The sequence below is a fragment of the Euprymna scolopes genome, chromosome 33, assembly GCF_053919585.1.
Source record: "Euprymna scolopes isolate OS-2025 chromosome 33, ASM5391958v1, whole genome shotgun sequence".
In the NCBI taxonomy this organism is placed as follows: Eukaryota; Metazoa; Mollusca; class Cephalopoda; order Sepiida; family Sepiolidae; genus Euprymna; species Euprymna scolopes.
In genome coordinates this window covers 3,824,451-3,968,629 of record NC_136514.1, presented here as the reverse complement: position 1 = coordinate 3,968,629, position 144,179 = coordinate 3,824,451, and the positions used below count along the sequence as shown (strand labels likewise).

The window sequence follows — 144,179 nt, the reverse complement described above, 5'->3', positions numbered from 1 at the left end:
TTATTTGTCTTTTTTTTTCTTTTTCAAATTTAAAAACATTTTATTTTAATCAATGAAATTTTTACTTTTTTTCTTTTACAAATTTAAAAACATTTTATTTTAATCAATGAAATTTTTACTTTTTTTTCTTTTTCAAATTTAAAAACATTTTATTTTAATCAATGAAATTTTTACTTTTTTCTTTTTCAAATTTAAAAACATTTTATTTTAATCAATGAAATTTTTACTTTTTTTCTTTTTCAAATTTAAAAACATTTTATTTTAATCAATGAAATTTTTACTTTTTCTTTTTCAAATTTAAAAACATTTTATTTTAATCAATGAAATTTTTACTTTTTTTCTTTTTCAAATTTAAAAACATTTTATTTTAATCAATGAAATTTTTACTTTTTTTTCTTTTTCAAATTTAAAAACATTTTATTTTAATCAATGAAATTTTTACTTTTCTTTTTTAAATTTAAAAACATTTTATTTTAATCAATGAAATTTTTACTTTTTTTCTTTTCTCATGTTTTACGTAAAAATTTATAAAGAATAAAATATTTTAACTTATTCATCAATATTTTTATCCATATTTGTTTTTTATTGAAAAATCAACGTAAATTTTGCGTCTTTTGAATGAAAAAATGAGCCTCACATTTTATTGTGAATGTATAGAATTTTGAAATTTTCATCCCATTTTATTTTTACTTTTTTTCAAAGAGAATTTATTTTCTTATGTTTTACAAATGTGAGATAAAATACAAAAAGAATGTGAACATAGAAAAATTGCAAAAAAACATTTTATAATGTTAAGTTTTATTTTAAAAAAAAACCTAACCGGAGAGCAATTAATTTGTGGGTACAATTTTTTTTTTTTACTTTGAGAATTTTATGTTAGGAATAATGAATTGAGATTTAGATTTGAGTATTTAAAATCATAACTAAAAAAACATTTAATACATTATTTTCAAAGAAAGTGTATTTAATTAATTTTTAAAAGTTATTTAATTCTTATTGGAAAAAGTGACTAATTAATTTATGGGTATAAATTTTTTTTTTTACATGAAGTTTTTAATTTTTAATATTGAAAACCATAATTTTAACAAACTTTTAATATCTTTATCTACCATTTTTAATGAGTTTATTATTTTAAAAGTTTTTTAAAATGTATTCAATTTTTATAGAAAATGGTGAACACTTACAAAAAAAATCAGTTCCTTAATGTTCTTTAAAAAACATTTATGCATTATGAGATCCTACTTTTTTAGGCACTTACACGTGAACATCACGGAGAGCTTAAAACAAGAAAAAATAGAGTTGAGGACATTTTTGAATGAAAAATCAACCTAAAATGGATTCTTCATTTCTCAGCCATTATGGCATTTAAACTTTTTGGAGATGGAAAAATTTGAACAATCAGTGAATAGAAACATTTTCATTTGTCAATGAGATTAATGAATATTATTAACATAAAATGTAGTTTTCATTCATTTTCATATCAAAATTAATGTAAGACTTTAAATTAAAAATGTTTTAGACACAAAAATATTAAAAAATAAAACCCAACTTTACTAAAAGGTGTTTAAAAAATGCAAATTAACCACATAATGGACTTTTTGTTTTTATGCAGTTGATTTAAATAACAAACTCTTTTCATGATAATACACTTATATATTTAATAATTAACAATATATGATAATGTATTTATATTTCTTATTTTGAAGATATTATTGAGACTTCAAAGATGTAACAAGACATTGCAGCCATTTTTTCTTGTTCTCCAGTTTTATTTATTTTGAATTTGAGTTTTTAAAAACATTGTGGCCATTTATGCTTGTTCTTCGGTAGCGCTCAATGTTACTTGTTTTCTTGAACCGAATTAACATTTTACATTAAATAAAAACATTAAAACTTATTGAGTAAGGTAGAAAAGTAACTTATCTTGCCTTTTACAATTTTTTCATGGATTCTAAAACAAACTCAAGTTCTGTATTATTTTTAGTTTACGGACATGACTATTGCATTTGTTTTTTTTTTTGTTAATAATTAGTGTTTTTACATGCATACTGCATCATATAGACACACAAGCGATTATTACACGAGGTGGAAGACTATTTATTAGAGAGATTATGGATACTTGGAATCTGAAGGACCGGCCAACAGGTGTATTGATTTTTTTTTTTGTACTCATTCTCATCTTAAAATCAATTCATAAATTATAAAGCCTCATCTCGAAGGATTCCAAAAAATAAAATAAAGTCAACAAGTGCTTTAAATTAATTGTAAAAAACAGCATTATTTAGATTTCTTATTTTGAAATCTTTGTTGAGTCTTCAAAGACATTGCGGCCATTCTTGTTCTTCGGTAGCGCTTAATATTACTTTTTTTTTTTTTTTTTTTACATTGAGGCCACCACTTATCAAGGCCTGGAAGCCACTTGAGGATAAGGGTTATTGCGTGTACTGTAATCAATGGGATAGTGTCGTAGTAATCCTTAGTATTGGAGATTTGCTAAAGTGTCTTACTTAAGGGGGCGGTTTGTCAGGAATTTGTTTTTGTTGGACTTAAAGACATCCAAGTTGTAGTCAGGTGGGAAACAGAAAAAAGGAAGAGTTCCGTGCACTTCTAAGAAAGAAGCTCTGCTCATGGAATCTACGTTTGGATTTAGGCACAGATAAAGAGTGGGGAAAATTAATGACAGTAGTTTCAGGTAGACGGGTGTTTTTCGTGAAAGATTGGCGAGGGAGGACCAGAGATTGGAGTGCAGACGAGCACTTTCCATGAAAATAACAATAAAACATACCTAGATTTTGTTTTTACAGTAGATTAGAATATGCTTAGACATGTGCAGGGTGGGGGAGGGGCACATGTGATCATTCTGACTAAAATATGAAATCTTGTTTCAAAGTCATAAATCCTTCCTTACCTTAATTTTTTTTAAATAAAACCATACAATTTTTCAACGTTTGAAATAAAAATGGCTTTCCACAATGTACTTTCAGGAGAAAGAGAAAAAAAAAACCCCTTTTTTTTTTTTTTACATTAAATAAAAATACTGAAAGCTTGTTGAGTTAGGTAGAATAGTAACTTATCTTGCCTTTGGTAACATTTACTTGCTATATTTTTGTTTCTCTTGACAACTTTTTTGTACCTCTATGACTTGTAATAAAAACCCAAAACTTTTTTACATTAAATAAAATGTTCATACTACACAAAAGAAGTCTCAAACAGACAATTTAAAAATATTTTTTTCTAAAAATTTGTAATGTTTGATAGAACGCGTCTCAATAAATGTTTACTTTAACTACAACAGAACACCGACCAATAAAATTTGTTTTTTTATAGGTTTTCTGGGTCACTGACAACGAATCTGATATTCAAACCCATCGCAAATTTACTGTTTGCATGGTATTAAACCCCTGAACTCTCGCCCTATTTTGTGCCAACTCACTGCCATCGTTTATGCTATTCTTACATGATGCGTTCGCGCACGTACGCGTGTAGTAAGGTGACTTGTCACATTGCGAAGAATTGTTTAAACTAAATTAATTCTTCTGAATAAAATATTTGCTTTCTTTTTGTTTCGTAATAACATAAAAAGTGTTAAGACAAGCATTTCTTAGTATATGGTTTCGTTTCTCATGTCTTGACTTCATGATCAAGTTTTTTTTGTTTTTTTAACAAGATTTAAGTAAAAATATTTGTTTAAAATATTATGGGGGTGCGTAGTCGCCTTTAAAAACAATATCACTTTAAGAACGGTCATAAAATGTGTTTTCAATCAATATTTATTCAATAATGGACCAGTTTTCCTACATAGCAAAAATGGTGGAGTTTCTGGGAACTTGGCATGCAATTAGAAATTTTGCCCGCGGATTCTTTCATATGTAAGTATATACATTTTTTTTTAAAGAATTGTGACTTTGACGTTGAATTTCATTAAAAGAACGGGAAAAGTTCTTGAAATTATTTCATATTCTCAAATTTTTGAATTTTTAAAATGGACTGTTCTTCTGGAATAGACATTTCTAGTTCTGATGTTTGGTGTTTCAATGTGTTATCTTGTTGCGTCTGTATGTAAAAACAATTTTCTTGTGATTATAGGAAAGTAGAGACGCATCTAGATTTAAAAATTCAGATCAGAGAGGAAAAAACAGGTTGCACACACACACACACATATTTATATTTATATATAGACATTTCATATTTTCAGATTGTGAAGATTGTAAAGAAGAATAAGTACATAATTGCCCCATCCACGGTACACTGGTTATCATTACAGACACGGAGGTGAGTGGTTTCTGTCTTGATGTTCCTTTCCAATATGGCCTCCCACCTTCGTTTGTGTCCCCTTCATTTGAAATCCTGTCGATATTACAAGAATTTGTGTTTCATTTATCAGGTAAAACAACACACATCAAAATATGCAGATTCGGACCTTACAGAGGGGAGATAATCCGAGATGAAGGAAAAGCTCAGTTGTCAAGATACAGTTGGCAAGTAAGTGAAACTTTTTGTGTTTTATGTTTCATCCGAATCATTTCAAGTTAAAAAATGATCTTTGTTGATTAAAAGTGATTGCAAATATTTAATAATTGTGTACCGCAAATATAATACGAAAACTGAAGTATAAAAAAATGTTTATATTTTATTGTAATTCTAACTGAAATACCCCCCCCCCCCATTATTTTTGTTTTGTTTTTAGATTTACAGTGATGCTGGTAAAGCAAGCCATTTTATTGATGCCCAAAACCCAAAGATTTCAAATTGGATGCGATTTGTGAATTGTGCAAGAAATGAAAATGAACAAAATCTTTTCGCTTCCCAATTTCTCGATGAAGTTTTTTACAAGACGTTAAGACGTGTGTCAAAAGGCGAGGAATCACTGGTTTGGTATGGTGATGACTATGCCAGACATATGGGTATCTCTTCTTCATCAAAGAAACAGGACAAAAATAAAGATACTCGAACCACAATTCCAGGTATTTTCTACAAAAATGTCTTGATATTTTTTATAGAATTTTATTATTGAGATTTTATTTCAATTTTAATCCATTAAAAAAAAATATGTTGATATTTTAGCGAAAGTTGATTCCAGAAGATTGACTTTAAATGATAGTCTAAGAAATTATTGAAAAGACGTACGTGTGTGCATTCCCAACATCAAGTAGAAATGAAGAATTACATTTTTAATAATGAAAAAAAATAATTGAGATTTAAAGTAAAAAATATTAATAAGTTAATGTATTTAATATCAAATTCTTTAAATATTATTGAACAATATTAATATTTTATTGTTTAACACAAAATGATTTGTAATTAGTTTTAACAAGATAGACATGAAATATTTTAAAAATCTGTAAAAAATTGAATAAATCATAACATAATTGAAAAAATATGAAACATATTGATCCAATCAAATATGCGTAAAAGTCTAATTATAAAATGTTTATATTTTCGTAAAAACAAAATTAAAAACTTAATTATTTGTGAAATTGATGAATACAAGAGAATGTTTTTGTTTTTTACAGATGCAAATTTCAAGACATTAACCGAAAAACAAAACATTAACGATTGCAATGTGAATTATAGCAAGAGGCCATTTCAGCGTGAAGTTTGTTTGAAGAGATTTTCACAGAAAAACAGCCTACAAAAACACATGCTTATTCACAGTGGAGAGAAACCGTTTCATTGTGATGCTTGTTCACAAAAATTTTCAGTGAAAAGCAACCTTCAACAACACATGCGTATTCACAGTGGAGAGAAACCATTTCATTGTGATGTTTGTTCACAAAAATTTTCACTGAAAAGCAACCTTCAACAACACATGCATATTCACAGTGGAGAGAAACCGTTTCATTGTGATGTTTGTTCACAAAAATTTTCAGTGAAATGCAACCTTCAACAACACATGCGTATTCACAGTGGAGAGAAACCGTTTCATTGTGATGTTTGTTCACAAAAATTTTCACAGAAAGGCGACCTAAACAAACACATGCGTATTCACAGTGGAGAGAAACCATTTCATTGTGATGTTTGTTCACAAAAATTTTCACGGAAAGACAACCTTCAAAAACACATGCGTATTCACAGTGGAGAGAAACTTTTTCATTGTGATAAAGTGAAAAGCAACCTGAAGAGACACCTTGTTATTCACAGATAAGAAATTGTTTTGTTGCATGGACCTAAAAACAAATGTAGACAACACAGATTATACATCGAAACAAGAACACATTTGTTTATATTAAGAAAATATATTTTAAGAAATGCAGAACAATAAAACGTACAAATTTTTACCTTTTTTTTAATTTTATAATTCAATTAAATTTAATTTTTAAATTTTAACACAGTTTTGTTATTTGTCTTTTTTTTCTTTTTCAAATTTAAAAATATTTTATTTTAATCAATGAAATTTTTTCTTTCTTCTATCTTTTACACACGTAACAATTTATAAAGAATAAAATATTTTAACTTTTATTAATCAATATTTTTATTCGTATTTGTTTTTTAATGAAAAATCAACGTAAATTTTGCATCTTTTGAATGAAAAAAATGAACCTCACATTTTATTGTGAATGTATAGAAAAAACTAAAATAAATTTTGAATTTCTATTCAATAAAAAAATTTCAAACACATTTAAACTTAAAATATTTTAATTTTCATTTTTAAATTTTCATCCCATTTTATTTTTACTTTGTTTCAAAGAGAATTTATTTTCTTATTTTTTACATATGTGAGATAAAATACAAAAAGATTTTAACATTGTGAACATAGAAAAATTGTTAAAAAAATTGTTAAAAAAATTTATAATGTTAAGTTTTATTTTTAAAAAAACCTTACCGGACAGCAATTAATTTGGGTATAATTTTTTATTTACTTTAAGAATTTCATTTTAGGAATAATTAAATTAATTGGGATTTAGTTTTGAATATTTAAAACTATAATTAAAAAAAAAAAAGAAATTTTATACTTTATTTCCAATTTTCAAAGAAATTGTATGTAATTAATTTTAAAAAGTTATTTAATTTTTATTAGAAAAAGTGACTAATTAATTTATGGGTATAATTTATAAGTTTTTAATTGGAATTTAATTTTGAATATTGAAAACCATAATTGTAACACACTTTTAATATCTTTATCTACCGTAAACTGCTGTGACTCTGGCCATCCTGGGTGACTTTGATCCTTTAAAATAATAATGAGTAAGTAATATATGATCTCTGAATTTTAAATATAATTTCCAGTTTCTATACGATTTCATAATTTTACAGACGCATTGTGGTGCAGCAGCAAATATTTGCTGCAGAGTTATTTACACATTTTAAAAAATTTTATTTTAATGGCTCAGTCACCCCATCCTACGGTACCATTTTTAATGAGTTTATTATTTAAAAAGTTATTTTTAAATTTATTTAATGAAAGTGAATAGTTTTATCTTAAAGTTGAAAAATATTTGATAATTCAGAATTTATTTTTAATTGAATTCGTTACTATAATCAATATCAACAAAATTATCGAAAAAAGAAAAATCAAACATGTTTTAAAACAATATAAATATTTGAATTAAAATATGAAGAATTTTCTTTATTTTCATTTTTTTAAAATTAATAAAACAATTGTTTTAATAATTTATCCCATTTGTTTATATGTCTCGTAAAAACTTTTGACGGACGCAGCGGATTTTCACGAGATTCGTATCATTTTGAAGCTCAACCCTTCAGGACAACAAATATTGAAAAAATGGTCAAAATCATTAATTCCTTCACTCTTAACTGGGCACTTTTCTCCAGGGAGGGTCGCATTTTTTGCTGATATTTCCGAAAGTCATTCCCTCTTTTTGATTGACTAGCCTTAATTTAAACCTTCGCCCATCCGGTTTGGCGATGGATGCAACAGCAAAGACGTAACTTTTTAGTTTTCATTTTATGTTCTCTTCCTCCTTTGTTATATGGGTTCGAGCCTGCCTGCCTACTACCACTTTTTTTTTTTTTGCTCAACACTCACCTTCAAACACCTGGGCACTCATATAACCCTATCCCCCTCTGGCTGGGGCCGCATCCATCGAATCCTCGTTCACGGGAGCATGCTTGTGATGTACCCCTGGCCTTGTTCGTTGCTCACAGAATCACAGATGCAACCCAGCAGGGCTACATTCTTAATTGTCTAGTGGTAGGCCCCTCAAGGGTGACCAGACTCTCACTGATCACTGGAAAATACAGCTCTGCTGCTCAGGGCACGCGAAACGTGCATGGCCCTTAATCCGTGTGGCAATATTGTCCACTTTGGCCGTCACTCTGGCTTCGTGCTGGATCTGGTCTGTCTCTTCCATCGTCTGGCGTCAAGGCATACCTGAAATAAATTACATGTTCATTTAGGCCGGCAATCGAGAAACAAAGAAAAACTCAGTCATTTTCGTATAAACAAAACATTTGAAATCTATAAATATAAAAGCGAAAATGTATGTGTGTGTGTATGTATGTATGTATGTATGTATGTGTGTTCGCTTTTTCTGTGTGTCTACAAAAAGCTTCTTTCAGAGAAGCGGTCGGTCGCTTCACAACTTTTTAAAACTTTTTATATCACATATAAATCGTAATATCTCACAGTTAACAACGAAGCTCGCCTGTCTATTTAATTTGCTCGATTTCGGGAAGATAAATATTCGATATTTGTCGCTCGCCCCATGTAGGTTAGTCTTTTTCCTATAACATCTTGGGGGTGGAAAAAAAAAACGTCCAGCTGTAAATGAATACTATTCTGCAGTCAAACTTGACCTCATTAACTCATTAAAACGGACACCTGGTAAATCCAAGTAATTAAATTCAAACGTGTTTCCGTTAGCATCTTGCGGTTGGGCAATTGTTAACATCGCACTTTTTTTTTTTTTCACACTTTAATTTACAACTTTGCCTCAAGGGTTCGGGTTCGATCCTCATACTTACTTTTTTTTTTTACCTCCCCCCCCCCAAACACCCGGGCAACGCCGAGTACCCCTCGCTAGTTGTTTATAAATCATTTTAAGATTCAGGGTACATTTGTTTAAAGTCTAGTTGTTTGGGTTCCGAACAACCTCGTAATGCAGGTTGTATAATTTAAGTTTGTCTAGTTTATTTCCCAGCTAAGGACAAGAGCTTTTCAACTTAGCTCTTATGGGAGTTTCTGTACCTCCCCCCCCCCCAGATTGTGCGAGGGCGATGTGCATGTCTTGATGCCAGCCAGCAAAAGACGCTATTTCTAAAAGGACAACCGTTTTTATAAAACTGGCCTCTTCCCCTCACTCATTTGAGGATTACTTTTCCTTTTTTTTCCTCTTCTTTCTCTTTCCCACTATTTTATATTCTTTTTCTTTTCTATTTTCTTGTGAATTTCTTCTTTCTCTTTCGTAACCGTATCTCTTCCCCCCCCCCTTTTCTTTCTTTGTCTTCAACTCCAATTACTTTTACTTAAATACGACAGGTGGACCAAATGACAACATGTTTTCCAGCCAGCAGAGTAGACCTCTCGTCGCCATGTCAACTTCAATTCTCTTTTCTGTTTACCATAAAACATATTCCAGACTTTTGGAGAAAAAGATAAATTTCTCATACCCCATGTCGAACACTCCATCAAATTCTTAACTTGTAGCAGGGTGAATTGGTATTACCCGGGCAGGTAACATCGTTACATCCAGGTTTTAATGAATCTGGCTTTCCTGCTTCTGTGGTAACTGTTTTCAAGAATTAAATCGAAAGAACTGACCCATTAAATTATCACCCCATTAGCCTCCTCACACTTTTCACCAAAACAATGGAGTCCTTACTTAATCCAGCTCTAGTCCACCTTACAGCTGCTAAACTTCTGACTTTACATCATCAACATTGTGATCCACATCTGGCATCAATTGAAATGAATGGCTCTCGTCTTCAGGAGGCCTCAAGTTTTGACAAGCTTCTGGGCTTGACCTTTACTCCTGATCTTAAATGGAACACATACATCAAATCTGTTGCCAAGGCCGCTGGAAAAATGGTGGGATCCTTCTATCGATCCAGTAGATATCTTACTGCTGATGCAATTCTCTATCTATATAAGAGCCAGGTATGTCCAAGGATGGAATACTGTTACCACATCTGGGCAGGAGTTTCTAGAAAGGACTTGTCCTGCCTTGATAGAATTCAAAATAGACTTTGTAGCCTCGTAGGAGATGTCCTTTTCTCTTCCTTGCAACCTCTATCTCAAAGAAGAGATGTTGCGAGTTTGTCTCTGATGTATTGTTATTCTCATGGAAAGTGTTCGACTGAGCTTTAGTCTATGGTCCCCCCTTGCCAAACTTTCACAAGAAACACTTGTCTAGCTGAAAACACTATCAATAATTCCCCTCACTCTTTATCTGTGCCTAAACCTAAACGTAGATTCCATGAACAAAGCTTCTTTCTTAGAATTGCACGCCTGTGGAATTGTCTTCTGTTTTCCTGCTTTCCAGCTGACTACAATATGGCTGTCTTGAAGTCTAACGTAAAGTTCTTGATGAGCCATTTCACTTGTTAACAAATTTACCGAATTTCCATTACTAATGATTACTATATTTTCCAATTTCTACTGTACACTCTTTAACCCTTATCCTCGAGTGGCCTTTTGGCCTTGATAATGTGGTGATGCCTATGTAAAAAAAAAAAAAAATATGGATTTAGACAAGCCCGTTCTACAGCAGATTTCCTAACTATAATCTCTGAACATATATACTGTTCACTGGACAAAACAGGGTCTTCTTAGGAAAATCAGATCATACAGTTGTCCTCGATGGTTGTATATCTAAGCAATATCATATAAATGCGAGAGTACCTCAGCGGTCTATCCTTGGGCATTTACTATTCCTAATATTCTTAGATGACCTCTCTGATAAAATTGTTTCTGAGATGGGCATATTTGTTGATGACACCACGCTCTATAACAGGCATGAGGGGAAAACAAATGAACACATATCTAAGGAAATGGCAGAAGCACTAGAGGAAGACCTCCAATCTGTAGTGGAATGGGGACAAAAATGGATGGTCAAATTCAACGCTGCCAAGACTAAGCTTTTCATTCAATAATTACAAGAAATCTTCTCAACCACCAATAGCAATGGCTAAAAATACATTTCCTGAAAGTACTTCCTTTAAACTCATCAGCCTAACGTTCACAAGGAACATGAGTGCATTGCTAGGGCCGCCGCGAGGAAGATGAGCTCTCTCTATCGTGCTAGAAAGATACACCTGAAAGTATCCTGTACCTCTACAAGGCCACTATTCGCCCATTTATGAAGTATTGTTGTCACATTTGGGCTGGTGCATCTGCTACTTGTCTCTCACTCCTGGACAGGATTCAAAAAAGAGTCGCCAACTTGATAGGTCCTGAACTATCATCTAAGCTTCAACCTCTGTCCCATCGCTGAAATGTTGCGTCCCTCTGCCTTTTCAAGTATTTTACTGGTGAATGCTCCGACGAACTATAAGCACTTGTACCCCCTCGGCATAAATACCCCGACAAACTCAACAAGCAGCAAAATCCCACCCCTACACAGTAGAGATTCCTAGCTGTAAGAAAGCCTTCTACTCCAATAGTTTTTTTCTCAGAACAGCTAGACTATGGAACTCCCTTCTGGGATTCAGCTTTCCCAATGGTACTGACATGCAGAAGTTCAAGTGTAATGTGAATAGACATATTGTTGCTCAACTCCCTACATTGCAAATTATTGTCCTGATAGTAGCCTCCTACATCAAAGTGGCACTGTGTTTTGTTTGAGGTGAAAATGGAATAAATAAAAATAAAAAAATTATTAAAAAATGTTATATTACATTTCTGTTGACAAGATCTCAATCGAATTTTATTACAAGAATAAGTAAATTCTCAAATTGATTGAAGGCGACATGTTACAATATATACATATATGTATACATATACATATATATATATATATATATATATACACCTAGGAGATCAGACAAAAGGACACCAGACAAAACCACGCACCTAATTAAAACAAAAAAGATAAAATCCCAAATGAATCAAAAACAGTAAAAATCACTTTTTATATTTTGTTTTAGTTTAATTAAATTTAGGAAAATTAAACGCAGAGGAATTAATTTTGGGAAGGTATGAAAATTAAGCATCTACAGAATAAATGTTGATTTAAGATAGAGTTTAAGTCCATTCTTAAAGATGATATAGTTTTAAATAGGATTCAAGTGCCTCTCACAGAAATATACATATTTATAAATATTTACTCTCGTTTAAAAGCAAGTAAGTCGATTTTTTTCTAAGTTAGGTATGCGTTCTAAAGAGATTTTTCTAAGTTAGGTATGCGTTCTAAGGAGATTTTTCAAAGTTAGGTACGCGTTCTAAGGAGATTTTTCGAAGTTAGGTATGCGTTCTAAGGAGATTTTTCGAAGTTAAGTACGCGTTCTAAGGAGATTTTTCGAAGTTAGGTACGCGTTCTAAGGAGATTTTTCAAAGTTAGGTACGCGTTCTAAGGAGATTTTTCAAAGTTAGGTACGCGTTCTAAGGAGATTTTTCAAAGTTAGGTACGCGTTCTAAGGAGATTTTCCTTGTATTATCTTTTACAATTATTATTTTAATAAAAAAAGTAAAAAATTAAAATCCTTTTACCAGAATTAATTCATCATAATAAATTTCGGTTTAATCATAAATACATTAGTGATTATAAAATTTGTTTAATAGTTTGAAAAAAAATCAATTACTCTGTGATTGTTCGAAACTTGACCGAAATTCTGCAGTATTTAAACTATTGAATAGAAAGCCACTTAAATAGTATTTGAGGTGTAGCACTTACTTCCTATTTAAAATTATATCCCCTGATATGACGATTGTAATATCTGTTTACAGTCGATTTTTATTCCTTACTTGCTTAATGTTTCAACAATTCCAAAATTACGTAATTTTCTGTTGCTAATTTTCCATTGTATCTTTTAATTATCAGTGATGTTTGAAAGTATTTTTCTTGAAAAAAATTGTTCTGTTTAATTTTTTAACATTTTTTTGGAACATGTAAATCAATTTCTTTCTTTAATAGGTTACTCAGAGAATTTATACAACTTTTTAAAAACTTGGTTTTACAAATAAAATAAATTTACATCGTATTTTGATGTTATTATCATTTTAGTTTTAGTGATAATTTAAAAACAATAAATATTTATCATTAGTAACAATAATGAAAAATTAAATTAAAAATTTAAAACAATCGGTTTTGAAATCGTAAATTAGGGACACATTTTTCCAATTCCGATACCTCCAGAAGTTCCGATTCTTTACAACCTTTTTGGTATAAAATTTTAGATTTTTATTAACTTTTATTTATCTTTTTTATTTTCAATTTTTACCCTCTCAAAATGCCGCCCCTGACATGTGCTGCTTGTAAAATAGGGACACATTTTTCTGATTTCGATACCTCCAAAAATTTGGATTTTTTTTTTTTTTTTTTTACAAACTTTTTGGTATAAAATTTCAAATTTTTTGTTAGCCTTTATTTATTTTTTTCTATTTCAAAATGCCGCCCCCTGACAGAGGCCGCTCGTAAAATAAGGATAAAACTTTTCGGTAAAAAAAATTCTGATTTTATTTATTTTTTCTATTTTCAACTTCTCAAAATGCTGCCCTTGACGTGTGCCGCTCATAAAATAGGGACACATTTTTCTGATTCCTCATATTTTACAACCTTTTTGGAATAAAATTTCAGATTTTTTGTTAGCTTTTATTTATTTTTATTTATTTTTTTATTTTTAACCTCTCAAAATGCCGCCCCTTGGCGCGGACCACCACTAGGTGTGTCAGAAATTTCATGAAAATAGTGAATAATTCCACCCCATCTTTCCAAGCTTATAACTCCGCGAAAAATCTAATTCAAGCCCTAATTTTTTAAAGCCAAGCCAAGGTTTCATTTAAAAAAACAAAAACAAAAAAAAACGTGTTTTTTTTTTTTTTTAAAAAGGTTTTAAACTTCGGACTTTACAGGTAAATTTCTAAAAAACTTCTTTTTTTTGTTTCAAATTTGAATATATTATTTATTGACCCTTTCTCTTCAATTTGTGATATATAAGACTTTGGTACATAAATTAATTATTTACTTTTTAATAGACATTTCAAAATGGGAGGCGTGAATTATTCGACCCCCTGTCTTTCCAAGCTTATAACTCATCGAAAAATGTAATTCAAGCCCTAATTTTTTTTCAATTAAAGGGGAAAGGACCAAGGTTCCATTAAAAAAAAAGAAAAAACAAATAACGTGGTTAAAAAAAAAAGGTTTTAAACTTCAAACTTTACAGGTAAAATTCTAAAAAACACTACTTGTTTTTTGTCTTAAATTTGAATATATTATTTATTGACCTTTTCTCTTCAATTTGTGAGTAAATTAATTATTTACTTTTCGGTGAGTAAATTAATTATTTACTTTTTAATAGAAACTTGAAAATGAGGGGGGGGGGCGTGAATTAAAAAAAAAAACGTTTGTCTAAAATATTATATTCGGTTTATTGGAAAGAACATAAAATTTCACATTGACCTTGAAAATATCGTAAAAATAGAATCAATAGAAAAATTTTGATAGATTTTTAAAGTTTAAAAATTGAAAAATATTGAGTTCGGAAAATTCATTACTGTTTTAAAAAAAAATAAAAATATTTCTATTACTTTTAAAACAACTGTAATAGTTTATTTTGGAAGTATAATCCATAAAGAAAATAAACAACCCACTTTTAACAGAGAAATTACGAGATTTTTATATTTTATTCGCAGTTTCGTGTTAGGGGTGTCAAAAATTCCCACAAAAATTCTGATACACCTAGACCACCACCACCACACCCCGTTGCTATGTCACTGATGAAGTAATGATTTTCCTTGAGATTAGTTGTAGTGAGACATTTAAACTGTCAAATAGAGAGACGTTTGGTTGAAGAAAAAAAGGGAGGAAGAAAAACGTGACGGAGAGAGCAATTAACGAAGAAATACCTTTAAAGCTAAGCGACCCCCCCACGATACAAGAGTAGGAAGAAAGGGAATTTATAATTAGGTTTAGGCGGCTCCCTGAGATGGGCAGTGGTGCATCCATGGGCTTCGTCATGTGTGTGGAAGGACCCCCATTCATGTGCGAGCCCTGGTGGATGTGGCGCATGCTGCCTCTCGGATGCTGCTATGGAGTGAAGGATTTAATAGGGATACATAAATAAATGAATAGATAGGATACATAGATTACAACTAATCTTCGAAAAAAATGGTGATGGAAGGCGCCGAGAGTAATTAAATTTTAGTAGGAGATAAAGAAGTTGTCATCGAAATAATTTAATAATGAAGAAATAAATGTGAAAAGAGAAATTCAATACAGATGGAGAGAGACAAATAAACTGACAGAACTGATATTATTCTGATTTGAAAAAAAAAAAAGAAAAGGAGAAATCCATGTGTCTCCCTCAGCGATAAAATAATGGTAATGCTTGGGAGTTTCCTGATTTTTTGGGGAAGGAAACTGTTTCGTTCTTTTAACATTTGTATGAAAATGTAAAAGACTTTTTGGATGACGACTGATAACGCGTGTGATTGTGTTATGTAGCATTCTCACCTTGAATCTATAAAACCACTGTAATATTTTCTTTGAAAGGTCACAAGGATGATTGCAAGGCATAGAAAATTAAGAATTTGAATACTTGATGACTTTCGTTTGAAGTGCAAAAATTAAAAAAAAAAAAAAAAAACTACCTCTGTCTGGAAGGATTTCTCCTTCATTGTGATCTTAGACTTAACTTCAAGCGAAATTATATGTGGTAAGAGAGTTTAGTGAGGAATTCCAAGGTAAATTGGTTCGAAATAAAATTTAAATCATTTTTTTTTCGAAAGGAAAATTTAAATTTAAAAAGAAAATAGAATTGAACGATCGTCGTGTGCTCGTTTAAGAAAAAAGAAGGGAAAGAAACAGAAAAAAAGGAAAAGAAAGGAAGTTAGCAGTGGTTGCTATGACACATAATAGATATGCATGAATGTAATTTTCTTTCATGGCATTCTTCTTGATAAACTTTTAATAAGAAGAATGTGCTGATAGAAACCGACGGTATCGACGGCTTCTGATTTTGTAGCGAGTAGAAAATCATTTGGCCACAGAATTTCATAAAATATGAAAGATTAAATTGCTTGGAAGTGGTGTTGAAGAATTTAATTTAAATAGCAAGTCACTTGGCCTGAGAATTTTCATGAAATATGAAATAGCAGATTGCTTAGAAATAGCAGATTGCTTAGAAATAGTAAATTGCTTAGAAATAGCAGATTGCTTAGAAATAGTAAATTGCTTAGAAATAGCAAATTGCTTAGAAATAGCAAATTGCTTAGAAACAGTAAATTGCTTAGAAATAGTGTTGAAGAATTTAAACTGTCGAATAGCAAATCGTTTGGCCTGGGAGTTTTCATAGAAGATGAAATAATAAATTGCTTTTCAACTGTCAGATACAAAGTCGTTGGATTGGAGAACTTTATGAAAAAAAAAACCCCAAAACAAAACGAAATTATGATCTAGTTGAGAGTAGTCTTAAATCAGTTAAACTGTCAAGTAGAAAGTCTTAAAGAAACTAACAGTGCTGATATTATTCTGTTTAAAAAAAAATGCCTCAGTCGAGAATGATTTCTCCTTCACGTGACAGGGATTGAATATGTTGAGTGTAGTGTTGGAGCAGTTGTTACACTTGGTGCTGCTGGTACACGTTAAGGGACTGAAAAGGGAATCGCCTCAGTTGGGGAGGATTTTTCCTTTTCTAGATAAAGATAAAAATATGTTCAGTTTGGCATAAGAGCAGGTGCTGCCCCTTATCCTCGGCCAAAGGGCGAGACAAGTTAAGGGATGAAAAAGTTTGGGTAATGCAGAGTTTAGTAAAGCTGCACAGGAAAGTGTAACATTGTGCAAGTTAGGTTTGGAGAACATATGAGCTGTGGTGGTGACTTGGTTTCTTTGCACCGAGGTATTCAGAGGGAACGATATGCACCCTCCTTGGCTGGCATGTTCGTGTTGTTTTTTCATATTTGAAACTGGTGTGAAGCTCTATAAGGGTAGCAATTGTGAGATGTAAACGGAGATGTTCTGCAAGTCAGCAGATAATGGTTGGGCAATAGAAGCAGGGGTGTTCTGCAGGCTGGCAGTTCGTTGAGATGGTTCTGAAATTGTGGAAGTTGGAAATATCATTGGGAGATGTGCCTTGATGCCAAGAGGTGTGCGTGCAGGACATAAGTTTTCCCTTCATGTAATAAAGGATCAAGTGAGAGAAGAAATATGATGGAAAATTGTGTCTAAAGAAAAGAAAAAAATCCTGAGTTTTACAATGTTTATCGCTCCAGAAGATATCTCACTACTGATGCAATTCTCTATCTATATAAAAGTCAAGTACGTTCAAGGATGGAATACTGCTGCCATATCTGGGCAGGAGCTGCTAAAAATAGCCTATCCTGCCTTGACAGAGTACAAAATAGACTTCGTGGCTTAGTGGGGGATGCCCTTTTCTCTTCCCTGCAACCTCTCTCCCACAGAAGAGACGTTGCAAGCCTATCTTTGTTTTATCGTTATTTCCATGGCAGGTGCTCGTCTGAACTCCAATCCCTCGTCCCCCCTCGCCAATCTTTTATAAAAAACACCCGTCTAGCTGAAGCCACTGTCAAAAACTTTCCCCACTCTTTATCTATGCCTAAATCAAAACGTAGATTCCATGAACAAAGCTTCTTTCTTAGAACTGCACGCCCGTGGAACTCTGTTCCATCTGCCTGCTTCCCTTCTGACTACAACTTGGAGGTCTTCAAATCCCACGTAAACAAATTCCTGATGAACCGCCTCCTTAAGTAGACACTTTATTAAATGTCCACACTAACGTACTGTACTTACAATAACCCTTATCCCTGAGTGGCTTCCGGGCCTTGATAAGTGGTGACCACCTTGTAAAAAAAAAAAAAAAAAAAAAAAGAAAAAGATATTGCATTCTTGATTTTTAGATATTTTTGTTATCGAGCACTCCGCTGGAGTATAACTAATAATGCTTGTGTGCCCATCATGTCATTTGAATTTGAAACCGATGGTATTGATGATATTTGAATTTTTGTATAGCAGATGGATTGTCATTAAGCAAGTAGAGATAAATAAATAGAGGTGTAAATGTGACTTGACTGTGCCACGTTTGGTAGGAGTTATTTCAGTCACCAGAATACCACATTTACTCCGTTTCCATTTTGTTGACTTCAGACAATCACGTGAGGGTTAAGTGAGATTTTTTTGAAGATAGTGATTTGATGGAAATGTCCATAGAATTTGAAGGGATGTCCATAGAAGGGAGGAATTATACCGATGGATGAACAGTCAATTGGTTACTCTGAGAAAAGAAAACAACCAAGTCATAGAGAGTTAATCACGTCAGAGATGAGTAGGGATCTCTGTTTGAGTCCATATGAATTATGAGATGAAAGATCTGATTGAGATCGGTTGGCTCGATGCACTGGAAAATCTGTGTGTGGGCGGTGTACCTGGAAACATTTGTCGATGCCCGTGGGAAGGAAGGATCGGATCACCCATTTGACAACTATTCGTCAAAGATTGAAGAATTATTTTTAATATTTTGCGGTAGAAGCCAGATAGAAGTCTCTGACATTGAATAGCAAGGGATGACTGAATAATTCGGCAAGTTGCTGTGGTTATTGAGAATTCTGACAAGAAAACAAACAGAGTTTAGGTGAGGACTGACTAAATTTGGAAAAAAAAAAGAAAAAAGAAATATCAGAAAAATGGATATGGCCTTTTCTTTTACCCAATGAGGTGTGAAAAATCTTGAGATTGTTTTTTTTTTTTGAAATATCGGATAGCTCACCGAAACCTGGATAGCGTGCATGAGCTGCAACCATCGACAAAACCCAAAGTGACAGCAGGGACCTCAAAATCTCTCTCTAAAACCACGATTTGTGAAAAAAATAAATAAAGGAAAAAAACAAAATTGTAGCTGAACTAAAAAACTAGAAAAAAAAATGAAAAAAAAAAATATTGTGCATGCACATAGATTAAGTTATTGAGAAGGATCGAAAAAAAAAAACACGTTTTGCATGGACATGGCCTAAAAAACTAGTAAAGTAAAAGCAAAAAAAAAAAAAAAAAAAACATGCTAGTGCCATGAGTGTATTATTTATTATTAAATGAGTGCGATTTTCTCTGATGATAAAAACTATGAATTACGTACAAGTAAATATACACGAATACAAGATAATATCCAAGTATATACACGAATACAAGATAATATCCAAGTATATACACGAATACAAGATAATATCCAAGTATATACACGAATACAAGATAATATCCAAGTATATACACGAATACAAGATAATATCCAAGTATATACACGAATAAAAGATAATATCCAAGTATAATAAACACTGGTATAACCAGAACCATTAGACCTGTGCGAGCCTTTTCTAGTCTCGCACAAAAACACGAGTTCACATTTCAAGCTATGTCATATACATACGCACACACAAACATACGCGCCCACGTCCACACACGTACATATATTCACGTTCGCGTACATACACTCACATTCATGTGTATATATACACACACGCTAACGTATACACATGTACTCACACACGCACACATGGATGACGTCACTTCCGTTTTCTAGGGAAATACACACATGCACAAAAGACCACCGGAAACGAGTATAAATGAGAGAGCAACAAGCGGCTCCTTTTTTTAGGCCCAGCTTTCGTGCTGGTCGGTCGGTCCGAAGACCGACTGCGGGCATCACGCCCACTTACTACTATGTATGGGGCACGAGCCAACAGACAGTACCTATACTCTTTCTCTCTCTATCTATTACTGGTCCCTGAGAAGACCTTCGCGTAGCTGACTGCTAACTGATGTCAACTCTCATATCCTCTTCCTTGTCTACACGCTGGACTATCATTCCAATTTCCACTACAACACTCATTTCTCTTCCCACGCGCGAACAAACGATAGTGACCCAAACTTGAAATGAACACACATTTCCTATTCTTTCTACAACACCAGTCCCGCAACGAACATTGGTTACACACGCGTGGACATGAACACATGTTATACTTAAAACATACGTTCCATTCTTTCTACAGTAAGTGGTGACCCCGTTATTTTTAAAATGAGATGGATGATTTTGAACGAAGCACTCATACACACACAGACTCTCTCTCTACAACAATAAACAACGAGAGACACACGGCAAAATATAGACTCTTTCTCACCAGCTAACAATGAGAGACGCATGCCAAAAAAGTACACTTTTCTTCTCACCAGTTAACGAGAGACGAACGCCAAACTTTAGACCTTCCTCTTCACCAGTTAATAGTGAGAGACGTACGCAAAACTAACCACGTGTGGTACCCTTTTCTTTCACTTGTTTCTTTTACGAAAGAAATTCCTGTTCATGTAATTCAATTTAACACGTCGTTCGTTTCTTCCTCGAGACAATTCATTTTCCCTATTTCGCACCACCGCCACAAAATGGTGACAACCGAACGCGAGACGAGCAAGCATTGCCTCCTATGCCACAAGTCCACAACAAACTGGCGCCCAATTGACGCAAACCGAACAAGCATGGCGACCCTACCTATTTTTAAATTAATTGTTTTGAGAAAGACGCGCGTTTTATTTGATAAAGAAAAAAACGAACTTTTCAACAAGAAAACTGCTACCGACAAGGACCTCAATGAACAACAATGATGAACCCTCGTCAGACTCGGCAGAAAACGAACACGGAGCTGTAAAAAAAAAAAAAAATTGAGCTCGACAAACATTTTTCACGGTTTCCTGACATTACCCTGCAACAAACGCGAGGAGCAAAATCACATAGGCCTATGCAATTTCCTCCCGCACAGCAGACGCAACAAAAAAGAAACAGGACATCCCTATCAACACATAGGAAAAAGTTGAATCAACAATACGAGTTGAGATGCACCACACACGCTGATAAACTCACAACTTGGAAGTTTCGTTGACAGCCGGCAACCAAATCCCTGTTCAACAAGAGTGAAGGCGCAACTAGCGCCAGTCCAAACGATGCACACATATCCGCAGACTCACTTGCGAAGATACCGTCAACTGGGCACACACACGACGTCACCACGAAACAAAAAATTTTCCTTCCAAACGAACAATTCACTTCTCTGTCCAAGCAACTCTTTGCACACGTCAGCACACAACAAAAAACCAAACAAACAAATGTCAGCCTAAAAAAAAAAAAAAAAAAAGTAAATGCATTTTCCACGCGTAAGTAAATACTTTTTTTTTCTGAACACACTCCGTTTTTGACATTTTGACAGCAAAAAAAAAAAAAAAAAAAAAAAACAGGACGAAAAATCAATTGCCAAAAAACATTACCTACAAAAACATATATATATATATATAAATATATATACATTGCATGTATTTTTTTTTTCCTAGGAAGGAGAGTATTGTGCGAGCCTTTTCTAGTCTCGCACAAAAACACGAGTTCACATTTCAAGCTATGTCATATACATACGCACACACAAACATACGCACACACAAACATACGCACACACAAACATACGCACACACAAACATACGCGCCCACGTCCACACACGTACATATATTCACGTTCGCGTACATACACTCACATTCACGTGTATATACACACACGCTAACGTATACACATGTACCCACACATGGACGACGTCACTTCAGCTTTCTAGGAAAATACACACATGCGCAAAAGACCACCGGAAACGAGTATAAAGGAGAGAGCAACAAGCGGCTCCTTTTTTTAGACCCAGCTTTTGTGCTGGTCGGTCGGTCCGAAGACCGACCGCGGGCGTCACGCCCACTTACTACTATGTATGGGGCACGAGCCAACAGACAGTACCTATACTCTTTCTCTCTCTATCTACTACTGGTCCCTGAGAAGACCTTCGCGTAGCTGACTGCTAACTGATGTCAACTCTCATATCCTCTTCTTTTTCTACACGCTGGACTATCATTCCAATTTCCACTACAACACTCATTTCTCTTCCCACGCGCGAACAAACGATAGTGACCCGAACTTGAGATGAACACACATTTCCTATTCTTTCTACAACACCAGTCCCGCAACGAACATTGGTTACACACGCGCGGACATGAACACATGTTATATCTAAAACATTCTTTCAACAGTAAATAAACAACGTTTATCTTATCCACAAATTGAGTCTTTGTTTCCTTCAATTCCATTCGTTTCATTATTTTCTTGTGGCGAGCTAGGGTATTATATCCTGGTCCGTTACAGACCAGAACATTTTTGCAGAACCATTAGACATTTTTGTTGAACCATTAGATCAAGAATTTTTTGTTTGCCTTATTGATTTCTTCTCTTAAACTTTCTTCTCGGGTCACGTTTCTTGTGCAGGTTGCATATATGCCAATTATGATTAATTGACAAGTGAAAATATGGGACAAATATAGCAAGGCCCTGGGCAACGCCAGGAACCTTGCTCAGATAGATGAGGATGAGAGAAGATGAGGTATGATTGAGGGCGGGGGTTCATGCTGACACTTGATCAAGAAAAAACAAGTGTGCATAAAATTTAGTCCATCAGGAAGTTTTAGGCGAGCTTTGAGTGGATAAATATAGAAACGATATCAGTTTGTTTTGGCAACTTGGCCATGGAATTTCTTTAAAACAAAAGAAATAAGGGACAGATTGATTTTTCGGGGGAGGGGTGCATTTCAAGATAATTAATGAAATCAGACAGTTACAAGAACTTGGATTCAGAGACACCAGACTCTTGTCGTCAAAGTGGTCTGCAGGGGACCACAAATCAATATGTTGCATATATAGATGGTTGGCCAGTCAGACAGTTTTGGGCGGTGATAAACCCACAATCGGGGAAGAATCAGTATTGATTTCACAAAAAACCTTTAGAATATATAGGTAGGTGGACAGATAAATTATTGATTTAAGCATATATTTGGTTGGAAAGGAAAGAGAGAGAGAGAGAGAAAGAGAGAGAGAGAGAGAGGGAGGAGAGGGAGAGAGAGAGGGGGGAAGGAGTGAGGTAGAGGTTTAAGCATCTGGAACTCTGTTTTCTTGAAAAAAAAAAAACATTGGAGAAAAAAAGAAAAAGGACAAAAAAATTGTTAAAAAAAGATCGAAAAAAAAGGACTATTGAAAATAAATAAAATCGAAAAAGAAAAAAAGGATCTAAACTTTGAAGGCATAGCTAAAATAATAGCCAGCCGTCAGTATTTTGTTGGAAAGGAGAGAGAGAGAGAGAGAGAGAGAGAGAGATAGGGGCATAACTGATAAGCTAGTTTTTTTGGGAAATGAGAAAGAAAATGAGATTCAGAGGAAAAGAGAAAGGCTAATCTTCAAATGACAGAGAGGAAAACAGAATGATCTCAAAGTTGGGTGGTTGGAATTAGAGTTTAATAAAAAAACCATTATGTTTTTAGAAATAAAAGACTTTGCTTGCAGGGCTCAAAGGAAAACACATCAGCTCTTGGACTGCCAGCCCAAGGGGCTCGAGGCCCTCGAAAGAATTAAGTGCAAAGAATTACTTTCCTCCTCCAATCAAGTAAATTAATTGAAAAGTTTGATTTCACTTGAAAGATTCTGCATCCAGAAACAGAGAGAATTTAACTAATACGTTTTTTGTGTGTACGAACTGTATTCAAAATGATTTGATGCAATGATTATTTTTGCTCATAAGAAATGATCTTCAGAGTTATTATTGATTGCATATTGGTTTGAGAGTAACACAGTTGATTTCAGATCTACCCTGAACCCGACGCCAAGTTGCAGCTGAGAGGAGCAACATGCCAACCATTCATCAGAGCACCTGCCAAGGATGGACTCAACATCTGACGACGAACGGCCAGTTGAAAATAAAAGTGTTGCCACATGGACTTAGGGTCATGCATGTTTTGTGTGCCCTTAGCAGCAGAATGGTAGTTTCCAATAACCAGTAAGCGTCCGGTTATATTTTGAGAGAATCCACCGCTAGACAGTTAAGGATGTAGCCCTGCTGGGCAGCATCTATAGTCCTGTGAGTCAGGGATCGACGAACACGCAGCCGGACTTATATCACACAGAAACTTTTTTTAAACAGCAAAAGAAATAACATTTAATTTGCTCATTAAAAGAATTGTTCAACGAAGGTGGGCGGGGTCATAAAAATGGTTTTGCTTAAAAATTTGCATATCATGAATAATGTAAGCTTTCAGTTTGAAAAGTTTAATTTTTATTTTAGAGAAAACCAGTCTTTAAAAACAATTTAAACAATTTGTATGAAAACAAATGTGGAAAGAAACCATTTGTTTGTTTAGTTACGTGCGTATGGAAAGGCGACCTTAAAAGACACATGAGTATTCACTGTTGGGGAGAACTGGAAAGCAAGCCACCAATGGAAATGTTAACATCTGTAATGTCACCATGATATTAGCAGGAAGATACATTGAAAATAGTGCTAAAACTTTTTATATCACATAGAAATCGTAATATCTCACAGTTAACAACGAAGCTCACCTGTCTATTTAATTTGCTCGATTTCGTGAAGATAAATATTCGATATTTGTCGCTCACCGCATGTGGGTTAGTCTTTTTCCTATAACATCTTGGGGGGGGGGAAGCGTTCAGCAATAAATGAATACTATCCCGCAGTCAAACTTGACCTCAATAACTCATTAAAATGGGCACCTGCTAAATCCAAGTAATTAAATAAATTCAAACGTGTTTCTGTTAGCATCTCGCGGTGGGGCAATGGTTAACATCGCACGTTTTTTTTTCACACTTTAATTTACAACTTTGCCTCAACGGTTCGGGTTCGATCCTCATACTTACTTTTTTTTAACCCCCCCCCATACACACACCTCCAAACACCCGGGCAACGCCGGGTACCCCTCGCTAGTTTTCTTATAAAATAAAACTTTACGCATATAAAAAATCATCGATGTCACAGTTCCTAATGACTACAGACTAAATAGGGCTAAGAGAGAAAAAATATGACACCCTCAAAAATGACCTCAGAACAACATGGAGGCTCAACCAAATAGATATAAACCAGTGATAGTCTGTACGACAGGTCTGATGAAGAATAACCTTATAAATTACCTGGAATCGATCCAAGGCTGTCCAAATGTCCATGAAGTACGACTCGGAGCAATAAAGGTAACAAAAAAAAATTCTAAAAAGAGCCCTTGGATACTCTGCAATCGTGGGTTAGGCTGCAATTTAGACTCTGGGCTAGGGTCCGTTGCATCATACAACCCTTGAAACAAGAAGAAAGAAAATAGGAGAGAAACCGTTTCATCGTGATGTTTGTTCGTATGTGTACTCAGAAGGCAGTCTGAAGAAACACCTTGTTATTCACAGATAAGAAATAGTTTTGTTGCATGGACCTAAAAAAAATTATAGACGACACAGATTCTACATAGAAATGAGAATACATTTCAGTGTAAGGTTTATATTAACGAAATATATTTTGATAAATGCATAACGATAAAATAGATACAAATTTTTACCATTTTTTATTTTATAATTCAATTAAATTGAATTTTAAAATTTTAACACAGTTTTGTTGTTCGTCTGTATTTTTCTTTTTCAATCAATGAAATCTTTGGGTTTGTATTACTGTACACATAGATTCGAAAAAGTTGTCAAAAAACAAATATATAACAAATAAATATTATCAAAGGCAAGATAAGTTACTTTTCCACCAAACTGGATATATTTTTTTGTGTTTTTATTCAATGTAACATGTTTATTCAGCTCGAAAACATACAGTGTTTACCGATGTATTCGAAAATTCAAGATGGCGCCTCACACCCTCTTTAACACGGTAAGTTTGGGAAAAGGTGTTATAAATAAAAAACTATACAAAATACTATTAAAAACCCGACGAATATATGTCAACTTATGTCACGGTAGCATATATTGAGCGAGTTTTTAACAGTATTTTATCCGGTTTTTTATTTATAACACCTTTTCCCAAACTTACCGTGTTAAAGGGAGAATCAGACACCATCTTGAATGTTCCAATACATCGGTAAACACTATGGTTTTCGAGCTGAATAAACATGTTACATTGAATAAAAACAAAAAAAAAATGTATCCAGTTTGGTAGAAAAGTAACTTATCTGGCCTTTGATAACATTTATTTGTTATATATTTGTTTTTTGACAACTTTTTCGAATCTATGTGTACAGTAATACAAACCCGAGTTTTTTTTTCTTTTTTCTTTTTTCTTTGTTTCTTTTCTCATGTTTTACACATGTAACAATTTATAAAGAATAAAATATTTTTAATTTCATTTATCAATATTTTTATTCGTATTTGTTTTTATCAATGAAAAATCAAAGTAAATGTTGCGTCTTTTGAATGAAAACATGAACCTCACTTTTTGATTGTGAATGTATAGAAAATAAAAAATAAATTTTAAATATCCGTTCAATAAAAAAAAAAAATTCTTTTTAAAATTTGAGAATGGAGTCTGTTTTTTTTATTTTCTCATATTTCACGAGGTTCTGTATATTTATAAAGGATGAAATATTAAGGTGATTGTAGCAGCCAACACTCGCTACAAACACAAGCAGGAGCTACTTCTCACAACTCGAGATTTTAAATCCATTTTCTCCCTGGCTTGTCCAATCACAAGCCAGCTCTCTATCACGTGACAGAGTATATAAAAGGCGAAATCTGAAACTCTCAACTCTTTTTCATCTTGACCCTGCCTGGCAACAAACTTTGCCTGGGGCTTTGGCCCCCAGGCTGAATGTGAGTACTACAATCTAACACGTGCGGTACCCAAACAAACATTCTTTATCGTACTAAAGAAATACACCGACACACATTATTACACCGAAGACTCTGCCCTTTCTTTCTCCTTTTATTGGCTTCCTTTGTCCCGGCGACTACTAGCTATGAACACGTGTGGACTGATCTTTTCTCTCCTTCAATATTATCTCCTTCAACCAGCCGGCATGATATTAATTCTATCTTTACCAGAGAACACTTCAACCTACTGACCCGTTTCTCTTTTGTACGCATCTACCAATGAAGGTAACAAATAAAGTTGTTTATTAATATAGAATGAAACTCCATTTCGTTGTTCCTTATAAAGGAGGAAATATTAAGATGATGTTTTTATCCATATTTGTTTTTATCAATAAAAAAAGTCAAAGTTGTGGACGTATTGCAACTGAAAAGATTTTTTTTAAAAGCTTAACTTTATTAACTACTAACCATCAGCAATTTGTGAATATAAAAAATGTTTTTAATTAGCAAATTCCATATTAGGAATAATTGTGAATAGGGATTCAGTTTTGAATATAAAAACCATAATTTTAATAAATTTTGATATCTTTATTTACCATTAAAAAGTGAATTTACCATTAAAAAAGTGTATTTAATTCATGTTAAAGAAGTTATTTATTTTTAATGGGAGAAGGTGAATACTGATTAATAATGTTATTTTGAAGAAAACGTTTTTTGAAGTGGCTATGGGCCATGTATATTATAAATAAAAAATATTAATTAAAAATAAACTAAAAAAAGAAAACAAAATATTCAGATTAAAATAGGAATTATTTGCCTCTTAAAATTTAAAAAGAATTTGTTTAAATAATCTATCGCGTTTTTATTAAATCACTTTAATTATTGTTAATATCAACAAAACTATTGCATAGGCCCTGAACTGGCATCTAAGCTTCAGCCTCTGTCCCATCGACGAAATGTTGCATCCCTCTGCCTTTTCTACAAGTATTTTAGTGGTGAATGCTCTGACGAACTGCAATCACTTGTGCCCCCACGACGTGAGCACCCTCGACAAACCCGACAGGCTGCTAAATCCCACCCCCACACTGTAGAAATCCCTAGATGTAAAAGATCTTTTTACTCCAATAGTTTCTTCCCCAGAACCGCTAGACTCTGGAATTGCATTCCAGGTCCCTGCTTCCCCAACAGTACTGACGTGCAGAAGTTCAAGTGTAATGTGAACCGACATCTTGCTGCCCAAATCCCTTTGTTGTCGCCCCTGATAGTAGCCCCCTACACCAAAGTGGCAATTTGCCTTGTTTGGGGTGAAAATGTAAAAAATAAAAAATAATAAAAAATATCTATAGGAAAATATTAAAAAATCAAACCAAATATTAATTTAATATAAACTCTTTAAAAATATGTAAATTAACCACATAATTGTGTTTTGGCTTTTTATTTCTATGCAGTTGATTTGAATAACAGTAAACTGTTTTGATGATATGTATATATATATATATATATATATATATATATATATATATATATATATATATATATATATATATATGAGAAACAGTTAATAAAACATGTTAAAAAACACTTTGAAAATGAGTTAAAAACATATTTAATCTGAAAAGGAAACATTAGATAAGTGTATAGTCTTTAATCGGCGGAGTTTCGAAGAAATACTTTCCTTCTCATCAGAGGGTAGGAATTAGCAAAATGCGGGATCGGATTTTGCAAGCAAAAGTATTTGATGAAACAACAAGTAAGTCAAAGATCTTACTTGATAACAAAAAAAGTGAAGCAGAGGGAATATTTTTCTTTACTATATTCCCTCTGCTTCACTTTTTTTCTTTTCAAGTAAGATCTTTGACTTACTTGTTGTTTCATCAAATACTTCTGCATGCAAAATCCGATCCCGCATTAGCACCCATTAATCGACTCACGTGACCTTATTGCCAAATAAGGTCCGGCTACAATGTGTAATCACCTTTTTCTTCACCATTTCCTTTTCAGATTAAATATGTTTTTAACTCATTTCAAAGTGTTTTTTAACATGTTTTATTAACTGTTTGCTCATATTATAAGCTCTATTTCCTATTTGGTTTTATTGAGCTTTTACATCTGGCCGAGATAAATTTATAAATATTAAATCTTTAATATTTATAATATACTTTAATTTTACCATATTGGATCATTTTGGTAAATTTAATTGTAATTTTTATTTTATATATATATATATATATATATATATATATATATATATATATATATATATATATATATATAAGGACTATCCACTTATCTTGTGCTTCCTTTTTTAAAATTAAATATGTTTTTAACTCTTTTTCAAGATGTCCTTTAACATGTTTTATTAATCATTTGTTCATATATATATATATATATATATATATATATATATATATATATATATATATATATATATATATATATATGCGAAGCTCGTTGTTTGTTTGCTTACGAACAGGCGATTTGAGCACTATAAAAATGGTGGCGGGTGTCTATTTAAATAGACATTCCGACGAGTTATTTACGGGCGTCAATTCCATGGTCGAGTGTGAGAACTACCGACTGTCAACACAACGTTTCTAGGTTCAATCCTTGGCTTGGGAGAGATGCTAGTCTAGCGGCACTGATGAGTTGTGATACAACGAAACAGGACTGTATGTCGATGACTACAAATACACACACACACACATATATATATATATATATATATATATATTCAAGCTCGTCTGATTGAGCATGACAGAGTTATTCTTTTTTCCGATCTTTCGATGGATATCTTTTCCATTCGCCGAGCGGTCTTTTTAATGTCAGCTGGCATGTTATATAAAATGGCGTCCAAAAGTCCGCTCGGCGAATGGAAAAAATATCCAGAAAGATCGGAAAAATGAATAACTCTATCGTGTTCAATCAGACGTGCTTGAATAATGATTGCTGCCAATATATATATATATATATATATATATATATATATATATATATATATATATATATATATATATATATTAAGTAATGTGATTTATAATTTAAAATTTAAAAATTTTAAAATTTTTTTAAAATTTAAAAATCAAATTTTAATTAAATTAAAAATCAGTTTCATAACGAACACTTTCTATTTCCTGTATTTTAATTAAACTAGTAATTTCACTGTTACATTAAAATACACTTAGCTCTTTAGACTATTGTTCTAATCTCCTTTAAATTATATATATATATATATATATATATATATATATATATATATATATATATATATATGAGTAGGTAGTAGTTTGCTTGAAGCATTGTTGGTAAAGGAATATATGGAAGTTTTAAAAGCCAAAAACAATGCAAAGAAAGACCTGAATCATGAAAGTAAAGAAAAGAAAAACAAAGAAAAAGTAGACGGGTATGTTTGAGTAGAGAAATGTCTAACTGTTTATTCGTCTATCATTCCTCACCTCAAGTTATAATTATTTTATAACCAAGTTGCTGGTATATCCGGTGTATATAAAGTCCGTTGGTGGTATGGAACTTTGATTAATTTCGGGAGAGAGGGACCTCCCCTTTTCCTATCCTCTTCTCTTCTGCCATCTTGAATATACGTTTGTTTCTATTTTGAAAAGGGGAGGTCCCTCTCTCCCGAAATTAATCAAAGTTCTACACCACCAACGGACTTTATATACACCGGACATATCAGCAACTTGGTTATAAAATAATTGCAAAGTGATTGCAGGGCATTGCTATTTCATTGTTTTTTACTGGAGGAGGGTCTGAGTAAGAGGCCATGCAGTGGAAGCAGCTATATTTGCAAACAGGTCTGTTGAAAGGAGTTAACATAGTTTGTTTTTTCCTTTAGGTTAAAAAAAAAGTTTCCTTTTCTTATTTTTATGTTGGCTTAGAATAGGATAATGCGTTGCAGAATGGTATGGTATTACGAATTAACTAGAAAAAATTGTACAAGCTCTGGATATTTTAGATAGCAGGAGGGTTAAGTTGTATATTCAATAGATACAAGTAATGTCATTTTTGATATGAAGTACATTACAGTACAGGTACAATTGGGAGTAAATTATATGTTATGTCGTATAAAATATGTATAGTACAATAAATAGTTATATGGGCAGATTTCCAGTAGATGCGGATGTATGGAGATTGTAGGTATTAAGTAGGTTACCATTTCTAATGAAGAAATCTTCAGTTTTTGTTTAAAAATCAGGACGTTGTATTTTGCATTATAGAGTATCGGTTCAGTTTTTGCATTTAACATTGCTAAGCTGAGGAAGGGACAACTATTGCTATGCAATATAGATAGTTGTATATCTAAGTACAAACTGTTGTTAATGAGTATCCACATGGATAAGAATAAACTAATGCATGCCTAAGGGGTAGAAATGTACAGATGTTTAGTGATCATGACTTCCAATCGGTCAGCATGCAAAGGTTAAGGGCTGAAAGCTAAAAAACCCATCTACGCAATCCAGCGAGGGTGCTTGTACCGTAATGAGAAAAAAACTATTAGTATATAGCGCATACCATAACTGGCTACAAGAAAAAAATAATGAAACGAATTGAATGAAGGAAACAAAGAACTCAAATGCTGGAATAAAATAAACATGACGTTTATTTTCTCTTGAAAAATGAATAACTTGGGTGTATACGTGTTCATTCGGCTGTTGACGGCTACGCGCATGGAAGGAAAGGGGAATGCAATAGAGAAATGCGAAGTGGCAAGCCGGTCTGTAGAAAGAGAGGATTAAGCTCAGTAGAGCGTCGCGCACATGTCTGTTTTGATGGACCAAAGGCGAAGGGGAGATAGAGTGACGTTAGAGCACGCGCTCGGTTCGTCGACTAAGCAGCTCGAACACTGGTCCAGACGAAAAAGGGGAAGTTAACAGGTTTTGTTGACTTTTCTACTGGAGTTAGTGATCTGGGTGCGCATGTCTGGCTTTCACTTTAAAGGAAGTGACGTTTCGCATGTGTGTGTACTTGTGCGCGTATGTGTGCGTATATGTGTGTACGTTAGCATGTGTGTGTGTGTGTGTGTGTGTGTGTGTGTGTGTGTGCACGTGAATGTCAGTGTATATACGTGAACGTGAGTATATGTACGTGTCTGTGCGTGTATGCGTGCGTACATGTGGGTGTGTGTATGAGGATGTGTATATGCGTGTGTGTGTACGTGTACGTGCGTGCGTACATGTGGGTGTGTATATGTGAAGAAACACATGTTCGAACAGGATTAATAATTAAATGCAGTCAGTTTGGTCAAGCTCAAAGCATTGTGTATCTATTCAGTAATAGTCCTAGCGACGTAGCTAATGTCACTGTGCATTTTAGTTTCAAATATAATTGAAAGTAAGACAAACTATATTAGATGGTTTGATTGGCTAGCAAGGAAGCAAGCATTTCAATATAAGCAGGCTTATAGTAATAGTATATATTAATTATATTACTTAAATAAAGTCCTAACTTCATCTAATGTAATAGAGAATAATTCCCGGCTTTTTTGTTTTTTATCGCTAGTTGAATTTTAAAATTAGTACTTAACGTCCGTTGAAAATGGTTCGGCGTCCTTTTTTTTTTTTTTTTTTTTGGCTGACTGGCATATTGCCGTGTCTTTCTAGAGCGGAAGAAATTTTCTATTTCCGGATAACTTGTACACGCGTGCCTATCTATTTATAGAATAAAAGTCGTTACGTTCAAGTGTGTAAACATGTAAATTTTATTTTAATTTTTTTTTTTGTAAATAAAATCCTAACTTCATCTAACGTAATAGAGAATAATTCCCGGCTTTTTTGTTTTTTATCGCTAGTTGACTTGAATATAGCATAAGTGAGCAGTGTTTTGCTAGGTGTATCAGAATTTTTGTAGGAATTTTTGACACCCCTAACACGAAACTGCGAATAAAATATAAAAAACTCGTAATTTCTCTTTTAAAAGTGGGTTGTTTATTTTCTTTATGGATTATACTTCCAAAATAAACTATTAAAGTTGTTTTAAAAGTAATAGAAATATTTTTTTTAATTTTTTTAAAAAACAGTAATGAATTTTACGAACTCAATATTTTTCAATTTTTAAACTTTAAGAATCTATCAAAATTTTTCTATTGATTCTATTTTTAATATATTTTCAAGGTCAATGTGAAATTTTATGCTCTTTCCAATAAACCGAATATAATATTTTAGACAAACGTTTTTTTTTAAATTCACGCCCCCCATTTTCAAGTTTCTATTAAAAAGTAAATAATTAATTTCCTCACCAAAGTGTTATATATCACAAATTGAAGAAAAAAGGTCAATAAATAATATATTCAAATTAAAAAAAAAGTGTTTTTTAGAAATTTACCTGTAAAGTCCGAAGTTTAAAACCTTTTTTTTTTTTAAACCACGTTGTTTTTTTTCTTTTGTTTTTTCTAAATGAAACCTTGGTCCTTGCTCCTTTAATTGAAAAAAAAAAAATAGGGCTTGAATTACATTTTTCGAGTAGTTATAAGCTTGGAAAGACAGGGGGTCGAATAATTCACGCCTTCCATGTTGAAATGTCTATTAAAAAGTAAATAATTAATTCACTCACCAAAGTGTTATATATCACAAATTGAAGAGAAAAGGTTAATAAATAATATATTCAAATTTAAAACAAAAGAAGTAGTGTTTTTTAGAAATTTACCTATTGCGGAGAGGGGGGTTGCAGTTGGGTGTTGTGCTCCCCATTAAATACGTGTTCGTAAAAGACAAACTTGTCGCATGCAGTGAGACAGAATAACTAAAACTAACAAATAGAGTAAAGTTTAAAGAGATGTTTTATTTCTCGCGTGCGCCTGTGAGAATAAAAATGTCATTATGTACGTGTGTGCATGTGAGGAGTGGAATTCAGTCCGCGTACGTAAGCGTGTCTGACGGTAGAGCTAATGTCTCTTGAAGGAAAAGGCTGGAAAAGTGTTCATTTGCTAAAACTCTGACCGGGTTGATGTTCACCGTTTCGTTGCGAGGCTGATTCCCAGAAGGAGCGAGAGAGAAGAGAGAATTATCCGGGCGTCCCCTTTTATATCTCTCCCAAGGGCAGATAACCAGGTCGCTTTTTGCGACACCTACCGGCTGGTTGGTGCAGTTATCGCTGGAAAGGAGCAGATAACTGCTACACTATAAAGTCCGAAGTTTAAAACCTTAAAAAAAACAAAACAAAACACGTTGTTTGTTTTTTTTTGTTTTATTTTTAATGAAACCTTGGTCCTTGCTCCTTTAATTGAAAAAAAGAAACAATTAGGGCTTGAATTACATTTTTCGAGCTTGGAAAGGTGGGGTGGAATTATTTTTAACAGTTTAAATCTTTTTCATTGAATCACTTCCGCGTAATTTTATAAATAAAGTGACAAACAGATAAAGATAATTAGAAATATTAATGAAACGATATTGAAACTGGCAAAAGTAAACAGTTGATTTATTTTATTTTTTTTTGACAAACAATTTCCGTTTCCATTTTTTTTTTCAATTTTAAAATAAACTAAAATGGTTCACTTTTTATAGCAACTCGAATTGTGTTACTTAAATATGACTTTAACTTTTAAAAAATTCTTTTACAATAATTATTGATATATATATTTCGATATCGTTTCATTAATATCATTTCTAATTATCTTTATATTTCTGTGATGGGCGTTAAAGTCACCAGATACATGTATTTGGGCGCTAGTGTCAAGGGAGTGTGCTACATCTATGCTGTCAGAGACATGATTGATTATAGTACAGTCCTGGGTTGATGGAGAGCGATAAAGAAAATACACATAGCTAACGTTATGTTGTAAAGTTAGTTTAAAGCACATGAAGGCCTGGTCACCTGATTCTAGTTTAGATTCCCTAGACATGGGAGGGGGTTACGAATATAGACTCCAAGTCCGTGCATGTGTCTGTCAGAGTCCTTACAACAAAGTTGAAGATAACCAGACATGGTTAGATGGGATGGAGGAGTGCAAGTTAGTTTCACTTAGTGCTAAGATATCCGGGGAGTTTGCTAGGAGAAATGATTCTACATCATCTAAGTTAGTTCTAAGTCCTCTGATATGTGTAAATGCAAGACTCAAGGAAGGAGGCGAATTGTTTGCATGTGTGTCTGGTTTGGACGCTTTTTGGATTGAGCTGTCATTTCATTTTATTTCGTTATTTCAGATCTAGAGTGAGATACTAGGCAAAACGGATGTGCATAGACACCACCATGCAATACGAGTAGACCATCAGCCAGTTTCTCATCCACAGGAATGTGACCCTGGAAACGCCCACCAGAGATGAGTGCAGGGTCCCTCTCCATGCGCGACATGGCACTACAAACATTCCGATATTATACAACTGATGACAGAGCAGCTGCTCTAAGCGCTACCAAAGAGTTAGGGTACCTGTACTGTCAGTCGGAAACAGAAACCAGCAACTCTCAAACCGGTATCAAACCTGTCCAATAGAAGTGGCCTAGTTCAATCATGTTAGCATATATGGTAAACAAGCACCCCCAAGATGCCCAGGTATAGAAGAAGGGAATGAGACAAATGTGGGGGATAGCATTCATTGCCCTAGTCTAGAAACAATGCGTCTCTAATGAGTTCCTGCAGCTGCACCTCTGTTCCTGGCTAATAGGCAAAGAAGGAGTATGGAAGTCGGGCTTAAGCAGTTTGGGTTTGCAAACCGGTGATTTGATAAAGTCACCAGCACTAGGGAGGTTATCATCCAGGACTGAGGAGGCCTTTCTCCCCCGTTTGGTGCCAAGATGTATGAGGTCAGTGGCACAGGTTTACAAATCGAAGTTTTCTTTCTCCTAGATGTATGATCTGATCAGATCTACAGGTCTATCAGCACTGAGAGGGGTTTCCCCACGCCTGCTTTCAACGGGTATTTCTATGCCCCCGCATGGATAGTTAGGATTAATAGAGTTAGTATCAAAGAGTTAGTATCTGCTTTGAAGTTACACTCCTCAAAATAGGGTTTAGATTGGAAGATGTGGTTACGTTTTGAAAAGAAGGTATGCATGTGTATGGGGTGTACAGTTGAGGTCAATATCTACTAGGGTAAAGAAAAGATCGAATATGGTTTTTGGATTAGTGACTAATTGGAAATTATAGTATAAGGGTTAGGGTACGTTTCGAAATGTGCTTTAGGTGTTAGTTTTCATATAAAGATAATCACCAGTACGTTCCCATCTAAGTGAAAGAAAGATATAGTTTGCTAGTTAATATAGATCACTTATAATCTAGGCACAAACTGTGGCTAATAGGTATCTATTCTATAGAGTATAAATATAGGTTAAGCCAATGCATGCCTTTGCAATAGATGTTTAGTATTTATCGATTTTTAAAAGGTCAGCCTAATATTGTTTAGGACCGAAAGCTAAAACCCCCCCCCTCCCAAGGTACGTGCAAAGTATGTGATTTTACATCAGCTTGGGGAGGGGAGCAATTGTTTTTTTTTTGTCCAATTGGAACAGGAGAGATGATATACTTACAAGGATACAGCATTAATATACAATATAGATATACAGGGATTAAGGGAGGTTTTTGGAGTATAAGGATTTGTAACGTTTTCATGCAAAACAGACACAGGCATCGAGGGCATAGCCAGGGCCGCTGCAAGGAAGGTGGGCTCTCTCTACCGTGCTAGAAAACTTCTAACACCCGAAAGTATCCTGTACCTCTATAAGGCCACTATTCGCCCATGTATGGAGTATTGCTGTCATATTTGGGCCGGTGCATCGGCTACTAGTCTCTCGCTCCTTGACAGGGTTCAAAAGAGAGTCGCAAATCTGATAGGCCCTAAACTGGCGTCTAAACTTCAGCCTCTGTCCCATCGTCGAAACGTTGCATCCTTCTGCCTGTTCTACAAGTATTATAATGGTGAATGCTCTGAAGAACTGCAAGCACTTGTGCCCCGACGACGTGAACACCCTCGACAGACCCGACAAGCTGCAAAATTCCACCCCCACACTGTAGAGATCCCTAGATGTAAAAGATCTTTCTACTCCAATAGTTTCTTCCCCAGAACTGCTAGACTTTGGAATTCCATTCCAGGTCACTGCTTTCCCAACTGTACTGACATGCATAAGTTCAAGTGCAACGTGAACCAACATCTCGCTGCCCTAATCCCTACATAGTACCCCAGTAGATGTTTCCCCTGATAGTAGCCCCCTACACCAAAGTGGCAATGTGCCTTGTTTGGGGTGAAAATGTAAAAAAAAAAAAAAAAAAAAAATCAGGACAATTTTAAAAAAAATTTTCTTTTTCTTTTTTATGATGGCTTTTATTTACTGTTAACTAGTTGATATACCAGCCATATTACGGGTTCATAATACTTTTATTTCAGATGTTTTTCTTTGAAGTTGGATAAATGTGCCTTTATTGTCTATATAATTTATTGTCTATATAATTTAACAGACGGATTTGCAACAAACATAAGCAGGAGCGAATTCTCTTGACTGAAATACACTTCCTTCCTGGCATGTCGAATAAGCCAACCCTCAGTCACGTGGCTAAGTTTATAAAACGTTAAACCGGCAACACACTCTCTCTCTCTTTCTTTTCAGCTCTTGCTGACAGCACGCCCCTCTGTTGGAGCGTGACTTCGCTGGAGGCTCTTTGGCCGTAGGCTAGCATGATTACAAACAAGCCAACATGGCTATCGCCACATGCGGCACACACACAGACTTTCTTTCTAATGCTGCAGGACTATCCCATTCTATACATGGATGCACGCTCCTACTACTAAGTTCTAGGAGACGCATAATCCATTATGGTAACGAACCATAATTTCAAACACATGAACTTTTCTCTCTTTCAACAGGCCTGCATAATCATCAACGTCTCCACACAGAAACTCTTTTAACGACCTTTTTCTCTCCTATATTCTTGCCAACGAAAATAACCAATAAAGTCGTTTATTAAATGAAATTTCTTTTCATGTCTCCATTTCTACATTTTGGCGACTCCCAACGTAATGGTGAACATGCAACGTTCATCAATATCATCTATATAAATCTCACCTGTCTGTTTAAATGTATGTATGTATGTATGTATGTATGCCTAAAACTTTCGACAGAGGTGATGAATTTTCACGAGATCAGTATCGTTTTAAAGCTCGACCCTTCGGACGACAAATATTGAAAAATTGACTAAAAACATTAATTTCTTCATTCTCAACTGGGCACTTTCCTACAGGGAGGGGTCGCTTTTTTTGCCGATATTTTCGAAAGTCATTCCCTCTTTTCGATTGACTAGCTTTAATTTAAACATTTATCACTTCCGGTTTGGCGATTGGTGCAACAGCAAAGACTTCACGTTTTTTTTTTTCATGTTTTTTCCCCCTTTGTGGTAGGGGTTCGAGCCTGCCTACCTATTTTCTTTTTTTTTTTTTTTTCACTCAACACACACTTCTGGGCAACGCCAGGCACCCAAGCTAGTTTCTACTAAAATAGCTTTCACAAAAATGCTGTAAAAGAATTCGGTCGAAATTATCTAATTTATAAAACTATGTCTGTCTATCTCCATATTTTCAAACTCTATCTCTTCTGAAACTAAAAGTTGCAGAGCAGTGCTAGGGGCCTCAAATGATTGGATTTTTTTATGGACCATTCTTTTACGGGTCTTTAGCCGGGTAAAATAGTTTTAAGGGGTGAAAAAATCGTTATATATTTTGTACATTCATCTTAGTTTATTTTTAATCGGTTTATATGCATGTCACGTTAGTACAGTGTTAACGTCACCAGCTTTGAATGCTACAGTTTTGCTTTCGGTTTCGATTTTAGCTGATGGCATGCAATTATTTATTTTTTTTTTACTTTTGAAATCACGACTCTATAATAATATATACGAAATCTGGGTAAATTAAAAAATTAAGTGCATTTTATGATCGGACAAAGTAATTAATAATTAATAAAAAGCTAGTAATAATTAATAAAATAAAAAACGTTTGATGGCACGAGAAAAAACACAACTTCTTTATTTTTCTTTATTTTTATTTTTTTTTATTTTATAAAGGAGTCACCACTTATCAAAACCCGGAGGCCACTCGAGGATAAGGGTTAATGAGTGTACAGTTATCATTAGAAAAATATCGTAATAATCGTTAACAATTTGATACATTGGATTACTTAAGGCGAACGGCTCATCAAGAACTTGTTTACGTTGGACTTGAAGACAACCATATTGTAGTCAGTTGAAAAGCAGAAAAATGGAAGAGAGTTCTACAGGCTTGCAGTTCTAAGAAAGAAACTTTTTTCATAGAATCTATGTTTAGGGTAGGCACAGATAAAAAGTGGGGGAAATTATTGATAGTGGTTTTAGCTAGACGAGTGTTTTACATAAAGAGGGGGCATAGTTTGGAGCTTTATTAATAGACGGTTTGATTGAGCCGCGCCTTTTCACATTTATTAAACTTTTTGTTTGCGATCCAAGTGCAAACATTGTTAACTTTTTTCATGTAGGCATAATGCCAATAGCAGCGTTTCTCTGTGGAATAATTGCCAATTTCAGGCTGCAAAAATAAATTGTGTATTGTCAGAAAAGGATTCAAATATTTTGAACACTAAACATCAAAAATGTTATAAAAAAAAAAGAAAATTCGAATTATTTGAATTCATCGGACTACTGTTCTCATATTGAGTGTGATTTTCACAACGTTTCGGTCGATGTAACCTCCGACCTTCTTCAGGTGTATCTTATCGAATTCAAAAATGCTTCTGTCAAACTCGGAAATTTGGACAGAATTTCGAACAGAACACTTTTTTTTACTTCACAGGGGTAGCATGCTCTTGTTCCATCAGCCATGACTGTGTAGAAGTCCTAAGTAATTCACAATTGTATTTTTCGGTCGCCTACACTGAGGATTAAACCTTCAACCTTCAGGAGATTATTGCTTTTACAATTGATTTTTCCAGTTATTTGAACCACTGCACCACAGGTGTAACAGAGCGCATAGGAGCGTATATAAAAATATCAGCAGCTGAAGGATAGCAGAAGCCGTTTGAGCACGTATGCAAATTAGCAAGTGTGCGCGGGCTTGCGTGACAAGAAAAAGAAGAAAAGGATTTCACGTGGTTGGTGAGAGAACCAAATTGCTTCAGGCAAGATAGACGTGTAGCCCCGTGGTGGGATCAAGAGGCTTTTAAGCTGGTGTCGATACGGCAGGGTTTTGTTAATCTCATGGCAGACGAAATGACCAGCAATACCCCCCCCCCAAAAAAAAAAACAAAAAGCAGGAATTGTTTGGAAAATAATGGTAATAAATGCCTTTTGCTAAAACAGAAAAAAAAAAGAAGCCGAATCGGATTTTATTTTTATTTGTTTCTGCGACATTACATGGGTTCTTGCGAACAGTAATCTGATGAATCCAAATAAAATGAATAACCATTCCTCATTTAAAAAATTCAGAAACATAAAAAAATGTTGCGTATAATCAGATCTGCATATTTCTAATGCATTCTGGTTATGCAGGTAATGCACACATGCATATGTATGCATGCGTGCCTGTGTGTGTGTGTGTGATAAAGATGAGAAAAGTTTTGGTACCGTCGGTTTCAAATCAAAAACAAAGGAGAAAAATATTTATTCATCTGTCAAACACTCATCAGCCATCGTTTATATATCTCCCTGAAAATGGCATCATTTCTATGGAGACTGATGTAAACAGGTACTGAAGGGAGTCTGACACTGGCGATCAGAGATTGGTTCCCTTTGTTTTAGATTTGAAACTGACGGTACCGATGTTTTTCTGATCTTCTGTAGCACAAATATAAATATTATGCTCGTATTTTGATAGTTTTTCATAATCTGGCACTTTGCACTTGAGTCCACTCCCACGAAGAATATTATATATATATATATATATATATATATATATATATATATATATATATATATATACGAGCAAACAGTTAATAAAACATGTTAAAAAACACTTTGAAAAAGAGTTAAAAACATATTTAATCTGAAAAGGAAACACTTGATAAGTGGATAGTCCTTAATCCGCGAAGTTTCAAAGAAATACTTTCCTTCTCATCAGAGGGTAGGAATTAGCAAAATGCGGGATCGGATTTTGCATACAAAAGTATTTGATGAAACAAGTAAGTCAAAGATCTTACTTGATAACAAAAAGTGGAGCAGAAGGTATATGGTGAAGAAAAAGGTGATTACACGTGAATGGATAGTCTGGTGAAAAATAAATAATGCAATGACGGTAAAATCCAAAAATATAACTTCAAGAAAGTTAATTGAATTTCAATTTGTACAAGTATATATATAAAATATATTTTTTAGTCATCGACATACAGACCTGTTTCGTTGTTTCACAACTCATCAGTGCCGCTAGACTAACACCTCTCCCAAGCCGAGGATTGAACCTAGAACCGTCGTGATGACAGTCGGCAGTCCTACCCCTTGACTACGGAATCGGTGGCCGAAATTAACCTGTCCGAACGATTATTTAAATAAACATTCGTCCGCTACTCGTAGAGGGCTCAAACGTTTGTTTGTAAACAAATCGTGAGCTTCGCATTATTTCAGCTAAATTAAGTAGCGAGTAAGATAATTTACGAGAGTGCTCTACCAAAGAGGGGAGCTTTATAAAAGTATATATATATATATATATATATATATATATATATATATATATATATATGTGTGTGTGTGTGTGTGTGTGTGTGTATATATGTATATATATATATATATATATATATATATTTCTGTAGAAATATATTTTCTTATAATATATACCAATCCTTATTTAAGAAGGTCAATGTAATTACAGAGCAATATAGGAAATAAATGACAAAAACTATATTCCAAAATTCATGATGTTGGTCATTTATTCTCTCTCTCTCTCTCTCTAATATATATATATACATAAATATATATATATATAGTAAGTTATAAAATATATATGGCGATTTAGCTACATTGAATATTCCGCGTTTCATCCACTCTAGGACTCTTCAGTGTAGCTTAATCGCCATATATATTTTATAACTTACTAACTAGCTCTACCTACATATTGAGCACTTTTGAAGTAAATAAGTTTACGCATAAATTTATACTCTCGTATATTAATTTTATGTGTGTAAATAAAGTAGTTATATATATATATATATATATGTTGTGTCTGCACAAATAATTAATAAGAACACAGAAAGTAAAGGTATAACTATAATATATTAGGAAGAGAAGTTATATACATATTTACATGCCTTCAGATATACTTCAGTTGGAGATATTCCGGCAGGTGGCGTGTTGCATGTCTTACTGGAGGCAACGTAGGCGTCTTGCCTATTTGGCGGTCGTTGCAGAACACCCCCGGTATTGGTGATTGATACCTTTATATATCTCACTCACCCACCTATGTTAATTAGTGAGCGTCTCCAAACAATATGTATGTATATATATATATATATATATATATATAGTAAAAATCTGAAGAAAGTGCCCAATACTATAGCAGAGCAAACATATATTTTTTTAAATTTTATTAGCGTTTTATCTGCTTAGTTACACATATTTCTGTTGCCGAATCGTATCAACGATTCAGCAACTTCGTCAGACTTTAACAGAAGTCGTTTAACTTCTGTTAAAATCTGACAAAGTTACTGAATCGTTGATACGATTCAGTAACAGAAACATGTGTCACTAAACAGATAAAAGGTAATATATATATATATATATATATATATATATATGAGAGAGAGAGAGACATTCCAAAAGTAGTGCCTCCTATTTTTATTACGCCTGAATAGATCAGAGAGGAGGTTTTGTTATAATGACCAAACTTATGCGTTCATGACGTAAAATTTCATTTCTCTGTTGCAGAAATTGATGATGTGAGCCTCTAAGAAAGCAATCCCTCTCATTGACGTGCGTCAGAAGCAGATATGCGTTATTGAATTCCTCCATTCAGAAAAAAATTGACTTAATCAACATTCTTTGACGCCTATTTAACGCTTATGAAGCTAATGCAGCTAGTGTCAACAGTTAGGAGATGAGTTTGCCAATTTCAGCAACAAAATGTGTGATCTTTTTTTTTTAATGGTATCACTCCCGTCTTTGTAGCTCTTCAACGTTTTAGTTTTTAAAATAGCATTAGGTTTGGTTTGTTTAACCTTTTTTAAGGTACAATTAATAAATCAATTGTCTCAATTTTTATCTGCGGACTTTCAACCACTCGTACTACAGGCTGGAACAATAAAAGTGCAACCCTAAAGAGAACAATAACTTTCATTGAAAAAATCAATTCAGGTAACTTGATATGTACTAGAGCTGACATCTATTCAATGTAGCCACCTTCAGCTTCAATTACCGCCTCATACAGGTCCGGAACTGGGAGCATGCCTTTTCCACAAGCGCCGACAGGAGCTCAGTGGATACTCGGCAGATAGCAGCGATCAGGCTGGTTTTGCTGTTGTGGGAGGTGATGCTGATAATGTTCTCGATGTATGACCAAACGAAATAGTCCAGCGGTTTCAGGTTGGAGGAGGAGGGAAGCCAGTCAGAGAAGAGTAGAAAGTTGTAGCACTCTTTCTGAAGCCAAGCCTGTGTCTCTCACTTTAAACCACACCAAAGACCATAACCATGGCCGGAAACTTTGTTTTCATCACCGTGGGCATATTCTATTATTTGTGGAATTCAGCGTTGCATTTTGAGAGTGCCGGCAATGGTCCTGTTGTCATAACTTGGATCGGTAGAGAGCATGAGTTATAAAGTGGCGCATCTCCAATCTTGCTTGTTGAACATTGTGTCACTTTATGACATGATAGAAGACTCCTATCGTTCTTGAGATTTGTACAAAACTGGTTAACTAGTAGATGGTCTGCAACAAAAAAAAAAAAAGGAAACCAGTTTTCATCAAACGGAAATGGAATCATGTCGTCTTTTCTAGGGCAAGAATTTATCGTTCCACCCTGTATATATATCATTAAATCTTGGCTTATATTTCAACCTCTAACCAACCCATATACTTTTCTCCATCTGATCTTGACTTCATGTGGAATATCTTTTTTTGACCTATATATTTCTACATCAAATATATATATATATATATATATATATATATATATATATATATATATATATATATATACATATATATATATATATATATCAAATATATATATATCAAATATATATATATATATATCAAATATATATATATATATCAAATATATATATATATATATCAAATATATATATATATATATCAAATATATATATATATATATATATATATATATATATCAAATATATATATATATATATCAAATATATATATATCAAATATATATATATATATATATATATATATCAAATATATATATATCAAATATATATATATCAAATATATATATATATATTTCTATATCAAATATATATATATATGTGTGTGTGCGCATATATATATATATACATATATGTATATATATATGCACACACACATATATATACATATATATATATAATCACACATATATATATATTTCTACATCATATATATAATATATATATTTCTACATCATATATATTTCTGCATCATATATTTACATATATATATATACAAATAATATATATATATATATACATTATATATATATATATTTACATCATATATATATATATTTCTACATTATATAAATAATATATATATTTCTACATCATATATATAATATATATATTCATACATCATATATATATATATATATATGATGTATAAATATATATATATATGTGTGTGTATGTATATAATAATAATAATAATAATAATAATAATAATAATAATAATAATAATAATAATAATAATAATAATAATAATAATATTAATAGCCTATGGGAGATGGACATACAGACGGACAAACTCATCCAAGCAAAATGACCAGATGTTGTAATAATTAACAAGAAAGAAAAATCCTGTCAAATTGTAGACACTGCTGTCCCAGCTGACCACAGAGTGAATATGAAAGACAAGGAGAAACGGAGCAAATACACAGAGCTAGCCAGAGAGTTAAAAGGGATTTGTGTTGTGGTGGCACCCACTCATTTACATATATGGATAATATTACACATAAATAACAAGACTCGGTTAGTCTGAATGTGTGTTAACCAGAAGCCACCGAAGGCCGAGCCGAGAGCAGATATGTTCTCCAGCCAAGACTCTCTTACTTGACAACCATTATGTAAATATACTGTAAATATACTTTTCCCAATACACTTCTTATTGATCTACCTTTGTTTGTTGAGTCTTCATTTGTATTGCCTTATACGTTATTTGGTTCAACCTCCAAACATAACAGTTGGCGACGAAGATGAACATCAAACATAACAATTTGGATGATGAAGAAAATCAAAATAATACCGATAATAGTAGGAGCACTAGGAACAATTCCGAAAAACTTTGGCAGAAATTGGAATCAGAGGTATAGTTGCAAAAATACAACGACTAACGATAATGAAAACAGCTGAAATATTAAGGAAAACCCTTGAATGCGGAGAATAATACAAGAATACAATATACCAAAGAAGCGTTACAGGGAATGAAGAACATTGAAGCTTCATATTTACAAGTTCTACACCCCCATCACGCATCCCCTCCCACTGTCTCATCACCGTTCCACCCAACAGAAAGTGATACCAAAAGCTGAGAAGTGTCAAGGAGGATGGAAAGACTGAGGAGAGAGTGCCGATCAGAACTCCGCTGGACAAGTGGGAAGAGAACTGGGACCTTGGGGAGGCTTAGTGCCACTCAAATTCCAGTATAGACCAATGGCCACTGCCAGCGAGAAATCAATGGTAAGTTGCTGTTGCGATGATGCAAATTATTTGCAAATGCTATCGAAGGAGATGGAGAGAGCTGGACGTCTGGGGAGAATTGTTGTCACTCAGCTTCCAGAGAACACCACAGGTTTTTAATCAGATCGTTTGTTGACTTGTGTGAAAGCTCCATGTGAGCCAATAATAATAATAATAATAATAATAATAATAATAATAATAATAATAATAACAATAATAATAATAATAATAATAATAATAATAATAATAATAATAATTCTGATTTCATTTATGAACATGTCTCTGGAAAGGGATGGGATTCATTTCCAGAGGATTTCCCTCATTCCCGGCTTCAAACCAGGTGCTTCAAAGATCAAGGGTTTTCCTAAGGATGTTTGTGGTACCTACAATAGCAAAGGTCTGAAGGCTGCCTAAAACATTATGATTTGTATTTTTTTTTCAATGGTAACGTGCATCCAGGAGATAAGCGCCCGCGTGTTTGCGTGTTGTGTGGGTACGTGGGAGAGACGGATGAGGGGGAAAAAGACTTACCTCGAGACCAGCTCAGCGTTACCGACCAAAAATAGAAAAGAAAGACCAAGATGGCGACCGCCGTCTTTTGTAAAGTATGATGTCTCGCAAAGTCACACGAATTCTCGGAATATGCAAATTTAGCCGGCCTAGAACGACGATAAAAGCGGGTGAGGGGAAAGACGTGGGCAGTGACGATTGAGTTGGCTGGGGAATCGTGTGGCTGTTGCTTCTTGTGCCGTGTTGAGGATATCTTACCGTGTTAAAGAGAGAGTCGGGCGCCATCTTGAATTTTTCCTTACACTTTTTCCTTACAGAGTTGGCTGGGGAATCGTGTGGCTGTTGCTTCTTGTGCCGTGTTGAGGATATCTTACCGTGTTAAAGAGAGAGTCGGGCGCCATCTTGAATTTTTCCTTACTAGCTATTTCGGCCATTTGGCCTCTAGGACTATGACCGAGTCGAAATTTGACTTAAAGCTCATACCCGAGTTTGACGAGTCCACGTCCGTCGTCGACTGGGTTGAAAGGGTCGAGCTGACGTGCGACCTTTGTGAGGTGAAAAGGGTACACACTGTGATTCCCCTGAGATTGGCTGGGGGTGCCTTGAGTGTATATCAGCAACTCAGTGCTGCCGAAAAGGGAGATGTCACCGCAATTAAAGCTGCGCTGTACAAGGCATTTGCCATGGATCCTTGTACGGCCTATGAAAAATTTGCTTCCCGAAAACTTCTACCGGAGGAAAGCGTGGACGTTTTCTTCGCTGAGTTAAAGAAACTCGCAGTTCTGTTCGGTGGAGGGGTGTCGGAGCGGACGCTCGCGTACGCGTTTGTGGCGGGCCTTCCCACTCGGGTGAAGCAGCTACTGAGAGCCTCAACCAGCGTTTCAACAACGACCATGGAACACTTGATGGAACGTGCTCGAGCCATCATCAAAGATGAGGAGGACCTGGGGGAACCAGTTGTGATGGCGACACAGACAGGCCAGATTGGCGCTCGGGAGATTTCGAATCAGAACTCTGCAAGCAATGGGAAATGTTTTCGCTGTGGCCAACGCGGACATTTTGCAAGGAATTGCACCAACAGGGGGCGTGTGCGCTGTTTTAAGTGTGGCGGTTTGGGGCATCTAGCCCAAAACTGTGCGGGAAACGTATCAGGGGAGAGGACGTCAGCGCCGCCCTGCTCCCCAAGCAAAATTTGAACAAGGCGCAACCAGTAATGACCGTCTACGTAAACAGGATACCCTGCTCAGCACTTCTCGACTCAGGCTGTTCGCATACTATAGTGAGCACCAGGCTGTGTCCAAGTTGGACTAAGAGGAAGATCAAAGTCACCACGATAGGAGGCGAGACCCAGACATGCTGTGGAGCTGGAACTGTCAAGATCTACACGGACACCGGTGCAGCCACTAAGATCAATGTGCTCGTGACCCAAGGAAATCTCCTGGGGTTTGACCTGTTGCTCGGATACGATGCCATCAAGGCGCTGGGGGGAGTCGCAATTCATCGGGGTGGAAAGGTGCGATTCTTAGAGGCCCCAGTGTGTGCAGCGCTCCATATCGATCGGCCAGATTTTACAGTGGACTACGACTCGCGCAAGAGGGCCTGGATTGCATCTTGGAAGTGGACCGAGGGAATGGCACCGACTAAACTCAAGAATGGGGTTGCAGAGTACCCTATACCCAGTGAGGCCCGAGCAGAATACGAAAGGGAGCTAAAGGCGTGGATCCAAGATGGCTGGTTAATCCCCTACCCTGAGGACAAGCTTGGGCCTCCGAAGGGTCTAATACCCTTGATGGCAGTAGTCCAGCATAACAAGTCGAAAGTACGGCCCGTGCTGGACTATAGGGAGCTTAACAAGCATATCGAAGCCTACACTGCCGATGCTGATGTATGCGCCAGTAAGTTGAGGGAATGGCGTCAGAAAGGCACTAATGTCTCAATATTGGATTTGCGAAAAGCCTATTTACAAGTGCGAGTTGATGAGACGTTGTGGCCGTTCCAGACAGTTTGGTTCCAGGGGCAGAGGTACTGCCTTACACGCCTTGGCTTTGGCCTAAATGTGGCACCACAGATCATGAAGACTATTGTCAACACAGTATTGTCCCAAGAAAAGCCCATGAGGGACTCAACGTCAGCTTACATTGATGTCGTATACGTCAATGAAGATGTACAGTCTGCGTCGTGTGTCAAAGAAAAGTTGGCTCAGTTTGGTCTGGAATGCAAGAATCCCGAACGTTTAAGGGAAGGAGCACGTGTATTGGGATTGGATGTTTATGGAGAAGATGGCACCCTACAATGGAGGCGTGGCAGTGAAATTCCAAGCATCCCCAACCTCGTTACAAGGCGGACCGTTTTTTCTTGGTGTGGAAAACTTGTTGGTCACTTACCGGTCTGTGGCTGGCTCCGCGCAGCTGTTGGTGTGATTAAACGCAAAGCAAATTTAACAACCACGGGTTGGGATGACATATCCGATGATGTCCTACTAACTCTGATGATTAAAGAGACACTGGAGAGAGTGAACAAGAAGGACCCTGCCTGTGGGCGGTGGTGTGTTAACGGAGACAACGTAGGTGTGTGGGTTGATGCCAGTTCTTTGGCGTTGGGAGTATCATTGGAGCAAGGAGGAAACGTGTTCGAGGATGCGTGTTGGCTGCGGCCCGTAACAGATTCTCAGCATATCAACCTGGCAGAGCTGGACGCTGTTGTAAAGGGGGTAAATCTGGCCCTGCAATGGCAGTCTAAGAAGTTGACCTTGTACACAGATTCTCTCTGTGTCTACCACTGGGTGTCTGACACACTTTCAGGACGGACACGAATCCGTACCAAGGCAGCAAGCGAAATGTTAATACGGAGAAGGCTAGACATGCTAAAAAACCTGGTATCTGAGTATGGGCTATCACTGAGCGTCACTCTGGTGCCATCACATTGTAATCGTGCTGACCAACTGACCCGTGTACCTCACAAATGGTATGAAGCCGCAAAGATGGGAATGGAGATTACTGCTCGATCTTGTGCAGTTGCAATCGACCCATGTCAAATACAAAAAATTCATGCACAGAGCAGACATCCGGGTATCAAGAGGACCCTTTATTTTGTGAGGCGTGCATACCCAGCAGTGACCAAGATGGATGTCAGACAGATCGTCAGAAATTGTGAGGCTTGCCAGTCTATTGATCCTGCACCAGAGCGATGGCAGAAGGGTCGCTTGGAAGTTGAGAGTGTGTGGCAGCGGCTGGCCATGGATATTACCCATTACAGTGGCAAGCCCTTTCTAACTCTCATTGATTGCGGGCCTACGAGATTTGCGGTGTGGCGGCAGATGACCAGACAGGATTCAGCAAATGTTGTTCGCCACCTATCATCCATTTTTTTTGAACGAGGTGCGCCGGAAGAGCTCCTGACTGACAATGATGCAGCGTTTTGTAGCCAGCAAGTCCGGCAGTTGTTAGATGAGTGGGGCGTCCGACTACGGTTGCGATGTGCGCATGTGCCATCAGGAAATGGCATTGCTGAAAGAAGCCATCGCAGCATCAAGAGAATTGCTGCCAGGAAGCGATGTACTATTGCGGAAGCAACATATTGGTACAACATTACGCCAAAGGACAGGACGTCCCCTTCAACCGCACCTGCGAATGCTATTTACACGTACCGAGTCGGAGTGAAGGGAATCAACACTACGCAGCCAACCGACAAGGGAACATATAACAGATATGAAGTGGGAGATCCAGTGTGGGTGCGGCCTCCAGGAAATCGGTGCACCGACAAGTTTAAGCGAGGACACATATCTGGAGTGATTAGCCAGCAGTCTGTTTTGGTCGATGGAACCCCACGACATGTGCGAGATCTTCGCCCAGCTACCGAGGTGCGTCATACAACTACAGAAGAAAGTAGTGAAGCGTCTAGCGATGAGCTGCCGATGCACGGATTCAGTGAGCCCCTTCCAGAGACTGATAGCGATACTTCATCTGATGAGGCGGAACCAGATCCAGAACCCGAATCTGAAACAGTGAATGTACCTCTTCGCAGAAGCACACGCACTAAAAGGCCCCCCCCCCAGTGCTCTCTATGTGATCATCAGATCAGGGGGGAGTGTAACGTGCATCCAGGAGATAAGCGCCCGCGTGTTTGCGTGTTGTGTGGGTACGTGGGAGAGACGGATGAGGGGAAAAAGACTTACCTCGAGAGCAGCTCAGCGTTACCGACCAAAAATAGAAAAGAAAGACCAAGATGGCGACCGCCGTCTTTTGTAAAGTATGATGTCTCGCAAAGTCACACGAATTCTCGGAATATGCAAATTTAGCCGGCCTAGAACGACGATAAAAGCGGGTGAGGGGAAAGACGTGGGCAGTGACGATTGAGTTGGCTGGGGAATCGTGTGGCTGTTGCTTCTTGTGCCGTGTTGAGGATATCTTACCGTGTTAAAGAGAGAGTCGGGCGCCATCTTGAATTTTTCCTTACATCTTCCAGACGACTTCATACTGCTCCTAGTGTACCAACTACGACCGGGATTATTTGTGTTTTAACCCCGTGTATACGCCTTATCTCCAAGGCCAATGGAGCATAATTGCTCCACTTCTCATTCTTCTTCTCTCTCACATTTCTGTCCCAGGATACTGAAAAGTCTACAGTCTGCCAGTTTTTTTAAACTTTGTCAATGACGACCAAATCCGGACGATTATGTTCCAATTGCTTGGTTGTTATAACACTTTTGTCCCACCAGACCTCTATCTTGCCATCCTCACTTGTTCTCACTTCATTAGGCACTTCCTCAAACCATTTTTCAGCACACTTCACCCCAACCTTCTTACACACCTCCCAATATATCTGGAACCCCATGCGATCATGTCTTTTGCGGTACTCTCTCTGGGCCAGTCCACTATACCCTGCTGCAAGGTGCACAATTGACTCTGAGGTCTTACCACAAATCTATCATTCTGCAGCAACTTCCTCTCCTAGAATCACTTTTTTGAACAATCGTGTTCTTAATGCCTGCTCTTGTGCTGTACAAACAAAAGCTTCAGTACTCTTAGCCAGATACCCAGCTCTTAGCCATTGCCATGATCTTTCGTTAGCCACTTATGCTATATCCTGGAAGAACCTTTCATTCATTTTCTTCCTAGCCAGTTCCTCTACCTTTTCTGTATCCATATGTTTCACATAATCAGCCTTGGTCTCACATACCTCCACTTCATTGGCCACAACCTTAAGCATCCACTCCTCACTTCTAACCATATGCTCCTTCAACGACATCTCCTTGGTTCTAACACAATCTTTTACACTTTTCAATCCTCTCCCACCATCTTTCCTCTTTTGATACAGCCTTGCTACGCTACTTCGAATGTGAAATATACCAAACATTGCTAAAACTTTTCTTGTTTTGATATCCATAGCATGCAAATCCTTGTCAGATCATTCTAAAATTCCCGCACTGTATCTGTTTTCATTAGGTTTCCTCCATGCAGTTTCGACTTTGCAATTAGTTTCACTCTTCTAAGATACTCCTTCCTGACTTTCTTCTTCATTTCTCTGTTCATGATGCCGACACCCTCCAACACTCCCAAATACTTATACCCTGTATCTTCTATTTCTTTCATGATTTCTCCATTTGGCAGCACTACTCCATTCGAATGAACCTTTACTCCTCTTTTCATCACCAGCACCGCACATTTACTAATTCCAAACTCCATCCCAATGTCTTCTGAGTATGTCCCCACAAGTTCTACCAGTCTCTCCATTTCTTTTTCATTTCTACCGAATATTTTCAAATCATCCATAAATAGTAGATGGTTGAGGTGTCTGTCACCAGTGGCATCATTATCATTACAAAAAAAAGTGGCGATAACGAATCTCCTTGGAATATTCCACCTGCCCCATCACCTCTTTGTTTGCTGTCAGCACCGTTTTCCATTGAGCCATACTTGTCTCCAAAAGCTCTATCACATTCTCAGCAACTTTCATCATCAATAGTGTTTCACGTATCCATGAATGAGGAACCATGACATAAGCCTTTCTGTAATCGATCCATACTATGCTCAGATTCCTCTTCTTCTTCTTTGCATCCTGCATTATTGCTTTATCAATTAGTAGTTGCTCTTTAGTACCTCTTGAGCCTTTCCGCCACCCCTTCTGTCCATCAGGAAAAATACCATTACTCTCAAGATGTTCATAAATTTTCTCTGAAAAGATTCCAGTCAACAGTTTCCACATCAGTGGTAGACATGTAATTGGTCTATAATTATTGGCATCTGTTCCCTTTGCAGGATCTTTCCTAATCAGTGTTGTTCTTCCCTTCACAAGCCAATCACGGACATCTCCAGACACGACCCTTTGCAGATCAGCAGCTATAGGTGGATAAAGGCATGGGAACTGTTTAAACCAGAAGCCCATCACTCCATCTGGACCAGGTGCCTTCCAGTTTGTCATCCTTCGTATGCCAGCCTTAACGTTATCGATGGTTATCTCAACGTTCTTCATCTGCTGCATTCCTGATAGCCTTTCTCTGATCTCTCCCAACCAACTAGCCTTCTTATTATAATAATAATAATAATAATAATGATAATAATAATAATAATAATAATAATAATAATGATAATAATAATAATAATAATAATGATAATAATAATAATGATAATGATAATAATAGAAGTAATAATAATAATAATGATAATAATGATAATAATGATAATAAAACCATTAATATCAATAATAATAATAATAATAATAACAATAACAATAATAATATCAACAACAATGATAATAATAATAATAATAATAATAACAACAACAACAACAACAACAACAATAACAACAATAATAATAACAATAATAGTAACAATAATACTTACAACACAATCACAACCTTCCTTGTATTTTTTTCTTAAAAATCTTCTGTAGTATTTTGGCAATCCATAATCCCAAATATTTCCATGACATCTTTCATATTTGTGTTCATCACTCACCTCTGAAATAAATAATTCCCACACCTTGACGGAGGCTTCCAAAAATACTTCTCAGGAAACATGAATAATTTAACTATTTTACAAAAGATGATCTACGTTGGATGTCACTGAACTATTTTTATACATGAAGAACAAAGCAGGTAGATGTGTGGTGTATCAATAACGCGGTTAACGCGGTACTAAGGCACCCAGCTTACGGTTGCAGAAATGTCAGGGGTGACACATCAAACTCGGTGAATTCCACTGACAGTGTGCACCTGCGTGCTAAAAAGTTAGTCGGTGCATTTTATGTACAGGCCGTTAATAGGGGTTACCCCCCCCACACACACACATACACCTATATAAATAGAAATGCCCTTGGGTTTTTTTTTTTAATAGCAAAGAGAAGACAGTCGAGTGGAATCGAAGTTTGGTAGATCGTCGGACTTGAATTAGTTTTGAGACCGGAATGGTTGGAGAAAAGATGACGGAAAGGCAAAAAAGCTTGAGTCATCAAATAAATCGTGTTTTTGTCTTAGATGCTCTTTACAGCTAATCGGCCAGTAACGGGAAGAATCGTACCCCCAGAGGACCAAGATACCAGAAAAAATCGTGTATATATGTATATAAGAACTACTAATATTGGCAGCGTGTTCCTTACAGTGTCAAGGGGCAATTCCCAGTTCCCGGTATAAACAATTGCAAGATCATAATCAAGATATTGAATCCACTATTTTGCTGTTCACTGGTCAACCATCACATCCTTCGCATGGTTGATTCTCTGGGCAATCCTGGTCACAGACTTTGATGACAGAACATTCAATCCAATGTCTCAGTTCTATGAAGGAGACCTTTCAATAGCTCCTGAGCTTCCTTCAGATTTTCATTTTGAGGAAATTATTTTTTTGCATCAGTGTTTGGTTGGTCACATGTGAAGCTGGCAAATCATAGGCTTTTGCTAAAAAATAGCAGTCAGAGTAGCACCAACTAAAAAGTAAACACGAATATCTTTTGCAATTACACACCCGACTGCATGAATGCATATAAACTGTATATAAGACTTGTATATAAATGAATAGGAAAGATGTACGAGAACGCGCTTCAAAGAGACGATAACAAAAAAGGCCATTAGAACACACCCACACACGCATTAGAACACACCCACACACGCATTAGAACACACCCACACATGTATTAAAACACACCCACACATGCATTAGAACACATCCACACACGCATTAGAGCAAGACACATAGCAATGGTCACATAGACATTATTATATACAAAAAAAGAAAGACAGATCATATCACGAATTAGTGTATATAAAAAGGCAAGACACGACATAACACAAATGTTTTCAAAACATGACGTGATACTAGATGGATATTTATAGAAATTCTTATTCACGAGGTGCCTTCAATAAGTTTCCTGACATTTTTGTACAAGCATTTAAAATTATCGTAAACGCTTGAAAATTCAGTATGTTATTGCTATACATCTTATGAGATGACTGACCAATTTTTATGATTTCAAGTTTAAAGGAACAGCTACAACAGGAATTGGAATACACTTCACTAAAGCCTGATTGTCATAGCTGGTAATTTATATTATATAGACGACAATATTGTGAACGGAAGATATGGATTTGATCCTCGATGAACTAATACCAATTGTATCTCACTTGTTGAATATTGTGTCACTTTCAGACATGATAGAAGGCTCCTATTGTTCTTGAGATTTGCACACAACTGGCAAACTAGTAGATGGTCTGCAACAAAAAAAAAGAAAACCGATTTTCATCAAATGGAAATGGAATCATGTCGTCTTTTCTAGGGCAACAATTTTATCGTCCCACCTCATATGATGCATATGTTCGCCTATTGCAGCTCCTGCAGATCCTATAGTATCTCCCTTATATTCTTTAGTCAATCGGCTATATCACTATTATAACACACACACACACATACATATATATATATATATATATATATATATACATACATACAGATATATATATATATATATATATATATATAAAGAAAAACAGTAGAAAAAATGCACCACGTAGTTGAACAGAAAGAAAAACATAAGCCAGGTGAGATAGACATGCTGGCAGCAAGAGACTTTTAAGCTGGTGTCGAGATGGCAAGGTTTTGCTATCTCATGGCAGACAAAATGAACAGTTAGAAAAAACAAGAAGCAGACATTGTTTGGAAAATAATGGTAGTAAAATGTTAAATAGAGAAATAATCAACCACCTCAGCAAAAAGAACCTTCTTAGTGACACGCAATATGGTTTCCATTCTGCTAGATCTACAGCAGATGTGCTTACAGTTATATCTCATAGGATTAGCGAATCTCTCGATGGAGGCTTCCTTTCTAGGGCAATTGCTGTTGATATATCAAAGGCCTTTGATAGGGTATGGCATAAAGGTTTACTTCACAAGATCTCCAGCTATGGTATAGCTTGAAATGTCTTCTCAATTATTAAATCATTTCTCTCTGATAGGTTCATAAGAGTAGTGGTTGATGGGCAGAAATCAGACGCTCACAGTATTAATGCTGGGGTCCCTCAGTGGTCCATCCGGGGCCCAACTCTCTTCCTGATCTACATTAATGATCTTCCAAATCACATCCTTACATCATTAGCAGACATTTATGCTGATGACACTACTATCTACGGTAGCACATCTAAGACTGTAAACGACCAAGTTCTCTCCGATTCTCTCTACTCTGATCTTGAGCAAGTGGTACAATGGGGAAAGGAGTGGCTGGTTACTTTTAATGCATCTAAAACCAAGCTTTTATTTTTACATCATCAACGTTCTGATCCCCATCTGGCATCAATTGAAATGAATGACTCGTCTTGGGGAGGCCTCATGTTTTGACAAGCTTCTGGGCTTGATTTTTACTCCAGATCTTAAGTGGAACACATACATTAAATCCGTTGCCAAGGCCGCTGGAAAAATGGTGGGATCCTTCTATCGATCCAGTAGATATCTCATTGCTGATGCAATTATCTATCTATATAAGAGCCAGGTACGTCCAAGGATAGAGTACTGTTGCCACATCTGGGCAGGAGCTGCTAGAAAGGACTTATCCTGCCTTGATAGAGTTCAAAATAGACTTCGTAGCCTTGTGGGAGATGTCCTTTTCTCTTCCCTGCAACCTCTTTTTCACAGAAAAAAATATTGCGAGTTTGTCTTTGTTTATCGTTATTTTCATGGCAAGTGTTCGGCTGAGCTTCAATCAATGCCCCCCCCCCTCGCCAAACTTTCACTTAGTCACTTCCTAGATTCCTTTGTAACCCTTTTATATCTCTTAGGCACTCCCCTATATCCCGTAGCGACTATATTCCTATAATTCTGTTAACCAATTATCGCTATATATTCCTTAGCACACTATTCTATATCCCATAACCACTATCTTATATCACGTATCCACTCGCCTTCATTATTTTGTAACTCACAACTAAGCAATCCTCTCTATTCTTTAATCACTCCTCTATATCCCTTAGTAACTCCCCTATATCCTGTAGCTACTCGCCTATAGTCTCACACACCCCTTTACGTCTCGCCTATATCCCTTAATCACTCCCCCGTATCCAGCAGCGACTCACATATATTCCTAAGCTACTCCCATATATCCATTAAATAATCACCTATAACCACTCCTCTATATTGCTTAACCACTACTTTATATCCCATAGCCACTCCTATATCACGTATCCATTCGCATTTATTCTTTAGATATATCAATAAACCACTCCCCTGCATTCGTTAGCCACGCCCCTACAACTTTTAACCCATCCCATATAATCCTTACCCACTCTCTTACAGCAATAAGTCACCCGCCTATATAGATTAGCCACGATCCGATATTCCTCAAAGCACTCCCTTATATCCTGTAGCCCCTCCTCCAAAATTGTGTGGGTGTAATGGATATTCCACCAAACTTTGAGATTGGTTCTATTACTATGAATTATAACAACTTTTGTTCAGTCAATTGTTTACACTAGGTATTGCATTTAGTCGTTACTTAATTAGGAAATGGTTGCTGTCAATACAAGTTATATAATTTCGTCGAAAAAAAAAAGAAAAAAAAAGAAAAAAAGGAAACTGATTTACCCAACATCATGTATTTATCGCCGATCTTTAACTTTGTCATATTCATAGCTCTGGCTATATAAAACGCACTATTCACGGTTTTGTTGCCCTGAAAACGAAAACACATTTTTAAAAAGAGAAAAATAAGTATCAAGCAAGGATGGAATTTAAGAATTCAGGTGATCGGTCATCTCCCTCTCAGTACAGACCAGGCCAATAAGTTTCCTGTGCGTCATGAATAAGTTAATGCAATCTGTGTTAAATAGAGAAGTAGCCAACCACCTCAGTAAAAATAACCTTCTTAGTGACATGCAATATGGTTTCCGTTCTGATCTTGAGTATGTGGTACAATGGGAGAAAAAGTGTCTGGTTATTTTTAACGCCTCTAAAACTAAGTTTCTATCTTTACATCATAAACGTTCTGAACCCCATCTTGCATCAATTGAAATGAATGGCTTTCGTCTTGGGGAGGCTCCATGTTTTGACAGGCTTCTGGACCATTACTCCTGATCCGAAATGGAACACGTACATCAAATCCGTTGTCTACCTGCTGATGCAATTCTCTACCTATATAAGAGCCAGGTATGTCCAAGGATGGAATATTGTTGCGACATCTAGGCAGAAGCTTATAGAAGACCTTATCCTGCCTTGACAGAGTTCAAAATAAACTTTGTAGTTTAGTGGGAGGTACCTTTTTCTCTTCCCTGCAACCTCTTGCCCACAGAAGAGGTAAGCATTTCCAAAATTAAATTTAAAACAAATTTGATAAAACACATGTTATAATTTTTGAAGATAAACATTTTACCAATTTGCAAAATTAGGTTTCAAAGATTTAAAGATTTTGAAGGGGGTTCAGTTTCACATACAACTTCTAGGAAATCGATGCTCCGTTTTTAGAACCGATTTACAGCCTCGTTTTGACATTGGCTCCTTCAGCCCCCCCCTCTCGCACTATTCTTTTTTTTTTTCTTTTTATTTTGGCGACTTTTCACTTTGAAAATGTTCTGTTTTAGAGATAGAGGAGGAGGAATCAGTTTCATATAAAAAGTTAACGTTGTTGTTTAAGGTAACGTTTACCAAAAAAATATTTCGTTTAATGTTTAATCGTTTAATCTAAATAATCTCTCAAAAAGTCGCAAATGAAAAAAATAGAAAATAAAAAAATAATGACGGGATTGTGGCAACAGACTAAACATTTTTCAAAGTGAAAAGTCGCCGCCGCCGCCGCCGCCGCCGCCGCAGCAGCAGCAGCAGCAGCAGCAGCAGCAACAACAACAACAACAACAACAACAACAATAACAATAACAATAATAATAACAATAATAATAATAATAATAATAATAATAATTATTCTGATTTCGTTCATCAACGTCTCTCTGGAAAGGGATGGGATTCATTTCCAGAAGATTTCCCAGGAGCTTAAAAGATTAAGGGTTTTCCTAAGGATGTTGGTGGTACCTACAATTGTAGAGGTCTGAAGGCCGCCTAAAACATTCATTGTCTTGGAGTGAATGAATATTCGCCCAAAACAGGTTTCCAGTCTCCCCTCCCAGAACAAGATGAATTCCAGGTGGACAAGATCAACGACGCATGAAGTTAAGGTATGTCCAAAATACATGTACCACACACACACACACACACACACACACACACACACACACACACACACACACACACACACACACACACACACACACACAAAAAAGCATATGAACAATTAGATATGAATATATCAAAAATAGACAGAACATTAGACCATCATACAACAGTACCCCTTTTATGATACCAACAGTACAACAAAAATGCGATGCACAAATACAATGAAAAGTTAAACTGACCTTGTACACTTTTATGACTTTTACTGCGTAGATGTAATGATTTAAAAAACTGCTTCGATTAAAGACTTGTACATATGTCACTGGAAAAAAATTGAAGAAATATAACAGAAAAAAAATACTTCCATTTCAACATTCAATAAATTTTTATTTTAACTAAAACTCAACATTCACCAAAATGACAACTTGTATAGTTTTTCGAGTATGCTAAAAACTAATACCACAATCAAATTTGGTGCAGACAAGTAGTTTTCTGGATATTAAGAAATTTTCCAATGTATTACTTAATGGATGGTAGTGACTGTCACCATTCTAACAATGGGGAGGAGGAGGTGTTTTGTAACACGCATGTGCATTAGTACTTGTTCAATTCGGAAAAAACATGTCCGCCAGTGAAAACATAGGGAGTTACATTAAATAATAAAAGTATTAATATCGAGAAAACTACTTGTCTACCACAAATTTAAATGTGATATTCGGTTTCGGCATACCCGAAAAACAGAGTCGTAAACAGTGAATGTTGAGTTGCCGTTAAAGAAAAAAAAAATACCCAATATTTAAAAGAAATTGTTTAATTTTGTTTTTTTTTGTTTGTTTTTGTGTGTATTTTAAGGTTTCTTTTTGTTGACATGTGTTCGTTTTTTTTGTGTTTTTTTTTCATTTATTCACACCAAACAAGTCTGGATTTCCAGTGTTTTCATGAGACTGCAAGTATCGATGAACGATCAAACTAATGTACAATATTATTGTATATTTAATCCCTACACGTTGGATTTGCAGTATTTTCATGAAACTCTAGGTATAGACGATAAAACTAATTTGCAATGTTCCTATTTGCTTGCCTCCCTACGATAAAATCCAGCCCCTCCATCCAAAAAGAAAAGGGGGCACTCCGGATAGGAACAAAAATAAAAAAATTGGAATTATTTAGAAGGATTTCTCCTCCAGTGATCGAAGTCAGAAATGGTGAAATGTAGTATCAGAACAGATACTACACTTTGCTTCTAGCCAAAAGGCGAAGACGGCAGACGTGATACAATATTATTTAAATATAAAATATTTCAATAGTTGAAACAATGTTAGAAGATAAATATTTGAAAAAAAAAACAAAAAAACAAAAACAGAAACAAAAAACAAACAAACAAGAGATTTGCAATTTACCGATAAACCAATTAATAAGTCACAATAAAATTGTTGTATATTGAACGGGACAGCTTCCAGTTTTAGTTAGAAACGAAGTTATTAAGGTCGAAGATATTATTATTAAAGGAGAATTCTGGAATCCAACTCAATCATCGAAAATTAAAATAAATACATATTCTCATTAGATACGATTCCAGGAATGCAGTGGAATTATCCATAGAAATAACTATAAAAACGAAAGTTAGGTTAGAGGGATAATGGAAGAATGCAATTAAGGAATGTTCGTTGTGTTGGAAACATATGTAATGTTCATGTGAACCTCATTCACAAATTTGGCCACTTTCTGACGCCAGACAGAAATATAAATCAATATATACAGTTAAGTTAGACTAGAGTCGGCCAGAGTTTGAGACAGCGAGAAGTCAGAGTTCAGTTCGAATTGAGCTGGAGAGAGAATTAGCCTAATCTCCTTTGGAAGCGAAAGGGAGGAAGACGAGGTAATGTAGTAATTTTGCCAGGCATCGGATTTTGATCATTCTTATCACCTTTGCTTTCGTTTGTAATCAACCGCAAGGCAATGTGTTTTGTCTATTTTATAATGAACGTTATGTGAAACCCTTTCCAAAGTGTTGACTGTATCCTCCTTGTTAAAATGTTTTTGATTACTGATGAGGGTATGACTCCAATGATTTCGACGGTTATGACAATCAACCAATGAGAGGCTTTCGACGTCATTATAAAAATATCGAATTTTGGATTCAATTCAGTTCGCTGTCAAACCTCTGTCTTGAAACGACCGAATCGTGACTACATTGATTCTTCGCTACCATTTTTGTTACTAAGAATTACTTTACACTCGAGATCGTGACTGCATTGATTATTTGCCAATTTAGTTTACTGCCACCATCTTTGTTCAACATAATATCTCAACACTTAATACCCCTCATCAATAATGAATCTCCCCCATGTTTAAAGAACTGTTCATCACACATGTCTCTTCGCATCCCTTTCTCTCCTCTATTATAAATGTCTTTTCGTCCCTATATGTGCACCCTGCTACACAACAAAATGTTTACGATAACTTGTAATGTTAGAATAAATATATACAATTAACAAGAAACAAGATTGACTTGTTTACGTAAAGTGCTTAACTAACAAAGATACGGTTGTGATATATTCACATAAACAGTTGGGGAAGTCAGTTAGCCAGGCAGTTTACCGGGGATCGGTTTGGCGATCGGTCGTCGTTTTTTACGTCCACCGAAGCGCTAATGGACGCATTTTAGAAAGATGTCAAAATCATGAGAAATGTTTGCAAACTCCGAAAGGAGGAATATCACAGGGGGAAAAAATTATATAAAATATAACCTGTTGTCATGGTGTTTTCTTTGGGGGAATGTATCTTCGTTCATAGCGTTTCAACCACCAGAAAAGAAGGAAACGATAAAAGAAGGTATGTCACTCTTTGTCTTCAGAACATGTTTACTGTGTAACCCGCAATGTACATTAAAGAAGGAAGTCCGATTTGGACCATAGTTAACACCTTATACAGTCTAACATCGCAAGTGCATTAGAAAGGTTTCATCACCGCACAAGCAGAAAGGCCTCTGCGTATAAAATCTGAAAGTACTTCGTTCAAACATCTCGGCTTAACATTCACAGAGAACATGAGTTGGGACAGATACATCGAGGGTATTGCCAAGGCTGCTGCAAAGAAGGTTTCTCTCTCTACCATGCTAGAAAATTAAATATGCATGAGAGTATCCTGTACGTCTACAAGGCTATCATTCGCCAATGTATGAAGTATTGTTGCCACATCTGGGCTGGTGCATCTGCTAATAATTCCCCCTCTTAGATAGGGTTCAAAAGAGAGTCGTCAACCTATTAGATCTTACACTGTTAGCTAGCCTTGAATCTCTGTTCCAATCGACGAAATATTGCATCCCTCTGCCTGTTTTACAAATATTCCAATGAAAGGTGCGCTAACCAACTACAAGCCCTGGTACCCTCTCTACGTAAATATCCTAACAAACCCGGCAAGCAGCAAAATCCCACCCCTACACAGTAGAGATCCCCAGATGCCAGAAAGCCTTCTACTCCAATAGTTTCTTCCCTAGAACTGTTAAACTTTGGAATTCCCTTCCGGATTTTTGTTTCCCTAACTGTACTGACATGCCGAAGTTCAAATGTAAATAGACATCTTGCTGCTGAACTCCCCACATAGTACCCCTACAAATTATATTACACATTAAAACGACGGTATGTTGGATGAGACTATACGTATATGTACCGAGGCGCTCTATGATGGTCGCCTGACTGCTCCACGGTTTTCTAAAGAGATTCTTATTGAACTCATTTTAATATGTACAAAATCTGTGGAGTTTAGTTTTTGTGATATTATGTACTATCAGGTCGACGAGGTTTCAATGGGGAGTCCGTTGGCCCCAACTTTAGCGGATATTTTTGTCGGATACTATGAATCCGTTCTGTTCAACTCTATAACAAAACCCACTACATATTTCAGATATGTTGACGACACTTTTGCTATTTTTCCATCGCAAGGTGAAGCGTCAATATTTTTTAAAAGGTTGAATTCTTTGCATGGGGCTCTTAAGTTCACTATGGAAAGTGAGAAGGACAATTCGCTTCCCTTCTTGGATGTTCTTGTCGAACGTTCAAGGGGGGGGGCTTTCTCATTACAATTTATAGAAAGCCGACATTTACTGGCCTATATGTGAACTGGTTGTCTTTTGTACCAAAATCACGTAAGGTCGGCTTAATTAATACTTTGGTGCATAGAGCCCTCATGATTTGTTCGCCTAACAGATTAGACGCCGAACTCGATAAGATCAGGGAAATATTCATCAATAATGGTTATCCTGTTGACCTTACTGATGACTGTATTTTCAAAAAGGTTGCGGATTTTAAATCCCCTAAAAGTTTCGACCTTTGAAATGCCCGGTTTATTTAAAATTACCGTGGATTGGGGAAAAGAGTAACAGACTTTCCAAACAGATTCGCAGAAGTATTTATGACTGCTTTTATTCTGTGTCCTTGCGTTTGGTATATACTATGAGACCTGCTTTTCCTTCTTTTCGCAAGGATAGTTTGCCTTACATCCAAAATAGCAATATTGTGTATCAATTCAAATGCCAGTGCGATACTGGTTATGTTGGGCGAACATCCTTGCATCTTTTGACTCGTATAAACCAGCATGTTCCATCGAAGATCAGGCAAGGGAGGATGGGCTCTAGTAGTCTCCCTCCTTCTGCAGCTTTGGACTCTGCTATTGGCCAGCATTTGGTTGACAACCCGTGCTGTGCCGATAGATATAAAATAAAATGGTTCGAGGTGCTACATAGAGCGGACTCCAGAAACCATTTAAAGATCTTGGAGTCTGTCTCTATCGCGGTGCGTAAACCTTCTTTGTGCCGGCAGAAAGAAACAGCGAACGCATTGTTTCTCTGGGGAACTTTGAAATTTTCTCCCGCTTCCCCCCTCCCCGTTGTACCAATATTTTAATCGTTTTTAAACGTTAATAAACTTAATTTTAGCTGCCCCCGTACCTTTGGCACATTCAATAGTTCCCCATTAGAACTCTTTAAACTTTCGACATAATATTATTTTTATGCTATCAATTTCTTCCTGATGAGATGATAGCCGAAAGAGCTCTAGAGAAACTTCCGCCTATTATATATATATATATATATATATATATATATATATATATATACACTTGCGAGTGTGAAGAGTAACTGTTGTCAATTTACGCTTACCAAGTTGTAATTTCTTTCAATTTTGACCCTCTAGTAAATATTTTGATAGGATAAAGACCCATAAAAATGACCCCTAATAAATGCAATCATTTGAGCCGCCTCGTGCCGTTCTGTGACCTTCTGTCACGGAGAAGATACAATGAAAAAAAAAAAAAAATGGAGACAGACAGACAAGCAGACATAGTGAGTTTTATAAATAAGACTACATATATATTTTACTTACCAGAAAAGCTTTTGCAGTAGGTCTTTTGGTGGTGTTCCATACACCTTGCATATATGACTGCTATTATGCACGTTATTCCGAGCACAAAGAGCCGCCAAAACATGCCAGTAAACATTATGCCGTCAATATATTTGCTCTTTCAATAAATGAGCTAATTACTATTTCCAAGAATACGAAATAATAGAAATTATATTCTTGATACAGAAGTACTGATCACGAAGTGTTCAGTTCTATTTCGATCTTGTAAATCACTCGGGTTTGTTAGCCATATATATACGCACAGCTTTTGTGAGTTGATCCTAAAGGAAAAGAATCGCTTCGCTTTTAATCCATTCCTGATTGGCTGAAATCATCAGATCCATGTTTCAAACGGCTGAACGTGAATAAAACCTTAATTCTTATAATTTAATTATATTTATGGATGTCAGGGTTTTGTTTTTATTTTAATGAGTAATTAATATTTCTGAATGTCTTGATTCCAATTAAGTTTATTTAAATTAAAACATTTTGGAAATATTAATCAATATAGCAATTCGAAGTTAAATTTCGATTTCAGTAATCTATATATAAAACAGGAACTTTTTTCCGGTTGAACTTTGTTCGGATCCATGTTTCGGAGCTTTAATAACCACTACAGTGACTTGCTCGGCGTTTCGAGTTCAGCAAGCTCAACTGATAAAAATATGCGTAGTTTTTTTAGTGCCAACTTAACTGATCCGCCTTCCAAACTAGGCGGACATGCAAACTTCGTTTTCCTGACAACAGTGCCCCAGGCTTGTGTGCCTATAGTCCACTCGTGTTTGTTGATCACTTTATAATGGTTGTATCGACACAAACTTGTGACGTTAAACCAAAGCGCCGTAACTTAACTAGTATCAATCATTTATTGAAATTCAAATCACATCATTCATAAATATTAACAAATTGTTGAAATTAAAGATTTACTCACGTCCATTTTTTATAATATGTATAGCACAACTGATCGTTTCTTCTTGAGCTCATCTTTCGGATTTGAGCTCATCTTCCAGATTTGAGGTCATCTTTCGGATTTGAGCTCATCTTCCAGATTTGAGCTCATCTTTCGGATTTGAGCTCATCTTCCAGATTTGAGGTCATCTTTCGGATTTGAGCTCATCTTCCAGATTTGAGCTCATCTTTCGGATTTGAGCTCATCTTCCAGATTTGAGCTAATCTTTCGGATTTGAGCTCATCTTTCGGATTTGAGCCAAGCGGGCATAAGAGTGAGTTGCTCATTTTTCAACCTCACCTACGGAAACATTGTATAAAGTGTCGGACGATAAAAGTGTCGACCCAAAGAAAACAACCCTACAGCTTTATTTAAAAACTTTTATTGAAAAAATCAATTCAATTAATTTAATTATGTAGTATAGCTGACATCTATTCAATGTACCGCCTTGAGCTTCAAGCACCGCCTCGATAGCGTCTGAAACTGAGAGCATGCCTTTTTCTACGAGCACCGGAATACTAGGCAGATGGTGGCGATCAGGCTGGATTTGGTGTTGTGGGAGGTCATGTTGATAATGTTCTCGACGTATGACCAAATGAAGTAGTCTAGCGGGTTCAGGTCAGGGGAGGAGGGGGGCAGTGAGAGAAGGGTTTAAAGTCATAGCACTCTTTCTGAAGCCAAGCTGTGGGTCTCTTTGATAGGGTTCCTATCGCTCTTGGGATTTGTACACAATCGACTAACTAGTTAATAGTCTGCAACAACAAAAGAAAGCCGGTTTTTATCACACGGAAATGGAATCATATTGTCTTCTCTAGGGTGACAATTTCATTGTTCCACGATACACGGAAAAAATCCGGACGAATCACAAAACAGAAAGAGGACAGAACTCTTGTTTCAAGAAAATACCGATCATTTTCTTATTCTTCCGAATAATAACGAACTCGTTTATTGAAAGAGATAAATTATATGTTAACGACGCAATGTTTCCTGAGATCTTCTGTAAATTCGTGATCTTAGAAATATTGGTAATAGGAATTATATTTTTGGATATCCAGAAGGACATCTACAGAAAATGCACTGCAATAATAAATATGGTAAGTAAAAAATCGACTCATTTATATATTTATCTTTAATATGAACTTCTACACACAACAACGCACACGCACACACATACACACACACACACACACACACACACACACACTGACACACACACACATACAAATACACACACACACTGACACAAATACACACACACTGACACAAACTGACACACACGCACACACTGATACACACACACACACACACACACACTGACACACACACACACACACACACACACACACACACACACACACACACAGAGTCTTGTAAAATGTCAACCATTCAAACTAAAAAAAAATAATTTTTTTCCTTCATTGGAAAATTATTTTGTCAGTAAGTCATTTAATTTCCAGCAATCGCTGAATCGTCTTGCTTTCTCGAATTCACAATAGTCCTAATGTTTATATATATAATTCCTTAATTGGAATTCTTTTTTATTTTTTTTAGATCAGCATTATATATATTAATTTATTTTTATTTCGGACTATTATTCTCATCTTTATTAGTTGTTGTTTTTCATCTTTTATTGTTTTTTTTATTCACAACGTTTCGGCCAACTATTCCTCTGGCCTTCGTCAGGTGGTAACCGCGACGGATAGGAACTTCGAATCTCCTAACTGCATTCTCAGCCATCACTACCATCCGTAGTTGTTGTCGTCTCACCACATTTTTGGCCAAGTAAACCTTGGGCACGCTTTGGGTGGGATTGAAACCGCTATCTTCAGACAATGTTTATCTGGAACTGTAGAGATTCAACGTCTCTATCAACTGCGCCACGGGCCCCGAAGGGGCGATCAAGGTTGGATTCTTTTGATCTTATAAATCCACGTTTATTTATTATCTGATCTTCCATAGTCGGGTCCGTACCGATTGGTATATATATTATTCCTTGATTGGAATTCATTTTTGAGATGAGCATTATATATTAATTTATTTTTATTTCGGACTATTATTCTCATCTTTATTAGTTGGAGATTCGAAGTTCCTATCCGTCGCGGTTACCACCTGACGAAGGCCAGAGGAATAGTTGGCCGAAACGTTGTGAATAAACAAACCAATAAAAGATGAAAAACAACAACTACACACACACACACACACACACACACACACACACACACACACACACACACACACACACACACAGAGTCTTGTAAAATGTCAACCATTCAAACAAAAAAAAAAGAATTTTTTTCCTTCATTGGAAAATTATTTTGTCAGTAAGTCATTTAATTTCCAGCAATCGCTGAATCGTCTTGCTTTCTCGAATTCACAATAGTCCTAATGTTATTTCAGGAATCATCAATTGCTTACTATGAAACAATTTTCCGGGGAAATACAAAACAGAATATTAAATCATGGCTCTCTATCAATGTTGATAAAAATCCACCTACCTTAAACACAAGAACATAAATATTCCGGATATTGGATCCAGATTTGTTTTGGTCCAGATTAATTAGGCTAATCTATTCACGTTATCAAAAAATGTCTTCCTTACCTGCGTCACCCATCATGGTCCCCCCCCCAAGGAAATTGCTTGTTATTTACAAAATTGATGCATTTTATAGAGTTTGGATGAATGCATTACTTATCACTCTTTCTTTGTTATCGTTTTATTCATATGTTGACATTTACTTATATCTTTTAGAAGCAGTCCAGCCCGGCTTTGCTCGGGCCCTATGTACTGTCCATAACTTTATGTGCATAACTTTATATAGTTAAAGGTGTGTATATGTACGGTAATGACTTTCTATATAACAGACTTCCTTAACTACTATAGAGAAAAGTTAGTAGAGTCTGAAGAGGTAATTTTTTTACCCCAATTTTGACTTCTTGTTTTTGTTTTACTCAAATCAGATTAAAAAGTTTGATCAATGTCCAAGTAACCTACATCTAAAATTTCAAGTGTTTAGACCCAAAATTGGCTGAGGAGTTTGGTAGAGTTTTCAAAAATCAATCGTTGCACTTGGACCCCTTAAGAACCAAATTCTGCCCCAAAACCGATCAAAACGATTTTCCCAAATCTCAATAACCCTCATATCAAATCTCGAGTCTCTAGACCGAAAATTGATATAGTTATTGTGTAGGAAAATGTACACACACACACACACACACACACACACACACACACACACACACACACACACACACATTTTCACTTTTATAGATATATAGATAGATTTATTAGTTTGTAAAAATATATAAAACTTTAAAATATATATGTATACACGAGATATAAATATTTGGAGGGACAAAATTGTTAAATACATTTGAACATTAGCGTAAATCTCTCTACAATTCTTTTGGTTATCATCTCATCAGGAGAAAAATCGATAGCAATGAAAATATTACCAGCGAAAATAAAGAGCAATGAGGAATCTCTTATATATATATATATATATATATATATATATATATATATATATATATATATATATATATATATAAAGTTATAAAAATATATATGACAATTAAACTACACGGAATATTCCGCGTTTCATTCTCGTGAGAATTTTCAGGTTTATGCAAAGAGATGTAGTTACCGCACGTTTTTATATACGCACATCTATTGAATTTTTAGTTAGCCAATCAGCTTCCTAGTTTTTACCTCGCCCATACTAATCTAAAAGACACACACACACACACACACACACACACACACACACACACACACACACACACACACACACACACACACACACACACACATATATATATATATACGAGCCAACAGTTAATAAAACATTTTAAAAACACTTTGAAAAAGAGTTAAAAACATATTTAATCTGAAAAGGAAACACTTGATAAGTGGATAGTCTTTAATCCGCGGAGTTTCGAAGAAATACTTTTCTTCTCATCAGAGGGTAGAAATTAGCAAAATGCGGGATCGGATTTTGCATACAAAAGTATTTGATGAAACAACAAGTAAGTGAACGATCTTACTTGATAACAAAAAAAGTGAAGCAGAGGGAATATGGTGAAGAAAAAGGTGATTACACGTGAATGGATAGTCTGGTGAAAGATAAATTATCCAATGACGATAAAATCCAAAAATATAACTTCAATATATATATATATATATATATATATATATATATATACATATATATATATATATATATATATATATATATATATATATATATATATATATATATATTAGCTGTATACTGCCACACGTTGCTGTTGTTCAATTTGGAGAGATAAAAAAAATCCCAAAATGAGAAAATGCATGTTTCTTATTTCCCAGTACATGTAAGTAAACAATTTTTCTTTTTCCATTTTCCAAGCAGATATAGAGATTTTCTGGTTTGCTTACTCTTCAACACGCAACATATAATTGTCCATGTGAGAAACAGTAAGCGTGTAGACGTAAGCCACACAATTGTGAAAATGTCCCTGAACTTCGTTGATTGTGATTGCAAATGATAATCAAATTGGGAATTGCAATCTCCTAAATTAAAATGGCATATGCGGTGGAATGATAAGAATGCGTTGAATGAAGACATCGTCATCTTTGAAAGGTCCTGTCAAGAGTTTTGTTCTATGACGTTGTTCATTAATTTTTTTTACTGCAAGCCATGTGCCATTGCAAAGCTTGGGTTGGTTTATATTTAGCAATATGATAATTGGTACACCAATTTTCAATTGCAGTACATGTGATGGCAACCCTGGCAAATCTATGAATTCAAAATTCTGTTGGATAATTAACCACTTCATCTGCTTCCACAACAGTGTCGACGGACTTGTATGTGACGATCTCACTCGGCATTTTAAGCTGAATAATATTGTTAAGTTCATGGACGTCTTTGTTTTGAGCTGCAAGAATAGCTCTTTCACTAAGCCAACTGTAATTCTTATAATTAATTTGAATATCTGGAAAAATCTTTTTCACTGACTTTTCTTTTGATGTAACTAAATTACAGAAGTTATGAGACAACGAAATTCGCCCTGAACTTGGGTTAGCCGGCAATTTTCCCATAATTGATGTGAAAATTTCTCTGCTGATCAATCGTTCTGCAACTAGACACGCATATTTTGAGTCAAGATTAATGTTTTCACATGGCGCCAAAAAGTAAGCAGTTATTTCATCTACTTATTTATTGTTTGAATAAAGAATACAATTAATTTGAACGGTATTCTTTATTCAAACAATAAATTTCTGTTCTGAAAAAATGTGTTTTTCTGAATGAAATTTAAACAAAAACTGTAAATATGCATATATATTTAAACAAAACTATATATATATATATACATATATATATATATATATATATATATATAAATGTATATTTATATATATATGTACAAATGTTTATATATATCTATATATATAAAAAATGTAACTCTTGGTTCGTTCGTAATTAATAGTCTAAAAAACCACTGGACGGATGGCTTCCACGTTTTGGTATAATATGTTTACTATATCCATGTGTGTTTTTATATATTTCTTTTTAATTATAACATTATACTTAATTTTTCTATGATAAACAGGTGGTTTTCTTTGCACCGATAGGCCATTTTTTTTATTATTTAGGGACAATTATTTATTACCGCTCCCTGTCACGTGACCAGTGTTTCCAATTTAGCGGTTTTCCTGCTAGATCTGGAGATTTCGTTTGCAATCTAGCGGGGAATTCTAGAAAATCTGGAGATATTTGGCACCCACACACCCGCAATTTTAGATTAAAAAAAAAGCGCTTGAAAATACTTTAAAACATAAAATAAACTCATTCATGTAAGTAAAAAAAAAGTAGCATTTATTGCCTTTGGTAACCATTATTTATTGATTACTAGCGAGGGGTACCCGGCGTTGCCCGGGTGTTTGTAGGCGTGTGTGGTGTTAAATAAAAAAGAAACCAGGGAGGGGGTAGGATCAAACCCGAAGCCTTGAGGCGAAGTTTGAAAATAAAATCGGCCAGCCAGAATGAGTTAGTGAAAGATGTTTGAATTTAACCAAATTGACAGGTGCGCGCCCGGAAGCATTGTTATAAGCGAAGTAAGAAAAGAAAACAACGTTTTAATTAAGCGGGGGGAGGGGGTAATCAAAACATCGAAAAAAAACAAAAAAAAACTTACGTAAGGCAAACGAACGATGAAAACAGAAACGAACACGTGAAAAATGGTTTAAATAAGCCTGTTTCGATATTAAAATTTAAAAAATCGGTGGGTACCCGGGTGTTTTACTGTTTTGGGGTGTCGCTAAGAATAAGCGAAGTAAAAAAAAAAAAAAAAATAGGAAAACGAACGTTAAGTGAAAAATGGCTTAAATAACACAGGATTCAATATTTAAATTTAAAAAATCGAAAAAACAAAACAAAAACAAAACATCTCACACCACGATTCGAACCCAAAACGTCTAAATAATGAACAAACGAGCTAATTAACTGCGCTAAAGCGACGTAGACTAAATTTGTTCGGTTTTTCAACTATTTAAAGTAAATCAGGTCACGACGTCATGACATCATCTGACGCATGCGGAGAATCGGTCATCGTTACGAGAAACCCGTTTTGTCGAAAATTGTCGATTTCGGGGTGAAAAAGTTAACGTTTTGGGCCAATTTTTCGATATTTTTCAAGCGAAGGATGGGGATTCGATATGATACCAAGTTTGTGAATTTTCGTCACGTCTGTCGAAAGTTTTTAGCAGACACACAAACAAACATACATACATACATTTTCGCTTTTATATATATATATATTTGTTTTGTTTTTCACCTTTTTTTCGGCTAACCATTCTTAAATCTCGCTATAAAATCGATTTTTTCGAGTACATTTTGGGTGGGAGGCATTCCAACCTCCGAAATTTAGTTTAAAATACGATCTAAGCAACCCCGCTTAATTTAGAAGTATTTAGTCGAAAATTGTAAAAAGCAAGAAACAACAGCAAAAAAAAAAAAAAAACTCATACCAATACAGTAGAATTTAATTATCTACCAACCTAAATACTTTTAAAATAAAGTTTTTTTTTTTTTTTTTATCTTTCTAATTTCAAAATATGTTGTACGATTATTGTGATGTTTCATTTGCAGTATATTTCAATTTAACTTTTATTATAAAAAGTTTGAGTTTATGATTTGTTTCTTGCAAAAAAAAAATACCCTAAAACTAGCTGATAAAATATGTAAGCCTTCTGGGGAGCTAACCGCTTCAATATAATTCCAGAAACATATAGTGAGAAAACACGGAACATTTTATATATTGAATATACTATATTTATAATTTTTTTATGGTAGGAAGTTAAAATATGGAGTTGGGGGTGGGGTGAATTAGCGATCTTCTGGACATTTCTTTCTCCTGATCTCGCAGTTTTTTTTTTTTAAATCTCAGTTGCCAACACTGGATCCACGGAAAGGATATTTTGGTCTCACCACTACAGGCTTAATGTAAACAAAATGTGTTTACAATATCGGTAAATTTTCAATGGATTTAATCACATGATTATTGATAATGTAACCATGTGATTGAAATTTAATTTAAGTTAACCACACGTGGTCGCTTTCCTATCAAATATTCATCGAAAATGGTAGGTACAGACAATGCCGACGCTCAAAGTGTATAAACATTTTGACTCCTCCCTTTACTTAAAAATTCATCACAAATCAGGAAATTAACCAATTTTAATGAAAATTTCAGTATTTATCAAATAATTATCGCAGAATATAATGAACTAATTATTTTTACTTAACTCTTAGTGAAAATGATTTATTTTGTTTAAACAAAAAATACCTTTACTAAAGTTATTGTTTTCAGTAGTAAATAAAAAACGCAAGAATTTATTTTTGCTTTTTTATATAAATAAAGCATCGTAATTTGTAACAATAAAAAATAATTTTTACAGGAACATTACGAAAAAAGCCCCTAAAGTCCGTATTAATGAATTCGATATAACTCGAAGAAAAATGAATTTCTCGCATACTATTCAGGAAATTAAAGATTCAATTAGATTCCTATTTCAGTCACCTAAATTATTTAGGGTGAAATGAGTTTAGGAATTTATAGCCAAACCTAAATTTTTTTTTTTTGCTTAAAAAAAAAGCATCAATACAGTAAGTTAGGTAAAATTTGAATAGACTGCTCTGCTTTACGGTTGTTGTAAAAATGGAACGGAAATTTGAATTTCGTTCCCTTTTAAATTCGGTGCATTTTTACATTACGTCCAACACATCGTTCACATTCGACACGTCAACTTTTATAGCTTTTCGGGTATGCTGGCAAGGTTAGAGGTGTCTATTCCGAAAGCCGTTCTTAACATGGGTAGATTGGTAGGTGTGTCAGAAATTTCGTGAAAAATAGTCTCTCCAAGCTTATAACTCCTCAAAAAATGTGACTCAAGCCCTAATTTTTTTTTAATTTAAGGAGCAAGGACCAAGGTTTCATTAAAAAAAACAAAAAACAAAAAACAAAACAAAACAAACAAAACAAACAACGTGTTTTTTTTAAAAAAAAAGGTTTTAAACTTCGGACTTTACAGGTAAATTTCTAAAAACACTACTTTTTTGTTTTAAATTTGAATATATTATTTATTGACCTTTTCTCTTCAATTTGTGATATATAACACTTTGGTGAGTAAATTATTTACTTTTTAATAGACATTTCAAAATGGGAGGCGTGAATTATTCGACCCCCTGTCTCTCCAAGTTTATAACTACTCGAAAAATGTAACTCAAGCCCTAATTCTTTTTTCAATTAAAGGAGCAAGGACCAACGTTTCATAAAAAAAAACAAAAGAAAAAACAAATAACGTGGTTAAAAAAAAGGGTTTAAACTTCGAACTTTACAGGTAAATTTCTAAAAAACACTACTTTGTTTTTGTTTCAAATTTGAATATATTATTTATTGAACTTTTTTCTTCAATTTGTGATATATAAAACTTTGGTGAGAGGCCCACAGTATTAATGCTGGAGTCTCTCAGGGGTCCATACTGAGCCCAACTCTCTTCCAGATCTACATCAATGATCTCACAAAACACATACTAAAATCTTTCGTTGACATCTATGCTGATGACACGACCATCTATGGCAACACATCAAAGGGCGTAAATGATGATGTTTTCTCTGATTCTCTCTCCTCTGATCTTGAGCGCGTGGTACAGTGGAGAAAGAGGTGGCTGGTTACCTTTAATGCATCTAAGACCAAGCTCCTATCTCTACATCATAAACGCTCTGATCCCCATCTGGCATCAATTGAAATGGATGGCTCTCGTCTAAGGGAGGCCCCAGGATTTGATAAACTCCTGGGTTTGACCTTTACACCTGATCTTAAATGGAACACATACATCAAGTCTGTGGCCAAGGTCGCTTGGAAAATGGTGGGATCCTTCTACCACTCCAGAAGATATCTCACTAATGATGCAATTCTCTATCTATATAAGAGCCAAGTACGCCCAAAGATGGAGGCTTGGCTGGGGATGCCCTTTTCTCTACCCTGCAACCTCTTTCTCACAGAAGAGACGTAGCGAGCCTGTCATTGTTCTATCGTTATTTCCATGGCAGGTGCTCGTCTGAGCTCCATTCTCTGGTTCTCCCTCGCCAATCTTTCGCAAAAAACACCCGACTAGCTGAAACCACCGTCAATAATTTTCCCCAGTCCCTATCTGTGCCTAAATCAAAACGTAGATACCATGAACAAAGCTTCTTTCTTAGAACTGCACGCCTGTGGAACTCTGTTCCACTTGCCTGTTTCCCTCCCGACTTCAATCTGGATGTCTTCAAGTCCAACACAAACAAATTCCTGATGAATCGTCTCCCCCCTAAATAATGACACCTTACCAATTCTCCAATACTATTGTTACACTATCCCTTTGATTAATGTACACACAATAACCCTTATCCCTGAGTGGCCATTGGGCCTTGATAAGTGGTGAACTCCATGTAAAAAAAAATTAATTATTTACTTTTTAATAGACACTTGAAAATAAGGGGGGCATGAATTTAAATTGGAAAGAGCATAAAATTTCACATTGACCCTGAAAATATCGTAAAAATAGAATCAATAGAAAAATTTTGATAGATTTTTAAAGTTTAAAAATTGAAAAATATTGAGCTCGGAAAATTCATTAGTTTTTTAAAAAATAAAAAAAAATATTTCTATTACTTTTAAAACAACTTTAATAGTTTATTTTGGAAGTATAATCCATAAAGAAAATAAACAACTCACTTTTAAAAGAGAAATGACGAGTTTTTTAATATTTTATCCGCAGTTTCGTGATAGGGGTGTCAAAAATTCCTACAAAAATTCTGATACATCTACTAGATTGGAGTGTTTATTCGTTGTAAACGTACCCGACAACCTATAAATGTCGACATTTCCAATGTGAATGGTAAGCTGGACTTATGTAAAAAATAACAAAAAGATATACCAAACTGACTTTTTCGTTTAAAAATGGAATTATTTCCCTTTCGTTATTAACTTTTTTTTTTTTTTTTTTTTTTTTTTATAAATATTTTGTGTTTTATATACATAAAGTACAATTGTTGAATGTTACTGTTTTGATTATATTCGTTTGGGGGGCACAATTAAAAAATTAAGAAAGATTAAAACGGAGCGAAATTTAAGTTTCCGTTCCATTTTTACAACAACCATAAAACAGCGCATACTCAGCAAGTTTTATCGTAATTTATAAGCATAATGTTAAAACACTAAATCAACATTTTATTTATGTTTTTGCATGATTAATGATGGAAGTATTTTTCTGTTTATTTACTGAACTTCTGTTAAAAAAATAATTTGTACATTCTCTTGAAAAAAATAATCAAACTTCTCTCTACTTTCACATAACTATTTACAGTGTTCATGTAAAGCATTCGTCTGTTCTTTTTATAATAAAAATTCTGTTTTCAAAGAGAAACGTTTACTGCCAAATTTCTTTAAAAAAAAAATGTGCAATTTTTCCTGAAAAAAAACTTTCATCTAACAATTTATGGTAAAAAATTAATCTTTTTTTGGGGAAAAATATAACTTTTATTGATTAAAAAAATTGCAAAAAATAATAAAAGTAAATGAAAACAAAATGCAATTTTTCTTGAGTAATCGTTCCATTTTAACAAACTGAGCCACAGCAACGCGTGTCCGGGTACATCTAGTATATATATATTTGGCATATATGTATATATAATCTTTGAATATATATATATATATATATATATATATATATATATATATATATATATATTAATGCAAACAAAGCGATGTAGTGTTTACCTGATATACGCAATGGTAAACTTCAAACTAATATAAATAACAGTATTTACATATAGAAAATTTAATTCCAACCGAATGAAAAAAGCTCAATACGTAATAGAGAGTAGAGCTTATTATAAGAGAAAGAAAATTAAAACTGTAAGTTGAACTTTATAATCAAAATTTATTGTTCGACTGAATACTCCAAAAAACAATTTATCAAGTCCTTATTCCCCCGAGTTTCAAAGAATGCTATTTTTGTTAATCAGTCGAATAATAAATTTTTATTGTAAAGTTCAATTTACAGTTTTAATTTTCTTTCTATTATCTCTCTCTCTTTCTCTCTCTTTCTCTCTCTCTCTCTCTCTCTCTCTCTCTCTCTCTCTCTCTCTCTCTCTCTCTATATATATATATATATATATATATATATATATATATATATATATATATGCCAAAATGACGGTTAAAATAAATTTAATTAAAATAAGCTAGAATTAAAATGCCATTGTGAGAGAGGAAAAAAGAAGGGAGGGAAAAAAGGGAGGAAAAAAAGGAGGAAAAAAGGTTAGGAAAAAAAAGAAGGGAGGGAAAAAGAAAGAAGGGGGAAAAAGAAAGGAGTAAAAAAGAGTGAGTAAAAAAAGAAGTGAGGAAGAAAAGAAGGAGGTGGTCAAAGTTCCCCGAAGAGATTTAATGCTTTTAACAATTCCTTCTGCCGGCACAAAGGAGGCTCACGAATCGCGATAGAGATTCCAAAGTACTAAAATGGTTTTTAAAATAGGAAGTACCTCAAACCATTTTATACTGATTGGTACAACAAGTATTGTTGGCCAAGTTTAAAGTTGCAGAGGAAGGGAGACTCTCACATCCTGCCTTAAATCTTGGATGGAATGTGCTGGTTTATACGAGTCTGTAAATGCAAAGAGTTCCGCCCCACGTAACTAGCCAGCATCACACTGGCATTTAAATTGATAAATAATATTACTATTTTGCAAAAAGGAGGAAAAGCGGTCTAGTAGTATAGACCAAACGCAATGAAACAGACAAGAAGCTGTTACAATTACTTCTAACAATACGTTTAGTAATTTTTTGCAACATTTTGCTCTTTATCAATAAACAGGGCCTTTTAAATTGTTTAGGGGATTTAAAATCTGCAAACTTTTTGTTAATGCAATCATTAATAAGGTTTTCAGGATAACCGTTACTAAAAAAAAAATTCTCGGATCTTATCCAGATCGGAGTCTAGTTTACTAGGTGAGCAAATCATATATGTACTTTCCAGAAAAAAAAAACAAACTAATGTTACCCATCATATCGAACACACGAACGTTCTAAAATAATAAATATACTGGTTGAATAGTGAACTGGTTCTGATAAGATTACAAAGACAGAAGTTAAATTAAACAATCATATATATATATATATATATATATATATATATATATATATATATATATATATATGTACGCATGCACACATATATGATGAAAATTATGGAAATAATATTCCAACGTGATGAAAAGATGACAGAGGGACCAAATTGATATATTCATCAACGTTTCGTCTTTACTTCAAGTTTGTAATATATATATATATATATATATATATATATATATATATATATATATATATATATATATATATATATACTGCTAAGTTACATTCCAAGGGTCAAAGGAAATAATCAGTCCACAATCATATTTTTAATTCTTTTTATTCTCTTTTTATTTGTTTATATTTAAAATTTTGCGAACATTAGGACGCAACGCTAGAAAATAAAATGTCCATCTTATTTGCACAAAATATGCAGCAAATAAATCCACCAAAATCAGCAAATAAATCCACCAAAATATGCAAATAAACTAATAAATAGTAATTGTCTGTGACATATGGCCGAGTGGTCCTAGACGTTGTATCAAAGTTTACAGTTACCCAAAGGTGCTGAGTTCAATCCTGAACGAAAGCAGTGAAAAAACAGAGAATCAGCAACTATGTCCCAGAGCCTAGCTGGAGTCCGGACACGGTACCCCCGTAATAATAATAATAATAATAATAAAGGGTTGGGTTTGAGACTCCTGACAAACGGTTCCCCAATTTGATACAAAACACCTGATAAAGGCCGGAGGGTAAAACGGCCGAAACATTGTGACTATAACAACCAAGATGAGGAAGTCAGTCCGACAATCTCAATAAATGAAACTAATAAATGTTATGGACATTGTGTGTTGTGTTCTCATTGGAAAAAATGTCTTACAAATATGTAAATAAAAATGTTATTGTTTTCTTTTTCTTATATAGTTTGCTTCTTGTTGTACTATCCCAACAAATTCTGGAAGGCCCCATGGAAGTCCTCTTGTGTGATCGTGTCAATAGCCTCTTTTATCTCGTCAATTGTCTCATAACGATAGCCTCTAAAGTTTTCCTCGAGCTTAGGAAATAACCAAAAGTCACAGGGAGCAAGGTCTGGAGTATAAGGAGGGCGAGGAACTGTGTTGATGCTCATGACAACGGCTTTCTTTCTGATCTTCTCTGAGCACCCTTGGGACAAAGTTTGTTGTTTCTAGTCAAACGTGCAAAGATTATTTATAATGTTCCAGACATTTTTTGTACAGGCATTTATTGTTATACTATTACAAGAACTTCTGGGATGCCCCCATAGAAGTCCTCTTGCGTGAGCTTGTCAATGAGTCTTGTCGTAGCCTCTTTTATCTCGTCAATTGTCTCATAACGATAGCCTCTAAAGTTTTCCTCGAGCTTAGGAAATAACCAAAAGTCACAGGGAGCAAGGTCTGGACTATAGGGAGGGTGAGGAACTGTCTTGATCCGCATCTTTCTTTTTTATCTCCTCTGAACACTCTTGGGACAAACTAGTTAAATGTACGAAGATAATTTATAAGGTTCCAGACATTTTTTCTACAGGCATTTAAAATTGTCGTATACTCTTGAAAACTCAGTATATTATTGCTATATATCTTATCAGATCACTGACCAATTTTTATAATTTCAGTTTCTAATGAACGAGTACTGCAGAAATTGGAATACACCGTACGAAAGCCTGGTTGTGACAACTGGTGAATTGCTCAAATGCATTTGTGATGCTAGCTTGTTTAAAAGTGTTAACTTTGGTTAAAATCGAACTTCCTTTTTTAATCGCATTTTTCGATTATCGATTTTCGATACTTATCAGACGTATTTCGAGACAAAACCTACGTAAGAACACTTCCAGACACATCAAGTACCTTCGTCTGAAATTAAAAAAAAAATCGGCTAAGCTGTTTCCGAGTCCATAGGGAACTCCCTCCTCTCTCATACAAACAGACAAAGTTCCTTATATATAATAGAGGTATATTTACGAGGAGGGAGGGTGTAAAAGATTTTCCAGTATATTTGAACGTTGTTAAAATATTAAAAATAAAAGACTCTAACAGAAAAACTTGAAATTCATAAAATCATTAATATTCATAAGAATCGTGACTTTGAATAAATGTGCATAAATTGTTGAAACGTGCAACAGTTGTTCGTTTCATTCGATGACCGTCTCGTTTGTTTTTCTCTTAACCTTTCTTTTGTCTGTCACACTTCAATGGGAAATGTGTTTTCATCGATAATTGAATAGTAGCACTTTTTCAAGATAATCATGCAAGAAACAGGTTTAGTCGACTTACTCCTTCCAACGTTAATTTTTTTTTTCAATTTTAACCGGCTAAAGCTCAAATCGAATTTGTTCCATCTGTCCACATTCTCTATATATCAAGTTTCAAATCAGTAAACCAAAAATTTAGAGACGAGTTTGGTAGAGGACGCATACAGAGAAACAAAGCAACACACACACACACACACACACACACACACACACACACACACACACACACACACACACAGACAAAGCAATACACACACACAGATATATATATATATATATACATATATAGGAGAACAACAGGAATGGGAAATGAAGTCACAAAACTATATATGTAACCCCTCCAGTGCAGCTCAGCTCAGGTGCATAGGCTCGTGATTGAAATGCACCCGTAGCCGATACCTGTGGCGTTACCCGTGGTTTCGTCTAGTGGTCGAATTCGTCTTCGCCGTCGTCGTCGGTCGCTCTCCGGTTCCGCTTTCAAATCAGCTTCCAACCGTCACCTGGGCTATCGGAGAAATATATTGCATTCACAACGGCGTTCCAATCAAAGAAAAGAAAGTCAAAACTTAATTAGTTTTTCTTAACATAGAATTGATTATTGTCTTTGACTTTACAAATAATAGTTACACATTGGCCTAGTCATGCAACTTAGGGGGCTGGCAGTTTTGTTTCTTTTACCAAGTTCTCCGTTCTTCATCTACCGTCAGTCCATGGAAAGGGATCAGCGAAAAAAGACCCCAATTAGCCAAGTGTCTTGTTTTTATCAAATCAGTCGTTCCTCCTTCCACCTTTTTGGAGTTATTCTTTCTTTCTTTCTTTCCTCACCCTCTTTTCTTTTATCCTATTAATTTGTACTCCCTTTCCTTTCTTTTGAATTTCCTCCCTCTCTCTGTTTCCCTAATTTCTACTCCTCTTTTCGGCTTTATCTTTCCCAATCTTTAACCCTCATTGCACTGAGGTGTTCACATCATGTAATTAGGAGCTATTAGTCACCCCCCCCCAGGTCAAACAATGCCTGGCGGCGACCCCTCATCCCCGATTCCCACCCCAAGCTGTCAGCTTAAGAATCTCTGGATTTCTTCATATCGCTCAACATAGTGTCCAAAAAACAACCTTTTCGTTGTTAACGGATACATTTCTGTTTAAAACAACATCAAACCATCATCATCATCATCATTAGAATTCAGCCGTGCGAATTCCTCTGAATTCCTGTCGACTAGCAAGGTCACTCGGCATCGCTCGGTCCGCATCATGTCACATATATTGGTGGATATAAATTGCTTCATTTATTCAATAAGGGAATACAAACAATTAAATGATGGGATATATATATATATATATATATATATATATATATATATATATATATATATATATATATATATATATATATGGTTTTAAATAAAATACTAGGCGGAAGTTTCTCGAGAGCTCTTTCGGCTATCATCTCTTCAGGAGTAAATCGATAGCAATCTAAATAATATTGTAACAAAAATAAAGAGTTCTATTGGGGAACTTATTTAATGTGCTAACGTACGGGGACATTAATTAAATTTATTTACGTTTAAAAAACGATTAAAAATGTTGGCACAACGAGGGAGAAAAAAAAAAAAGCAGGAGAAAAAATTCAAAGTTCCCCTCTTTGGGGAACTTTGAATTTTTTCTCCTGCTTACTCCTGAAGAGATGATAGCTGAAAGAGCTCTCGAGAAACTTCCGCCTAGTATTTTATTTAAAACCATATACAAATTCTGTACCTCTAAACATTTATATATATACTAGCAAAGATACCCGTGCTTCGCACGGAGCTTTGTTGCGCACTCGGGTACCAAAATCTGTGGGCACCTTTCCAGTAAGTTGATGTTTAAGAGCAACGATTGCATAAGGTGATTAACATTTTAACTACCTCTTGTAGTGACTGAAATTCAATCAGGAACTTCACAAAACATTTTCATCAAAAAGGAAGGTTACTTGATGTTACATAGTAAATTTTTCATTGAAGTCATTTTCAACTCTTGCTTAAATTTTATCTTGCACATTCAATACTAAAAACTTACCACAATCAGATCATGTCAGTTTTTCCTCATATCCATTTCTCGAACTTTTCACTAAAGAGCCTCAGGGTAAACTACATTTCTGCTGCTTTGATTTTGAGCCAGAATGTAGAGTTTTTCTGAACTTCCTGTCCGGCTGATGGAGACGTAGAACATACCGTGACTGAAGCAGTCTGATGTCAAGTCTACGCCAATGGTGTTAAATGTCTGACCATGACTTTTGTTTATGCTCATTGCAAAACACACCTTCACAGGAAATTGGAGTCTCCGGAATTTAAATGGAAGTACTGAGTCCGATGGAACTAAGGGGATCCTTGGCAGTAGAACGGTTTCGCCTTTGTAGGGACCACAGGAAATGGTGGCCTCAAGTACATTGGTGTGCAATCTGGTGATAACACATCTGGTTCCGTTTGTTATTTTTGGCGGTTCCAAGGATCGAAGAATCATGATTGGCGATCCAATTTTGAGATTTAAAATGTGTGGAGGCATTCCAGATATCTCCAAAGAGTTTAAAAACTCCACAGGGTAGTGAACAGCTTCATATTCATTAGTAGCTGAATCAACTGACTTGTATTGCTTTGTGTCTCCTGGAAATTCATCCATTATTGAATTGTTCAAATGATTCACATTGCTGTTTAATGGCGAAATAATAGCCCTCTCAGCAAGCCAATCCGGTGATTTTCCATTGTTTTGCAGGTCTGGGTACACTTTGTCTTTCAGTTGCTTCTGATTACCGACACATTTACCAAGCGCAGTTGGAATCTTAATTGTGTCAGGTGAAGAAGTGATAGGAAACTGACCATTACCGATTTGGAGAAGCAATTTTGAGAAGTCTGCTGCAGCTGTGTTATCAGAGATATAGGCTCTCATATTAGTAGTCAGTCTCTTCACTATAACGTGCCTCCAGAGATAGGATTGTTTCAAACTTGCATTGACAATGTTAGCCCTTGTGCCATTTTTAACCACTGGGAGGATTTGACGGAAATCACCGCAAAATAAGGTTGGAATGCCACTCATGGGATTCTTGTTTCCTGTGATGTCTTGCAGTGTTCGGTCAATTGCTTCATAAGCACTCTTGTGCGTCATTGGGGCTTCGTCTACAATGATTGCAGAGGTGTCTCTAATTACATTTGCCAAGGCTGAGTTACCAGTAATTTTGCAAACTGGCTGATCCATTCGATGAGTATCCAAGGGTACTTTAAAAGTGCTGTGAAGAGTGCGGCCACCTTGTAGTAGAGTAGCAGCAATGCCACTGAATGCTGTTGCAAGCACAATCTTTCTCATGGATCTAATCTTTGCAAGGATCAAATTGATTACAAAAGTCTTGCCCGTACCACCTGGAGCATCAAGAAACATCATGTTTTTGTTCATTTCACCTTGTGCTTCCAACATTGCCATGAATGAATTGTAAACTTCTCTTTGAGAATCGGTCAGTTTTTCTTGCATATTTTCTGCTTGTAGGGAAGTTCTTCAAGATTATAAGTAACTTCACGTTGATACTCTCTCGCGAGTCTTTCATCTCTCCCTTGCATTGGTGCAGGTAATCCATAGCTTGCCAATGGTTGACCGCACATAAGGAGAACTTTTTCTTCAATTAGACAAAGAGTTTTATTGTAGATGTCCTCATTAAAATCTGCTTCTGGATTGTTAACTTCTTGCCTGTATCTGTGAAGAATGTCTTCAGATATTACATCACGAAAAGCCATCCAGATCTCAAGAGGATTTCTTGGCTCACAGGCTGTTAAAATTATCACAAATAGGCTTCGCAAATTTGAAGGTGATTGAGTGGCACTTGCCTCTCCTACTGCTTGATGCAAGTGATGGTCATTTTCTAGAAGGCCTCGAGCAAGGCACGCTGCTCTGTATGTTTCAAACACCTGACCATTGTATGCTCGCAAATTTTGAAATGAAGTTGGACCAGCAACCTCATTGAGCAACAGGCGTAAGAAATAACACTCCCCTGCTTTTGGACTAATCGTGTAGATTCTCCCAATGCATGGTGCCTTCCATACATCATCATTTTCAGTACCTTCAACTTGTACCCCACGCATTCTTCTCATCCATTTCTTTGTCGATTTGTTCCAAGTGTAAAACTCAGGGACTTCTACGTATTTGAGACCCCTTGCAAAGTCATCCTCATGGCAGAGTTGAAAAAATGCTGTCAAAGTTGTGGCAGGCAGTAGACCTTGGGCTCGTTCCAGAGCAGTATCAGCTGAGAACATGACACGCTGCCCATTTTCAAGATGAACAGAAAGTTGTACAATTGGGGGGAAATGTTCATGGATGGGATGTTCCAATATCCTCCAGGCTGCCTCTGAACTGCCGACATACCTTGCATTCTGGAACTGCTGGATCTCATCCACAATGTGACTTTGTACTTGGCCTTGTTGGTTAGCTGCTCCATCAGTTCTTTGTAGTTCAAACACTGCTTGATCACATCCTTTATTCACGTATTTGAGGACATATTTGATGCTTTGGATCGAGCTGCAAATTTCTACGTTAATGTGAGCGTTGAACTGCTGAAGGAGGACCTTGTTGTACGGAACAATCCACTGGTTTGTTATTTCTTGATTAACATACCGACCATTTCTCTTCATCCTTATTGTACCAGTCTGGCCTCCATCTTCTGGTTTTCTTCGCCTGTACTTGGGGTAAGAGTCTTGGCCTTGCTTGGTACACTGAAGAAATTCTTTTGGGTATTTTTTGGAACATTTGTTGTCAATCATACATGGACAATTTGGATTAAATGGTCCACAAGGTCCATGCACCATATGTGCCATCACTTTAGCATGAAGATCAGGATCTTCCTCTTTGTCAGGGATCTCTGCAGATATGCAGAGATCCATTTTTTCTGGTAGAAGTTTGTCCTCTGGGGCCTGCCAGGTGAGGATGTGTGCATGCGGCAGTCCTCTTTTTTGATATTCAATACTGTACAGGAAAGCCCTCAACCTGCCAAATCCTCCCTTTTTAATAAATTCAAGTAACTTTTTTAGCTTCTGCCTGAAAACCCTGGCAACAATATCTGGACGATCCTGAGGGTCTTGCCCTTGAAGACAATTTTCTGTAATTTCTGTCCACTTTGGATTTGTTGTGAACATGATGAAGAGGTCAGCTCGGCCCATTCGCCGAACATATGCCATGGCATCACTTTGACGCTCAAACATGTATCGAGGGCCTCCTGTATAAGTTGCCGGAAGTACAACTCGTTGACCAAACTGTTTTGGATTCCCATCCTCCCTAAGAATTGAATCTCTCAAGTTGCTATAATTGTCAGCTCTCAGGGTCTGTTGCTCACGCCTCAGGAACTGTAAACGTTCTGTTTCAATCTTGCAGTACACATCCACCAGCCATTGTTGAAATAGCCTTCGGTACCAGAGAAAATAGTTTCCAGGCCGAGTCATTAAATGGTACGAATAAAATTGCTGTTGGGTAACTTTTCGCCCATTGGATGCCTTCATGTAGATGTTGTAAGATGGAGAACCATAGGGGTACATTAACGGGTACATTAAAGTATCGTAGAGGGGATGTAGTTCGGAGATCCATTTTAATGTATCATTTCTAAAACGCAAGACAATATCCCGGTTAGCTGTTGGTTCATTCTCCATTAATATTCCAATCTCATACGTTGTTGTTGGAGCATTGAATCGCCGTGGATGCTCTTCTTGCGGCCTTCGGTCTTCCCTTATGACAACTTTATGTTCTACCAAGTGTTCTTCTTCAATCCTCTCCTTTGTTGTTTTCAGCTGACAAATAAAGCTGTTGTTCTCATGTAAAAATTCAGTCAGACTTTGGAGAATGTCTCTATTGAGTCTACTGTCACGTCCCCGATTATGTAGTTCCTCTTCCAGACTATCCAAGAAGTAGACTTGAATAAACTTTGCTGTTTCATCTTCAGGTGGTAAAAGACTCCCAATCTGGTGGCAAACCTGGCCTCGAATTCTAAAAGAAGGATTCCACCCATGTACTGCCGCAATTTTGTGACCAAATGATGTCATTGCAAAACAATTGTTATAACTGCGTAGATTTTGCAGAAAATCTTTAGAGATGGGACCATTGCCGGAGAGCAAATCTTGAAGCAACTGAGGCAGTGGTGGAAAGCTATCAAGCACAACTTTGCCAGAAGAACAACAACAACCAGGGGTTTCTCCTTTAAATTTTACAGCTGAGCAATGTTGACATACTTTGTCCATTTTTCCTATATCAGCTGTAGTGAGAGAGTCATTTTTGTTGTAGAGCAATCCTTTTCTATTGCAGTGTTCTATTTCATGGTGTCTCAAAGCAGTCATTCGTTGTCTAGCTGCCTCGTTTTCTGTCAATTGCTGGGGCAAAGTCATACTCTCTCTCCATGCAGCCTCTCGTTGTTGCCCTTGGTATAGGCGAAAGCTTCGTTGGGTTTCCGATTCATTCTGATGTCGTTGAGCCACTCTCAACTCACCTTGTGTACGTCTAATTACCTCATATTTTTTTTTTTTTTTTTTTTTTTACAAAGGCATCACCACATTATCAAGGCCCAGAGGCCACTCAAGGATAAGGGTTAAAGAGTGTACAGTAGAAGTTGGTCAATATAGTAATCATTAGTAATGAAAATTTGGTAAATTTAATAACTTATATGGAACGGCTCATCAAGAACTTATTTACTTTAGACTTGAACAAAACCATATTGTAGTCAGCCGGAAAGCAGGAAAACGGAAGACAATTCCACAGGCGTGCAGTTCTAAGAAAGAAGCTTTGTTCATGGAATCTACGTTTAGGTTTAGGCACAGATAAAGAGTGGGGGAAATTATTGATAGTGTTTACAGCTAGACGAGTGTTTCTTGTGAAAGTTTGGCGAGGGGGGACCATAGATTGAAGCTCAGTTGAACACTTTCCATGAAAATAACGATACATCAGAGACAAACTCGCAACATCTCTTCTGTGAGATAGAGGTTGCAAGGAGGAGAAAAGGACATCTCCTACGAGGCTACGAAGTCTATTTTGAACTCTATCAAGGCAGGACAAGTTCTTTCTAGCAGCTCCTGCCCAGATGTGGCAACAGTATTCCATCCTTGGACGTACCTGGCTCTTATATAGATAGAGATATAATTCATTCGATCGTAATATTGCTTCTCTTTCCAGTGCATATCTTTGCCTTTCTTGAATTTCATCTTGTGATGAATTTAACCGCCTTACAGCATGTCTAGTTCTGTCAGCTTCACGTTGGGTTTCTCTTTCCAAATCTGACAGTCTTGCTCTCCTTTCTCTTTGACGTATCCTGTTAAGTTCTAGACGTCTTTCTCTATCTGAATTGTTTTCATTGGAGCGAATTGCAGCAACTCTTAGTCTATTAGCTTCCAATCTTTCCATTCTTTCTTCCTCACTTTCGTTTCTACTTCGTTTGGGTGGCATAATTTCGGTTTTAAACGGAATTGTTTAACGATATTAATGATTGTAAATTAATTAAGCGTAAAGGAAATGTATACTAACTGAAATGGACGAACTATAAATAATATTTCTGAATAGTACAATTATAAACAATTATATTGTACCTATTTACTATGCCTCCCCACGGGACAGAGTTAGACACCAGGGTCGTTTTTTTAACGTGGAGAAAAGGTACAAAAATAAAAATTGTCTCAGTCGTGAAGGATTTCTCCTCCACCGAAAGAGAACAAGAAAATGAAGTGCAGCATCTGAAGAACAGATACTACACTTTGATCTTGACCAAAAGGAATGAATAAAAGCGACCTACGTGTGACTCATTACTTCCGGGTGTAAACGTCACAGTCTAAAAGTAATAATTAAAAAAAAAAGTAAATGTAAAATAAATGTAATACCAACTTAGGTTAACTAAGTAAACAGTACAATTAAAACAGTTCTATTAAAACAAATAATTACTAAGATCTAGGTAATTGTTAATCTCATTGTTATGGTTTTAAAGAAAAAAATGTGTAAAAAAAAGTTCTGCTTTTGTGAGTACGTGTATTTCTTTTAAATTACATAACCTTTTTATTTTATTATTTATATCTCTTTTAAATTTATATATTTTGTTAGTAAACTGGAAGAAATTCAGTTGAATAAAACCTTGTTCGTGTTCTTTACGTTAAACTCATATTTTTATAAAAGGTTCATCCGGTTTAAAGAAAGCACTAAGTTTAAATAAGACTGGAAATAACTAATTCAATATATAAATAGAAAAATGAAATAAATATAAGCTTTAAGTCTTAAGATAGTAATAATCAAAATGTAATAAATTATTTGTAGTTCAAATCTATGATAAACAGGCTTTCGAAATAGGCTCGACCAGAAAGATTAAATTGGAACGAAATTATAATCTCCGTGCCATTTTCAAAACAACCCCACAAAAGTAACGATATCCTGCAGTTGGTTAAATGACAATGGTTGTAAGAAAAATGTAAAAGAAAATGCGCTTATCTGTTTATTTTGACCTGTTTTATTTAATTAAAAAAAAATTGGCTATAACTGGAAGAGAGCGTTATGTTTTGGGGGTTGTTTAAAAAATAGAATGGAAATAAAGTTAGTTCCGTTTTAATTGTGTTTAATTGCGGCAAGCGCTAACAAAATCGAAAAATCACTGTTTACATTCGAAATGTTAACTTTTATAGGTTTACAGGTTTGCTGACAAGGCTGGGGGTGTTTAATACAATTATTTTACTAAATTGATTTTTTTCATTTAAAAATAAAATTATTTATTTTTTAATAAAGTTTTATTTTAAAATATTTGTTTTTGTTTATTTATATAAAATTACGATAGTTGAATTGTATTCTTTCAATTATATTGGCAAGTAAAATATAAAAGATTAAAACAGAACGAAATTGAAATTTCCATTACATTTTCAATACAATCCCAAAACATAAAGCTTTGCTCGCCAATGAATTGTTTTGATAATATACGTAAAGTGAAATAAATCGAATATAAAATTAAATGAAAATATATTAAATAATTAAATGTTAAATAGATTTTGTAAATAGTACAGTTGAAATGATTAGAATATTTCCAATATGTAATAAGGTCGAGGTAATTAGTTAAAGAGATTTAATATAATGTGATATGCAAATGAGCATAAGTCATTCGATATGGGGTGGTTTGTAGACTAGTATATAAAGAAATTAGGCATTGATTCTTATGTCTCCTATAACAGAAACATCCTAAAATGGGTTCTAATGTTTCTCTACCAGGAGAGATCTACCCTCTTACCTCCTTTATATTTCGTTGATGATGGAGAGCTGTACACACAGACAGAAACACACGAACCCTATTACTTTATAAAAAATATATATATATATATATATATATATATATATATATATATATATTTCGATAAGTGCATGTTCATTGGCTGATAGGAAGGGCGCGGTGGATACGAGAAAGCTAACTGGCTAACTAAAATCTCAATAGAAGGTGTGTATATAAAAACGACAGACAACCACTGAATTAGAGTGGATGAAATGTGGAATATTCAGTGTAGCTTAATCGCCATATATATTTTATAACTTATTAAGTAATTAATTAGCTCTACCTACGTTTTGAGCACTTTTGAAGTAAATACTTAAAGTTTACGCATAAATTTATACTGTCGTATATTAATTTATGTGAGTAAATGAAGTAGTTATATATATATATATATATATATATATATATATATATATATATATTGCAAAAGTTATAAAAACATGACTTGAGTGCCATCCACTAGAACCGAAATAAGAATGCTCAGTACTCCAGTGTTAGTCACCTTTCCAGCTTTGCTACCATCTTTGCTACCAACAGATGCATACAAGGAGGTTAAATATTAAGCAATGTTGAGCTATGAATATTTAATTGTGCAAATGTAACCCAACCATATATGGTGGTTGAATTTTACATTAATAACGGTTATAATATTTAAGTATTTAATGTAATAGTTATAATAGAGTTAAATTAGAACTTTTATTATGTGAACAATCCCGCGCAATACTTAATGCAACCTACTGAGGAAAAGTAGCTTAAGTTAGCGGATTTGGGATTGATAATAATATTTTAATAATAACATTATTTTGCGACGAAAACAATTGATTTCGAGAGGATAGTATCAAAAGTTGTTTTGGCTAAGTTCGGAGCAGAATCTGACCGTGAGGTCATCTCCAAGGATGGTCAGCATGGGAACAACTCAATGGAAAATTTCTCTGATATATTGTGTAGTACATTAACGGGAACTCATATTGGGGACATATATATATATATATATATATATATATATATATATATATATATATATATATATATATATAAGTTCTTAACACAGAGGAGGGGAGGACACATAATCTTGGAAGGGGTTACAATGTGATGACAAACACATTTACCTTTTTGTTGTAAGACAAACAGTTACATACATAATTGGTTTCTTTATTCTTCAATCGACCGATTAGTCAGGAATTCAAACTTTGATTTACATGGTCTATTTTTCTTCCCTTCGCTTCTAAGGGGCTCTCCTCTCCAACTATTGACTCTCAAGTCTCCTAACTTCGAACCCTTAGATTCCTATATTGAGAAAACTCTTTTGTTTATGACGTCGGAAGTGTGTTTACCAACGTGACTAATTTTCACGTGGCTTTACATATGTTTGTCCAAACAAACTTTTGGCAAACAAAATAATCCTCAATTCTAATTTTAACCTATTTTTAAACAATATATTTTAACTTGCATTGTGTATTCATTTAACTGACATATTTAATATTCAGATTTCTAAGAGAATGGACAATCGCCTCTTTTTCCAACATAAACAATATTTAACTATTTATAATAGAATTGACAATAGGCTGAATTTCTAACATTCCATTTTCCATTATTATCTTTAACAGTTGCTTACAGGGTTCGATTCTAGCCTTATCCTAATATCATTTTCACTTATTTAGTATGTCTTCTTACTTACATGAGAAGAGGTCATCCCTTTCATGTAACACAATATGCGATTGTGCACGGTTGGCACAGAGCCAATTAGAAGAGAAGGGGGTATGTTATAACGATCCTTGATTAGTTAATTTGGACTGGAAGAGCTTAATTCCTCATCCATCCCCTGAATATATAAACTTGTGCACGAGCGATTTTTAGAACTGAGGAGAATTGAATAGGGTTGAGCTGATCAAAAAGCCCCTAACTGCTAAGAATTACGTTGACTTTGAAATACCACTGTCAATCTATCTCTCTCTCTCTCTCTCTCTCTCTCTCTCTCTCTCTCTCTTTCTCTCTCTCCCCTCCTCTCTCTTTCTGGCAAGCTGAAACCCATAGTTGAATACTTTCATCACATATCCTATTTTGCACAAGCAAAAATAGATTTGTGTTTGGCTAAATCCCTCCTCGCTTAACATTATCGTGAACAAAGATTTCCCCCCACATCCACATCTGAAGACTGTTGGTGACAACATAGGAAGAAAAGAAAGAAAGAAAGTCAGATTCATTTAATTGTGGCTGTCAATTCACCTATCAAGATTTACGATATACGAAAATTGAATCCGGAATTATGGGTGACTGTTTCTCCAGAAGAAAGCGTTGTTGTTTGAAGATAATTCGGCACTTGTTGAACTGTGGGCTCTGAAGCGATTTAATTTCAACTATTTATTCCTTTATCTTTGTACAGTGGTATAATATTAGGAATATGTAGTTATATAATTTCTGTTAATATAATGTTTATAAAAAAAATCAACTATTGGATTTTTTTATTTATTGCTTCTGCACGGTCAACTTGAGTTATTTTTCAGGAACCATCTATCGGAAGAAGAGTGCCACGGATCAACAAAAACAGTCACAACGTGGCGTGTGGCCACACCTATTGGATTGGCGAACTTTTCTTGTTGAAATAGAATAACCAGAATCACTCGTGAAACTTTGTCCCCGTGTAGACAGTCAAGGCCACACTCTCGTGTTGTGAGAGTTGTTCTGGGTGACCTGAATAACTGTTGAACTTTTTTGTGCGTTCCGTGTTCGGAAAAACCTTAAAACGAATTTATATACCGGCATACCCACCTACCTCCACGGTGGGGCGTGTCGAGTAGAAGTAATGTTTTATTCGACTTACCCTGCTAAGGTCAACTGTTTTATTATCAATTTTGACCTCTTAGCAACAATTTTTGCCGGCAAAAATTAGATCCTCGAACAGAACTGTTTTGCAGCTATTTTTTCAGACAGCATTAATCTGTGCGATCGCCGCAAAAAAACAAAAAACAAAAATAAACAAAAAAAAAAAAAAAGAAAGAAAAAAAACAACAAAAACAAAACAGAAAACAAAACAAAAAAAAAGAAGAAAAAGTTTTCTTGGATTGAATGATTGGACGCATCCTTTTTAAAGATGCGTCCAATTAATTCGATTATCGATGTCAACACCTTTCCAATTTCAGTGTGACGTGACACGCCAACAAAAGAAAAACAAGAGGGACTGTCATCGAATGAAACGAACAACTGTTGCAAGTTTCAACAATTTATTCATATTTATTAAAGTCACGATTATTAAATTCTGAATATTAATAATTTTTATTTATATTTATTTTTTTTTCTTTCACTCACGTTCACCCCTAATAAGGCATATCGTCAGTTGGACATAAGGGGCTACTATTTCAACCCATGCCTAGGAAGGAGTGACAAGATGTTGGGTTCGCGTCATATTGAAACTTCTGCATATCAGGTAGAGGGAAGGGGATTCCAAAATCTGTTCGAGGGAAGAAACTATTAGAATAAAATGCTTTCTGGTTTTTAGGGACCTCAACAGTGACGGGATGAGGTTTTGTTGCTAAGCGGATTTGTTGGGGATATGTACGTCAAGGGGACACAAATGCAATGAGTTCATCAAAGCACATCCCATTAAAATATTTGTAAAACAGGCTCAGAGATGCAACATTGCGGTGATGGGATAGGAGTTGGAGCTTAGTTGACAAAGTGGGACCTATTAGATTGGAAACTCTTTTTTTTTAAACTCTATCCAAGAGAGAGAGGTTAGTGGTAGACGCACCAGCCCAGATGTTGCAACAATACTCCATGCATGGGTCTTATAGAGGTACAGGATACTCTTAGGTGTGAGTAGTCTTCTAGCTCAATAGAGGGAACCCACCTTCTTTGCAGCAGCCTTTGCAATGTCCTCAATGTATTTGTTCCAGTTCATATTGCTCGCAAATGTTAGGCTGAGGATTTTGAAGGAAGGGTTCTCAGGTAGGGTGTTATTTGTCATGGATATAAGCGGTTGGAGAGGCGTCTTGTAATTGTTAAAGGAGAGCAATTAGTCTTATTAGCATAAAATGTCAACATCCATTTTCGGGCCCCATTCCACTACAGTCTGGAGGTCATTTTCCAACGATTCTGCACAAGATCTTACGAATTTCACGTTTTTCAGTTTTTTTTTATTTGGAATATTTTCCCAACATTCAAATATAATGAAACATCTTATTTCGACCTCCTCTCCAAAATATATTGCAAAATAAAATATATAGTTGAAAATTTCTTGCTCCCCCCATCTGGCCACGAAAACATATTGCAAAATAAAATATATAGTTGAAAATTTCTTGTTCCCCCCACCTGGCCACGAAAATATATTGCAAAATAAAATATATAGTTGAAAATTTTTTGCTCCCCCCACCTGGCCAGGAAAACATATTGCAAAATCTATAAATATAAAAGTGAAAATGTATGTATGTATGTATGTATGTATGTATGTACGTATGTGTGTTTGTGTGTTCGCTAAAAACTTTCGACAGACACGACGAAAATTCACAAACTCGGTATCATATCGAAGCTCCATCCTTCGCTCGAAAAATATCGAAGAATTATCCAAAAACGTTCATTTTTTCACCCCGAAATCGACAATTTTCGACGGAGGGGAGGTCAACAAAAACGGTCCCCTCGTGACGACGACCGGTTCTACGCATGCGTCAGATGACGTCATGACCTCATTTACTTTAAATAGTTGAAAAACTGACTAAATTTCATGTACGTCGGATTAGCTCAGTTGGTTAGCGTGTTGGTTCATTATCTAAACGTTTTGGGTTGGAATTGTGGTGTGAGACGTCTTTTTTTTTATTTTTTTAATTTAAATATTGAACCAGTGTTATTTAAGCCAGTTTTCACGTAACGTTTGGTTTTCTGGTTTTTTTTTTTACTTCACTTATCCACCCCCGACCACACACCCAAAAACACCCGGGTACCCACCGATTTTTAAATTTTAATATCGAAACAGGCTTATTTAAGCTATTTCTTTTTTGTTTTTTCGATTTTTACATTTAACATCGTTCGTTTGCCTTACGTTAGTTTTTTTCGATGTTTTGATTACCCCCCCCCGCTTAAGTTTTAACGTTGTTTTCTTTTTTTACTTCGCTTATAACAAACAAACCTGGTCATTGACCTCATTTGCTGAATAGCAATTGCTCTACGACCTCCATGCACGCACCTGTCAATTTGGTTCTTACTTAAATAAATTCAAATATCTTTCAGTAACTGATTCTGGCTGGCCGATTTTATTTTCAAACTTCGCCTCAGGGCTTCAGGTTCGATCCTACCAACTTTTACCCCCACCCCCACCCCCGGTTTCTGTTTTATTTAACACGACACACACACCTCCAAACACCCGGACAACGCCGTGTACCCCCGCTAGTATATTATAAAATGAAATATATAGTTGAAAATTTCTTGCTCCCCCCACCTGGCTGCGAAAATATATTGCAAATAAAATATATAGTTGAAAATTTCTTGCTCCCCCCACCTGGCCGCGAAAATATATTGCAAAATGAAAATATAGTTGAAAATTTCTTGCTCCCTCCACCTGGCCGCAAAAATATATTGCAAAATAAAATATATAGTTGAAAATTTCTTGCTCTCCCCCCACCTGGTCACAAAAATATATTATAAAATAAAATATATAGTTGAAAATTTCTTCCTCTCCTCGAAAAAATATTGGAAAATAGAATATATAGTTGGAAATTTATCCCCCCCCCCCTATTCAAAAATATATTGGGAAATAAAATATATAATTTAATTGTTTTTGCCCCTCCTCATAAAAAAAATATTGGAAAATGGAATATATATTTATAAATTTTATTTGCCCCTCACCCCTCGAAAAAAATATTGGAAAATAAAATATATAGTTGACTAGCAGGTCGTCCACATTACCCGGTCGTAAAATATACTTAAATATGATATATAATGTATCATTATATTATGTTGGACCGATTTAAAAAATTAAAAAAATAAATAAATAAATTGTGTACCACCACCGAGAATTGAAACCAAAACGCTTAGCTCACGATTTATTTTTTCCTTTGACATTAATGCCTGAGCTATGACGAGATGTTTGCTGCAAGGCTAAAAATATAAACATGAACCAATAGCTATTATGTTACACATGCATATTCGTAACGCTGTCGTTCAACCTTCACCTGTTTTTTTAATTTTCGCACTTTTGCACTGATTTTCTCCAGCTAAAACCCAAATATAAAGTTTTGCATGGGGTCGAATACCCTATATATTTTGTTTCATGTCTCTAGAAAAAATACTGACAGAGGAGTTTGGTAGGCAAATTGTTTTAAACAAATATATATGCATGCGCATACATAAATATTTATATAGAAAGAGATTTGTGCTTACTATAAACTTTTTGCACAAATATTACGCAAGTATAAATCATGTAGAATATCTGCATGAATATAATTACACGTAATAGTTAAGATGATCATCCCATAAGAAAACTGAAAAACTAATAGGGATTTAAGAAAAATAAATGTTTAAAAGAATATGCAAATTAACTAGATCATTTGCAGATGAATGCAATTCCACGACCCACATATAACAAAGTTTTCTTTTCTTTTCAAATAAATAGAGAAAAGGTTTTTAATATGAATATCAATACAAAAAAAAAAAAAATATTATAGTATAGATAATTTTTTTGCTTGCCCCTTCTGAAAATAGATAAGAAAAAATATGTAGTTGAAAATCTTTTTACTCCCTCCCCTTGAAAATATATATAAAAAATGAAATGCATAGTTGAAAATCTTTTTGCCGTGTAACATAGCACGGATGTAAATGCATACGAAATGACGTCACATGTAAAGAAACACTATAAAAAAGAGAAAGAGAATGTTCACGCGTGAGGTGGAGCACAGAACGAGATAACGTTCGAGATCTCGTGAGACTGAAACTGGACACGACGTGTGTTGTTTCCCGGACAGTGTTACAGCCTCCATCCCTCAAATATAATGAAAAAATCTTATTTAAAAATCGTCTACTTTGTCCGAAATTAAATTCCGTCTAATTTTGATTTTCAACGTATCGTTCTTCTATTAGATGTTCCTATTTACTTGCCTCCCCACGAGGGCAGAGTTAGACACAAGGTTGGTTAAAATCTAACTCCGCAAAAAAAAAAGGGCACTGTGGATATTTTTTTTTATTATATTTTCACCCAAAACAAGGCATAGTGCCAGTTTGATGTATGGGAGGGGGGCTACTATCTGGGGCATAAGTTGCAGGGATAATATGTAGGGAGTTGAACAGCAAGTGTTTGTTTACATTACACTTGAACTTTTGCATGTCAGTACCGTTGGGAAAGCAGGAACCGGAAGGGAATTTCAAAGTTTAGCAGTTCTGAGGTAGAAACTATTAGAATAAAAGGTTTTCTGACATCTGGAGATCTCTGCTGTGTAGGGGTGGGACTTTGCTGCTTGCCGCGTTTGTCGGGGGTTCACAATCATATTCCTCACAAATTTGTGTTGGGGGTGGATACTCTGCAAATCTATTTCTCAACGTAAATGGAGGTTGGTCGCCAGCCCGTTTCCATGATTTGGTCCCCTTCCGAGTGTTCTGTTCATAGTCTGTGGAGAAATCAGGCTCGCTTATGGTGATAGCAGCAAAATTGGTCTTGCTACTCCTCCCAGTCGCTTGATTGCATCCGATCAAAGCAATAAATCAAATCTTAGTTAGTTCGGTGTTGTTCAGGATCGTTTTATGTTGTTATGTTGAATTGTTGAAGGTGTTTGGGATTTATATTAATTTATTTATTGTGGATTATTATTCTCATCTTTATTAGTTGTTTCATGACGTTTCGGCCAACTATTCCTCTGGCTTTCGTCAGGTGGTGAGACGACAACTACAGATGGCAGTGATTGCTGAGAAGGCAGTTAGGAGATTCAAAGTTCCTATCCGTCGCGGTTACCACCCGACGAAGGCCCGAGGAATAGTTGGCCGAAACGTGTGAAACAACAACCAATAAAGATGGCACTAATAGTCCACAATAAATAAATTAATATTAATATAAATAATACTCATCTCAATAATGAATTCCAATTAAAATAATATATGTGTTTGGGATTGTTCGGGATTATATATATATATATATATATATATATATATATATATAGTAAGTTATAAAATATATATGGCAATTAAACTATACAGAATATTCCGCGTTTCATCCACGCTAGAATTCATCGTGGATGAAATGTGGAATATTCTGTGTAGCTTAATTGCCATATATATTTTATAACTTATTACCTAGCTCTACCTACGTATTGAGAACTGTTGAAGTAAATACTTAAAGTTTACGCATAAATTTATACTTTCGTATATTAATTTATGTGATTAAATTAAGTAATCGTATATATATATATATATATATATATATATATATATATATATATATATATATATATATATATATAGTCATTCACATACAGTACTGTCTCGCTGTATCACAGTTCATCACAGTGCGATTAGACTTAGCAACTACCTCGCCAGGATTGAAACTCGACCATCTAGGCCAGAGTTAGCACTTCTCACCGTTATGCTACTTGGCTGCTGCTAAGATGGGTATTTGAAATTACAATGTTTAAACATTGTCCAAACGCATAAGCTCTATTTGTTTACAGAAATTGCATTGCTTTGTACGCTAGCTGCAGTTTGTTTATTCGCTCCACAATATGCTCAACCCAAGATAGGGAACATTTATAGCCATCCACATATTATTTCGCGATATCACAGCTTTAAATGGAAAGCATGACTTTCATAGGTATTGGAAAATGTTGAAACGAAAATATCACTTGAAGTTAAGACATTTATGCATTAATTATTGCAATTCAAATGTCAGCAATAATCGTGATGTGTATTTTTCTTAATAAATTATTGAAATTAAAAACTCAATTTTATTCAATTTACGATCAACTCCTTCTTTTCCGCCTCGCCGTTCCAAGACAAAGTTTATAAGTGGGTGCTCTCTTTTCGTTTCGTTCCGATACAACAAAAGCGTTGTATATAAACAGGAAAGAGATTGCTTCTTGTTTCCCAATTTCCAGAATATTTTCGTATTCTTCGAATTAACAATCAGTTTGCATGTCGGAAGAGAACGAATTTACGCCGCAATGTTTACTCACATATTTTGGCAATTCTTGATTCTTGAGACGTTTGTAATGTCAGCTTTAGGTAAAACGTGTCCTCATTTTTTTGTGCTCCAACATCCCCAGATCCAATACTGCAGCAACCAATTAGGTAAGTGAATAAATCCTATCTGCATGTATATCGATCTGTCACGACTCGTCATTTTTTCGGCGTAAAGTGTAGTATCTGTTCGGATACTACACTTTATCTTTTTATCCTCTGCCAGTTAATAACGTTATTTTTGGTGCTTCTGCATTTATCAACTCACAATTTCCACAAACTGAAAACGACTGACCGAGACTTATTACATAAAACACAAATTGTTACAACTTCCTCCCCATGTTAAGAATGGCGACAACCACTGAAATACATTAAGTAATACATTGGAAAGTAATGTCTTACGTCACAGAAACTACTTGTCAATCGTTTCTGGTTCTTCTCATCATCTGCCGGGAAAATCTTAGTAACTTCGTGGAAATTGCGGGTTGATAAATGCAGAAGTACCGTTTTTTTTTGGTTTTTTTTTAATATTTTTGTTCAAATCCAGAGTACCTGTTTTGGGCGAACTTTCTACAGGGCGAAACGATAAAATTATCGCCCCAGAAAAAACAAAAAACAAAAAACAAAATGATTCCATTTCCGTTTGATGAAAACTGGTTTTCTTTTTTGTTGCAGACCATCCACAAGTTGGCCAGTTGTGTACAAATACCAAGAGCGATAGGAGCTTTCTATCATGTCTGAAAGTGACACAATGTTCAACGAGCAGGATTGGAGATGCGCCGCTGTCCAACTCATGCTCTCTACTGATCCAAGTTATTGCTAACAGGACCATTGCCAGCACCCTCAAAATGCAAATCTGAACAGTTCAACACTTGAGGGCACAGCTTAACATATTGGACGATCCACGGTTATGATCTTTGGTGTGGTTTTAAGTGAGGGCCACATCATGCTACCTCACATCTTCAAAGTCGGCTTTAAAATCAACACCAAAGTGTACCTGAATGTGCTGAAGAGTATGATGATCTCCTGGTGCAACCAGCCGGCCACTAGCAGACCCTGGGTGTGGCAGTAAGGCTCAGAATGATAAAAGTCTCGTCCTAAAAAAAACAACCCTACAGCTTTATTTTAAAACTTTTATTGAAAAAAATCAATTCAGGTAATTTGATTATGTAGTAGAGCTGACATCTATTCAATGTAATTGCCTTCACCCTACGTCACCGCCTCGATACAGGTCCGGAACTGCGACCATGCTTTTTCTATTAGCGCCAGCAGGAGCTCGGCGAATCCTCAGCGGATGGGGCGATCAGACTAGCTTTAGCGTTGTGGAAGATCATGTTGGTAATGTTCTTAATGTATGATCAAACGAAGTAGTCCAACGTGTTCAGGTCGGGGTAGAAGGGCCAGTTAGAGAAGGGTACAAAGTCGTAGCACTCTTTCTGAAGCTAAGCCTTGGTCTCTTTAGATTTGTGGGCCGGCGCCGAGTCCTGCTGCCACACTCAGGATCTGCCTCAGCCACCTGATTGCCCCAGGGGATCACTACACTCTTCAACACATCCAGGTACACTTTGGTGTTGATTTTCAAGCCGACTTTGAAGATGTGAGGCGGCATGATGTGGCCCTCACTTGAAACCACACCAAAGACCATAACTGTGGCCAGAAACTTTGTTTTCATCACCCTAGGCAAGTTCCTGTTATTCGTGTCAATCCAGCATTGCATTTTGAGGGTGCTGGCAATGGTCCTGTTGTCATAACTTGGATCAGTAGAGCGCATGAGTTTTACAGCGGCGCACCTCTGGTCTCGCTAGTTGAACATTATGTCACTTTCAGACATGATAGAAGGATCTTGTCGGTCTTGGGATTTGTACACAACTGGCCAACTAGTAGATGGCCTGCAGCAAAAAACCGGTTTTTATCAAACGGAAATGGAATCATGCCGTTTTTTCTATGGCGACAATTTTATTATTCCATCCTGTACATAACGAAATGAACCTTGTATGATTTCAATGGAATGAATTTCTTCTGTTCTTTCTCTTAACACAACTAATTTTGTGTTTTTCAGTCGGTCTGTCTGTCTGTTTGTCTGTTTGTCCGTTCCACTTGTTCTCAGAATCTACAGGTCTGATTTTGCTCATATTTTGTATGGACTTTTGTTATGATAAAGTGCAACGGACTAAGTATTATGGTATTGGTCCGATGCACGATTAGGGAGTAATAGGGATTAGTAATTTCCACTTTCTACGGAAACTATTGGTCTGATCTTGTGGAAATTAATAGGGATTCAGATTGGATGAAAATGTGATCACAAGTTCAATGATACTCAACCATCAATTTGGCATAAAGCACTTATTCTAAGTAAATGGGATATAGCTTTTCCCATTTTTAACGGGCTAAAAAGTCTAATATATATAATCTCGCCCAACATGGGGCTGAGCACTTAAGAGACAAAATAGACTGAAATTGTCTTTGATAAACTCGCCAAACAGGGGCGAAGCATTAAGAGACAAAAAGGGGCTGTGGACTAAACAAAGGGTTAGATTAACTAGTGTTTTCTCAAATAATCTCGTTAAAAGTAACTAAGCAATAAAGAGACAGATGAGTCATAGGACTAAGCAAAAGGTTATGCTAACTAGTTTAGTCAAAAATTTCCAAGAAGAAATTTTAACTAATAGAAAACTAAGTGAACAGTTGGCGTGAAAATCTTTAACTGAGCACAAGGCAACATATATCAGCCTCTCGGAAAATGCTGGAAAACATCTTGCTAATAGTCGATTGTAAGATCGACTATTATTATTCAAAGTTAGATGTTTATTTAAAGACGCTATTATTATAAAAGAACATTATTATGATTATCGGTATGAAAATTAGATTTTGTTACAAGGACAAATAATGTTTATAAGTTTTGGAATGTAGTGAAGATTTTAGAAGCAATAAACAAATGTCAAATACATAAACAAAAATAGATTCGGCCAGAGAAAACGTGACTGAGAAGTCACCTGTTACTTCTTTGTGTAAGTGCAAAGGATTAGTTTTAATATATACAGGCAAGTTAGATGAAAGAAGGGAGTTGAAGAGGAGACTTCAAATAGTCCAGACGAGACTTAGAAGTCGGGAGAACAAGTCTCTCGTATGACGCTAGACAGCGGCGTATTCCAAGATAGCCAAAATATGAATAGAAGGTTGTTATCTCTAAAGATGTCCAGTCGGAACCAAAGAATAAATGTTGTTATATAAAAATATAACTATTGTGTCATGTTGTCTTTGAACAACCAGGTACGTGTCTATTTGTCGTTTAAAATAAACTGTTTTACATGTACTATATATATATATATATATATATATATATATATATATATATATATATATATGTATATATATATATATATATATATATATATATATATATATATATATATATATATATATATATATATATTCAAACACGTCTGATTGAATACGACAGTTATTTTTTCTGATTTTTCTGGATATCTTTTCCATTCGCAGAGCGGTTTTTTTTTTATTTCAGCTGGCATGTTATATAGAATGGCGCCCAAACGTTGTTGTTCAGCCATATTCGTCTCAAGCGCTTTCTATCTGTGCGCCCGATTATCATCAGGAGCGATTGCTGTTGTTGTGGTTTTCTTTTTCTTTTTCTTTAAGGCACCAAGCCTTTTTTCTTAATTGGTTATAACCTTTATAACTAATTTAAAAAAAAAATTGTTTAATTAAAAAAAAATTATAAATATACCAAGCCTATATATATATATATATATATATATATATATATATATATATATATATATATATATATATATATATATATATATATATATATAAGAGCAAATAGTTAATAAAATATGCTTTAAAACACTTTGAAAAAGAGTTAAAAACATATTTAATCTGAAAAGGTAACACTTAATAAGTGGAGATAGAGAGATAGAGAGAGAGAGAGAGATAGAGAGAGAGAGAGTTATCGCTAAAAAAATTACAACAAAACATTGCGATAAGCGATACAATAGTACGTAATTTCTCTTCTTGTTAATCGTGGGTTCGAATCCTATCATAGTCAGCCACGCTGATGCGCCATAATTATCCGTGTTCCTGGATTTTTTTTTGATAATAAAAATTATTTGATAAAATTATTTTTTAATAATAAAAATAATAAAATCAACAACATATATGTGTGTGTGTCAATGTATCTGTATATATTTGTACATGTCTCTAAAGTGGGTTGATAAGGGGATGAAATGGGTTTATATAGGGGACGAAATTTTCCAATGCTTAAGGTATCTAATTAATACACGCAATACAATTATCGCTAAACAATTAACACCTAAAATATTACGATATATATGTATTTTTTTACAAAAGGATTCACCACTTATCAAGGCCCGAAGGTCACTCGGGGATAAGAATGAATACAGTAGTCAATGGAGCAATAGTAGTAAACGGCTCATCAATTAACGATATAAAAATAATGTTCTGATTTCCTTACTCCTCCCACACCTCTCATTATCCCTCACAAACTCCCTGCCTTCCTTGAATTTCTTATGCCATTCAAAAACTGATGTTCGATTCATGCAAGACGGTCCAAAAGCAGTCTGAAGCATTCCACACGTTTCTGTGGCATTTTTTCCAAGTTTAACACAGAATGTTATTGTATATCGTTCTTCTAAAGTGTCCTGACGTCCAGATTGCATTTTTTGAAATTGACCAGCTGTGACAATTAGGCATTAGTGGGGTGTATTGTAATTCCTGCTGTAGCTATTCATTGTAATCTGAAATCATATAAAAATTGGTCAGTCATTTCATAAGATGTATAGCAATAACATAACTGAATTTTTAAGTGTCTACAACAATTTTAAATGCCTGTACAAAAATGTCTTGAAACTTATTGTTGGCAGCTCGTATATATATATATATATATATATATATATATATATATATATATATATATATATATATATATCTTAGTGAGTTAAAAGAAAGGAGTAAATTCAATTCTATAAGAGGAGACTTATCGGGATAATATAAAGCTCAACAAATTCCGATGGAGCTTATATTGGAGACAATAAAAGTGGAAAATGAAGTCACAAAACCTATATATTGGTATATATAAAATGAAGGATTCATTTATTTAATAAGGGTATACATACATTTAGTTGGGAGGATAATGAGTCCCCTTTATCCCCCAACTAAATGTATGTATACTCTTATTAAATAAATGAATCCTTCTATATATGTCATATGCTACTGGTACCATGTAACCCAGTACTACTACCTGCCTCATGGTCGGGTCACCGGCGACTAAACTGGTTCCCCCACCAGACTTGTTTGGTGAGGAGGGCGGCTAGTCTCCCTGAAGGATTAAAAACAAGACCTTTCAAATGGCGAATGAACTCTTTTTCTGGGTCAACGGCCAACTAGCACCGTGTATATTTGTGTGTGTGTGTATATGTGTATTGGGGTGGAGAGGGCTCCCGTAAGCCGTGGTGAAGGCAACCTTTCTAGAAGAAGCAAGTCTCTGATTTGAAAAACCATAAAGCGGGAGAGCAGCGCCCGCATTGAACTGGTCTGCAGTTTAACTTGTTGCTGGATCTCAACATTTTGAACCGAGAGAGAGACTTAGCTGTCGTACAAAGCTAAGACTCTGTAACATCATCTTTGTATAGATACTCCCTCAGGTATTTGGGCTCATGGATTTTAAATGTCTGAGGGAGTGGCACTCGTCTGACGAGACGTTGCAATCATCAATCATCATGTATATATATATGTATATATTTATGTATATATATGTGTGTGTGTGTGTGTATGAGATTTTGATTTAATTTAATTTTATCTATGTGCATTCATCATTTTTTCTTTATTTTCTGAAAATTTTCAGCATTGAGAGCGAACATCTCAGAAGGATATACCATGGGTGGATATCGATCGTATTAAAGTCCTGAAAGTATATAAAGTGAGTATATTTTCGATGATTGCGAAATATACATCAATGTTCCGAAGTGGCAGGTGAATTGAATTGGCGTACTTCGATGGAGGAAATTTCATAGGAACATCAAATCAACACATGTTGCGTAGGGAGGGGGGGGGTCAAATTTTCATTTTACGGCACATCAGCCCTTTTTGGGGAGGGGTCATAAAATAAAAGCAGAAGAACGTATCTTATTATATCTTCTTCACATCTCTTGTTCTCGAGTGGTTTGTGTCCTGACGTCGGCTCCTGGAACAAAAGTTTTCTCATGCATAACAACAAACGAAAGTCTGATTTCTCTGGACAACTGGAACTTTATTCGTTTCATAGTCGAAGTTGCGTCCCTGTTTTCTGCCTATCCTTAGAAGGAGGGTGGGAATTTTTTATCGATTCATCTGCCATACATCGCTACCTATCGCCGCTTCCACAAGAAGTCTTTATCTTTTAACTGACGACTGTGTTTGTCGGACTTGAACTGTCGACTCTAAACTCGAACTGAACTAACCCTCTAAACACTTGTGCTGCGTCCTTGCTATATTTTAGGATGTGTGTGGAGTTGTAACCCTCGTTAACTGGTTTGCACTCAAAATACACTCACTAACCTGTCTCATGACCCCTTGCTGCACGCAGGTTTCATGTTATCAAGGGAAGTCAATGAATTTGATCTATGTCACCGATAACCTTTGTTTAACCTCAAATCATTATTAATCATTATTAATCATTAATTGTAAAATTCATGTCATGGATTCCATCGTGCAATTCATGTCATGGACTCCATCGTGCAATTCATGTCATAGACTCTATCGTGCAATTCATGTCATAGACTCTATCGTGCAATTCACATCATGGACTCCATAACACACACTCGCTTGTATATCTCCACCATGGGAGATGACAACGTTAGAGTTTTAAAGTTATTGCAAAGAGGTGCCTACATACGGCACATTGTATTACCACATAGTCACCCATTAAATATTAATTCCTATTAATGTAACGAAGCGGTGCACTCTTATTGTAACAAAGCGCATGTGCACGCTCTTACGTCATGGCAAGGGGGAACAAAAAAGGCATAAAAAAGGACAGCACGAGTATTCATTTTAAAATGTAGCGACCACGTTAGATTAATACCAACTAATGGGACCTGTGGAAATTCCACAGCGGCATCTTTCATGTGTAATATTTTCTTGTTGCACATTCTATGGACGTTCAGCATGAATGGAGACCCCATGATATTATTGTAGCCCTTTTTGTTAAAATTGTAAAAGTATTTATCTAAGTAATCTGCTTGATGTAATGTCAGAATATATCCTGTTATTACAGTTTGTCTCCAATATCCTTATGAGAGTGTGTGATATACTTCCATTGTATTGACGCCTGGCATGAATGGAAATTACACCATATCATTATACTATATTTAGACAGAACAGATACTACCCTCGGATTCTGGTCAGAAAACAAAAAAGTTTCACGTGACCTCATTTTTTTAATTTTACTTTTTTATTTACATTGCGTCTTCGATGATCGGGAGATCCTATTTATTAAAAAGGAGGCTAGAAGGCGATAACATACTACAAACAATGTTCGTAATATGCTATCACCGTCTATCTTCCTTTTTAATAAATAGGATAGGAAGGTGGACTCTTTACTGCGCTAAAAAGTTACTCACACCTGAGAGTATCCTGTTTCTCCACAAGATCACGGTTTACCCATGCATGGAGTATTGCTGCCACATCTGGGCTGGTGCATCGCTCCTAGCCAAAGTTTAAAAAAAAAGTGACCACTCTAATAGGTCCTGAACTATCAACTAAACTCCAACCTCTGTCTCATCGCCGAAACGTCGCACTCTTGTGCCTGTTTTACAAGTATTTCAATGAAAAGTGTTCTGACGAACTCAAAGCACCCTCTTGACGATAATATCCCTGACAAACCCGACAAGCAGCAAAATCCCATCCATCTCTAGGTGCCATAAAGCCTCTTACTCGAATAGCTTTTTTTCTCAGACTGCTGCACTTTGGTATTCCCTTCCCTGCTTCCCTGACTATACTGACATGCAGAAATTGAAATGTAATGTGAACGGACATCTCGCTGCCCAACTCCCTAAATAGTATCCCTGCAAATCTGGTCCCAAATAGTAGCCCCTCACCACTAAATGACTGTGTGCCTTGTTTGGGGTGAAATGACAATAAAAATATCTCTAGAAACTATGACACGTGTTAAATGTACTATGATATTAATATATATCAGGTCATCCCATAAGTTCTGTCCGAATTTATGAACAAAGAAAAGAAGTGACCAAATGTTACGTTTTATTAAATATTTTATTATCAAAATATACTTTCCCTGATTATCTATGACTTCATTTCATCTATTAACAAGCTTAATAATTCCATTACTGTAAAATCTTTTTGGCTTTGATTCAAAGAACTCACAAATGTCAGTTTCAACATCTTTCTGCATTACAAAAGCTGTTCCTTCCAAATGATTTTGTAAGCTACGAAACAAATCGTAGTCTGAAGGAGCAAGGTCAGGAGAATAGGGTGGATGAGGAATTTTCTCCCAAGCAAGTTCTTCGATCTTTTGTGAGGTGATTCTTGCTGTGTTGGGCCGTGCATTGTCCTGATAAAACATCCTTTTTCGATTCACTAGAGCAGGTCTTTCCCCCTCAAAGCTTGGTTCAAACGCTCTAATTGCTGACAGTAGATTTGAACATTAATTGTTGCATTAGGTGGTAACGATTCAAACTGGAATATTTCTAGCCGGTTTGACTGCTGAGTTTCCTTTCTTGAACTCATAAAGTATTATATGCCTCAAATAATTCTTAGGCATGTTAGTCAGTCAGTGATTCAGTTGAGTGATTGTAACACCCCGTCTTACTAACACTGAATTATTAAGAACTAGTTGAACTCAATATTTGTGAACCGTGCGTGTATATATATATATATATATATATATATATATATATATGTGTATCTTTTTGTTTGAAAATTAATCAGTAAACTAGAAAAAGCTGAGTTTGTTTTTCTTTCTTTTGTGCGTTGAATTGTGAGTTATTGTTTCTTTTTCCTTAGCAGCGACCGACCAGAGAGACGACAGCATATCAACCCTGATGTGAGAGAAACTAACACGCACCGGTCGTGAATGAGAGACTAACCAACAAAACCGACAGGTCCTACTGCATCTGATGAGTGTCGATCGGAATAGTGACTCGGACGAGATCAGAGGTCACAGATTAATCTCTGTTAATTTTTTACTGCTCATCGAACGAATAGCTTTGTTCGCTGCACACAGATATAGACAAGTTTATTCTTTTGCTTATTTTTTCTTATTTTATTTATTTTTCAGGGAAGTTTGAAGAATGTGAGTGTAATGTCCAATGGAATGAGAACTGTGAAAACGGACAGAATTTTACTGCTTCAATATGGAACTGAAGTCCTCATTTTCGGTAAATAGTAAACAGAAATTTTTATTCTTTACTTAATATTAGATTGAATTGATATGATTGTACTTCTGCAGTTTAGCGGTCGTTTTGCTTTTTACAAACGAAGTCACCACTTATCACGGCCCAGACGCCATTCGAAGATAAGGGTTAAAGAGTGTACAGTAGTCAATGGGATAATATCATAGTAATCGTTACTAGTGTAAATTTGGTAAATTAGATAACTTAAGAGGAACGGCTCATCAAGAACTTGTTTATGTTAGACTTGAAGACAACCATATTGTAGTCAGCTGGAAAGCAGGCAAACGGAAGAGAGTTCCACAGGTGTGAGTTCTAAGAAAGAAGCTTTGTTCATGGAATCTAGGTTTAGATTTAGGCACAGATAAAGAATGGGGGAAATCATTGATAGTGGTTGCAGTTAGACGAGTGTTTCTCGTGAATGTTTGGTGAGGGGGACCATAGATTGTTCAAACGAGCACTTTCCATGAAAATAACGATAAAGCAGGGACAGGCTCACAATGTCTCTTTCGTGAGAAAGAGGTTGCATCCCCTACTAGGCTACGAAGTCTATTTTGAACTCTGTCGTGCTGAAATTTTTTTTTTTACAAGGTAGTCACCAGTTATCGAGGCCCGGAAGCCACTCAGGGATAAGGGTATTGCGTGTACAGTAATCAATGGGATAGTATCATAGTAATCATTAGTATTGGATATTTGATAAAGTGTCCTCTTCCCCCATTGTACCATGCGCTCAAGATCAGAGGAGAGAGAATCAGAGAGAACTTTGTCATTTACAGCCTTTGATGTGTTGACATAGATGGCCGTGTCATCAGCATAGATGTCAACGAATGATTTAAGTATGTGTTTTGGGAGATCATTGATGTAGATCAGGAAGAGAGTTGGGCCCAGGATTGACCCCTGAGGGATCCAGCATTAATACTGTGGGCCTCTGATTTCTGCCCATCAACCACTACTCCTATGAGCCCACCAGAGAAAATGATTTAATGACTGAGAAAACTTTTCCAGTTATACCGTAGCTGGAAATCTTGTGAAGTAGGCCCTTATGCCATACCTTATCGAAGGCCTTTGATATGTCAAGAGCAATTGCCCTAGAAAGGAAACCTTTGTTGAGAGATTCACTAATCATCTGCTGTAGATCTGGCCGAAACCATATTGTCTGTCACTAAGAAGGTTATTTCTGCTGAGGTGGTTGACTACTTCTCTATTTAATATGGATTCCAGCAACTTACTCATGACACTCAGGAGACTTATTGGTCTGTACTGAGAGGGAGATGACTTATCACCTGAATTCTTAAATACAGGGCATACTGATGAGGTTTCCAGAGTGTTGAGAAGCACTTCTCCTTAACACATCGCTTAAATAGTTTTGTAAGTTATGGGGGCAAGTTCTGGTTGAAGCTTTTTCAGCACTATAACTGGAATGCCGTCAGGGCCAGTTGCTTTACTGAAATCAAGGTTCTTGATTAGCTTGGCGACCTCATGTACAGATATTTGTATGTTGCAAAGCATGTTGTCTGTTATAGGAGGAAATACAGGGAGTTGATGGGCTTCGTCATATAAGGTAGAATTAGCTGCAAAGTTCTTTGCAAATAGTTTGGCCTTGTCTGATGCTGACGAGATGACCACAGTCCATTGATGAGGATTGGGATAGAACGCACGCTTCTGTTCAGGATCCTGTTTGCTATTTGCCAAAACTAGTGGGAACCAAGCCACTGCTCAGCTACTTTGGATTTAACAGACTGAGCATATAACTCTCTTGCATTTTTTATTACTCTTTTACAGTTGTTGCTGGCAGTCCTGAAAGCAGCTTTAGTCTCAGTACATCTATTACGTTGGTAGCTATGGAAAAAGTGCGCGATGGCAGCCGCACATTCTGGGGGAAACCATGGCTGGTTGGTAGGTTTTTGTTGAAAGTTTTTGGATGGTATGAATCGGTCTATGCCTATAATTAACCATTCGGTCAGATCTGATACTATAGAGGACACATCCGTTTTAAACATGGAATGCAGGGGTAGGAAGCTATCCCAGTCAGCCGTAGAGTATCGATATACAGTACGGTGGAGAGGTACATCTGAAAACTTATTACATTTTGCTTTTATCTGTTTGGTCGTGATCGTCTATCATCCGGGAGGTCTTCACATAATTTCTCAGTGTCTCAGCTCTGTGTTGATTTCTGCTGAAAAGCAAATAGCTTCGCATACATGCCATGAAAAAAAGACAGACTCAGGATTTCTAACTACGAAAAGTTAATATTATGTTTTTACATATATACATCGTATAGTTTGATTACACCAGAAAACATCAAGATTCTCCCCAAAATCTTATTCTTTGTTCTCATGATGGCGGTCAGGATGGATGGAGGGAAGTTGTGGCATTCTCCTGGAGCGTGTGTTTCTCTCGAGATTTGCCTTCAATCTGTCTATTTCGGCCCGGGTATTCGTTTTTATGCTAAGGTAATGAGGTGGGTCAAACGATTCGCTAAACCAATCAGGGTCTGACATGCTTTCTGGGAAATCCCCAGATCCATTTTGCATGTGTGCACCTCAACAGATATCCCATTATGGCCTGCGAATCTGGAACCCAGACTCAACTGCGCTTTCACACGACCCCAAAGTCAAACCTTGTCAATTTCTCTACTCAGAAAACCAAAACGTCTGAGCCGGTGTTCCTCATGCCACACAATGTCATTCCTCATTATTCTGACATTTCCCGTCATTGTTTGTAAACAATAAAAATATCTGTCTCTGTCATTGTTTGTAAACAATAAAAATATCTGTCTGTTTTTACCAAACACAATAAACTCGTCCCTTTTTATAGGTCACCCGCCGCTGTCCAGGATTCAATCAATGTTTAACAGATAATCTCAGCATGTGTACCCGGCCTTATTCAGTGTTTTAGGGATCTTAATCTCCCCAATGAGGAGCAGTATCGCTCCTCAAGACGGTCACACCATAAGAGCATTCACCATTAAAATACTTGTATAACAAACAGAGGGATGCAACATTTCATCGATGGGACAGAGGTTGAAGCCTAGATGACAGTTTAGGACCTATCAGGTTGGCGACTCTCTTTTGAACCCTGTCAAGAAATGAGAGACAAGTAGCAGATGCACCAGCCCAAATGTGACAACAATACTCCATACATGGGCAAAAATGCAAATTTAGATGCTATCGTGGTTCGAGGTGGCAGTATAAAACGACTTTTTTTTGTTCCACGGCAATGACAATGCTTTATCTCGTGCACGTTAGATTACTGTCAGTTGATTGTTAAGAAGAATTCCGAATCCAACTCTTTTTTCTGCTTTCACTGTAAATGCATAAAATACCAAACAGGATCATCAATGTGATAGAAAATGCAATGAAAACCTGGAGACTAGAATTGACAGCTGATGGACAACACATAACAGAAATCAACATACAAAGAGGTATCTTCCAATGAAATTCACTATCACCATTACTGTTCATCATAGCCATGATGCCCCTGAACAATATACTGAGAAAGTGCCAAGCCAGATACAAGTTCTCTAATACAGAGGAAAAAATGAACCACCTGATGTACATGGACGATCTGTAACTTTTTGCAAGGACCGAAAATGCACTGAAGACATTAATAAACTAATAATACCAGGATCTTCAGCCAGGATATCCAAATGGAGTTTGGTATGGAAAAGTGCGCACTACTAGTTATACTAGTTATAAGAAAGGGAAAACTGGGGATGACATGAGGCATGGAACTACCCAACCAACTAAACGGAGATAAGGGTCCTAGGGGAACAAGATGCCTATAAATACTTGGGAGTTCTGGAAGCAGACACTATCAAGCAACAGAAATGAAAGAGAGAATTGGAAAGAAATACCTCAGGAGAACAAGAAAACTCCTAGAAACGAAATTATATAGCAGAAACCTATTAAAAGGTATAACTACATGGGCAATATCGCTTGTAAATACACGAGCAATATCACTAGTAAGATATACTGGACTGTTAATACCAACCAACTTGGACCAAAGAAGAACTGAGACGGTTCGATCAGAAGACCAGGAAACTCATGACCATGCACAATGCCTTATAGCCAAAGGACAATGTTGATCGACTCTACGTGAAAAGGAAAGAAGGAGGGAGAAGACTAGTTTGTATAGAAGACTTTGTGTATGACACAAAAAGAATTAGAAAAATACATAACGCATGGCAGCAAGAGTCACTGAAAAAAAGTGACAAAACAGAAAACAGAGAGATAAAGGATGAGACAAGAAAAGAAAAATAGGAAGAGAAACAACTTCATGGAAGATAAGGATGACAAAAGATGAGAATAACGAAAATACTTGGACATGGATGCGAAAAGGAGATGTAAGATGAGAAACTGAATCCTTAATAACCGCAGCACAAGATAACTTGATAAGAATCAACCCCTTCAAGGCAAGGTCGACGAAACAGGAAAACATTAAATGCAGACTCTATGGAAAAACAGACAAAACGATAAACCATATAGTAAGTGAATGCTGCAAACTGGCCCAAAAGGAATACAAGAATAGACACAAGCAAGTGGGAAGGGTAGTACACTGGGAATTATGCAAACAACTCCATCTCGAATGCATGGTACAAACATAAGCTGGCCACAGTACTTGAAAACGAGAATCAAAAAATCCTATGGTACATGAACATACAAACTGATAACCCCACCCAAACAAGAAGATCAGATGTCATAATAATTAACAAGAAAGAAAAGTTCTGTCAAATCGTAGATTTTGCTGTTCCAACTGATCACAGAATGAATATCAAAGAAAGGGGGAAACACAGAGCTAGCCAGAGAGCTGGAAAAAGAATGGGAGAAATTGGAATCAAAGGAATGATTAGAAAGATACAACGAATAACAATAATGAAAACAGCTGAAATATTAAGTAAACCCTTTGAATGTCGGGATTAACACATGAAGCACAGACAAAATGCTGCAGAGGCAAAACACGAAGCGCTACATGGAACCAAGAACATTGAAGCTGCATCTCTATAAGTTCTCTACCCCTCCCCCTATCCCTCATTACTACATCACCGCCCCCCCCCAGACTGAGACCGAATAGTCGAGTATTGTCAAGGAGGAAGGAAAGACTGAGGAAAGAGCACTAACCAGACCCCTAACGGATGTGCGAAGAGAACTGGGACCTTGAGGAGGCTTATTGCCACTCAAATTCTGCTAGAAGACCAATGATCGCTGCCAATGAGAAATTCAGAAATGCCACTATGCAAAGTCATTTGCACATGTTATCGAAAGAGGTGGCGAGTACTGGAAACCTAGGGAGACTTGTTGTCACTCAGTTTCCAGGGTTGTTTTCAAGGAAAGATCTTTGATGATCTGTGTGAAGGTTCCTTGTGAGCCAATAATAATAATAATAATAATAATAATAATAATAATAATAATAATGGTGTTCTGGGGGTAGTTAACATCCCTATATCAAAGGTAGTATGGATTCGTCTGGCTCTATGTAAGCTAGACATTTCTGCCTTCAGAAAGCACACTCATAGTTTAACCGCTCGCAGTGAACACCAGGACTCTTTCACCTTAATATACCACTAAACAGGGCCACAACATTGGCGACGTATGAATTCGAAAAAAGGACCCATAAGGATCTACTTTGTGATAAACGAACAATTTCTGTCCAACAAATTCGTATTTTTCTACCTTCTTTAAAAGTAATGATTCTCCCCTCAATGACAAAAAACGACCTCACCTCGGAAAAGTTTATTTTTCAAAAAGCCGCGAGCACAAAAATTCTACAACGCTGTCTATTGATAAAGAATTGACCTAATTCATTTCCAACTTTTGTTTGTGCAAGTCATGCAAAGTTTTTAATTTTGAAATAAGACATTTTTATTGCCCCAGAATTTTTTTTATCCAAAAGCCTTTATTTTTGGGCTGTTGGTTGAAAGTGAACATTTTTGGTTTTAAACACACAAACGAAAAAAAAGAAAAGAAAAGAAACAAAATAAAAGAAAAGAAAAAAGAAAAGAAACAAAAAAAAGAAAAAGAAAGAAACAAAATAAAAGAAAAGAAAAAAGAAAAGAAACAAAAAAAAGAAACAAAAAAAAGAAAAGAAAAGAAACAAAATAAAAGAAAAAAGAAAAGAAACAAAAAAAAGAAAAGGAAAGAAACAAAATAAAAGAAAAGAAAAAAAACAAAAAAAGAAAAGAAAAGAAACAAAATAAAAGAAAAGAAAAAAGAAAAGAAACAAAAAAAAAAAGAAAAGAAAAAAAGAAAAGAAAAAAGAAAAGAAACAAAAAAAAGAAAAGGAAAGAAACTAGCCTTTTCTTGTGAGCTGGCTGACGTTCGCTTGTGCAAATATTTTAATCTTTCTTCTTTGCAAAATGCCATTTTCATTTTACAATATATATTTGAAAAAAATTTATTACTGTGACCTAAACATTTCTCTGTTGATAGTCTGCATGATTTTCGTTTTCTCTGTAAATCACCAAGAAAAAAGTATATCAACTCTACAAAGGATCAAAACCGCATTCACTCCATTCTGAGAATTCAAGACAACAGCATGAATACTCGACTGAATTTTTGCTACGAAAAAGGATTTCAATTCGTTTTATTATTTCAAATTATCCTGGTCTCAAATTTTTTTGTATTTTTTTTCTTGGGAGAATTCTCAATTGTCTTTGGTTCTCTGTGGAAAAATGAACATTTTTTTTCTGTTAGGCCTATATGTAGTGACTTTTTTCTTTGTGAATATTAATTTGGCATATATTTTCCTTACAGTTGCGGTTTTCCTGTTTATCATTTCTTAGACCCAGATTTGTCTTGTGAGTCTATTTATTTTTCAAGATGGAAGAGCTTTCAAGGCAATTAGTTGAAAGGAAACGTTTACAGCAGACTCAGACTTTGGAATTACAGAAACAAAGAGAAGAAGAAGAAGAAGAAGAAGAAGAAGAAGAAGAAGAAGAAGAAGAAGAAGAAGAAGAAGAAGAAGAAAGAGAAAGAAGAGAAAGATAAGAAGAAGAAGAAGAAAGAGAAAGAAGGAGAAAGAAGAGAAAGAGAAGAAGAAGAAAAAAGGAGAAAGAAGAGAAAGAGAAGAAGAAGAAAAAAAGAGAAAGAGAAGCGTAAAGAAAAGGAAAGAAAGCAATTCAGCAAAAAATACTGAAAATGCAGACACTGGTAAAAAAAAAAAAGAATGACTAACTAAAGTAATAGTGAAGAAAGACAGCAACAAGTCAGACCAGAATGTTTTTTTTTTCTCAAACTGCGAGGAGTGGACTTTTGAAACCTATTTTCGCAGATTTGGTGATGTATTCAGGATTGATTGTAAGTCAAGGCGCGAGCAGAGATGAAGGTTCGTCTTTTATTACAAAAATTGGAGGCTGCGGAACATAAAAAGTTTGTGGATTACAATCATCCCTAAACAGATGAGCGAATTGTCCTTTGACGAGACCGTGAAATCTTTGATGGAATTATACTGTCCAAAAATCAGTTTATTCCATCAAGGATGGAACGGCATCAACCTGACATGCAAAGACCAAGATTACACCACATTTGCTTCAGTTGTAAATAGACACTGTGACGACTTCGGATTATCCTCATTGACGGCCGACAACTTTAAGGTCCTGATTTTCATTCAAGGCTTAGTGTCGACCAAGGACGCAGAACTCAGACGGCAGGCATTAAGCAGATTGGGAAAGAAACCAAACATAACCCTTTAACAATTGGCTAAGGAATGTTAAAGAATCATCTCGGAGAAACAAGACTCCAAAAATATAGAAGAGGCAGGTGTAGCACACATTAGAAAGATATGAAGTAACAAAACATTTTACTCCCCAAACAGTCAAGCGAAAGCCAGAAAAATCCCAAAACAAACCTGAGTTACCCATGTCAAGGATGTGGAGAACTCCACTGGCAGAAGGTTTTTTCATACAGGTCCCGGAAAAGTAATTGATGCAGACGCAATGGACACAAACCCTCACATTGCAGAGCAAAAGGACCTCGCTGGAGCTACGTAAAAACAACGAGGACTCAAGTGGAGGACGAAAATGTACAGAAGTACATGACGGTAAAAATTGGGGACAAGAATGTTAGATTTCAATTTGACAATGGTTCGGATTTGTCCATCATAAACCACCATACTTGGTGCAAAATTGTAAAACCGGAGATAATGAGAAGCAAGAAAGTAACTCGTTCAATAACTGGAAAAAGAATAAGATTTGAAGGCGAGGTTACCACTAACATAACGTTGAAGGGAAAAATACTGAATCTCCAAATATTTGTATTAAAAAACACGAATAACATTTTGGGACAGACTGGATTAAAAAATTTGAAATCTGTGACTCGCCCATCAGCATTTTTTCTAAAAAAAGTGGACAACCTTACAACCAGAGCTGAAAAACTAAAGAAAGATCTGAATGAGCCATTCCTTAATGTTTGTTTCAGACAAACTAGGCAGCTGTACAAAAATGGAGGCAAAGTTCTAGTTACAAGACAATGCCACCACTTCAAAAAGAAACGTTTGCCTCTATAAAAAAAAGAATGCAGAACTAGACAGACTCGTCAAAGCAGGATTCTTGACCCCAGTCAACTACAGCAAGTGGGCTGCCTCCACCATGTATGTAAAGAAAAACATCGAAAGATATCAGAGTCTGCACAAACTTCTCGACCAGGTTGAATGCAGCACTTAAGTATCATCATTACCCACTACCCAGCCCTGAGGAAGTTTCTTCGAAACTAAATGGAAGGAAAATATTCTCAAAAATAAATCTGAGTGAAGCGTACCTACAGATTGCTGCTGAGGAAGAAAGCTCAAAACTTTTGTGCATTACAACTCCTAAGGGACTATTTAAGTTCAATAGATTAGCTTTCGGGATCAAAGTCGCACCATCTTTCAACAGATAATCGACATGATGTTGAGCGGCCTTGATTTTTCCATCGAATACCTGGATTATATTCTAATGAAAAGCGAATCTATAAAGCAATGTAGGAAAGATAAACGAGTACGCCTCCACACTTAAAGACACCAAATGTAAATTTTTCTTCGACCAAATAAAATACCTAAGGTAGATAATAGATTGGAAGGGTAGACAGCCTGATCCAGAAAAGTTCATAGCAATAAAAATGCCTGATCCACACGACATAACACAACATGCCATCCATAGTCTGGATGATATAAGGAAAGAAGCTGAAAGCGAAGATTTTATACGAGAAACCAAGAGAAAACTGCTGACTGCTGTACAAGTAACAGAGGTTTTCTCAACATGCGACCAGGTATTATTTTATAGGGAGAAAGTAGATGTTCAAGTGACTCTCCAAAAGAAAATGTTAAAAGAATTTTCACACAGGACACTCTGGCACCACCAGAATGAAATGTTTAATGCATTCATATGCATATTTGAAAAACACGAACAAGGATATTGAAGTAAAGGTGAAAGCATGTAGAGGATGTGCACTAGCTGCTAAAGTGCCACCAATTCAATTTAGCCCTTGACCCAAAGCTGACTACCGATCTTTCTGTACCCATTTTCCAATTCTCCATACAATAGGATTTTTGAAATGTGATTGTTTTCCATTCTGGCCACATGTCCAGTCCATCGCAGTTGTGTAGTGGAGAGTAAAGCTTCTTTGCTGTCCATGTTGGCTCTGTTGACTGATTCAACATTTGGTATAAGATCGTTGAATGATTCAACATTTAGTATAAGATCGTTGAGTGATTCAACATTTGGTATAAGATCGTTGAGTGATTCAACATTTGGTATAAGATCGTTGAGTGATTCAACATTTGGTATAAGATCGTTGAATGATTCAACATTTGGTATAAGATCGTTGAGTGATTCAACATTTGGTATAAGATCGTTGAGTGATTCAACATTTGGTATAAGATCGTTGAATGATTCACCATTTGGTATAAGATCGTTGAGTGATTCAACATTTGGTATAAGATCGTTGAGTGATTCAACATTTGGTATAAGATCGTTGAATGATTCAACATTTAGTATAAGATCGTTGAGTGATTCAACATTTGGTATAAGATCGTTGAGTGATTCAACATTTGGTATAAGATCGTTGAGTGATTCAACATTTGGTATAAGATCGTTGAATGATTCAACATTTGGTATAAGATCGTTGAGTGATTCAACATTTGGTATAAGATCGTTGAGTGATTCAACATTTGGTATAAGATCGTTGAATGATTCAACATTTGGTATAAGATCGTTGAGTGATTCAACATTTGGTATAAGATCGTTGAGTGATTCAACATTTGGTATAAGATCGTTGAATGATTCAACATTTAGTATAAGATCGTTGAGTGATTCAACATTTGGTATAAGATCGTTGAGTGATTCAACATTTGGTATAAGATCGTTGAGTGATTCAACATTTGGTATAAGATCGTTGAATGATTCAACATTTGGTATAAGATCGTTGAGTGATTCAACATTTGGTATAAGATCGTTGAGTGATTCAACATTTGGTATAAGATCGTTGAGTGATTCAACATTTGGTATAAGATCGTTGAATGATTCAACATTTGGTATAAGATCGTTGAGTGATTCAACATTTGGTATAAGATCGTTGAGTGATTCAACATTTGGTATAAGATCGTTGAGTGATTCAACATTTGGTATAAGATCGTTGAGTGATTCAACATTTGGTATAAGATCGTTGAATGATTCAACATTTGGTATAAGATCGTTGAGTGATTCAACATTTGGTATAAGATCGTTGAGTGATTCAACATTTGGTATAAGATCGTTGAGTGATTCAACATTTGGTATAAGATCGTTGAATGATTCAACATTTAGTATAAGATCGTTGAGTGATTCAACATTTGGTATAAGATCGTTGAGTGATTCAACATTTGGTATAAGATCGTTGAGTGATTCAACATTTGGTATAAGATCGTTGAGTGATTCAACATTTGGTATAAGATCGTTGAGTGATTCAACATTTGGTATAAGATCGTTGAGTGATTCAACATTTGGTATAAGATCGTTGAGTGATTCAACATTTGGTATAAGATCGTTGAATGATTCAACATTTGGTATAAGATCGTTGAGTGATTCAACATTTGGTATAAGATCGTTGAGTGATTCAACATTTGGTATAAGATCGTTGAGTGATTCAACATTTGGTATAAGATCGTTGAGTGATTCAACATTTGGTATAAGATCGTTGAATGATTCAACATTTGGTATAAGATCGTTGAGTGATTCAACATTTGGTATAAGATCGTTGAGTGATTCAACATTTGGTATAAGATCGTTGAGTGATTCAACATTTGGTATAAGATCGTTGAGTGATTCAACATTTGGTATAAGATCGTTGAATGATTCAACATTTGGTATAAGATCGTTGAGTGATTCAACATTTGGTATAAGATCGTTGAGTGATTCAACATTTGGTATAAGATCGTTGAGTGATTCAACATTTGGTATAAGATCGTTGAATGATTCAACATTTGGTATAAGATCGTTGAGTGATTCAACATTTGGTATAAGATCGTTGAGTGATTCAACATTTGGTATAAGATCGTTGAATGATTCAACATTTGGTATAAGATCGTTGAGTGATTCAACATTTGGTATAAGATCGTTGAGTGATTCAACATTTGGTATAAGATCGTTGAGTGATTCAACATTTGGTATAAGATCGTTGAATGATTCAACATTTGGTATAAGATCGTTGAGTGATTCAACATTTGGTATAAGATCGTTGAGTGATTCAACATTTGGTATAAGATCGTTGAGTGATTCAACATTTGGTATAAGATCGTTGAATGATTCAACATTTGGTATAAGATCGTTGAGTGATTCAACATTTGGTATAAGATCGTTGAGTGATTCAACATTTGGTATAAGATCGTTGAGTGATTCAACATTTGGTATAAGATCGTTGAGTGATTCAACATTTGGTATAAGATCGTTGAGTGATTCAACATTTGGTATAAGATCGTTGAGTGATTCAACATTTGGTATAAGATCGTTGAATGATTCAACATTTGGTATAAGATCGTTGAGTGATTCAACATTTGGTATAAGATCGTTGAGTGATTCAACATTTGGTATAAGATCGTTGAATGATTCAACATTTGGTATAAGATCGTTGAGTGATTCAACATTTGGTATAAGATCGTTGAGTGATTCAACATTTGGTATAAGATCGTTGAATGATTCAACATTTGGTATAAGATCGTTGAGTGATTCAACATTTGGTATAAGATCGTTGAGTGATTCAACATTTGGTATAAGATCGTTGAGTGATTCAACATTTGGTATAAGATCGTTGAATGATTCAACATTTGGTATAAGATCGTTGAGTGATTCAACATTTGGTATAAGATCGTTGAGTGATTCAACATTTGGTATAAGATCGTTGAGTGATTCAACATTTGGTATAAGATCGTTGAATGATTCAACATTTGGTATAAGATCGTTGAGTGATTCAACATTTGGTATAAGATCGTTGAGTGATTCAACATTTGGTATAAGATCGTTGAGTGATTCAACATTTGGTATAAGATCGTTGAGTGATTCAACATTTGGTATAAGATCGTTGAGTGATTCAACATTTGGTATAAGATCGTTGAGTGATTCAACATTTGGTATAAGATCGTTGAATGATTCAACATTTGGTATAAGATCGTTGAGTGATTCAACATTTGGTATAAGATCGTTGAGTGATTCAACATTTGGTATAAGATCGTTGAATGATTCACCATTTGGTATAAGATCGTTGAGTGATTCAACATTTGGTATAAGATCGTTGAGTGATTCAACATTTGGTATAAGATCGTTGAATGATTCAACATTTAGTATAAGATCGTTGAGTGATTCAACATTTGGTATAAGATCGTTGAGTGATTCAACATTTGGTATAAGATCGTTGAGTGATTCAACATTTGGTATAAGATCGTTGAATGATTCAACATTTGGTATAAGATCGTTGAGTGATTCAACATTTGGTATAAGATCGTTGAGTGATTCAACATTTGGTATAAGATCGTTGAATGATTCACCATTTGGTATAAGATCGTTGAGTGATTCAACATTTGGTATAAGATCGTTGAGTGATTCAACATTTGGTATAAGATCGTTGAATGATTCAACATTTAGTATAAGATCGTTGAGTGATTCAACATTTGGTATAAGATCGTTGAGTGATTCAACATTTGGTATAAGATCGTTGAGTGATTCAACATTTGGTATAAGATCGTTGAATGATTCAACATTTGGTATAAGATCGTTGAGTGATTCAACATTTGGTATAAGATCGTTGAGTGATTCAACATTTGGTATAAGATCGTTGAGTGATTCAACATTTGGTATAAGATCGTTGAATGATTCAACATTTGGTATAAGATCGTTGAGTGATTCAACATTTGGTATAAGATCGTTGAGTGATTCAACATTTGGTATAAGATCGTTGAGTGATTCAACATTTGGTATAAGATCGTTGAGTGATTCAACATTTGGTATAAGATCGTTGAATGATTCAACATTTGGTATAAGATCGTTGAGTGATTCAACATTTGGTATAAGATCGTTGAGTGATTCAACATTTGGTATAAGATCGTTGAGTGATTCAACATTTGGTATAAGATCGTTGAATGATTCAACATTTAGTATAAGATCGTTGAGTGATTCAACATTTGGTATAAGATCGTTGAGTGATTCAACATTTGGTATAAGATCGTTGAGTGATTCAACATTTGGTATAAGATCGTTGAGTGATTCAACATTTGGTATAAGATCGTTGAGTGATTCAACATTTGGTATAAGATCGTTGAGTGATTCAACATTTGGTATAAGATCGTTGAGTGATTCAACATTTGGTATAAGATCGTTGAATGATTCAACATTTGGTATAAGATCGTTGAGTGATTCAACATTTGGTATAAGATCGTTGAGTGATTCAACATTTGGTATAAGATCGTTGAGTGATTCAACATTTGGTATAAGATCGTTGAGTGATTCAACATTTGGTATAAGATCGTTGAATGATTCAACATTTGGTATAAGATCGTTGAGTGATTCAACATTTGGTATAAGATCGTTGAGTGATTCAACATTTGGTATAAGATCGTTGAGTGATTCAACATTTGGTATAAGATCGTTGAGTGATTCAACATTTGGTATAAGATCGTTGAATGATTCAACATTTGGTATAAGATCGTTGAGTGATTCAACATTTGGTATAAGATCGTTGAGTGATTCAACATTTGGTATAAGATCGTTGAGTGATTCAACATTTGGTATAAGATCGTTGAATGATTCAACATTTGGTATAAGATCGTTGAGTGATTCAACATTTGGTATAAGATCGTTGAGTGATTCAACATTTGGTATAAGATCGTTGAATGATTCAACATTTGGTATAAGATCGTTGAGTGATTCAACATTTGGTATAAGATCGTTGAGTGATTCAACATTTGGTATAAGATCGTTGAGTGATTCAACATTTGGTATAAGATCGTTGAATGATTCAACATTTGGTATAAGATCGTTGAGTGATTCAACATTTGGTATAAGATCGTTGAGTGATTCAACATTTGGTATAAGATCGTTGAGTGATTCAACATTTGGTATAAGATCGTTGAATGATTCAACATTTGGTATAAGATCGTTGAGTGATTCAACATTTGGTATAAGATCGTTGAGTGATTCAACATTTGGTATAAGATCGTTGAGTGATTCAACATTTGGTATAAGATCGTTGAGTGATTCAACATTTGGTATAAGATCGTTGAGTGATTCAACATTTGGTATAAGATCGTTGAGTGATTCAACATTTGGTATAAGATCGTTGAATGATTCAACATTTGGTATAAGATCGTTGAGTGATTCAACATTTGGTATAAGATCGTTGAGTGATTCAACATTTGGTATAAGATCGTTGAATGATTCAACATTTGGTATAAGATCGTTGAGTGATTCAACATTTGGTATAAGATCGTTGAGTGATTCAACATTTGGTATAAGATCGTTGAATGATTCAACATTTGGTATAAGATCGTTGAGTGATTCAACATTTGGTATAAGATCGTTGAGTGATTCAACATTTGGTATAAGATCGTTGAGTGATTCAACATTTGGTATAAGATCGTTGAATGATTCAACATTTGGTATAAGATCGTTGAGTGATTCAACATTTGGTATAAGATCGTTGAGTGATTCAACATTTGGTATAAGATCGTTGAGTGATTCAACATTTGGTATAAGATCGTTGAATGATTCAACATTTGGTATAAGATCGTTGAGTGATTCAACATTTGGTATAAGATCGTTGAGTGATTCAACATTTGGTATAAGATCGTTGAGTGATTCAACATTTGGTATAAGATCGTTGAGTGATTCAACATTTGGTATAAGATCGTTGAGTGATTCAACATTTGGTATAAGATCGTTGAGTGATTCAACATTTGGTATAAGATCGTTGAATGATTCAACATTTGGTATAAGATCGTTGAGTGATTCAACATTTGGTATAAGATCGTTGAGTGATTCAACATTTGGTATAAGATCGTTGAGTGATTCAACATTTGGTATAAGATCGTTGAGTGATTCAACATTTGGTATAAGATCGTTGAATGATTCAACATTTGGTATAAGATCGTTGAGTGATTCAACATTTGGTATAAGATCGTTGAATGATTCAACATTTAGTATAAGATCGTTGCATTTAATTTTCATAATTTTTCTTAGGTGGCGTTGTTGTATTGCTTTCACCTCTTTATGATGTCCCTGTACAATGTGTGCTTCCCGATAAAAAATGGTGTATAGAGCACTCCAGAGCTCTATACATCGATTGTCAGGGTTAGGCCAATATATAATTTGTTATATTAAGAATTATGTTTTGGAAAAAAATAATTGGATAGGAATTTTAACAAGAATAAAAATTCTTTCTTAAATTATTAAAAATAGAATTATTGTTATAGTTTGTGAATTTTAGCTGAGAGAAATAGATCAACAATTAGGATGGAATGTTAGATCTGACAACTGATGAGTTAAGGATACGTGTTATTTGGCATATGACTTAACAGGCAGCTGATCAGGATGTTTGAGTTGTTAGTATCCGATGTTTGAGAGGGAAGCGCTGGAAGCGAGCACAAGCAAATAAGATTGAAATAGAGAAGAAAGTGGTTGCAGGACTCCGAGGGACTGGGACACTCAACAGGACTGGATCAAAGGCATAAAATGTATATATTTGTAACCAGCGACGTTGTGTTTGTCTGGTCCCGAGGGAATGATTCTTTGTTGCAGCCTGCCTGGATGATCCAAGAAATGAACGATCAGACAGAAAAGGTTAGTCCCCCAAATTAATGTTCTGTGAACTGTCTTTTTTATACACACCCAGCACTCAACAACACAACAGATTTCTATTTACAACCTGTCCACTACGGTAGAACCGATATTCAGCAAGGCTACGTATACACGATTCAAACAAGTATATATACATCACAAACGCAAATAGGTTACAAAGACATGTATATAAACATGTATGTTTGCAAATAGTAAAATATATACCCTTTTAGGGATTATGAATACAATAAACGTATGTATAAAACACATGCCTTTTTGATACTCTATAATATAACAAACCCTTTCTGGTACCGTGACCTTTTTGGAGCCTAATACAAAAAAAATATAAGAAAACATTAATAATCTTCCATTTTATGAATATTTTTTTTTTCAGGTAATGCTAGAAATGGAGACATACACGTTACGTCATGTAACGGAATTAAACAATGGTCGTTCCTGACACCATTTCAAAGAACTCATATTTAGAAATACAGAAGAGGCTGTGCTTGTATTGTAAGTAATTTCCTATTTAATTTGGCTCTAATTAAATGATCAAAAATATGCAAAAAATCAATTTTTTCTTTTTGAATAAAATAGTAAGAAATGATTTACTCCCACCCAAAAAGACTGAAATAAGTTGAAAACATGGTTTATGCAGTGCTAGCCCGCTTCGACACTTCGCTTGGAAGACTCGAAACAATAATATTAAATAATAGCTCCCACTTTGTCAACTGAGCTCCAACCACTGTCCCATCGCCACAATGTTGCATTTCTGTGCCTGTTTTTAAAATATTTTAATAGAATATGCTCTGATGAACTCGTTGCACTTGTGCCCCTTCGACGTACATATCCCTGAAAAACCCACTTAGCAACAAAATCACAACCCTTCATTGTTGAGATCCCTAAATGCCAAAAAAGCTTTCTACTCTAACAGTTTCTTCCCTTGAACAGCTAGACTTTGGAATTCCTTTCCTGCTACCTGCTTCCCTAGCTTTACTGATATGTAAAAGTTTAAATGTAATGTAAACCAACATCTTGTTAATCTTTCCGAGGCATGGTCCCAATTAGTAGGCCCTTACGTCCAAATGGCAATACGCCTTGTTTGGGGTGAACATGAGTAAAAAAAAAAAAAATTAACATTTCATCAATAAGTTGATTGTAAGCAAGAGGAAAAACTCACATTTCTTAATATGAATAGACTAGTAAGGAGACCCGACGTTACCTGGGAATGAATGAGAATCAACGAATGTTTCACTCTCTCATATTTTATCGTCATCAAAATCAGTAAAATCGTCCATTTTCCATTCCTTTCTGCAGTAACTTAATCCACAATATGTGACCTCTGACCCCGTCGAAGTCGCAATAGTCGTGATCCTCTTTTCTTCCGAGAGTTCTTTATAGGATTCTTCCATGTCGCAGGCCTCATTATCGGGTTGATATGCCGGTGTTCACTGAAAATAATTAGCTTCTCATACAAGCCAAAAGAAGACAAACACAAATGTTTCTAATCTACTCAAATTAATTCAGGAAATTTACAAGTGTGTTACATATGTACAATTGTTCAGTTCGATCTCATTACACAAAAAACACTGCAGCAGTCGAGGTGGGTGGTGTCTCCTTGGGTAGTGTCTGCTTCTCTCGAGATTCGGCTCCAATCTGAGATTTTTGGTGTGGGCATTTGCTTATATTTTGAGGGAAGGTCGGTTGGGGTAAGCCGTTAAACCAATCATCGATCAGCACGTCATTCTGAGGAAGTCCCGATGCCTTGCATGGTCTGAGAATCAGTGATCACAACTCAATCCTAGTCACACGCTCAAAGGGGTTAACAGTTTGACCCTGGCTACCCTCATATTCCAAAGGCCAGACGTCCTTGAATTGGGTTTCGCCAGGCCAGAACGGAATTATATTTCGTTCTAGCTTTCAAATGACATCCCTTGTCATTTTCCCCAAACAATAAAATTATGTGTCTGTTTTACAAAAACACAATAAATTCATCCTTTCAGCTAGGTTACCCGCCGTTGCCCAAGCATCCAATAATGCTTAACAGTTAATGCCAGCATAGTTGCTTGGTCTTACTCAGTGTTTCAGGGGTCTCAATCTCCCCCAATAGGGAGTTCCACCGCTTCCAGAGGCGGTCACGCCACAGATATATTCTAGACTACATTGCACTGTAGAGAACCTATTGTTTATTTTATACAATTATTCTTTATATAATGGCTTAAATTTCAGTTCAAAATGTAAAAGCCAAATATCATATTTCACATGTGCTCCAAACAGAAACATTCATGTCGATCACGCTCCTGTCATATCAAAAGAACCTACTTTTGATTCTATATGCCAGGCCTTTCTACTTGTGCGGCGACAATGGCTTGAATTAAAGTTTAAAATGCAAAAGGCAGGTATCATGGTTCAATTGTGCTCTAAACGGAAACATTCATTTCGAACGCACCCCTGTCATATCAAAGAGCCTACTGTTGATCTTATATGCCAGGCCTTTCTGCTTGTGCAGTAATAAGACTTCTCAAATGTATTTGTGATGTTAGGCTGTATAAGGCGTTAACTTTAGTAAAAATCGCCTGTTTCTTCTTTCATCAGATTTTTTCGATAATCGATAATCGATACTTATTAAAGACATGCAGATACAAAACCTATCTAAAAACACTGCTAGGAACAAGTACATTTGTGTGAAATTAAAAAAAAAATCGGCCAGCCGTTTAGGAGTCCATAGGGAGCGAACTAACGCACACGGACAAAGTTCCTTTTATATAATGGTAAAAATATAGATAATTTCAAGAACTTATCACAAGATCAATTATTGACCGCCAGTGGCCACATTCTCTACTAACATCCACACAAAAAAATATACCTTGTATATCAAAGCAACAAAATATGAAACAAAATCAGATGCAAAATTTGCCAACATATTACCATGAACGACACATTCAAAATTCTAGGCACCAACATTCACTTTGCCCTTACGTGGACGGGGATGAGGGACGAGTAGGAAGGAAAAAGACATGCCTCAGAATTTTTTTTTTTTTTTTTTTTTACATGGAGTTCATCACTTATCAAGGCCCAATGGCCACTCAGGGATGAGGGTTATTGTGTGTACAGTAATCAAAGGGATAGTGTAGCAATAGTATTGGAGAATTGGTAAGGTGTCATTACTTAGGGTTTCCTCTTTTCATTCTTTCTCTTTCCTTTCTTTTTTTCTTTTCTTCTTTTCTCCCTTGCATCTTTTCCTTTTTTTTTCCTTTTTTTCCTTATCTCTTAACCTCTTCACTAATGTATGTAGGGGTGATAGTGGTGGGGGTGGGGATATACAAGAGAGCAACGCAAGTTGTATATTTTCTGACCGCATAAAGATTCCAGTCAAATTAAAAGGATTTTTATAACTGATTAATCCTGATTGAATCTGAAATCCCACAGATATGTCAAATTTACATTCCACTACTGATTGAACTTATACACACTAGTATGTTTAAGAAGATTTAGGGCGGCCATGATACCCGCATATGAATACGATTCTTTCTAGTCTACCATTACTTCTATCTCGATCCTTAACCCCCACACTTTCCCATTCATTCTTATATCGAAACACAGACTGAAATCCGTCCACCTATTATGTCTTATTTACATATTTTAGCGAAATCTTATTTTTTCACAACATTTAACAGACTTTTAATATTAACGCCCTGTGACTAGGAAAACCTGATATTTTCATTGCAAACTTTGCTTTCGTATAAGCTGTATCGCTTGTAGAGGTCTCTAATTATTGGTAACTAGCTGACCGAAACATACTCATGACTGTGTAGCAACATATTACTGCTTACGTAAAAATAAATAAAAAATATACCTTGCTCAAGTTCAGTATTAAACACTCTTATGTTAACTTTGTTAAACTTCATTGGTTACTTAACCTTTGGAAAAATATACTAGCAGTTCAGCCCGGCTTTGCTCGGGCCCTATGTACTGTTTATTTATGTGCATATCTATCTATCTATCTATCTATCTATATATTATATATATATATATATATTAAAAAGTTTGACTCATGTCCAGGTAACTTACATCTAAAATTTCAAGTTTTTAGAACCAAAATTGGCAGAGGAGTTTAGTAGAGTCTGCAAAAGTCAACTCTTTCAACTTTTGCAGCAAGATTTTCGCCCAAAAACTGATTAAAAAGCTTGTTGCATGTCTGAATACCCTTTATGTAAAATTTCAAATGTTTAGACCCAAAATTGAACTTTGATCCCTTGGAAGCCAAATGTTCACTCAAAAACCGATTAAAAAGCTTGCCCTATGTCTGAATACACTTTTTGTAAAATTTCAAATGTTTAGACCAAAAAGTAATTTGGTAGAGACTGTACAGGTCAATTTTTTTTTAATTTTGACCCCAATTTGACCGCTTAACCTTTATTGTTTTGGGCTCAAATCAAGTTAAAAAGTTTGATCCATGTCCAAGTAACCTACATCTAAAATTTCAAGTGTTTATACCCAAAATTGGCAGAGCAGTTTGGTAGAGTTTTCAAAGGTCAAATCGTTGAACTTTGACCTCTTGACAGCCAAATATCTGGCTGAAAACCGATTAAAAAGATTTTCCCAAATCTCAATACCCTTTATGTCAAATCTCGAGTTTGTATACAAATTCTTCACACAACAAAAGTTAATAACAAAATCACCGCCTCACTAGATGTAGAAAGCCTCTTCGCCCATGTCCCAGTTCACGTAACTATTGATATCATCATGGACAACGTATACAATAATACATCTCTCCCTCCACTTAAATTCAACCGTACAATCCTAAAAAAAATTATTACTAATATGTACAACTGAGCTCCTCTTTTATGACGATAAAGGCAACATTTGCACACAAATCGATGGGGTAGCAAGTGGGGTCCATATTCGGACCCACCTTTAATAACCTTTGTATGACCAACCTGGAGAATAAAATATTTAATACAATTAAAAACCGTTTATTTACGTTAGATATGTAGACAATAATAACGAAATAGAGAAACTAAAGGATCATTTTCAAACAAACTTCGCACTAACCTTCACTTATGAATTAAACTCAATAATAATAATTCCATTTCTTGACTCCAGCAAGCATGAATTTATTACTTTTTCATAAAATAAGGCCGATAGCCATTAGTCGCGTGCTCTCGTGTAATGAATGAATGCGTGAACGTAGGATTGACATGAAATTCTTAAAGATAAACTAAAATGACCGAAAAATGGGCTCAAATGACTTAAATAAATAAAAAGTAAATGACTTAGAATGACTTTAATGAACTTAAGGATGAATTGAATGACCTTAAGAATGACTTGAATGCTTAAAAAATAAGTGGAATCCTTCAAAAACAACTTGAATGATCTGGAGAATGACTTGAATGGCTTTGAGACTGACTGGTTGTAAAGTGGGTAATCATTTTACATTAAATTAATACAGAAAAGTGATCCCCCACTTTATATCACAATAAGTAAAGCATGTACTAAGAACAGATACTACACTTTGATCTTGGCTAAAAGGCAAAGAAAAGCTGTATTTATTTGCTCCCCCACCGAGCAAATTAGGCACAAGGCCGATTTTTAATATGAGGAGTGAAGGGGAAATGGGGACCAACTCTCTGGGGAGTAGGGGAGCTGGATAGTGACAATTGGTATGAAGGGTTGCCCCTACATTGACCAAGGTCTTATATGTGGGGTTGCCCCCCACATATGGTCTTTGCTTGCAGTATCTGTTCCGGCAGATACTACACTTTGATCTTCATGTTTAATTTATTCCATTTAAAGGAAAACTTACAATTAAAAAATTATTTAAAAAATTTCAATATAAAATTAAAAAATTTAAAAAGTAAAATCTCCAAAAGACAAAACAAATTTAGGCACAAGGCCCTATAAGAGGAGGGGAGTGTTGCAGGGTCTTTTTAACTAGAGTAAAAATTGGAGTCTTTGGCGACTTACTCTTGACTGGCAACATTTACCACAATACCTCATTCACTCTGTGGAATCATAAGCTAACTAATGAATTCCCAGCGTTTTAGCCAAAAGCATATATTTACAATTTCTGTGTGTGTATGTGTGTGCATTTTTAATCTTGGCCAAATGCCAAGAAAAGCTTAAAAAGCTAAGAACAGCATCAATTAGCAACAGACCTTTGATCTTAACCAAAAAGGCCAAGCACAAAAGTGTTACGGACAGATCAACGGACCAAGCAACAGACGAACCGACTGCGACTGACCGATTGAGGGACTTATAGAGTCGCTTGCATGCGACTAAAAAGACTGTTGCAACCAATTCCTGTATCTTAAACTTCAAAAGTGAATGTCCCTACCGATACAAAACTACAATTATAAAAATCTTATTAATCGAGCGAAATTGGTCTCCTCAGATAAAAAAATATTCTATAGCAAATTAAAGAATATCAAACATTATTATTAATTATTATTATTATTATTATTATTAATTATTATTATTATTAATTATTATTATTATTAATTATTATTAATTATTATTATTATTATTATTAATTATTATTATTATTAATTATTATTATTAATTATTATTTATTATTATTAATTATTATTATTAATTATTATTATTATTAATTATTATTTATTATTATTAATTATTATTATTAATTATTATTATTAATTATTATTATTATTAATTATTATTATTATTAATTATTATTAATTATTATTATTATTATTATTAATTATTATTATTATTAATTATTATTAATTATTATTATTATTATTATTATTATTAATTATTATTATTATTAATTATTATTATTATTAACTATTATTAATTATTATTATTATTATTATTATTAATTATTATTATTATTAATTATTATTATTATTAATTATTATTAATTATTATTATTATTATTATTAATTATTATTATTATTAATTATTATTATTAATTATTATTTATTATTATTAATTATTATTATTAATTATTATTATTATTAATTATTATTTATTATTATTAATTATTATTATTATTATTATTATTAATTATTATTATTATTAATTATTATTATTATTAATTATTATTAATTATTATTATTATTATTATTATTAATTATTATTATTATTAATTATTATTAATTATTATTATTATTATTATTATTAATTATTATTATTATTAATTATTATTATTATTAATTATTATTAATTATTATTATTATTATTATTAATTATTATTATTATTAATTATTATTATTAATTATTATTTATTATTATTAATTATTATTATTAATTATTATTATTATTAATTATTATTTATTATTATTAATTATTATTATTAATTATTATTATTATTAATAACCAATTCACCAATTTCTTAGTAGATAAACAATTTAAACTAACAATTAGAAACCTAGACCAAACTAATAATAATCGAGTAACCCTAACCCTAACCCTAACCCTAACCCTAACAACTTTAAATCAGATGAAAAGGTACTAAGAAATATAATACATCGATATATATATATATATATATATATATATATATATATATATATATATATATATATATATATATATATATATATATATATCCCCAGTCAATAATAGGATCCGATTTATCATTTACTGTAAAAAATTAACAACTTCTAATCTTATAATTAAAAACAACACTTCCCGAGCAACAAAATCAATCGATGAAACCAATGTAGTCTATCAATTCAAATGGCCCTTGGGAGAATGCATCTCCAACACTAATAGCTATATTGGACACACGACTAATACATTGTCCAGACGATTGACCCTACACCTTGCCGACACAAGCTCAATTTCCCAACACTTAAAACAACATGGCTGCCAACATTTTCAGTTTAGAAAGGTCCTAGTGGAAAACACAAAAATCATCCATATGGATTCAAACGTTAAAATATTAAAAATATTGGAAGCTTAGAACTGCACGCTGTGAAACTATGTTCTGTCTGCCTGCTTCCCACCTGACTACAACTTGGATGTCTTCAAATTCCTGATAAACCGACCCCCTTAAGTAGACACTTTATTAAATATCCACACTAACGTACTGTACTTACAATAACCCTTATCCCTGAGTGGCTTCCGGGCCTTGATAAGTGGTGACTACCTTGTAAAAAAAAAGCACTTTATATAAAAACTAATTATGTAAATTTGGAAAACAGTAGTAACATTCTGAAATGCCTTGGTACGTGACCATCCAATATATGTATACACACATATAGTTACATGTACATAATGTAAAGCTATAAATAATTAATATAAAAAACCCTGTAAATTCTATACGATATTGTAAATCACACATTTAAAATCATTGTATATTTATTTTAGCCACGTTCCCAACACATTAAAAATCACACACGAGACGCTTCACTAGTTCAAGAAATTGAAATATAATTTTGACTGAAGCATATAAAAGCATCCAGATTTTAAACAAACAATAATCAAAACAGACTAAAGACGACTGTTGAAAACTCAGTCGAAAGTACTTGCAAAGAACAACCAAAAGAAAAAAAAATGAACCAAGACGATTATGGAACTTTCTTACACAGATTCAACCGAGAAGCAAGAAAGACAATCAGAAACATTGAAAAACTAAAAAGAAAACTTATTAAGCAAAAACACTCGGTGCTATTTAACAATACTTATCTGAATATATATATATATATATATATATATATATATATATATATATATATATATATATATATATATATATATAGCATTGTTAAATAGCATGGAGTGTCCTTGCTTAATAAGCTTTCTTTGTAGTTTTTCAATTTTTCTATTTCTTATTAAGCAAGAACACTCAGTGCTATTTAACAATACTTGTCTGAATAAAAACATGCTGCCTAAATACACAATATATAAGATATATATATATATATATTGAAATTCAAAATGGCATAATGTAAACATATTATAAGGTATTTACAGTTTCTCTTCCAATTTTCAGATTTTAATCATGTCAAAACACACATTACTTCCTTTTGAGGGATTGATTGTTGCTATTTTTTCTGATGAGTTTAGGGCAAAATAGATTCACTGATTGATATAACAATTAAGTGATTGATTTTTGTACTACGAAACAGATACTGTCAAGAATTATAACTGTCAACTGAATTAAAAGAATGAATTATAAGATGGTCAACATCACGAACATTATTCACTATATATATATATATATATATATATATATATATATATATATGTGTGTGTGTGTGTGTAGTAGAGATTTAGAAGGCTATCACACTGCGAGGAAGGAGATATAGTCGATGTTGGTGAAAGAAGACGAAAACAAGTGTCGATTTACAAATCAATAAGTACATACATATATGTATATATATGCATATATGTATGTACTTATTGATTTGTAAATCGACACTTGTTTTCGTCTTCTTTCACCAACATCGACTATATCTCCTTCCTCGCAGTGTGATAGCCTTCTAAATCTCTACTACACACACACACACACACACACACACACACACACACACACACACACACACACACACACACACACACACACACACACACACACACACACACACACACACACACACAATGCTTCAAGCAAACTACATATCAATTATATATATATATATATATATATATATATATATATATATATACTCCACTCATTCATAAAGGTCAGACAAGCAATGTCATGATTACTTTTAGTGTTTATATATATATATATATATATATATATATATATATATATATATATATATATATATATATATATATATATTCTCTATTCTTTTCTGCAGGACAAGATCGGAACTTTCACACTACATAAACTTTGCTACTTTAAAGCCTCCATAATGCGAAAAGTTGGTGGAGATTGCATATGGGACGAAACAGATCATGTAAAGAAATGTGAAGCAACTTATAAATCTCTCATACATTATCACTCGCCATGAACATGAATTTTTCTTAATAGATTGCAAATGATTGAGTTCAACTGGAATCCAATGAGCAAATTATTTTTTCCACCGATCCCACCTCTCTCTCTCTCTACAATTGAAAGCTATGATTTTTTCAATCATTGTGTAATCGTACTCTTTTGACTGAAGAGTTCTACAACCTTCTTCATTTTCAAGAAAGGAATATTTAAGCGTGTTAAAAATAAATAAATCTGAAGCCTCTTATATCGTTCTGTGGCTTTTTATTGATATTGTATACAAGGTAGAGATAAAACGGTGTTTGTTAAGATATAGTCGACAGATCGACTTTTGGTAAATTTTTAGTTTACCGACCTCTCGGTATTCACCTTTAATTTGTCGACTGATTAGGTTTTTGGGTATGCTGAGAACGAATATCGCATTTATTTGTGCGAAAACAAATAGTTATCTGTATTTGAAGATATTCAGTATCCAACGTAATCACTATCATTTTTAATAGTGGCCATCTTGTTTTCCAATAACGAAAAAAGCCAAAAACAAAAAAAGGCTAAATATGTCACATGTAACTGGAATCCCCCCTCCCCACATTGGCCCAAAAAAGGTGAGGTTTATTGGAGGTGGGAAAAGGGCTAAATTCCAAGAAATTTTATGTGAAAGGAAAGAACATAAAGACCACAAATTAAAAACAGTATTTAGAGTAATATTTATTAAAATAAATTAAAAGGTAAACATTACCTTTCGCTAAAACAGAACACTGAACACTAATTTGTTTTTTTAGGGATATTCATAGTTGCCGGCCAAAAATCTGATAATCAAATCCGTCGCAAATTTACCGTTTGTATGGTATTAACCCCTTTTAATTGATCTAAAAAATTAAGTTTTCATCAGTTTACAAAAACATATTTTAATGTTTTTCGTTCTTTTTTTAGGGGGGTATTCAATTATAGAACTTGTGTAGTCTAACAAGTGCTTCTGCAGTTTAATTAACCGTTTTTCCGTGAGTAACATGCCAACATTTAACTAGTAGAATATCGTTTAACATTTCACAGTAATTCTGTGTTTACATTTGGGGGGTGGAGGGGCGGGGGGTATGTGTGTTATGGCAGCCGCACCTCTGTATACCCTGAATTTACTAAGGCGGCATTGTAGAAAGTTGGGTAGCTTCAAAAATATCAAAATTAGCTGAAAGTTTAGAGATTCTATTTGATACAGCTGGAGTAATGGCCTTTATGACGGACCTTGAGTGGTTTGAGAATCTGTGCACATAGTGCAACGATAGTTTGGGTTTGTGGTAATAACCCTATAAGTGCCACTGTTAAGATTTAGGAGTGTTTTATTCTCATTGTCTTTATTTATAGTAAGGCCCAAATTTTGAAATAATTCTTTTAATTCAGTTATGGTCTTATTATATTATCAAGCTGCTGCTGCTGCTGATTATTATTATTATTATTATAATAATAATAATAATAATAATAATAATAATAATAATAATAATAATAATAATGTATTGAGTCAAACTTTAATAGTTAAAGATGCATTAACCTTAAATATAGATCTCATCAATTGAACTGAGTCGAACAAACCTATTACAATGTCATCATATTGAGGAGGAATAACTCAACTAAATCAATGAAATTAGCTGAGTCGGACAAACCCATTACAATGTCAAAGTGTTCACATGTGGGTTTTTTTTTGTCCAGATCTTATTGAATTGTATGAGAGTTTTTCTGGCTATAAGAATTGATTTAATTTCTATTTCTGTGAGATTCGATTTGTTGTGGGCTAAAATGAGTGTCTTGTTTAATAAAACAGTGGAAATGAATTGGTATGTCAAATGTTATAAAATGAAGCCTAGATTTGTCTTTTAAATTTAAGAACCTTATGGAAAAGCTTATTTTCTTACTGGTTGCGATGATTTCACCTATTTTACCCATGTCTGATTTGGATGTACAAATTAGTTTAATATTGAAATCTTCTTTATGGGATTTTAAGGAGAATCTCGGGGTTGCGGTGATTAGAATTTAAGTGTCAGGCGGTTAGTAAAGTATTGCCTTCATTATTTATGAGATTTAGCAAAAATTTATAATTATAGAGCTAATTATGTAAATATTAATATTCGTTCCTACAGTTAAACACGTTTCATCTACATTAATGTAAGCCATGTTGTTGCTGAGAATGTCATTTAATCATAAATGAATTATAGTGAACTAGCGAGGCTACCCGGCGTTGCTTGGGACCATATAAACAATGAGAAAATTGAATACACACATTTTCACTTTTATATATTAGATGAGATATTATCCATACAAAATTCATTCAAATTAAAACAATGCAAAATAAATGTTTGTAAAAAATGAGTTCAAAGAATCCTAGAACTTCTGGAGAAAGAAAAAATTGAGTACTCATTTATTTCTGTGTTAAGAAGGAGTTTTCTGGTGTGTGTACATGTGTTTACAGTGTGTGTGTGTGTGTGTGTGTGTGTGTGTGTGCAAATGCGAATAGGCATAGTGTTGGTAGTAAGAGAATGCATGTTTATTTCTAGTGCTGCAATAGGTGTGTCAGAAACTTAGTGAAAAATATTGAATAATTCCATCCCCTGGGTTTCCAAGCTTATAACTACTCGAAAAATGTAATTCAAACCCTATTCTTTTTTTCAATTAAAGGAGCAAGGACCAATGGTTTCATTTAAAAAAAAACAACAAAAAAACAATATGGTTTAAAAAAAACGGGTTTTAAACTTCGGACTTTACAGGTAAATTTCTAAAAAAACACTACTTTTTTGTTTTAAATTTGAATATATTATTTATTGATCTTTTATCTTCAATTTGTGATATATAACACTTTGGTGAGTAAATTAATTATTTACTTTTTAATAGACATTTCAAAATGGGGGCGTGAATTAAAAAAAACGTTTGTCTAAAATATTATATTCGGTTTATTGGAAATAGCATAAAATTTCACATTTACTCTGAAAATATCGTAAAAATAGAATCAATAGAAAAATTTTGATAGATTTTTGAAATTTAAAAATTGAAAAATACTGAGCTCGTAAAATTCAATTAATTTCATTACTGTTTTTTAAAAGAATAAAAAAATAATATTTCTATTACTTTTTATACAACTTTAATAGTTTATTTTGGAAGTATAATCCGTAAAGAAAATAAACAACCCACTTTTAAAGGAGAAATTACGGGATTTTATATTTTATTCGTAGTTTCGTGTTAGGGGTGTCAAAAATTCCTACAAAAATTCTGATACACCTAGTGCTGCAATTCCTTGCAGGTCTTTGTAAATTGGATAGTCCAACAGTTTGTGTGTGTGTGTGTGTTTGTATGTCTGCTAAAAACTTTTCTCACGCGCATTGCACATACACCTACTCGGCATCAGTAGAAAGAGTGATCTCTCGGACAAATAATATCTAAAAATTAGAACAAATGGTCAATTATTTCATGTAGCAGTTTTTGTTTTATTTCAAGGGGGAGTCACCTAAAATCGTCTTTTTGTAAACGATTTCAACATCTGTGCATGCGTCAACCATTGTTCTCTGGATACAAGAATTTTCGAAGTGATTTTGTAATTAGCGCTGTGGCTTAATGAATTAGAAGGTTGTCTCATAACCATTAATTTTGAGGCTAGCGCACACCAACTATTGGATGTTTTTTTGCATTTTGTTTTGTAATTTGTATTGGAATTTTTTTTTAGCGGCAGCTAACTTTTCTTTTATCTTGCTTGCAAAGTCATTTATTTTTTCAACTTAGTTTTCAAATTCTTATATTGTGCTTAGAGAAAGATTTTGACTTTCAACCATTTGCCGGGTTAGGGTTAGGTTACTTTTTAAGATTTCTTCCATTCAGAGATACTGTTTAGGAGTAGGTGGTGTTTACCGGGTCGATATGGGAGAATACACTTGAATAATTATGTGTATTGTCTACAGGGTGGAATGATAAAATTGTCGCCCTAGAAAAGACGACATGATTCCATTTCCTTTTGATGAAAACCAGTTTTCTTTTTTGTTGCAGACCATCTATTAGTTGCCCATCTCAAGAGCCATAGAAGACTTCTATCATGTCTGAAAGTGGCACAATATTCAATGAGCGAGATTGGAGATGCGCCGTTGTACAACTCACGCTCTCTACTCATCCAAGTTATGCCAACAGGCCCATTGCCAGCACCCTCAAAATGCATCGCTAAATTGCCACGAATAACAGGAATGTGCCCAGGGTGATGAAAACAAAGTTTCCGGCTACAGTTATGGTCTTTGGTGTGGTTTCAAGTAAGGGCCACATTATGCCAGCTCACATTTTAAAATCGGCTTGAAAGTCAACACCAAAGTGTACTTGGATGTGCTGGAGCGTGTGATGATCCTCTGATGTAATTAGGCAGACCTTGGGTATGGCAGCAGGACTCGGCTCCAGCTCACAAGTCCAAAGAGACCCAGGCTTGACTTCAGAAGGAGTGCTACGACTTTGTACCCTTCTCTCACTGGCCCCCTCCTCCCCTGACCTAAACCCGCTGGACTACTTTGTTTGGTCATACCTCGAGAAAATCACCAACATGACCTCCCACAACATCAAAGCCAGCCTGATCGCCGCCATCCACCGAGTATTTACTGAGCTCCCGCCATAACTTGTGGAAAAAGCATGCTCCCAGTTCCAGATCCGAATTGGATTTTTTCTCTACCCTGCAACCTCTTTCCCACAGAAGAGATGTAGCGAGCCTATCGTTGTTCTATCGTTATTTCCATGGCAAGTGCTCGTCTGAGCTCTATTCTCTGGTCCCCCCTTGCCAATCTTTTTCAAAAAACACCCGACTAGCTGAAACCACCATCAATAATTTTCCCCACTCCTTATCTGTGCCTAAATCAAAACATAGATTCCATGAACAAAGCTTCTTTCTTAGAACTGCACGCCTGTGGAACGCTGTTCCGCTTACCTGTTTCCCTCCCGACTTCAACCTGGATGTCTTCAAGTCCAACACAAACAAATTCCTGATGAACCGTCCCCCTAAGTAATGACACTTTACCAATTCTCCAATACTATTGCTACACTATCCCTTTGATTACTGTACACACAATAACCCTTATCCCCGAGTGGCCATTGGGCTGTTGGTATTACCGACCAGCTTTAATAATTACTAAACGTACAACAAGTATAAACGACAAGAATTTATTAACAAACATGAAAACATGACAACACTGCAATTCAGAACATTAAGGTAAAAAGGTTACTCACTTCAATAGTGGGGTTTACGGGAGGAGTGAGGACTGTATTCTAGAGTTGTACTCTGCCTGTCCAACATTGTCTTTTAGGAGAAGAACTTTTTGCGTCCGTGCCTCATGTGTACGGACTCTCCTCTTCTTTTCTCAAGGGACCTCACTCCTTACCCTACACCGGTAATCCGGTGCTCTTATTTATTCCCCTACAGGGCCTTGATAAGTGGTGAACTCCATGTAAAAAAGGAAAAAGAGCCGTGATTGAGGCTGAAGACGGCTACATTGAATAGATGTCAGCTCTACTACATAATCAAGTTACCTGAATTGTTTTTTTCAATAAAAGTTTTAAAATAAAAATGTAGTGTTTTTTTCTTTGAGGCGACACTTTTATCGTTCCACCCTGTTCTGCAATTTTATGATTAAAATCACATTGCTATGCCTTCCATCTTACATTGACGATGAATTTGTTGATCAATGAATTTAGAAGGATTCGCTTCATTGAAGGGATGAGGATGTTAAGGGGGTGTATTCCTTATTAAACATTTCGAAATTAGTAAAAAGAAAAAAAACCCCTCAACAAATGAATATTAGAAGTTAAAGAAGTATAGAAAGCTAGACATGATGGATTGGTTGGTTGTTTTTGTTTTACAGCATATCAACCCTTTTCGGGTTATTTAATGCCGAATCCAAAGATTTTGAAGAAATTTTTTTTTAATAGAATATATTTGTTGTTTTCACGTCGGTTTCTATTCAACCATAGTTGGGACCCTAACAGGTACTACCACTCCGGGTCAGAGTGGACCTGGGAGCAATGGTAATTAAAGGGTGGCTCCACACTCCTCAAAGCCCACAAGCTGGGGCCCTCACCACTGGATAAAGTTTAAGGTCATATCCAGGACCCCCATTGAGGGACTTTTACCCTCTGCAGGGGAGCAGTCGGCGTATTCTAAAGCCCCACCGACAGATATGGTGGAGGCTAAACAATTATAATAACAACTAGCGGGGCATGTGGAAATTCCATAGCGAACTCTTTCATAAGTAATATATTGCTGTTGGTATTCTGTGGATGTTCAGCATAAATGGAGACGCCCTGATATTATTGTAGCTTTTTTGTGAAAATTTTAAAAGTACTTATCTTAGCTAGCAAGGAAACCCGGCATAGCCCGATCATAAATAATATGATATTTTAATTTATGCAAATTTCGTATATATTATTATAGTCAAGTTTCTATCGATTCTTATACATGTATATGTATATTATAAAGTTGTGATTTCAAAAATGAAAAAAAAATATATATATATCCGTGACTTGTGTGTATCAGCTTGAACCGAAACCAAAACTTATGGAGAATATATATATATATATATATATATATATATATATATATATATATATATATATATATATATATGTATGCGTGTGTGTGTGTAACTTGAATTCCTTTAGATCTAATCCAAACCGAAACCAAAACTTATGAAGAATTCTTGGTAAAATTACTTATTACAAGAAACCCTTCATCAAATCTCCACACTAACGTAATGTACTTGCAATAACCTTTATCCCTGAGTGGCTTCCGGGCTTTGATAAGTTGTGATCACTGTGTAAAAAAACAAAACAAAAAAAACACGGAAGGTCATAACAATTAAACAACAGTCACTCGAAAGAAAAAAGATGCAAGCATGACACACAAAGTAACACACACGCTAACATATTAATATGTAGATTATAGACAAGACAAAGCCATATATTGGTATACATAGATTTGTTTGTTGATGAAATACGGTAAATGAAGGAAGTGTTATTTGCTCTATATATACATATTTATTTCTAGAGTCAGACAACGTCACAGCTCACACAAGCCATGGAAGCCTACAAACCGGAAGACCAAGACTTGAGTTTCGCCTTTATTTGGGCTCATCAGTTTAACAAAATTCCAAACTCGGGATTTGAAACCCGAATGTGAGGTAAGTACACTGTCACCTGAGCTATGGCATCACACAAAAGAAATTTTATTAAGGAGACATAGTTTTGAAAGCCGTTTCATCATAATTTTTTTGTAGGTTTCCGACTACTTTTTGATTGTATTTGAAAAATTACAGCCTAAAGTTGATTTCCAAAAAGAAAAAGGATTTGTACGCGTGAAAAAAAAAGTTATAATGTAAAATGTTTTCGCCGTGACATTCGAAAGCTGACAAATTCAGCTAAATTTTTAGTTAAATAAATTCATTGTAAAAATCCTTTGAGCGATAAATATTAGTTTTCTGTATCTATTTCAAATATAATTAGTAAAGTAAAGTTCTAAGATATTAGATTAAATTGAAAAAACACCTTGTTTGTACAAAAAAGTAGCTTCATTGGCCCCCCCCCCCCAAGAAAGAGATTCTAGCAAACGCAAACGAAGTTGTCTATGTGTGCATTCTACGGAAGCCCAAAATGTCAGAAAGTCAAAAGGCTGCCCAAAAATTACGTCAGGTAGTTATAGGGGGGGTAGGGAGTTCTGGGTTCCTTTTTCTTTCCCAGCCGTGAATACATACATTCCTATCGGGAACGTTTGTATAATTTTTACTATTTCTTGATTTGATTATATTTCTGCGTTCCTGCTTTTAAATTAAGAAAAAATATATATTTTTCAAGATTATATAAAAATTATGTTATGTCGAAAGTTCCACGTTCATGCAAGCGAGGAAAATATTAGAATCTTACATATAAAAATTATGCGAAACATGTAATCAAAAAAAAGAGTAGAAATATTTTTTGCAATTATAATTTTTTGTGTGAAAATATTAAATAAACAATGCTTAATTCAATGATAATATTGGTAGATTGAGAAATTAATTTTTCTTTGAGTTATATCGAATTCATTATTACGGACTTTAGGGACTTTTTTTTTGGAATGTTCAAGTAAAAATCAAATATTCTTTTTAATTTTTACAACTTATGATGCTTTATTTTCATAAAAAAGTAAAAATAAATCCATTCATTTTTTATTACTGAAAACCATAAATTTAGTAAAGGTGTTTTTGTTTAAACAAAATAATACATTTCGACTAAGAGTCAAACAAAAATAATGGATTCATTATATTCTGAGATCATTATTTGATAAATGCTGAAAATTTTATTAAAATTGGTTAATTTCCTGATTTTTGGTGAATTTTTGCGGGGGGGGGGTGATTCAAAATGTTTATACATTTTCAGTATCTGCATTCATTTTGCACCAACAAGAAAGTTCTTGTGGTTTTTAACTTTTAAATTCAGATGAACATATCTTGACTCAAACAAAAATTTATTGATCAAAATAAGCACCATCAGAATCAACACACTTTTGCCAACACAAAACAAGTTTTTTATGCCAGTGACATAAAAATCTTGTGTTTGGGTGACGATGAAGTCGCTGAAGACGTTTTTGAGATACCTTAGGTTTTTGAAGCAATTCCCACGCAGAAAGTTGTCCAGATGCTCAAAAAAGTGGTAGTCGGTAGGAAATACGTCTGGAGAGTATGGCGGATGATGCAGAGTTTCGTAGCCCAATTCGTTCAACTTCAGCAGGGTCGGTTTTGCGATCAGGCATTGTCATGGAGGAGAATTGTTGACTAATGCTGGGTGTTGTTGTCGAAGTTTCCGATGCATTTCATGCATTTGTTGATAGTACTTCTCCGCCGTAGTGGTTTTGCCTGCATTAAAAAAATAGTAATGGATGAAACTGGTTGCAGACCACCAAACAGTCAGCATGACCTTCTTTTGGTGTAACTCTGGCTTCAAAAAGCGTCCTGCAGCTTTGTCGGCGTCTAACCACTGAGCTGAGCATCGCCGGTTGTTGTAAAGAACTCACTGTTCTTCGCAAGTCATAACGCGGTCGAGAAACGAGAAATGACACTTCATAATGGTGTTTCTTTTTGTTGTCGTTCAATTCAGAAGCACCCATTTACCAAGTTTTTTTTTGTATTTTCAATCTCTCTGAAGTAGTTGGAAATCGTTGTGTACGTTACGTCTAATTTAGAAGCAAGTTCTCGAACAGTTGTGCGTGGGTTAGGTTCGATTAAGGCTCTTAATTGATTGTTGTCAATATCCGATGGGCGATCACTATGTTCATCATCTCTCGTCGCCGCCATAAAATTTCAAATTTCTTAAACCACCATTGTGCTTTCAGTTCAGTAATGGTCCCTGAGCTCAAACGCTTTGTTGATATCGCGTGCTGTTTCAGCAGCTTTTCGACCCTGCTTGACATTGAAATAATTGAAATTAAAAGTGCGAATTTGCTTTTTTCCATCTTGTACCCAACGTTCTGAAAATAAGACATAATTGTTTTAAAATGATTGTAATTTAAACGATTAGATAGAACGAAAATCGCTCTTTAAAATGATATATAAAGTAAAGGTATTATAAGGAAAACGTATTTGAAAATACATTATTTGAAATCAAAATAAAAAAAATACACAAGAACTTTTATATCCACCAAATATAATTATAATGCAAGGGAGATAACTCTAAATTCTATTTAAAAACTATAATCGTCATTAGACGATTAAAGGGGGGAAAACGTCTCTTAATATAATCCTCAGTTTGAAACTTGATTTAGCGAAATAGTGTGAGAAAAATAACATTAATTAATTTCTATTAAATCAATAAATTAGAACCTCTGTTTAGCAGCCCTAATAAAACAATAATATGTGCTTCTTCATTAGTAGACCGAAAGTCGAAAATCAAAATATTGGATTTCAAGTAAAACCAATAACTTAATCGTTATGTCGCAAACAATGACAAAAAACTATAATAATATAATATAATATAATATAATAATACTATAAGGTAGAAACTTAATTATTAATGAAAACAATCAGTGAAAAATTGAGTTTTACTAAATTATTCTAAGATTTTCCAAGTTTTCAAATAATATTTATCTCCCTTGTTAAATTTGAACTCCCTGTTTATATATATATATATATATATATATATATATA

At 35.0% G+C, this 144,179-nt stretch overlaps 3 protein-coding genes across 4 annotated transcripts; 2 read left to right on the top strand and 1 right to left on the bottom strand.

Moving 5' to 3' along the window:
* The first annotated feature begins 4,265 nt into the window (after positions 1 to 4,265).
* LOC145258001 (uncharacterized) lies at positions 4,266 to 6,469 on the top strand. Its single transcript, XM_080115729.1, has 3 exons — positions 4,266 to 4,482; positions 4,688 to 4,964; positions 5,514 to 6,469. Exons 2-3 carry the CDS (start codon positions 4,754 to 4,756, stop codon positions 6,143 to 6,145), a joined length of 843 nt encoding a protein of 280 aa, XP_079971855.1. The 5' UTR covers positions 4,266 to 4,482; positions 4,688 to 4,753; the 3' UTR covers positions 6,146 to 6,469.
* Positions 6,470 to 38,693: 32,224 nt separating this feature from the next.
* LOC145258099 (uncharacterized) lies at positions 38,694 to 64,915 on the bottom strand. The gene is made up of 5 exons (XM_080115837.1): positions 64,077 to 64,915; positions 58,938 to 59,017; positions 57,121 to 57,208; positions 52,901 to 53,016; positions 38,694 to 39,258 (listed from the first exon to the last, which is right to left on the bottom strand). The coding sequence occupies exons 1-5, from the start codon at positions 64,189 to 64,191 to the stop codon at positions 39,115 to 39,117; spliced, it is 543 nt and encodes a 180-aa protein (XP_079971963.1). The 5' UTR covers positions 64,192 to 64,915; the 3' UTR covers positions 38,694 to 39,114.
* LOC145258100 (uncharacterized) lies at positions 58,117 to 134,254 on the top strand. Of its 2 annotated transcripts, XM_080115839.1 has the most exons (4): positions 65,190 to 66,137; positions 107,710 to 107,809; positions 124,489 to 124,607; positions 133,874 to 134,254. In XM_080115839.1, the coding sequence occupies exons 1-3, from the start codon at positions 66,024 to 66,026 to the stop codon at positions 124,578 to 124,580; spliced, it is 306 nt and encodes a 101-aa protein (XP_079971965.1). In that variant the 5' UTR covers positions 65,190 to 66,023; the 3' UTR covers positions 124,581 to 124,607; positions 133,874 to 134,254. The 2 variants fall into 2 exon arrangements, with proteins under 2 accessions (XP_079971966.1, XP_079971965.1); XM_080115840.1 differs by lacking the exons at positions 65,190 to 66,137; positions 133,874 to 134,254 and adding an exon at positions 58,117 to 58,700 and having other exon boundaries at positions 124,489 to 124,608.
* The last annotated feature ends 9,925 nt before the right edge of the window (positions 134,255 to 144,179 follow it).

Excerpts from the sequence above, each read along its gene's own strand:
- LOC145258001 (XM_080115729.1), top strand. The coding sequence starts at position 4,754 with ATGCGATTTGTGAATTGTGCAAGAAATGAAAATGAACAAAATCTTTTC. Across the intron at positions 4,965-5,513 it reads TACTCGAACCACAATTCCAG|ATGCAAATTTCAAGACATTA; the intron begins GTATTTTCTACA and ends TGTTTTTTACAG.
- LOC145258099 (XM_080115837.1), bottom strand. The coding sequence starts at position 64,191 with ATGTTTACTGGCATGTTTTGGCGGCTCTTTGTGCTCGGAATAACGTGC. Across the intron at positions 57,209-58,937 it reads AAGTCATAAAAGTGTACAAG|GGCAACAAAACCGTGAATAG; the intron begins GTCAGTTTAACT and ends TTTCGTTTTCAG. Across the intron at positions 53,017-57,120 it reads CGATAAATACATGATGTTGG|AGGTGAGTGATGAACACAAA; the intron begins GTAAATCAGTTT and ends TATTTATTTCAG.
- LOC145258100 (XM_080115839.1), top strand. The coding sequence starts at position 66,024 with ATGTTTCCTGAGATCTTCTGTAAATTCGTGATCTTAGAAATATTGGTA. Across the intron at positions 66,138-107,709 it reads GCACTGCAATAATAAATATG|GGAAGTTTGAAGAATGTGAG; the intron begins GTAAGTAAAAAA and ends TTTATTTTTCAG. Across the intron at positions 107,810-124,488 it reads AACTGAAGTCCTCATTTTCG|GTAATGCTAGAAATGGAGAC; the intron begins GTAAATAGTAAA and ends TTTTTTTTTCAG.